At 44.6% G+C, this 110880-nt stretch overlaps 2 protein-coding genes across 6 annotated transcripts; one reads left to right on the top strand and one right to left on the bottom strand.

Moving 5' to 3' along the window:
* The first annotated feature begins 18586 nt into the window (after positions 1-18586).
* CAPN6 (calpain 6) lies at positions 18587-73213 on the top strand. Of its 5 annotated transcripts, XM_083876569.1 has the most exons (15): positions 18587-18673; positions 19997-20243; positions 26391-26477; positions 27333-27501; positions 47483-47614; positions 48168-48376; positions 49259-49451; positions 53909-54102; positions 56739-56816; positions 57954-58149; positions 61321-61443; positions 64109-64311; positions 65600-65721; positions 69081-69217; positions 71277-73213. In XM_083876569.1, exons 4-15 carry the CDS (start codon positions 27337-27339, stop codon positions 71457-71459), a joined length of 1935 nt encoding a protein of 644 aa, XP_083732695.1. In that variant the 5' UTR covers positions 18587-18673; positions 19997-20243; positions 26391-26477; positions 27333-27336; the 3' UTR covers positions 71460-73213. The 5 variants fall into 5 exon arrangements, with proteins under 5 accessions (XP_083732695.1, XP_083732696.1, XP_083732697.1 ...); XM_083876570.1 differs by lacking the exon at positions 18587-18673 and having other exon boundaries at positions 19905-20243; XM_083876571.1 differs by lacking the exons at positions 18587-18673; positions 19997-20243 and adding an exon at positions 24461-24503.
* Positions 73214-75114: 1901 nt separating this feature from the next.
* Positions 75115-84319, bottom strand: LOC310917707 (serine/threonine-protein kinase PAK 3-like; the record flags this gene model as incomplete). Its single annotated transcript, XM_083876201.1, has 12 exons — positions 75115-75243; positions 76017-76154; positions 76566-76762; positions 76880-76979; positions 77635-77752; positions 78600-78712; positions 79569-79617; positions 80413-80476; positions 81711-81861; positions 82290-82403; positions 83283-83332; positions 84217-84319. 12 exons carry the CDS (start codon positions 84317-84319, stop codon positions 75115-75117), a joined length of 1326 nt encoding a protein of 441 aa, XP_083732327.1.
* Positions 84320-110880: the final 26561 nt, after the last annotated feature.

Raw genomic sequence — 110880 nt, 5'->3', positions numbered from 1 at the left:
GTTAGGACAATAATGCAAATTATTCAAATATTGTTTGGGAATTTTTTTTAAAATAATTAAGCAAAAAAACTCATAAATCAGCTGAGTTATGTGGAGCAGAACACCTTCCACATGCAATCCAAGGGTGCTGCCAGCTGATAACAAATATTTATCCCTCCCCCATGGTATCTCTCTATCTCTGTTTGGAACAGCAATGCCTTGTGAACAGCCAACACTGAAAACACTGTGAGAATTTGTTTTCAGGTTTGACACCCTCTAGGTCACTTTTTATAGCAAAAAAAAAAAAAATCAATACACTTTTTATAAAGGAAAATCTTGTATCTGTGTTTTGGGAGTAAGGATTCAAGCTCCTTCTTTTTTATAGACACTGGTAATTTTCTTTTGTTTAAAAAACACGTTCAGAAAAAAAAAAAGTACAAAAAAAAAAAAAACCAACCACAACTGCAGAACAATAATAACAGCAACTCAGTTTAGAAATCTTGTCATCACTGCCAATACAGACACGTGTAGGGGGGGAAAAATGGTCAATTCAAAATATTGAATGTTTTGATAGTTTTTGTAACGTTTAAACTGTGTATTTGGTTTTTTACACTTCAGTATTCCTAACTATGGCCAGATTCTCTACTTATGTAACAAATGAAGTGTTCTAAACCCCGTATTTTAAGAAACTCTTGTATCTGAGAAAAACAAGCTCGCTGTATTTAGAGAAAGCTTTTGCTTTTATTAATCAGTAATGCCTCCTCCAGAATGCAAAGCTCATCTCCTCGCGCAGGGCTGGCGGTTTTTACTGCTCTGAAGCTTCGTCCTAGGCCAGCTGCCATTGCCTCCCTCTCTCATGGAATAAGCTTTGATGAAACTGATTATTGCAGAACTTTACCTAAATGAAATCTGTGCAATCAAGTCTTTCTTTGTTGCTCTATTAGCCTTTTTTTTTTTTTTTTTTTTTTTTTTTCCCAAACATAGACACCTACTCCCTGTTGCCTTGCAACCCCTTGTGATGAGGATGGATTTTATCCTTGTGATGTTTGATGCTCCATGAACGCTGGGCTGTTCCCAAAGCCACTCCACGTTTTGTTTGCTTGCATTGCTGGGATGAATCAATCTGTGCAGGCTGCATCTCCCGAGGCTCGTGTGATCATACTCGTAATGCAACTTTTTAAAAGAGATTTATCAGAGAGAGGCCAGGATTGGGAATTGTCAAGGGGTCAGAGTTGTCATGCACCAAATTTGCACCCAGTAGTCCTAGTGCATGATCATTTACACCCAGAGTTTTGCACAAGAAACCATTTGTTCTCGCTGATAGCTTCGTTTGATGGAGAAACTCTCTGACTGCACAACTGCTAAATGGTCATTTTAAATACTGTAAATAGAATCCTGGGGTTAGTCCACAGGCTAAGGGCTCGTGTTGAGGGTTTGTGGGGGGAAGGATGGTGTGTGGACAAAGCTTGGGTGCAGCAGTCAGCACACCTCTCAGCCCTTGGCATTGCTGAATTTCGTGTCTGAATGGGAGCAGGTCTCTGAGTAACCCTGTGCCTCAATCTGTCTGTCTGTCCCTGCAGGGACAGCTCTGTTCTACCTCACTGGGGGTTGTGAGGCCAAATGTTGGTGAACATTTGTCAAGTGCTTTCAGATCCTCTAAGAGAAGGTGCTGAAATGTTCTGGGTGCAGATTTGGTTATGGGTGCTAATTTTTGGCTGTTTAATCCTGTGAGTGCTACTGCAGACACTGGTCATGAACAAAAAGGACTTTTTTTAAGCATAAGGATGTCAAAGGCCTTGGTTATGCTAATAACAATATTACTCATCAGAGCTTTTGTCTTAGGGAAAGCTTTAGTGGGACAGATAATTTGACATGCTGTTACTCTCTCCCCTGTTCTGCTGGTGGAAATCTCAGAGTCCCTCCCTGAGTCTCTCTGCCTTTCCAGGGACCCTGAGCAGCAGCCATGGATGGCCTGGAGCTGCACTCCAGGGTGTCACACAGTGACAGAGGCCATTCCTGTCACAGCCAGGCTGAGCCTGTCCTGCCACCTTTCCTCAGACAAGCCAGGAGACCAGCCCTGCAGTCCCATCCAGGTTCTCCTGCTGCTCAGTGCGGGACACTCACCACACACCCACCAGGAACCCCAAACCCTTGCTGACCTGGGTTGCTGCTGGGAGGAAAAGGATCTGGGAGATGTTTTCACTCAGTGTCTGTGGGTTCAGTTTGTGTAAGAGAGCAGGATCCCAAGGGAGGAATGATCCTTTGTTTGGATGGCTGTTGAGAAGGGGCTCCTTTCCTTCCCTGCCAAAAGCTCTGTTTGGTTATTTGGAGATGCTTTTCCTGGTGGAGAGTCCCTGAGCTCTTCCTCCTGAGCTGCACCTGGTGACACATCTAAAACCTGATCCTGCCAGCTCTCCCTTGGGAGTGCAGCTTTGTTTGCATGAGGATCATCCTGTGGTGGGGCTGAGCCCAGCAATTCCTTCAGGGAATTGGGGGGACCTTGAAAAGGCCTAAAAGAATTAAAATAATAATATAATAATAATTGTTCAGTGGGAAAAATAGCCATTCAAACCAGCAGAAGCCACAAAGAAAACAGGGTAAGAGGTCAAACTCCCAAATTTTAAGAAGCAATTTTCTAGGTAGAAATGCCTGGGCAGTAGAAGTCAGTGAGCATTTCAGCTGTAGCATAGAGTGAAGTCTGTATTAATGCCAATATTGCATGAGTTCTTGTACAGAAATGCATGTGGAATGTTACATACATTCAGAACTAGGTATCTTTGGCTTTGTAGGATCCCTCGTCTAGATTTGAGTACAAAGAGAAACAGTGCACAGGCATCAGACCTTAGTTATGGGAACAGAAGGACAGCCCTGATTCAGGAAAGAACTTTAAAACCTTAAATTTTAGCACGTGCTTTACTCCTGTTGACTTTTCACGAGAATAAGCTTGGGTTTGGTCAGAAAGCTCTCCTGAACTGCTGTGAATTAGTAATTATTTCCAATACACCAGAAGCAATTCCAGACCCTGTGAGATCCTGGAGCAGAGGATAGTAATTCCACTGTATACTCCAGAGTTCACCTTTCATTTTAATTTTTTTTTTAATATTTACAAGCACATAAAGCTCCACATGATATGAGGATTTGCCATATTAATTCTGCTATAAAAACCCTGTCTAATTTGCCTCATGAGGCTGCCTTTAGTGCTTTCAGAGACTAATTGAATCACTGAGACTATATTGTTTTAAAACAATAAAGTATTTAAAAACAAATCGGAGGAACACTTAAAGTAGCAGGGTTTTGTTTCTTTGAAAGCAGCCTTTATTCAGTATAATTTAGCAAATCTGCATATAAAGATCCCTGTCTCAGACACAGTGATTAGGAAGGAATAGCACAGACTGAGGGGTTTAACATTTTTACACTCAGGTGATGGTCTTGACTGTAGAAAATGAGAGCAATGCAGCAAAACCTTCTGCCTTGGGATTTTTGTCACTTGTAAAGCATTTATAATCCTGAAGTTTCTGGTTTAAAGCCTCATCTGGTATAAGATTTGGAGCTAGTTCAGTTCCACCTGCTAAATATCTTGAAGTGATTTGGAAAGAGTTCGATAATGGGATTTTACTTTTTGGTGGGAGCTGGAAGCAGCTTTTTCCCTACCACTGCCTGTGTTTCCTATATCTACACATTATTTATGGTCGTCTCAGGAGCTACAAACACTAACTGTGTTATTTCCATAGATAACAGAAGAATCCTGCTTGGAAAACGACTTCCACATCTCTGTCATTCTCAGCTAACACACGTGTAGGCACACGAAAAACCACACAACACTTGGGTCGAGCTGCTATTTCTCTCTCATTTGCTTGTTCAGTACTTTTGAAGGGGGAAAAAAAGGAGGTAGAACCAAAAATTGTGGCAAACAGCAAAGCAGTGTTACACCCAGGCATTTCCAATGGGAAACAGGGGCATTAAAATGTTAATTTCCCCTGATCCATATGGAAAACATTTTCTAGGATGCCTTGTCTTTGCTTTTCCACACCTTTGAGGTCAGTGCTGCTCTTCCTGCTGCTTCCCAGCACCCTGTGGGAATGCTCTGGGATTCCAGGCTGAGTCCCTACCCAGACACTGTTCCAGGGACAACCATCCCTGGAGGTGGCATCTTCTCTGCAGGGGCCCAGCGTGGATTTTCTAGTCTGAGCCTTCCCCAGAGTGCTGAGAGCACCGGGGTGATTTTGTCACTGACCTCAGTGCTGCCCCACAGCCAAGCAAAGCAACCCAGAGTTCTCTTCCACTGAAGTAGAGGCAGAACCATTTTTAGAGAAAGGGATAAAAAAATAGCCAAGTGAAGTAGATATAAAACTAGTGTAGAAAGTGTCTCCTCAAGCTAAGACAATCCATAGCCAGAGAAAAGCTCTGTAGGGGTGTGTTTGCCACACGCCAGGTGCTGATCACAACCACCATGGAATAAAACAGCTGTTTTTTCCTTGTGGTGACTTAGGCTCCAGGTTATTTCTCTGGTTGCTGATGGAAGCAGGCTGGGACAGTGTTTGGGACTGGTGAGGTTCTTTGTAGAAGCAAATGGATGGCATGAGATGAGGATCTTTTTTCTGTGTATCTAAAGAGTCAGGCCCGTCCATGAGACAGGACGAGTGCTTTCCACAAGAAAAGAAGAGACCCAGCTGAAACCCCACCTTGGTGTGATGAGAGCAGGAAGGTGAAGACTTTAAGTGCCTTCTAACATCCCTTGGGCTTCAGAAGCAGGACTGTGCATGTGCCCAGCAAGGCCTAGGCTTCAATGGCCTTGAGGAGACAGGGCACACTTTAAGTCTTGAGGTATTTAGCCCATCTCTTGAAAATTGCTGTCTCCAGAACCACAGGTTCCTTCTGGCTGATGCCTCTGTCCCATCTGCACGAATCTGAGCCTCTCCACAGTATCTCAGGAAATGTTGAAGCTGAGTCTTGTGTCTCACAGCTGCTCCTCACTGTGGAGTGAACAAGGCTGGGTTCTGCTGCAGTGGTTGTTGATTCTGCTGGTCAGATGTTCTTCATCCTCCTCCTCCTCTGCTCCTGGCTCAAGAGCTGCTTTCTCCTGCTGCCTGCAGGAGCAGCAATGTACAGACCTCTCTTTGTTTTGTTTTGTTCCCTCTGGAACAGTTCTAGTCCAAGCCGACAAACCCACATTTTAATAGGGAGAGGGGAGATTTCCAGGGAATGTAAGCAGGTGGATGGAAAGGCTTTTTCCAGCAATGCCATTGCACAGCTGCTCTGAAGGATCCCAGCTGCAGGGTGTGGTATGAGCACTACACCTGTGGGTGGAAATGTGGAGGTTTGGGGTCACAGACCTCTGTCCATCCCTTGGGACGCTGCTTAGAGAAGGTTAAACACATCAACACCTAATTTTGGCCAATAGATGAGCTTCTGAGCAAATGAGAATCAAACCTACTGGATTTACACTTTTTTCCTGTATAGTCTTGAATTTTATTTTTTTTTTTTTTTTTTTTTTTTTTTTTTTTTTTTTTTTTTGGGTTGCATAAAGATTGCATCTCTTTTTATTTCTATAAATTCTCAAACACTCAATATAAATCAAATGAAACCTGAAACCCAGTACACTTAATTTTCTGCTGCTTTAACCAGGCAGAAGCTCCTCCGTAATTAATTTATGAATCTATTTGGTCCAAGGTTGGTCTCCTATTTCAAAGATTGATTACTGTTGATAATTCTTGTGTGGTTGATTACTTGAGTGCAGATTCAGTTTCCTGGGTGACAGCTGCAGCCTTGGCAGAGAAAACCTCACTGACCCCAGTTACAAAGTGATCTCTTGTATGGACCTCGAATAGCAAGTTACAGATGGGAGATATTTTGTATAGTTTAATTATAGCTAATGATAAAGCTGAAATAGTTTGTTGAAATACCTTAAAAGTTTTAGAATTGAAAATTAAAGCTCAGCAAATCAGGGCCTCCTGCATATTTTTTGCTTCTGAAGAGTGTTGGCTTTATCTCACTTTACTCTCACTCAGTCTTACTAATAGACATGCCCTGAGCCCAGCAGGTTTATGGAACTAGAAGTAGTATTTCTATTTTTACCAGGGTTTTTTCTACTCTAGTACCAGGCAGAACAGAGATTTATGGTTGGCTCGGTTTTTAGAGAAAAGCGTTGCCAAATGTCTCTGAAATAAAAAGGAAGGTTCGGTTCATTTTAGGTGACTCATCCAAACTCAAGGCTGCTTTTGAATTTTATCCAAGCTGGTTCTTTCATCTCTCTTTGCAAGAGTTATATATAGGGAATGGAGCTGAATTGGAGTCCCATTTGCACAGTGGGGCTGTGCAGAGCCCTGGGACTCGCCTGGCCCGTGCAGCGAGGATGGAACACGGTGGTGGCACCTGGTCAGGGAGAGCCAGAGCCAAAACCTGGAATCCCTGAGTTCTGGGAAACCACACACAGGGTCAGACTTGGGAAATATCTGTCAGGGACCAAATGCATCCCAACCTTGGGTCCAGGCCCAGTTCTCAACATGACAAATTTCATTTTCAGAGAATCCCTGAGAAACATTTTGCGGGATTTATTTTTGTTGTTGTTTGGGTTTTGGGGTTATGTTGGAGGAATATTTTGCTATTTTTTTAAATTACAGAATGGCTGCTTTTCTCCATCTGCTTCCAAATATGGCAGAGCAGGTATGGATGGACTTGTAATTCACTTTCCTTAGCAGGTGGCAGGTGAAATCCTGTGATATTCTGTTTCCCTCTCATGCTGTCCATACAGCCACAGGTGGGTTGCAGAACACACAGCTTTTATTTTTCCTTTCTCTCCCTCTCTTTAAGACAGAGGACCTTTTTCCAGATTTAGTGTGATGTCTAATGATGCATCTGCCTAAAAAGAAGAATGTCTAGGGAATTAATTGCACTGCTAATTGGTGTTTTTAGCTATGGTGAAGCAGGAGTGTTGAATGTAAGAACAAGGAAGGCTGTGAGTTATAATTACATGCTGAATTCTGACACGTGAAATTGTTGTTAGTTTGCTTTTTATTTCAATGATGGGTGATCCAAGCAGCTTTAGCACCGTGGCAGTCCTAGCGCAGCTGTGATTAGCCATTAGAAGACACCCAGGGTCTTTTGGAAAGAGGAAACCTGTCTAGCCAAATCTCTTCTATTCTCTGAAATGACACGTTCCCCTCCATAATTCTCTGGATTTGGTGACACTGTCTAGTCTGGGAGCACAGGGAAGGAGGATCAGCCTGCTGGCTTTGCTGTCACCAGCCTTTGTCTGCTTTCTCAGTTACAAATCCTGTCCCAAGCCGAGGTGAGCAGCTCCCATCCCCTCAGCCTGAGCTCCCCACGCTGCTCTTTGTGTGGAGAGCAGGAGCTGCCTTTGCTCAGGACCCTGCAGCTCCCAGCGGTGCTGAGGGAGGGAGATGTGCAGCTCAACTGGAACCTGATCATGGATTGCTGTCTTTAGGTCATTCATCGAGTCGGTATGATTTCCTCATCAACGACAAAGCTGCAATATAATATAATATAACTGAGAGGCCACAATGTATTTTCTCTTGTCGTTCACAGGGTGGGGGTTGGAGGGGCAGCTGGGTTTAAAGTTTAGCTGGTATACTTTAAACTCTGTGTACATAACCTTGGAGGACACGGGGGCGGGAAGGGGTCCGTGCTTATTTTGGTGGGATTGGTAAACTTCAGGATGTTTTTGTTTAAAGAATAAGGTATTTAATTAATGACACTGTACAAAGAGCTGTTAATTTAAATGGTGCTTTCATTTTCCTACCCCAGACCTGTCTAACCTTTCTTTTTTGGCAAGCCTGCAGCAATGCTGATCATGTTGACTTTTGTACCTTGGGGGAGTGTGTGGAAGGGGAGGGGAAATGCTTTTCTCTTCAGACAAATAACGTTGCCCAGAGTTAACTTCCTGCTTGGATACATACCTTGAATTCCCTTTATGCCGAATTTTTATGTGAAGGTCTCTTCGAAGGGACAGAACAAGCAGAGGTTATTCCAAAAGATCTCAACTGTATCATCTTGTAATATATTGCAGCTTTATGCCAATGATTCCTTGCTTACCTGTACACAGTCCATGCATGTTTTGAACTAATTTTGCATTCTCCACTTGTGGTGAGTTATTTAGCATTTTAACCACCTTTTGTGCCATTCAACTTGTACAGAAAACATTTTTATTGACGTTTTAAAGGGAGGGGGAAGAAAATAAAAAGACCCCTTCTGCTCTCTAGTTGTAGGTAGAACTCAGTTACTTAGCAAACAGATGTAGATGAGTGGTTTGTAGTGTTAGAAATGTTGGCTTGCTCGTGAACAAGCTCTTGAGAGTAAATGCATGGTCCTGTACCTCTCTTTTCTTAATTAGCTCTTCCTTTCCTCCTGGAAAGATTCTCTCTCTCTCCCTTCTCTCTTACTCTGTCTTTGTCTCTCTCTCTCTCTCTCTCTGGTGGTTGTAAAGTACAGATTTGGGCATAAACAAAACGACGAACGACCAGGTTTGAAAAGCAGTTCTCAACAGGTTCTCTCGGGGAACGCATTTCTCGCAGTGCCTTGCCCTTGGCACGTTGAGCAGACCCAACCTCCAGGATCCAGCAGGTGGAGATCAGAGCCCCTCTGCCTCTGCTGGAGCTGGGGAGCAAACCCAGCCTTTGGAAGGTTGGCTCTGGTGGAGGGTGAGGTGCTGCTGGGCCACTGCAGCCTCCACTCCTGGCCGTGCTGGTTGTCCCTGGGACTCGTCCTCCCACGGCCCCTGACTTGCGGAGTTTGCACACACTTTTGGTTTTCCATGCAGCGAGGGGGTGGGCATGGGATATTATGGCAATTATGTTGTTGGGGGGAGGTCTGTGGGCAGCTCTTTCTCCACACTCCCGAGCTCTGAGTTGAGCACAAGGGGCTTCTTGTTTATTAGCTGTGGTTCTGTTGGCAGCAGAGGATGGAAAAAGTCCTGGAAAAGATGGGGTCACTCACAAAGATGCATTTTGTAAGAAATGGACTTAAAGAAACCCCAAAAAGCCATGCCACAAAATCACAAAGTGTACCTAGATCCACACCTCTATTCCCTATGGCTCTTCTCCCTTAACAGAATTTCCTTTTGTCAGAAGATTTGACTAGGAAAAGAATTTCCATTTTTGTGAGGTGTTGTGAACTGTTTTTACTACTTGTAATAACCATCCCGGGTCTGAGTATTCTTGTAATGCAATGCCATGCAGCAGAGAACCTGTCCACTTTATAGCTTTGCTCTCAATATTTGTTACTCATTGTTTTCTCATCTAAATGTACATTTGCAAGATGTGTGTAATGTCATTTTCAAAAAATAAAATTTGGTTTCAATATTTAGGCCGATAAAAACCTTTCTGCGGCTTTTATTTGTCGGGTGTGTGTTGACTGTGACATGTGAATTACAGAATAGTTGTTCATTTTGATATCTCAGCTTTCCAAAATTTGCCCCACTTGTATAAATGCAGAAAAAAAAGAGGCTGGGGAGGGAATTTGATGCCCCTGAATTAATTAAGATACAAATCTACCTGACTGAAGCAGCCCAACCTGTGCAGGACTCATCCTTTTGCCTAGAGGGATGAGCTCTATGTGGGTCCCACTCTGGGAGAAAAGGGGAAAATAAGGGCAGCTCTTTCCCTGAGTGAGCACTGCAGATCAAACTGTGGATTCAAAGCAGCAAATGTGGCCCCCATCTGAACTCTGTCCTGGCATCCAGGGCTGGGCAAGGCCTCCTGGGCAGTCCCACATGAGTTTGGGGAAGTTTGGTGAGATGTGAGAGCTGCACTGTGTTTGTCCTGCCTTCCCACACAGGCCTGAAAAAGCTCCAAGTTGTCCTTTCCCAGCCTGTCAGAACCACAGTGAGGACAAAAGCTCTCTTCCCCTCAGCCCTGAGAAATGACAATAAGGCTGAGGCTACCAGCCTAAGTGCTGGCACCCACTTGTGCCTGGACAGGCCAGAGCAGCACAGACAGTGCAGTTCTGTTTGCAGGGAAAGGCCACATGGAAAAAAGTGCAGTTCCCATCATGAACCCAGGAGAAAACCACTCTCAGGGCAGCCTTTATGTGAATGTGCACGGGCTGAAACTGAAGGAAATGTTATCAGAAAAGCAGAACGAGGGCTTTAGAAAACTCTCTGCTTGTGTCCTTGTGCACTCGAGGAGCCAACAAAGCACCCTGCTGTCTCTCCCAGGGGCTGAGTGTTGGATCAGGCCAGTAAAATCCTGGAGAAAGAGCTCCTGCCCATGAAAAAATGTTCTGAAAATGACAGATTTAAAACCTGCTGTGTGCATCTATCACAGCTATTCCAGGGACTCCAGAGAGAGGTAAAAAGAAATCTAAATGCTGGTAGTGCAGCACCCCCAACCAGCACTGCACGCCTTTGGAAATGATGCTGCTGCCTTAGCAGGAATTCCTCTGGCACATATGGAATCACTCCAGATTTACTGTTGTGTCAGTGAGAGTAAAACTGAGCTTCCACAGCCCAGCCTTCCTGCTGCAGCAGCCTGGATCTAGATAGAAATAGACATCAGGTATCCTGGAATATGTTGGTACATCAGAGCAGTAAAAATGGTTGCTCCTGAAAAGTCTCAGTCCAAGTGTGTCAGCCTTATGTGGTATCAGTTGCTTGGACTGAAGTAACTTCTGGCCTGGTTCAAAAGCCCTTGGCTGCTGTCTTCTGCTTTTCCTGGTTTGTGAAGACAACGCAAAAGAGGATTTTAGATCATTGGAAAGGATGCTCAGCATCTGTGTTCAGACTTTGGGGTTCTTGAGCCTGGGGTATCAAATCCAGAGTTTAACCCCACTCTCTGCTGCTCCCTTTCACCATCTGCCATCAAACCTTGTGATTTACAAAAGGTTTTTTCAGGTTGTCACCCCAGGCTGGCTCTGTGCTGTGCTCTGGAAAACACACCAGGAATGCTGGTCCATCTTCCAAAGCAGAGGTGTCCCAAAGGATGGGAGTGACCATAACCACAGGGAGATTCTCCAGGGAGCTGTGAAAACCTGAGTGGGATACACACCCCAGTGACACTGCTTTAATTGTATCAATGCTTTGTCAGCTTCATCAGGCTGATCTGCATCTTTAGCTGCCTTAAAAGCTTACTTGTAACTTTTCAATATTCATATATTCTGAACAAAAGAGACCTAAGTGTTCCCTGCCCTGGTTTTGGCTGGGAGAGAGTTAATTTTCTTCCCAGTAGCATCAGCTCCAGGTGTTGTGGTTTGGAGTCAGTGTGAGGATAATGTTGATAACACTCTGTTGTTTTCAATCATGGCTAAGCAGTGTCTGTGCTCAGATTTTACAGCTTCTCATGCCCTGCCAGTGAGGAGATTCGGGGGCACAAGGAGCTGGGAGGGGTCACAGTCAGGACAGCTGACCCCAACTGACCCAAGGATATTCCAGACCATCTGGAGTCATGATTATCAAATAAACTGAGGGGAAAGCCATCCATGGGCTGGACAACTGTGTTGTGCATCACTTGCTGTGTACTTTGTAATGCTCTTTTATTATTATCATCATCATGATTAGTTTCTTCCTTTCTGACTTAATCTCAACCCACGGTTCTCTCACTTTCACCCTTCTGACTCTCTCCCCATCCCCTGGGAAGGCAGTAGGGAGGGCTGTGTGGGGTTGGGGTTAAAGCAGCTCCCCTGAGATCATCCCCCAGTGTGACAGGGCAGGGGCTGAGCTGGGCAGCACTGGTGGGGTCCTGGGGGCAGCACAGCTCCCTCACTCCCTGATGTGGCCTCGGTGCCTTTGGGGACAAGGCGGGGTCCCTGTGAGTGCCACAGCCCATGGAAGAGAGCACCAGAGGAAGCACAAAGACTTTCCAGAGTGTCGCTCTGATTTTTTAGCCTTCTGATTGTTTCTCATTCTACTGGAGCTTTCTCACACATTGTAAAATAAACAAAGACTGATGTTTGGTAAATAATGCATTCTTTTCTAGGAGGAAGAACAAATTGATAGACTTTTGACTTGACCACTGGGGTCAGAAGGGTGTTCCTCTTGTCCCCAATCCTTGACCAAGTCCTAAAAACTATATAAATTGAGATCTCCAAATAAATTTCCCTTTTTTTTTTTTCATCTCACATCCTGGCGGGTGAGTGTGCTTCTTTTTGTGTCCTCTTACAACACCAGAGGCACTGGGGTCTGCTCAGGTCTTCAGGGTCAGTGGAACAGGAGAACTCAGTTGCTCCTCTTGGGAACAGGAGGGGGACAAAGATGCCACTCTGACATGGCCTCAGTTTTGCTGAAAAATAAGGCACCAATGCCAACATGAACTCGAATTAGCACAGGACAGAAGCCTGGCTGGAATAACCCACAGCCCAATCTGTCATCAGCCTGTAAATGGTGCTTCTTGCAGTGCTGCCTAGAAAGGTGAGCAGCACCTAGAGCAGGGTGCAGCAATAAAACCTTCATTTTAAATTAACACAAGACCAGCCTGGCCTCTGCAGAGCGATGCATTTGTGCAACCAGGGAAAAAAATCTCTGGGAAATGTCATTCTGTCACAAATTGTCCATGCTTTAATTAAGAAGTCCTCATCAGGGGAGGAAGATAACTGTGAGATACATGAGGGGAGGAACACAGTTGATCTATAATGAGATCTGCTCTCAAATGAGGTCGCCCACCCATGCACTGCTTGTGCACACGCAGCAGGAGCCAAGTGCAGGGAGATGAGGCCAAGCTTTTGTAGCTCTGCAAATGAATGGGTGGGGAGGGGACACGAGGGGGGGTAATGCAGTTATGTGCTGGAGAACTTGAGGACAAGGGCAAATGTGTCCTCCCGTGCTCTCCTCTTAAAGGACAATTCCCTAATTCCTGTGTCTCGTGACAAAGTGCCCTGGAAGAGGCTCCAGGCACACAGGGGCCAGTGCAGCATCCCCCCATGGCTTACCCCATTAAAATAGAAACTAAAAACCACCCTTCTGTCCCCTTGACATGGATTTGGGTACATAAAACCAAGCCTGTCCTTAATATCCTTAAATCTTTAAATGACCCAGGATACTTTGCTTTTCTGGTCAGAAAAGTGGATCAGCTGCAACTTTAAACCAGGCACCAGCACTAGGAAAAGAATATTTAGAGCAGTAGGCTACAGCTCAGGAGACTTTCAGCCACAGGTTTCTGTGTCACCTGGGACCAAAAACAAAACACAGCAAGTGCCCAAAGTGGCCTTAGAGTTTCTTTGGTCTCCAGGTGCCAGCAGGATGGGGATAATCACGACTTCACACTCCATGGGAGTTTCACCAGGGAAACTACAACAGCTGCTAAGAGTTGCCAGTACCAGAAATCACCAGCACTGTGTGAGCAGAGCTGGCATCTGAAACTGTAAGATGCATCTTCACTAAATTAAAAAATGTCATTGCACAATCAAGTATCCAAGGTGAAATGTCCCAGGTTCCAAAGCAGATGTGGACTGCAGTGAGCACGGCCTGGGCACTGCTAAAAAACCTGAAGCTTGGTGCAGTGGGTTCTGTCTGGGAGTGCAAAGCTGTTCCTATGCTGGGGGAGGCTTGGACAATGTTCCTGCAGCAGCAGAATCTCCCACAGGGCAAACTGAGCCAAACCCTGTCCAACTCCTGCCAACATTAAACAAGGCTCTGATTTCAGGCTGTGTGAGAGGAGCAGCACTCCTGGAGGCCTCAGCACCTCTGATGGAGAAGGGGAAAACTCTAAGCCTGAGCACATTTCTCATGACCCTGAGACAGGAATGGCTTTATCCAAATCCCACCGAGGAACAAGAGTGCTACAGGCAATGTTTTAAATATTTAATGTTTACACAACACTCGGAATACAAATGGCAATTCAAAGAGAAAGGAACTCCTGTCTCTGTGAGCTCCTCAGGGAGTTTTCACTTCATGTGTGTTTTTCAGCTTGATTGATGCCTGCCCACACAGACGATGAATGGCAGCAGGGGATGTGCCCCAAAAACACCCGTCCTGCTCCACTACACAGGGCCCTCACACCCAGAAAAGTGGGAAAGAACCAGTTATTTCAGCTCCTTTAGTCCCCCATCCCAGCCCCACAAACTTTATTTCACAGCCAGCTCTGCCGATTCAGCTCGTTCCACGTCTTCCCGCTGCCAGCAGGTGAAGCTGCTCCAGGCTGTCACAGCAGGATCTTTGCTGTAGCTCCAGCCCAGCCCCACAAGGAGCTCCACCACTACAGCTGCTCTCCCATCCCAACCCCACAGTGGTTTCAGCTCCAGCCCCACAAGAGATTTATTTCACTGCCAGCTCAGTTTCCACCCCAGCTCTGTATCTCCCCACTGCTGACAGGTGAAGCTGCTCCAGGTTCTCAGCAGGATGTTAATTTTATCTCCAACCCCCCAGTCCTTACCCTGCCCCACATGGGTTTCACCCCCAGCCCTACCATGTTTATGTCTTGCCAGCTGTGCTGCCTCAGCTCCAGCTCCTCAGCTTCCCTCTGCCTCCAGCTAAAAGCTGCTCCTGGTTCTCACTGCAGCCTGGGGCTGTTGACAAGGACACAAATCAGCCACTGCCATCAGTCCAGTATCTCCATGAGCTGTCACACCAATCCCAATGGGGGCTAATGAGCCCTGACCCCCAACACTCACCTTTCCATAATCGCACCCCAAGTGGCTCTAGGGGCAAGGAACAGCCACTGAACCCCAAGTTCCCCATCCCAAAATGTGCCCTTGGGCTGGTTCTGAGCCCCAGGAACCCCCTGAGGTTCCACCATGGGCTGGACTGGAAGTCCCCGGGGAGCTCCTGCAGCTCCATCCCCTTCCCTGTGGGATTTATTTCAGCTCCACGCAGGTCTGGGTCCGGCTCCAGAGCTTTATGTCCTACATAAAGGTGGTCCTACAACCTTTATTTAATAAACACTATTTATCTACAACTTCCTGAAGGGTGGTTGCAGACAGCCGGGGGTTGGTCTCTTTCTCCAGGCAGCACTGACAGAACGAGAGGACACAGCCTTGAGCTGCGTCAAGGGAAATACAGGTTGGATATTAGGAAGAAGTTTTTCCACAGAAAGAGTGATTAAATACTGGAATAGTCTGCCCAGGGAGGTGGTGGAGTCACCATCCCTGGATGTGTTTAAAAGGAAACTGGATGTGGCACTTGATACCATGGCCTAGTGAGGTGTCAGGGCTGGGTTGGACTCGATCTTGAAGGTCTCTTCCAACCTACACATTCTGTGACTCTGTAACAAGAGAATTAAAAAATACTCTAAGGCAATATATTAGTAGAACATAAAAGCAACATAAGAGTGGAATAAAACAATTTTATTGCCTGTATTTTCAGTATTACTTCAAGCTCCACGGGGCCGCATTTCGCCCACAACTTTCCCCCCACAGGCTCCGCACCAGCCGCCGGTGGCGGCTCCGCCCGGCCCTCACGGGCCTTAGCGGGCACTGACGGGGCCGGGCCGAGCACCGACACCGTCCCGGGACTCCGCAGGGGTGGGGTGGGGTCGGGTCGGGTCCTGGCTCACCGGCGATCCTCGGCCAGGGCAGCTGAGGGCCCACAGCCGCCTCCCCTACTCGCACCGTCCGCCCTCACTGCCATCCGCACCCTCAGCTCACGGTATTTATACCCCCGGTCCGGCCAGCCCAGCCAATCCCAGCCCGCCGTCAGCCCGCCCGTTCCCGCCTCGCTCGTCCCCCGATGGATCCCCGCCGTCCCCTCAGGCCGCGCTCCCGTCGCCGCCGCCGCCGCTCCGGGGCACGGTCCTGCCCGCTCCCCGCTGTCCCACCGGCAAAGTGCCTGCCGGAACGGGACCGGAGAGACCCCAGCAGCCCTTCCGGGGCCCAAACAGCACCTGCCGGGGCTGCGGTAGCGCGGCTCCTCCGGGTCCCGAAGCGGCGGCCGTGTGAATGGCAGTTCGGGACAGCCGCGCTGAGGGGCCGGGCCGTGACTGCCCGGGCAGAGCTCGGCGGGACCGGGGGAGTATTGAAAGGGTGGCCGGGATTGGAGGGGCTTGGAGTCCCTGTGGCATCCCGACATTCTCCATCGCATCCCAACAGTCTCTATCTCATCCCGACAGTCCCCATTGCATCTCTACAGTCCCCGTTGCATCCCAACAGTCCTTATGGCATCCCAACAGTCCCTATCCTCATCCCAACGGTCCCTATCACATCCTGACAGTCCCCATCTTACACATACAGTCCATATTGTATCCCTACAGTCTCTATCCCATCCCAACAATCCCTGTAGCATCCCGACAGTCTCTATTACATCCCGACATCCCTATGGCACCTGACAGTCCCTATGGCATCCCAACAAGCCCTATCGCATCCCGACAGTCACTACCCCATCCCAAATGTCTCCATCACGTCCCAACAGTCTCTCTGCCACCCCGACAGTGATTTCAGCTCCAGCCCCACAAGCGTTATTTCACTGCCAGCTCTGTTGTTTCAGCTCCAACTCCACGTCTCCACTTCCACCACTGCCGGGTGAAATTGCTCCTGGTTCTCACGGCGGGATCTTTCTGGTTGCAGCTCTCTGAGGTTTCATCTAGAACACACATTCCAACCCCAGCCTTACAATTTTACCCCAGTTCCAGCCATTCTCTCTCCTGGCCCTACAATGATTTCAGCTCCAGTCCTAGAGCTGCTGTCCCAGCCCTGCAGTGATTTCATCTCCATCCCTAGAGCCTCTGTCCCAGCCCTGCAGTGATTTCAGCTCCATCCCTAGAGCCTCTGTCCCAGCCCTGCAGTGATTTCATCTCCATCCCTAGCACTGCAGTGATTCCACTCACTCCTCGCCACCCCTTCCCTCACTCAGGAACCCCCAGTGACCCCTCCCAGGCCCCAAGGCCCCTCAGGGAGCTCCCACGGGCACACAGGGCATGGGAGGGCCAGGCAATGCAGGCAGAACAGGGGCAAGGCAAGGCAATGAAGGGCTAGAAAAGGCAAGGGAGAGGGAGCCAAGGGAAGGGAAGGGCAAGGCAAGGCAGGGCGTGGCAAAGAAAGGCAAGAGGGGCAGGGCAGGCAAGGCAAGGCAAGGCAAGGCAAGGCAAGGCAAGAGTAGGCAGGGCAAGGCAAGGAAACACAAAGCAAGGGAGGAAGATGCAGGGCAAGGCAAGGGAGCTATCACACCTTAGCTATGCTTCCCTTTCCAGCCCTTCCCTAGTCTTGCCTTGCCAAACCTCCCTTGCCTTGCCTTATCTTTTCTCCCCATCGTTGCCCTTCCCACCCCTGTCCTTGCCTTTCCTACCCCTGTCCTTGCCTTTCCTACCTCTCCCTTGCCTTTCCCACCCAATCCCTTGCCTTTCCCACCCCTGTTCTTGCCCTTTCCACCCCTGTCCTTGCCTATCCCATTTCTGTCCTTGCCTATCCCACCCATCCTTGCCTTTCCCACCTCTCCCTTGCCTTTCCCACCCCTGTCCTTGCCTTTCCCACCCATCCTTGCCTTTCCCACCCCATCCTTGCCTTTCCCACCCATCCTTGCCTTTCCCACCCCATCCTTGCCTTTCCCACCCCATCCTTGCCTTTCCCACCCATCCTTGCCTTTCCCACCCCATCCTTGCCTTTCCCACCCCATCCCTGCCTTTCCCACCTCTCATCCCTGGGCGATGTCGCCACCTCGCGGCCTCCGGGCCCGTTCCCCCTCCCCGGGCTCACAGGAGGGAGGGAGGATGGATTTCGTGTGTGTCCTGCAGGGAAATAAATCCTGGGGCCGTCCCCTCGCAGGGGTGTTCCCCTGCTCCTTCTTCCACCCAGAACTAGCCTGCCTGAAAAATGACTCCAAACTGCCGCTTCAAACTTTGCTGCTCCAGGGAACTCGAGTGATGGTAGTGCTGCATTGTCTGCTTAGAAATTTTTCTTCTCTTTGTGGTTAGGGGATAAATCCTGCTCTGTGCACTTCAGCTGCTGTGACAGCTGTAGACAGGGGCAAAGCACAGCCCCTTCTGTGCCTTCTGTTTCAGGGGTTGTCTTCCTTTAACTCAGTGCTGTGCAGAAGGTTCAGTGCTAGCAAACCATCAGTCTGGGACTGATCCTTTACTCCAACCCCTCCTGGCATTTATGGTTCAGGAGAAAGTAGGAAGGAACCTGTTATTAAAATTCCACAAAGCAAAGGATGAGTGATCCAGGTTCAAAATGCTGTTGTTGAGCAAAATCAGACAACTAAATACACAACTCTGAAAGTTTTCAGTGAATCTTCCTTAGTTTTCAGATTCTGCCTCTTGGGCTCTTCTTTGTTCAAACTGCTGAAATTAGAAAGAGTAGAGTAAACATGTAGGATTTAAGTCGAATCTCTGCTGGAAACCGCTTCGTGTTTTATTAATGAATTGCCCCATGAAATTAAGTGAATTATAGATGAACATATCTCTGGTGGGACACAAGAACCTGGCAGTGGAGTGTGTGTGCGAGGTGATGGGCAGGAATTTCTGAATGTAGGGGTGGGCTCTGAGCTCAAGGTGCTGAACATACAGAGGTGGGTAAGGAAGACCTTGTGAATGAGCAAATTCTGGTGGTGACTTGCGCTGTGGTGTCTCTTTACAAAACAGGCTGGCTCTGGGCTCTGGTTTGCTGCTGAGGGTGCAGGAGGAGTCAGGTTGGGAAAGCAGCAAGTCTGGAGAGTGTGGTGGGGCACTGCTCAGGGGGTGCTTGGAGGCTGTGCAGGAGAGCAGTGAGGAAATTGGGGACACCAGGAGAAGCAGCACAGTCATGGATGGAAACCAGCCCAGAGGAGGGGACACATCCAGCAGGGAAGATAAAGGCTGCAGGGTTCATTCAAGGATTCCAGGTACGATGTTGTGAGGTTAAATGGCTCACAATAAGTGACACCTCTTTTCCAGGTTTGGGGTTTTTTTCCATTAGTTGGCATCCCTCTGGCTCATCTTGCTGCCTGTCCAAAGGAATTTCTCTTTCTGACAAGACTTCCAGCACGAGCTCCTCCTCAGCCCAGACAAATCCCATCCAATTCTTGGATTACGCTGCTCACATCAAAAAGTTCTCATGGTTTTGTTCTGCACTGGATCAAAGCAAAGGCAGCTACTGCTGAAGAGAACACATCTTATAAGCTGTGAATATTTATTATCAGCTCACAGGGTGGAATTTTGTCGTGCTCTTGTGGGGGTTTTCGTGTCCTTCCCTCAGCTGTGCAAATGAATCACAGTGTGCGTGTAATGTACAGGCATCAGCTTTTTATTAGGATTTAATCTCTGGGCTACTTACTCAATCAGGAATTGGAAACACATGGCTTTAGTATGTAAGGCTTTTTTACTCATGAAATAGTAAAGCTGTGGTGGCAGCTTCCAGGGACTTCCAGTCCAAATTTCAGCGTGCCTTCGAAAGGAATTGGGGTAAGAGAGCAAATAGTCCTGCGGTGAACCTTGCAGAACAGGAATTTGTGATGCTTCTTAATCAACTTCAGAGTATTTTGTGGATGTAACTCATCCCCTGAGATCCAATCTCCTCTAGGAAATTTCTCAGTAATAATGTTGAGGAGAAGGAATGAACCTATTTGTAAACTTGTTAAACTATGCTAAAATGAAGATTAAATAGAGGAAGAAAACTGGGGAGGATATATAGAACTATGGTACAGATGAAATTTTGTAGTGCATTTTGAAATGCTGTTTGTTCAAAAATGGGACTGCATTTACTAAAATAGAAGTAAAAGCCACATAATGGCAAAATAAGGGTGTTGTTGTCCTCAAATCAGAAAAAATTCAAGTCAAATTAACCCAGATGTTTAGGATTTACCCAAAAGGAAATTAAGGCTGAGCAAAGTATGGAGAGAAGGTTGTTTCCCCAAATCCATTTCTTGTCGAGAATTTCTTTGTGTCCTGCTTTTTATTTTGCCACAGCACAGAGAAATGTATTATTTTCTGGGTTCTAACCTTTGTTGCCCCCATAAAGTGTCACCAATCCCTTTACTAGGACAGAGAGAGAAGGAAGAGTGATGTGCAGCCTAATAAGGAATGTAACTTTTTTTTCTTTTTTCACGGTGCACGTTAATCTGTTGTTTTCCCTACCAAAAAAAAAAAGAGAAAAAAAATCCAAACAACCCCTGCAACTCTTGCCAAACAGCCTGGCCTTATCTCCTTCTTCAAGAGTTCATTCACAGTTCCAGGACAGGCACAGCTGAGAGTTTGTGTGTCAGGGGCGCACGAGGCTCTGCACTTTCGGTCAGCTCGGAGCTTTCCTGGACAGAGTCCCTGGGACATCCCTGGAGGAGTTATCCCAGCACACACCCCTCTGGAGATGTGACTGGTACAGCCCAGAGAATTCCAGGTTAAGAAGCTGAGGGATCAGCGTTTGCAGGAGCCACTCTGGAGTTTGATGTGCCCCGAGCAGCGTTTGACCCCAGCCAGGTGAGTGCCTGACTGGCATTTGCTGATTAACACCTTTGTCACCAGGAAGGAAAAACCTCTGTGTGAGCCATAATGAGCCAGCACAGTGAGAAAATGCTTTGACTTACTTGAGTTTGTTTGGTATATAGATCTCAGAAAGTCACAGCTCTGTGCTAACTCTGAGCCAAACTTTATTGCAGGATTTATTGCTGAAGCATGGGTGCTCTCCTTTCTTCTGGGATGGAGTTCCACTCTTCTCTCCTCTCTACAGGCATCCTTTACAGTTAGTCCAAAGAAAGGGGTCAGTCTGATAGAGTGTGATTTGATCTCTGCTCATTTAATTCCATTTTCCATCCTGTCTCTGATCTTCCAAAATATAGTCAGGTCTCATTGTGGATTCTTTCACTGTGAAATTCAGGTCTGGTTTGTTTGGTTTTTTTTGTTGTGTTTTGTTTTTTTGTTTTTTTTTTTACTTTTTTTCATTGTGCTTGTGAAGGAGAAATTTTTGTACTGTATCTAAAATAATTGATAAGCAGATGTGTAAAATAATGGAGTGGCCTGATGAGGAGTTACTGATTAATTTGCTATTCCTTTTTTTGTAACTAACTTTTATGAAAAGGCATGATGGAGAACCACTGGAATTCTAAAGGAAATGTTCCCTGTGGTTTCAGCACAAAACCTTGGCTTGAATGAATCAAGTGACAATGCTGTTTGCATTTTCTTCAGAGCTTTTTATAGATCACTTGACTGGGTTAATATTAATTGTAACAATTGGCATCTGCTGGACTAAATTACATTTTAAAAAAATCTAACTGGAATTGTACCTCTCTGATGTTAACTGAAAATGTGTCTGGTTTTGAGGCTATGCTGGAAACCACTGAAGGACAAAGTTTATTGAAACATGAAGACACCTGTGCACTTTGGAAAATCCTGAAAGGAGCCACGAGTTTTGTCTCTGCTTGCAATGATCTTTAAGAATTTCATGATTTTGTTGAAGGTTTTGCCTGGAAATCAGGTGGAGGCAAAAGTCTGCTCTGCTGTTAATCCCATTGCTTTTTAAATCTTTGCCCTTGCCTGAGGGGAGAGAGAGAACAGTTTAAAGTGTTTCACAGGCAGCAACTCGGGGATAAAGTCTCGTGGGAAAAGCGAGGAGGGGAGAGAGTCCAGCCAGAGTTTATCCTCTCTGAGTGTGTTCTGGCTGGACTTTAACTATGAAATCAGCACTGTACTGCTGAACAATCACAGGTGTATATTGATTTCACTCAGCTCTCAGGCTGAAAAGATCCCACACACCCCTGACCATCAGCCAGCCCTACAAATCTGGGGTATTGCTGCTTATTCCAGATGCAGTTGATCCCCCTTAGGCACAGTCACCTGCAAGGGCAGTTTTCTCAGCAGCTGTTTGCTTCTGTACCACCATCCTGAAGGGTCAGAATGAGTTTGCAATTTATCTCACCAGGAACTGGTAAGATTGAGCACTGGAGAGAGAACAAGCTGTGAAAATCAGTGGCAGGGTCTTGGCAGAGCTCCTGCTCCACTCCTGGGCTTAGGCAGTGTCAGGCTTGGTCCTGACCCAGCTCCCACCCTCTGAATCTGAATTCTGACTCCCAGCTGAAGTGCCACAGAGCCTCTCCTATCTCAGGAAGCCTTAAAGAAAAGCCTGGTAAACACTCTGATGGTGCAGCACAAGTGTTGTAATTAATTTTATGTTAGAAAAGCTTTGGTTTGTAGCGTGATGACTCTGCCAGGCTGTGCCGCTGTCTGTGAAAGCAAACAGGCTGTGGGCTCCTGATGTCCAGTTACTCTCCCCCACATTCCTGCTCAGAAGTGATGGGATATGGGCAGATACTCCCAGATGGAAATATGTGGTTTCCTCTCTCGATTTGAAGTGTGGCCAAACTGCAGAGCAGAACAAGGCTGGTACCATCCTGCTCCTGCAGGAAAGCAAATGCTTGTGTCTCCTTCCACTTCAGCTAATTCTTGAACAGAAACCTTTATATGCCTATAAAAGTCCTGAGTTACAGAGGCCATAAAATAGTCATACTAACCTTATTTTGTTGGAAAATCCAAATACTGGATGAAAGAAGGGTTAATGCTGCACAATCCTGGTATCCCCAGAGCCACAATAAACTTGGTGTTTCGCTCAGTCAGGGAGAGCCCTGCCACCCAAAACAAGTGAGAAGCCTGGATCACAGTCATTAATACTGGACAGCGTGCTATTAAATTATCCTGTGCAGCAAATTTGATTAAAATTGAATATATGCTTACTAATGCAATTGCGTATCCACACAACATGGATTTAACACTGACTTTATACATTTTTTTATTGGCTTATGCTGAGGAAGAGAAGAGATCCAGTCCAGCTAAAGCTTCCCCGTTAATGTCTTGAGCTGTTCAAAGAATCCAAATGAGTAAATTTCTCCAGAAGAGATGCTTCTGCTGCAGCAGTAGCACTGGAACAGCCAAGATCATGAAACCACAGTGTTTATGAAGTGGAAGTTTTTCAACTGCTTTAAGTTTCCTCTGCACTCTTAACACGGATTTGCAGCCATTGAGTTGTAAGGACCTGTGACCACTCTGCACAGCAAGAAAGAGCAATAACCTTTTCCAGCTGGAGTTCTGCAAGTCCCTTTAATTAGTTTTACAGAAAAGCAGTTCAGAGTAATTTAAAGCTTTTGGCTGCAGGGCTGCTCTTTTGGAGGCACTCACTGGTTTGATTGTTCTGGAGCAAACTATGGAGACAGAGATGTTTGGGGAAATAGGAAACTATGTTTGCAAACAGTGAAATACTTGAGTCCCTGTTTTGCTCTCGTAGTCCAAACAGTGGCTTTGAGGTTTGGTGAGGAGTCAGTGTTGAAGGAGCAGAGTTTGGAGCTGGGAGGTTTTTGCGTGTTTCAAGACAGGCACACAGCTGCAGGTAGAAAAGAGAAACCTGAGAACCAGCTGTGGGTGGCTGTTACTCCTGCTAAGGTGACAACTTGGTACCTGCAAATGGACAATAATCTTCAGACTGGGTTCATACAATAACAGAATGGTTTGGATTGGAAAGCCCATCTCTTTCCTCCACCCTGGGCAGGAATACCTTCCACTATTCTGGGCTGCTCAAAGTCCAAACCAACCTGGCCTTGAACACTTCCTGGGATGGTGAGCCCACAGCTTCTCTGGGCAACCTGTGCCAGTTCTCAGGAAAGAATTCCTTCCTTGTATCCTAATCTAAACCTCCCCTCTTTCAATTTAAAACCACTTCCCCTCTTCCTATCAGTCTGTCTGTGTAAAAAGTTGTTCTCTCTTTTTTATAAACTCCCTTTAAGAACTAAAAGACTGCTCTAAGTTTTCCCTTGGAGCCTTCTTTTCTCCAGGCTGAGGCACCCCAGCTCTGTCAGCCTGGGAGGTTCCCCCAGAGCATGGAATATGCTGTGTGCATCATTTCTGGCATCTCTCCATGGCCTTCCCATTCAGGGGCTCCTGAACCAGCAGGAATGTGGGCTGAGGCTGGGGTGTGCCTGAGCTCAGGATCCACTTCTGGAAGAAGCAGTTTTGTTTTCAAAGCTGTGCCCAACTGTAGCCTTAAATCCCACCTGGAAATGCACTTTGCCCTTTTAGTCTTGGTGCTGTGCATGGAAATTCCTCGGAATCCTGCAGCTGGAACAGCAAAGTAGGGTGTGTGATAGAATTTTTGTGTTACAACACATCAAGCCTCCTCCTTGCAGAGGAGTTTTGTCTGGCACCGAGGGGCCTCTGCAGCTGCTTGGCCTCTGGGGCTGAAAGTGCTGGGTTTGGTTAGGAAAAACCCAGCCCTGCTGTCCCTGCACCCCAGGATGGGAGTGGGAGGGATGGCTGGGCTTAACTGCTGCAATAACTCCTCTGCCTGAGTTTTTACCCTGCCTGTCACTTGGTTACACAGAGTAACAAAACGGGGATGAGAGCAGGTGAATTCTGTTCAGGTTTGTGTATTTATTGCATGAACTCAAGGACAAGGAGGGTGTAGTTATCCCTCACACCCCTGTCTGGACAGTCAGTGCTGTTTGTTGTGGATCTCCTGTGTAGCAGCTGGGGGAGAGAACAGTTAAGACAGGAAAATGTCAGTGTAAAGAAACACTGTGGGATAGTTTAACACTCAAGGCTTATCTCAATGCTCTGGTGAAGACCTGGATTTCAAGTGAATGTCCCTTTAATTTATGGCTGCTCCTAAGGCCAGGAGTTGGTATTTGCCCAGTGCTGAATGTGATTTAGCTGTGCTCTGGCTGGCTCCAGCAGAGGAATCATCTCTGAGGATAAACTGTGAGTAAAACTGAGATTGTTCCGTGGTTAGACTGAAGAGGGGACTCTGCACCAGCTCCACTTCACTCTTCTGCTGAAACCCTTTTACTAATCAGAATGGGAAACTCTCTGAAGAAACAGAGGGGCAGAGAAAGACTTACAAACTGAAAAGTTGAAAGCTCAGTGATGTGAAACCTCTTGTACTTCTGCTGATACCATGGAGGATTGGGTAGAGCTCTTTAGGGTTTTTTTCCCCCTTCTTTTCTCCTCTGTCTCTCCCCTGGAGTGGTCCATTCTCTCTGCAGAGTGACAGTCTCTGAGGTGAGGGTGCAGTATTTTTAGGACTGTGTTTCTCAGTCCACTGTGCTCATTCTGTATCACATGGCAGAGCAGGGGGCCCTGGCAGAGCAGCTGCCAAGCCCTGCAGTGTTTGCTCAGCACTGCAAGGTTGGAGTGCCAGGGGAGCCAGGGCAGAGCTGTGGGTGTGGAGCAGGGGATGCTCTGTGCTCCGACTGGAGGAAGGAGTGTGGTTCTTAGTTTGGGAGCTTCAATCAACAACTGGGGGTCAAAAACTGGGAGCTGCTTCAAAAATAGACCTTGGAATGGGGGCAGGTCTGCCTCAGGTAGGGAACACTCCAGGAGAGGCAGGCTCAGCTGTGCTCCCCCATCCTCAGTGCTCAAACCACCAGGCTGGTTGTTGTATGGAGGCCTTTCCAGCAACAAAGAGATATTTTTATTGAGTTTAAAATGGGTGGTTCTGGGTTCCTGTGGAAGTGGGTTCCTCCTGGTTCTCCAGGTGGTGATGAGATTTCAGTGCCTCCTGGGTGGAGGTGAAACATTGAGCAGCCAGGATGAGCCTGAGCCCCTAAAACACACTGCAGATGTCACAGGGAGAGGGGCAGGATGAGAGGCTGGCAGGAGAAGCCTCCTCCTTTGTTGGTGTTGCCCTTGTTGAGCACTGCTGTGCAGCCCAGGGCGAGGCAGGCAGTGTTTTATCTCCACTTTCTGTGCATTGCCACAGAACATTCCGGGCTGTGTGGAATGGAGTGTTAATCCTGGAAGGACTCACATTCCTGTCTGGCAGATAGGTGGGGAGAAAGGGCAGGGAATGAGGTCATGAAAGACCTGTCTCAATGAATTAGGCAGTGACAGAAACCTCATCACCCAGGGGCTGCTTTAAAAACAAATAGACTCGGTGTAGAATGGTAGATAGCTCATGGGGACTTTTTAATGATCAAGAATGCCAGTTATCATGAAATAGTCTATATCCCACCCAAATTAGTCAGATTATTTTGTTGTGGTCCCTGAGGTACCTCTGTAAAGTTGACAAGTTGTTCTACACTTGAATTCAAAGAACTGGTTTGTGGGGGGAAGCAAATCTATTTGCCCTGCCTTGGGAGGCACCTGCCAAGTGAGAGGCCTTGAGACTTTTTTTTTGAGGGAGATAAGTAACCAGAAAGTAATAGAATCACAAAATGGCTTTGGTAGGGAGGGATCTTAAAGCCCAGGCAGTCCCACCCCTGCCATGGGCAGGGACACCTTCCATCATCCCAGGTTGCTCCAATCTCCATCCAGCCTGGCTTTGGATGGGAAACTCTCCAGGGATGGGGCATCCACAAACAGCTTTCACTCACAAGAACAAAGACCACGATAAATTTGACATTTCCAAGTGTTCCTCATTGCTCTTCTGTGTTTCTCTGGCTGTGCTCACTTGCACACCTGCAAAAGCTTGGTTTAGTTTCCTGCAGGTCTGTGGAGTCTCACCCAATGTGGGCTGCAGGTGGCTCAAGGAGCACCAGCTGAGCTCCCTGCAGCTGGACACAGCAAGTGGCTGCCAGGACCATGTGGGGCCATTCTCCAGAGCAGGATGTTGGGTAATTCATCCTGAATTTGTCTTTATTGCTGTAGGCAAGGAAGGGGAGATACATCTCTAATTCCAGCCTGTGTCCAGAAGGAAGAGGAAAGGAACTGACACACAGGACATTTCCAAACAGGGTGAGTTCAGATGCTCCCACCACTCCCTGTCTTGAATCAAGACATCTCTCCTGTCCTCCAAATATCAAACTGTCCTGAGTGATTTCTATAATTGATTTCTCATTTGTAAAATGTTTTAAAGCAATTTATTTGAGCTCCATGGGTGCGACCATAAACTTGCCAAGTTTGATAGTCAGGATTCTGGGAATTAAGGTTTGAGAACAGATTGTCTGGGGTTTTTGTTGTTGTGCTTTTTAAAAATACTTTTAGTTCTCATCAATTATTAGCAAATATTTTCTCCTTCTGGGAATTCAGTTCCCTGAAATGTAACATAAAATTCAAAGACAATAGTGCAAGCCAAAGCATTGTCACTTAAATTAAGATGGAGAAATGTGGAAAATCTGCTTTTGGGTTTTTTTAGGCATAAAATTTGGAGTAGATAATTTGAGCTTTAGTGGCCAGAAGAAGAATGTGGGACAGAAAGATGGCCCAGCCCTTCACACATGGTGCAGACTGAGAGCCAAGCCTCACTCTGCTACCTTCCCAATCAATTAGACAAAGCAAAGTGTTGGGTTTGTGCCTGGTCTGGACTCTCCTGATAAGAATTCTGTTCAGACAAAAATATGATCCTTATTTTTTACTTTAAGATCCTAAAAGATCCTTTTAAGATCTTTTTGGGTTTATACTTTCCTAGTCTTTAACATAATCTAATTTATAATCTGGGGTGGGGTGTTTTTTTTGTTTTGTTTTGTTTTATTTTAAATAATCAGTCACCTGATTTAGAACAAGTTACCTGCTCTCTTGTTAAAGACCAGGGAGTGGTATGGACTTTTATAGAGCCTTCATAGCTTGTCCAATATTGATCTTATCCATCAGGAAAATGTCATCCTCAGTGAAACTCTTCCGGGATCAGAGTTACCAGGAGCTGAAGGAGCAGTGCCTGCAGCAGGGCCGGCTCTTTGAGGATCCAGAGTTCCCAGCCTCGGATGAATCCCTTTACTATGACTCAGCAGCCAAAGGGAAAGTGGAATGGAAGAGGCCAAAGGTAATGGATGGATGTGTTTTCTCTCCTGTCTCCTCCAGCAGAGACACTGACACCAGGAGGGTGTTTGTTCTGTGGGGAACTGCCACCCTCTCCCTCAGCTGTTTCAGTCTGGTTCTGGAGAGATTTCCTTTGTTGGTTGGTGCCAGCTCTGCTCTCTGCATGGCTGTGCTGAATTCACAGTGGGTTTTGCCTCTGACTTGTGTAAAACCTCAATTACCCACCAGTGATTTTCTGTGCCAAATGAGCCGCTATTATCTGTAAGCAACCAAGAATGCTTGTGTCTATTTGCCACTTTTACTGGCATCTTAACAGGGAAACAAAGATGTCATTTGCTTTGAATTGTAACTAATGTCGTAGGCATTTGAAATCATTAATACCACCTATACTTGGGGTCTGTTAGTTGGTTTGCTCTGAGGTTTTATGCTTCACATGTATTTTTAAATCAGTTCACAGCCACAAGCAAACAGTTCAGAAGAACACAAACCCACTCCCAGTCTGGCTTTCCATCAGTGTCATCTGTTCTCTTACAGTGACAAGTGTAATGGAGAGGACAGTGGAAGCCTCAAGCCAGATGCAGGCAGTATTTTTGCCCTTAAGCATGATGAATTTCTCCTTTATTTCACCCATATCCACTTCTGGCATTAGAGTTAATCTTCTGGAAGCACAAACTTGGGTGTCTTTCCTTAGAAAACACAATGCCAGTGTGATGTCCTTCATATGCAGCTGGTGCTGTTCTCTGTCCTCTGTGACAGGGGACAACAGATGAGGCTGACCAAGGCTGGACTCTATTTGCCAGGATGGCCTGAAGCTGCTTCTCTTTTTTTCTTCTTCTTCTTCTTTCCTGGTGGTGCTCATTCCCCACAGCAGCTTCTCTACTGGGATTTTAGTGAGCAGTCCAAAGGTTGCTTTCCTGCTTCTCATTTCAGTTTTCTAAGTAAGACATGAGACTGAAGAATAGGGAGAATGAATTTGGGAAAGAAAAAGAAGACATTCCGAAGTCTGTGGGTTTATTTTTATTTCTGAGCACTTTCCTGTTTATTGGAGTCTTTCATCCTCTCCTAGAAGAGGAAATACTGCAAAACCAGTCACAGTGAGGTCAGGAAAAGTGTTTGTTCTTTGTAAGAGAGGTGAAGTAAGAGCTCAGCACTAGCCAAGGATGCCATTTTGGGCCATTCTTGTGTGTATGAGTTTGTTCAAGGTGGTGGTCAGTAGTTTGAAGTCTAATTGTAGATCAGTGATTAGGTTTGCATTCAAATATTACCCATTAAACATGGAGGAAATGTAGGAAATAATGTAGGAAACCTCACATATTAATTAATGTTCATTTGCAAAAATTTAATTATCATTTACCATAAAACAGTGCACAGACTGACCTGACACTCCTGAGATGTTGAGCCATATCCCAGCAGTCCCTGGCCTCTGCCAAGCAGGAGCTCAGAGAGTGAATTCTGGTGCTGATGCCAACAACACAGAACCATAGAACCTTCTAGGCTGAAAAACACCTTTATGTTGAAAAAGACTTGTAAGATCATTGAGTCCAACACTTACCCTGACACTGCAGAGTCCACAACTAAGCCTTGTCCCTAGCACCACATCTACAGGTCTTTAAAAAACCACCTCCCATGGCAGCCAGTTCTAGTGCTTGACAACCCTTTTGGTAAAGAAATTTCTCCTTTTATCTAATCTAAACCTGTCCTGGTATGTGAATCCTTTGCTGAAACAGTTCTTTGTTCTGAAACACACTGGGCTCTGCTAATACCCCAGTTTCTCTGAGATAAACCTGTGAAATAACAACAGAGCTGAGCACGACCATTTCAAAGGTGCAGCATCTTCCAGAGCCCTTCAGCTCAAGCAGGAAGTCTCCTGGGTTTTCTGTGTGGAAAACCTGCTAGTTTGTTGGAAAGAGAGTAAAAAACATTCTTTATAGTTAGTGAACATCCTTTCTGCCCGCTGATATTGGCATCAGAGCCCACCCTGCTCTTTTCCTGTGATTTCCCTGGGGTTTGTCCCCTCTGCCAGCCTGAAGTGGGGCTGGGGACAGCTGTGTCCTGCCAAGAGGGGATGTCCTTGCCCACCTGTCCTGGTTAACTCTGCCTCTGTGTGGTGGTCCTGCTCAGCATGGGCTGAAAATCCCCAGGAATTGCTGTCCCTGCTGAATGGATACTTTGTCTGCCTTATTTTTAACTAAACCTCGGGTTTGTGTGAACTTTTTTACAGACCCTTCAGAAAAAAAAAAAAAGATGGAATCTCAAGGACATCTTTGTCAGTGTTAAACAAACAGTGAACCCCCAAGCAGGGCAGGAAGGCACGTGAAGAAAGAGTGGGTAGGCTTGCTCAGAGATAAGCAGTGTTCTTCATTAATTCACCAAGGAAAATAGTCTGATCCTACAGAATGAGACTCTTATCATGTGCTTTCCTGGTTTCCCCGCTTGACCCTGTGTTTTATAAGCCCTGATTCTGCTTTCATCTGCATCTCCTCCTCATGAGAGGGCTGTGGTTGCACCCTCATGCTCTGGGAAGACAGAGCTGGTCTGTGTCCAGGGAAACAGCACAGAAAGACACCGTGGGACAGGGCTGCTGAACTGCTTCCCAAGAAACCCCTCCTGTGTCCCAGCCCTGAGGGACACTGCTCTGTTTGATTAAACTCCCATTCACTCCAAAGGTCAGATACCTGGCTGAAGGGGGAGAATGACATCTGCACAGCCCAGTGCCCTTTTTCCTAGAAACACTGCATGCCACAGGCCCCATTCTCCACTCTTCTCACCAGTTTTCCAGCATTTTCAGGGGTGGTTATCACCATGCAACTGAAAAGTCCAGGAAATAAGGCAGTACTGTGTTCTGGAATGATCCAATGGTAAGAATAAATGGAACAAGTGTCTCCCCAGTTCCCAAATTGGGGTGTGTGGGATGAGCAGGTTGGTGAGTTACCCAGAGCCAGAGAATTCAGGAGCTCTGACTTCTGCACCTTCACATGTTTACTGCAGGCAGCACCAGCTTTTGTTTGCTTCTAACTGGTGGAAAATGATCCATTGCCTCAGGAGCTGAAACATTTTCCTATTTACAAATGCTGATTTAAATTCTAAACCATCCTCTGTTAGCTGTTTATGATTTTGCTTTTATTTGGAAGGCAGGGGAAGCTTGGGGCAAATCCCTGTGTGGGCACTTCAGTCTGGGTGAGCTTTACAGATTTTGCATTGATGTTCTTTATTCCACAGCAACAGGATTTGTGGAGTCAGTCTCCTCCAGAAGATTCAACAGTAACCCAGTTGTCATAAATTTCATGGAATGGGGGTCAGGAAAAACTTGATTGTTAGGTGTAAGCACACCTGGGTTAAATGTCCCTCAGATGTAATTCATCACTGAATTCCTCAGTCTGCTCTGTAGCTGTGTCACTGCAGTCTGACCCTGTTTTCCAGTTTGAACAAGACCAGAGACATCTGCTTGTGTTTGGGCCTGGTGTGGAGCGCAGTGGTGCCTGCAGCAGAGGGAGGTGTCCTGGCACTGTGTCAGGCTTTGAGCAGTTCCATGACCACTGCAAAGAAGTTTTCAGGGCATGGAGTGGAGTGACAGCACATCACACCCTGGGATATCTGCCAGGATGGGGCCTGGGGAGAATCCAGAGCTGGAGGAGAGTGGATATTAAAGGGCAATACCATCAGCTGGTGTGGCAGTGATGTGCACTCCTCTCACAGCAGCTGCAGTGCTGATTTTCTGTGACAAAGTGATGGGATTGTAACAGCCCCCATGAACAGTGACACACACCTGGTTTGCCAGATCTCCTCTCCAGGTCCCAACACCCTTCTGGAGTGTGGCTCATGGTCTGATGATCACTTTTTCACATCTGAATGTGCCTTTTGAATTCCTTCAGCCACGTTTTTTTCCAGTTAAAAATATAGAGAAACAGCAATCCTCTTGCTTAATCAGAATAGGGCTCCCTCCCCATCTCTTCTCTTCACCCCTAAAGCTTTGCATGATATAATTATTTTTTTTCCTGAAAAAATGACATGTACTACATGTACTGAAACAGCTGAAGTTTAGGCTTCTGTTTCTCTGCCTATCCCAGAACTGTCCACATTTCTCTACTGTTGGTGGTTATTGGCTCTTGTTGAAGTGTAAACACAAGTTTCCAAGCTCTGTGTGCTGTGACATTCGTGTTTGCACAGGAAATAATGGCACATGTGGCATCTGGAAGGGGAGGAAATGTGTTTCAAAGAGGTGCTGAGCTTCTGCTGAGCTTTGAGGGAGCTCACAAATCCTTCCATGTGCCTCAAGCACAGCTGGGGACACAGAAGTGGTTTCAGGTTGGAGGCTGAGTGAGCCAGTGCCTTGTGCTTTGCCTGTTTGCTGTGCTGCTCTGGCAGCTGTTTGTAGCAGCAAAGGGCTGTGAAAGACTCAGCTCTGCAGGAAGATGAAATCAGTGCTGAACTGGCCTCTTTCCCTTGTGTGTCTGTCACATCCTGGATCTCAGCACCATGGGTGTTGTCCTCCACAGACAGTGCAGCATCCTTCAGTGGGTGGCTCTCAGACATTCACTCCATGAGTGCAGCTGGGCTGGAGGATTTTAGGGCTTCCTAGAAGACACTGGTGACCATTTCAACAGGCACTTTTGTGTGCTGTAATTAGTTGTGAGTGCACTCACAGGGAGGCTGTTTGCTGTTGGTGCAAATAGTTTTCCTTGCCATTAAAAAGCAGATTTAGCTTGTGATCTTCACCTACAGCTCATTCATTATCTGTGGAAGAGTTTGAAGTCAGATATTTCTTTGTTAACTGCACTTTTGTGTGTATAAAGAGAATGATTGCAGTGCACCTTAATTTTCATAGAAGGGCTTTAAGCCTTGCAGGCTCAAAAGTGATATAAAAGGTCATAGGCAAAGTAGGCTCTGACCTAAGTTTAAACCCTTCATCTTAAAGAAACAGGAAAGCTATTAAGAGCTAAACTCTGGGAAGCAGTCTGCCCTGGGAGATAATCACAGATTGATGGAGAGGTCTCTGTACACATTAATCATGGTTTTTAGGTTAAAATTGTGGAGGCAGGGCCCGTGTAGTGCCCCAGACATGGTGCAGCCTTCTGTTAGTGCAGAGGGGACAACAACAGGCAGATGGGAAACCACCAGAGGAAAAGAATTCCTAAATGGTGGTGAAGGATCTTTTCTCATTAAGGATGAACCTCCTGCAAATGGATCTGGCAGTGCTGCATGTTTGAGGGGAGCTGTCCCAGCACCCTGAGCTGCAGCCATCTGTCCCCGAGTGCAGCTGTGGATCTGGGCTTGGGAGGGAGGACAGGCGGCTCCGGGGAGGAAGGTGTTAAAGCCACCCCAGCTGCGGGAGCCCCGAGCCTGGCACGGCTCCCGGGGATGCACAGGAGCATCCTCCTCATCCTCCTCGCTCCCGTTGCCCTGGCAACTGCACATCCAAACGGCGGCACTGGCAGCGGGGTCCTGCAGGAGACGGTGCAGTCGCAATTAAGTCGAATTGTCTTCACGTTGGTAGAATTAATTCTGAGCTGGGAGGGAAGGGGAGGGTGGTGGGTGTGGGGTAGGGGTAGAGCAGGGAGCTGCCACCCCTCTGAGATCCCGGGCTGGGCACAGCTTCATCCTGCTCTGTGCTTCTTTAGGGGTGAAATCACTGCTGGCACTTGGCTGCTGAACCCTGGGGCTCTTTGGAGTGACTAAAAATCTGCCTGGGGAAGCTTTATTTGTTTAATGAGGGTAGATTTGGTGGAGTGAGTGATCTCCTGTGCACCCTGGTGATCCACAGACTGGAAATGCAGGTTTTATGCAGGGGAAAATGGACAACTGAGTAACAGAATCAATATGATTCCAACAGAAACCGATTTATTGTTTATTTTAAACCCCAGTTATAGATTCTAGCACTACTGTCCATGTGTACAGGTATGTCTCAATTGGTAAAACCACTTGTTCATGAGGCAGGCACATCCTCCAGGACACCTAACTGGTCAAGCATCCATCACCACCTTGTGTGTCCTCTATCTAAGTTTTGCATTTTTTTGTAGACAGTTTCTCAGGCTCTTGGTCCTTATTTTTAGTCCTGTTGTTGTCTCAGTAGCCTTGATGAATTCCTGAGAGCTCTGAAAACAAGACTGCAGGTGGCTTGTTATCTACAAGCAGTTTGGCTGGTACAGGGAATGGCCCGAGTTATTCAGATACATCACTACAGGTTTACAGAGATCCCAGGGAACTGGGCTCCGAGGAGGAGGTGTCCAAAAGTGGAGGGCAAGGTCTTTCAAATCCACATCAAAACAAGCCTTACCCTTCCTGTATGGCTGCAGTTCTGGATCAGCTGGGTTCAGAATCTGCTTTCTTCTTTTATTTGGTGAAATCAGTTGATTTGGATCATTTTCAGCAGCAGCTGGAAATGTCATTTCATTTTCAGGAGAAGTGTGGCCACCTGGTTGTGCTCTGGAGTGATGAGATAAAGGAGATCAGTCAGTTCTGATTTGGTGCATGAGATACACAGGAATTCACTGAAATTCAAAACTTTCTAAAGCACTTAGCAGCCAGGATTTTGGAGGAGATGTTGAAATCTAAATGTAATCTAAATAAGAGTTCTAATAACTCAAATACATGTAGAATTGACTGATCTTCCATAACTGGAACCCCTTGGAACTGAAATTCTCATTTTACCAACCAAGAATGGAAGTTCCCATAGAGCACATCATGATAGAATAACATTATTTGTCATTATTTCTGTTACCCTAATACAATCCTGTAATAATTTTGAAGTTAATAATAGTCCCAGTTGTCCCCAGTAATTGATCTTTTTGAGGAACACACACATTTTGTAAAAATGGAGAGGAGAAATAGTGGCTTTTTTTGTGGAGTGGAAAATACTGGGTTAAAATACTTTTTGGTTTTAATTTTAATGTTGTAAATTTCCCCTAAATATGCTAATAAAGTGAAATATTTCTTGGAATTTTTTTCTCAGAGGCAAGGAAACATTTTTCAGCTCTAAAGGGCTTTCCCTTGTTGGTCTTTTAAGGTGCTCAGAACAGCATGTTCTGATGGTGTCCAGCCAAACAATTCACTGAAAACATCGTGGGCTTTGTTTTGTTTTTTTCCCTTCTCCCATTATTATTTTCTCCTAAGGTTTTGAGGTTGGGTCGGGTTTTTTGGTTTTTTTTTCACTGAACGTCTTCTGAAAAGACAATGTGACACCTTCCAGCACCCTGGCAGGTGAAGGCAGGGAGCTCCAGGCAGCTGTTTCCTACAGTCCATTGCTCTTTCTTGGCTGAGAAATAGCAAAGGTGGGGTTTTTTGGGAGTGTGTTTGTGTGTTTCACAACTGGGAGGTTTTGGGATTTTTTTTTCCGTAGCTGGATGGAAAAGGATGAACCAAAGAGGAGGATTTTTGTTACATCAGGCATGAAAAATGTGCTTGACATCTCAGAACATCTGAGAGCAGCCTTCTGAGGAACCAGGGAGATTCCAAAGGAGTCTCCTGTGTTCCAGGCTGATATTTTAATTTATGTGTTTGTTAGCTAATCTTTTATGGAGCCAACCTGTAGAGCAAAGGGAAGGGCCTTTATTGCCACAACAGGAGAGACAGCTGCCACAAGATATACCTTGCTGAAAATAGTAAAAATACACAATAATCCATTGAGGAAATGTTATGTTGATCCCAGGAAAAGGGGATGGGAGGGTTGAAATGCCCAGGCTGTGTTCACTGTGCTAATTCTGTTCAACATGACACTGATCTTTTCTCAGTGGCTGTGACATCCCTGCTGCAAGCCCTGCCCCAGCTCCTGCAGGTGTTCTGCTATCACCAGGCAAACTGAAAAATGTGTGTTGACTTTGTCTGCAGGTTTGGCCTATTATTATTCTAAAGTAACCTTTGTCACCAAAGCCTCAAAGTAATAATTAAGAGGCTCGTCGCTGGAGATCTAATGGGCATTGGACCCTGAGAGAATCCTGTTAACAGCAGATATTTCATGTTGGATTGCACTTTGCTAAAGAGAATTTTAAATTAAACAATATAAACCTCACACACAATTATCAATTTCACCAGTGTAACCCCCCAGGAGGCTGAAATCTCACTTCATTTGCAACAGCATTTCTCAGGTTGGGCTTCTTGACTGAGATTCAGATTGTTAAAAGTCCTTGGCCCTCTAAAAGCCCCAAGTCGCGTCACAAGAAAAAAGTGGAGTGTTCAAGGCCTTGTTTTCAGGTTTCTTGTGTTGTTTATTATTTGATATCTCAGAATTTTCTCTGCTCCCAGCTGAGGTCTGGACAGTGGCTGAGACATGAGGTGACTGACTGCCCATGGCATGTCACCTTACATTTATACATATATCTGTGTGTCAATTATTTACATTTTTATACCAATGCCCAGTGCTCACACTAAAAGGGTCATTTCTACTTTGACCCAATCCTCTGTCACTACCTTGTGTATTCACCACCTCAGAAGATGGAGGATGAAGAAGGAGAGGAACATGAGGTACCACCCTAATTCTTCCACTTTGTCCCCCACTTACCTCCATTCTAAGAACCCTAAAACTACTGAATTTTTCATCTTGTGCTGTGCTAAACTACTGTTTTCACACCTTGGTGGTTTGTAATTCCTCTCCCATGGACTAAAATCAAACCCAGTGTCTTCCTGGGCTCTGTGCCAAGGTCTCCAAACCCCCTGGACCAGCTCCACACCCCCTGTCCAGGGCTCAAACTCTCTTCCTCGAGTCCCAGCTCATCCAAGTGGATGCCCTGGACTCCAACAAGCATTTCTGTCTGTGATGAGACCAACCCAATCTCTGACACAAAAATAAAGCCTGGATGGTGGGGCTGTGAGGGCATGAACCCCAATGGATGTGTGTACATGGCACAGGACAGGGGCTGGGGAAGCAGCTGCTGGAGAGTGAATCAGTGCTTTGGACTTGCTTTGTCACCCCAGGGCCAATCTGGGCCATTTAGAAGGCAGGCAGAGCCCCAGGATCTGTAGAATTTGAATGGTGGTAGCTTGGTGAGGGAAATAGAAATTATTTTTTTTTTTTTGTCCTAAGAGCAGTGATGGGAAAGAGGATGGGTCCAAGGAGAAGTAACTGGAGTGAGCAGTCACCAGACACAAAGGGTTGTTGCAGATGTGTTGTTAAGCACTTTCTGTCCCAGCTCTTTGCTTCCTGGAGCCAGGAAGCGGAGCAGAGCTGTGTGTGGAGCCCTCAGGACTCCTCTCACACAGCCAAACAAACAGGAATGGATCTCTTCATCCCCTGAACCCCTCCCAGCAGTTATTGCTGGGATTCCACTCTCGGGGGCCATGTCCAGCTGTGTCAGCCTTGTCCAGGTCCCATTTCCCCAGGCCACAGCCAGGCTGAGGTGCTGTGGCTCTAAACAAGAAACCCTGAGAACCTGATAAAATCTCATCCAGATGGGCTCCATTTCTGTGTCTGTGAAGGTCCACCAGAAACAGGACCAGGAATTCTGCATTGTTCCAGGATTTTGTGTCTGTCCTCAGCTTTCTGCAGCAGGCTGGTGATGCCCAGGTCTGGCACAGTGCTTCACCCTCAAGAGATCCTGTTATTTTGAAAAATGAAAATATGGGAGCACACAGTGCTCCAGAACTTGGGAGGGCCTCGCTATTTTTGAGCTGAGTGTTTAATTTAAGAAGCTCTATTGAGACTGAAGCAGAACAAAACTGTGTTTCATTCTCTTGGGGATGTTATTTTATGAAAATGTCCTTTTCTAAACAATAGAAACATATAAATATAGTTTAATTCACTTTTATTCCCACCAGTGATGTATACTGGTACACCTCAATATTAATATCAGGGTTTTTGGTCCCTGGCTCCTTTCAAATTCCTTTCAATTCCTTTGGGAATCTCACTGTGCTCTGTTTGTCACCTTGTCTGTCCCAACAGGCTGAGCATGGGAGGCATCATGAAAACATTGTTTGGCAAATTTCCATCTTGGTTTCTGACTGGATGAAACATTCCTCCCATAATATTTTGTCCTTAATGTTCTCAGCTGGGTGAGTTGTGACACGTTTCTTCTCGGAATTGCCGAATCGTTCCCAGAATTGAGCTGTTGCTCACCCTCATTCTATGAAATCCATCATTTTATTTTTATTTTGCCTGGAAAATCTTATTAAGATGGGGCTTGCCCAGAAGAAGAGATGAGCTATAAGGAACCATAAAGCCTGCAGGTCTGACCTCTCTGGTACAGGCTGGTGACTGAGTGGAATCCAAATGACATCAATTCAATGGCTCAATCCCATTTCTGGTGTCACATTAGAAAATTCTTTGTAGAAATTTTAGTTGTGCCTTTCATTGCTGGCTGTGTCATGACAGGAAGCAAAAAAAAAAAAAAAAAAAAAAAAAAAAAAAAAAAAAAAAAAAAAAAATCAAAAACCCACAGTGGCCACCCTTTATTTCCACAGGGTGAAGTGGCAGCCTTTGGGAAGTGGCAACTTGCTCAGGGGTATTATTCACCCAAGTCTTCCAGGAATGTAATTAGAGGCAAACATTTGTAAATGACATGAGTGCTCGCCAAGCAGACAGCTCTCCAGATGCCAGCATTTTGCTATCTTCTCTCTTGGCACTTTTTCCAGTTTGTATTTCCCTCCCTCACACTGGATGAAGGCTTTCTTATGTTGTCGTGGTTATTTCCTCTAAAGGCAAAAAAAAAATTAAATAACCTCAATGTCGTGTCTAGAACACAAACAGCACAACTCCAAGGCTCTGAATGTTTCTTTAAAGTTTAAAATGTCAGGTTTTATTTAGTTCTGTTGTCATTAGATGAAAATTGGTTTCTCAAACAATCTCTGTTTGCCCTGAGGCAATGTGGTGATGGTAAGAATGACATGGTAAAATTCATTTTGAGACTGTAAAACAAAAAGCCTGAGGATCATATCCCCGGCCAGCATAAGTCTTCTTACAGTAATTGTTAGTTCATTGATTTAGTCTTCCAAAAGAATTAAATATCTGACTTCTCTGAAGGAAAAATTACAGCCTAAAGATGCCAGTTGCAAAGGAAATTGAGGTATTGTTCTGTCAACACTCTTCAGCAGGAGTGGAAAGCATCCACATCCAAAAAAAAAAATGCTTTCTGTGTGAAGAGCTTCATTCTTTTGTCATATTATTTCCATATTTAAAAGAGTATTTGGGATGAGCTGGAATTTGAGGCTCAGAAAGCCATTCTGCCTTCGATTTGCAGAGTAATTTGTTTGAATTTCATGCTGTGCTCCTGTGATCCAAATGCATGTTTCCTTCAAGATTAATTCTATTTAAAGATTAAATTAAAATGTATGTTTTCTTGGCTGAAAAGAAGCTTTTAAAAATCCTTCACAGCTGAAAGAACCTTTTAGAACTGCTGTCTTGCCTGTATGTGGCATTGTTTCTAACTTAATCACAAAGGCTAAAACATTTTGAATTTCCATTTTTTTCCAGCTTTTAGGAAATAAAATGTTCCTAGGGAAAAATACACTTTTTATTGAGACCTTACAATTTTCATGCACTGAATTTTGGCCAGTTTTGGGGGTGGCAGAGACCACCTTGACCTCCTGACGTGCATCAGGAGATGGAATCTGTGTCTGGAGCTGTCCAGGAGCCACCTGGGCACTGCCTGCTCCTGGTGATCCTTCTTGAGCAGCACTTTCTAGTCTGACACACTGAATAATGATCAAAATAGGGTCGGTTTTCTTCCTAAGACTGTATTAAATCTTCAGATGGTGAGTAAAAAAAATTAAATCTCATTTAGCAGTGATCCACATGTGGGCTGAGCTTTGGTCTGCACCTTTAGGGATTTATTGCTGCTGCAAGTTTACCACAGGAGCTTAAAGGAAGCACTTGTGGGACTGATAAAAGGTGGAAATTCAGGAATTTTCTCTCCCTGGGTCAGTAGAATAAGCCTATAGATAATCCATTTTTGTGTAGTGCTGCATTTGCTGTCCATGATCACTGCTGCCTGTTTCCTCCTCCCTGCAGATAAAGGCATTTAAGCCTTGGAGATCTGATTTTCCTCCCTAAATGGAGATGTGAATGCAGCACCTCGTCCTCTGGCCTCTCCTCCCTCCTCCTTCACTCACTGACTCTGCCCTCCACAAATAAAACTCCCCAGAAGTGACAGTTGCCTAAAAGCTGCTTTTCACATTTGGGCACTTGATCCAACTGGTCAGACAGCTGGAGTCTGCACTGAGAGGAATAATTCAAATTAATCCAAATATTTCAGATGTAACCCCACCACGGCATTTTTCTCCTTCCTGGTCTTAATGAGCACATTTATTTCCCTAAAATGATGAATGTCTCATGAACCAAACCAGAGCTGCATCAGCCTGTGGACAGGGTTGGATTTAGGGGATTTGCACCTATAAAGCAACACCAGCCCTTGGTTTAGCTAAAGTGATGATGATTTTAGTTTGGAAAGACAGGTGTGTGCCAGGGAAAAGCCAGAGCTTCCCTTGGAATGGAGAATGAAAACCCCCTCCCTGTGAATTATTATAATTTTGAAATTAAGGGGCTTTCAGGCAAAGATATGGGAATAGGAATAACAGTTCTTTACTAGAAATATTAAAAATAAAAAATGTAGTAGTACAAAAAAACCAAATGAACAAAAAAAGAGAAAATACTGACAGTCAGAACACAACTTGACACTCTGTTGGTTCAGGGTGTTGGTGTCAGCCCAGCCCAGCCCTCCTGCAGTGCCAGATGTGGTTCTGGTGGAGCAGAGATGATCCTGTAGAAGGTCCAGTGGTGCTGAGCTGGGTCTGGTCTCCCTCTGGGAATCCAAACAGGCTGTGCTGGGGTTCCCAATGCCAGGTTTGATCCAGGTGGGAATGCTGGGCTCCTCCCCCTGGGTGGAGCATCTCCCCATGGGCTGATGGAATTGTCTCAGCCCTGCAGTGAGCCTGGATGGGCCATGGACAGCAGAGATCCCCTGGGGGGAGGATGGGATGAAAGAGGTAAAGAACTCTGCCCCAGCTGGTTTAACAGCTGCCCATTGACAGAACACACCTACCCCACTCTTTCCCTGAGTTATGAGATAAATAAAAAAAACCACCACCTCTTCAACCAGTTTCAGCAGATGGGAATAGAATACATCTTGTATTGCAACCCAAGACAACAGCTGAGAATCTGCTCTGCATTTGGGTGGAGTGAAAACTGCCCACCCTGAGGGGGAGGGTGTGCTTGGAAGACACAGGGACACCAGGTTGAGCTACTTGTGCAGACATTCCAAAATCTGCAAAAAATTAAAAAACCAACATCATCCCCCATGAACATAATGGCTGAACTGTAAATACTTATGTTGTAAGACAAGGGAAGAGCAACACTGGCAAACATCAACATTATTAGAAACAGGCCCTTCTCCTGTCTTTTGAGAGTTAAGAAATGTTTCCTTAGTGTTTTTGCTGACTTTACTTTTGCTATTAGTCCCTGATTAAATAAAGATGATGAAGTTCTCACAGCAGATGTTCGTAGAGAATATTCATAGAGAATAACTCATAAATAAATATTCCAAATATTCACAGAGAATCTTCATCTTTAGAGGAAATTCTGTGTTGCTTTGAACACACAAGAGGAACTGGAGGTCTGGATCCCTTTTGTTTTACCCAGAATGTAGCTTCAAATCCATCATTCCATATCAAACCCTTTGTGTTATCTAGGAAGTGCTGTGAGGTTGGGCACTGTGAATATTCCTCTGGCTGCCAGCAGTCATTGCAAAAGATAGGAAGGAGATTATTGAGATTCCAGAGATTCCTAAGCTGGTAAACCAGGAGGGTAATTTCTCAGTGATGGTGCTGATGTTTGTGTTTGACAGAGAAATTTGTCTGAAATGAAGTAGAGAATTCAACTCAGTGTATTTAAATCACATTGGGAAAATCAGGAATTAGCTCAAGCAGTGAAAGAGCAATGGAAAGAAGCAGCATGATATAAATAAGGAAAAGAGTTTCTCACCCTGTCTTTGCAAGCAAAAAGTCCCTTAAATGTCTGAACAATTTAATCACAGAGATGAAACTCACTGTGCTTCAGCTGGGATAAAATCATGACCAAGTAAATATTCTGACTGCACCCTGAGGGGCTGAGTCCTCCCAGGCAGCCAAAGGCTCTTGTCCATGGATGTGACTGAATCTGCTCCAGTGTTTGTTTTGGGTTGAAGCAGAAGAGAATCCAAAAGTAATTATCATTAATGGTGCTAGGAAACTTATTGGCTATTCAGTGATAGAGCTCCACGTTTTCACAAGTCCTTGAGTGATTAAAGCATCCAACTTCCTCTGGCTTTTCAATGGTTTGGACATTTAAGCTGCACAATAAGAATATCCAAAGTGACATGCAGAGTTTGTAAAAACATTAAAGCATATTCAGACTGGTTTACCCTGGAAATTCTCTTGAGGCTGGAAAGAAGAAATCCTCAAGATCACTTTGTGTAACAGCGTGTTATCCAAACATATTTTATTCATTTTAGGACTCTAATGGCCATGTGTGCAAGACAAAATTATCCACATAGAGAGAAAAGGATGGGTTTGATTGCCTGGCAGATACAGAAACTGTGATTTTGCTCAATAATTTTTCTTTGGAAGTCACTGATGTGGGTTTTTCAGTGTCATCACTCGAAACTGAAGACACTTATCTCACATGCTGATAACTTTATTGGTAAATGAAAATCTTTCCAAGACAAAGTTTAAAAAGATGTAGAGATAGAAGCTGCTGTTTGTTTTCAAGATGTGTAAATAAAATCCTTCCTGGTAGTTACTGTAAATTTATGATTCTGATTGGGCTGAGTCATAAAAGTACACTCAGTATTCAGGAGTAAAATGAACTGCTGTGTCACTTTTGAGACAATATTTGTATAGCTTAGGATTTGAACTCTGTCTTCCTAAAAGAAAAATACTCTGGTTTATATGTTCCAAGGCTGATCTTTGCCAGAAAGGATGTCCTGACTGGAATTTTAAGTCTGATATGTGTCATGTTGGGACAGAGACCCTCCATAGACTCTGACCTTCACGGGCTCAGCAAAGTTATGTTGTGCTGGCCAGAACAAAACTTCTATTAAAAACAATTTCAAAATCCAAAATTTGATACAGCTCAACTCATCTCCTAGTCTGAGAAGCTTGTGTCTTGTGCTCGGGGCTTTATGTCATTTTACAGTTCCTCTTTTTATGTTATGGAGCAAACATCTAGTCCAGAATGGTGTGGGGTGGATCCCAGTTCCAGAGGTTTCTGTGGAAGGCACTGGATATCCCTTCAATGTTAGTTATCCCAGGCATTCACATATTTTTGCTTGAAGCAAATAAGTGGCAGAACACCTTGAGGCGTTGTCTGAAAAAGGTGAGGATCTTTATCCTTATATCCTTTTATAAAGGATTTTTATCCTTAGGAAAGTGTCTGAGATAAATGCCATGATTGGTACATAGAGGAATCTGGGCTGAAAGCAAACTCTGCTGGAAAAGGGATGTGGAAAGGAGGAACTTGTTGCTGTTAAAGGGGTTTATGCTCTTTAAGGTGGTGTTTGGACTTATGCTTTTTAATCTCTGACATCACAGGGCCAGGGAGAAATATCTCCTTTCAGGAAAAACAAATCATCTCCCAGATTAATCTGAATTCTCACTCCAGACAATGTTTAGATGACTTGACTTTAGTTCTGCCACAAAATACTCAATGTAATAAAAAAACCACAAATGTGACTTTGCTGAAATCTGCCTGATACTCTTTTGTAAACAGCAAATTCCCTTCCTTATAAAAGGAGAATTCCATTTGCATCTTGCCAGCCCCCTGAGACACAGCAGAAGGTCAGACTGGACAAGATTGTGGCCCCTGAGCCAAAATGATGCTCATTATCAGGCAAACAAATATTTCCCTCCCCAGCCAGAGCTGGACACTCAGGACTACTGACCTGGGAGTAGTTTATTCCACACTGGTCCAGTGCTGAATATTTCATTGCTGCGACAAAAATATGTGTGTGTGGCTTTCTCCAACCTCCTTTTCTTATTGTTTTTATCCCCCATCTGAGGAAGCTCGTCCAAGAATTTGATAGACAAACATGTTTTGAGGAAGGAGTAAAAAGATGGAGCTGGACAGTGGGTGGCCTTTGAGGAGTGGCCTCACAGCCCATGTCTGACCTCGGCCACCTGAGGGTGTTTCTGGAAATGTCAGGGACTTGCTCTAAGGCCTGCCTTTGTCCCTGGCCATCCTCTTTTATTGCATTTAAGGCAAAAATATTTCCCCTGCTTTGCTGCGTGGCAACATTCAGATTTTCTTTAAAATGTTGTTACTACATCGACCTGTTTTTCACAGAGCATCACCACCTCAAAGTCAGAGTAAATCCTTGTAAAAGCGTTTTGCAAGAAAACTTCAGATTAGTGACCACAAAATGATCTCTAGGATGGAAAACTATCACTTTTTCCAGAGAAGTGTTACTCTCATCCCCCAATCCCTGATCAAATTCCAAACCCTATTTAAACCCCAAACCAAAATAAACTTTCTCTTTCTTTCTCATCTCACAACCTGATGGGTGAGTGTGGTTCTTTCGTGTCCTCTAGCAACAAATAAACAATTAAATTAGGGCTTTAATTCATTTTTTTCCCCCTTCACATTGTGGCATAGTTGTTATAGCTTTGGAACAGCTGAAAATCAAATTTCATAGGGGTTGGAATTGTGCTGAATTATTGATTTATGTGACCAGTAGAGACACAGCACCATGACAGTGTAATATCTGTGCTCTGCCCTTTCAAAGGACAAGAGCTCTGCTTCCTGGGGAGTTTGGACATCTGGCTGAGAGAATTTGATGTTACCTGAGGTGAATCCTGTCCTAAGAATGTCTCTGATGGCTGCTGGTGAGGAAAAGCCACACAAATTGTGGTGCCAAGTTTGGAGAAGGGAATGGGTACAAGGGGAAGAAGGCAGGAGGCAAAGGCTGAGATAAATGAGAGATAAGTGCTGGTAAATTCAGTGAGAAACAAAGTGTTATTCTCAAACCAGGCAGCTTTTCTCTAGAGGTGTTATGGATGTGCTGCAGTTCTGGAGCATCACAAACTCAGTGCAGCAAGAGGTGATTTGGGGAGGTTTGTTCTTGTCTGAGGGTTCTGGGAGAACAGCAAATCCTTCATTGTAGTCTGGAGTGATTTCTGGGCTGCAGTGGCCGAGGACTGGCAGGGCTTCAGCAAACACTTTGTTGGGAGGGTCAGGAAAGGGTCAGCCCCAGGGCCCATCATTGAGCCCTTCCCAGCCCTGTCAGAGTTCTGCAGAGAGCAGCTGTGGTGCTCCAGGGGTCAGGTGAAGCCTACAGGCAGCCAAGATCCACACCACGTTGCCCAATTCCAATTTTTTTAATTTTTTTTTTTTTTTTCCAAAACATTGATTCAGATCCTCCCCAAACACACGTGTCCCATCGGCTGAAACCCACGGGCTGAGTATTAGTCAGCACTAGCCCCAAGCTGAAAATGGAAAAAAAAGAACACTATAAAAATGTCTGTGATGCATTTGGTTTTGTAACAGGATTTAGTGGAGAGGGAGGAGGGGGAAGAAACATTTCTCAATGCCCAAATGGGTGAGTTTTGTTTGACACCAGGCTGGAGCTCTGGCACACTCTCTCCCTGGCTCATGGGCTGCTGTTTCTGGGCATGATCTCACTCTCAGGAGCTGGTGCTGCTGGACGGTGGGCACAGTTTCCTGGGGAATTGCACATCCTGAGCTCAGGGTGTACAGACAGAAACCCGGGGCTGAAGCTGCCTTTTGTGGATTTCCATGGTGTAACAGCGCTGCCAAAATCCCCTCCTGATCTCCGCAAGGGCTGTTTTAGTCAGGTCACATCTGACCCCAGGTTTTTTAGGATGGAGATTTCTCAGAGAACTGTCCCCTGAGGGGTGACTTCTCTTTTTTCACTCCACAGACAGACTTTTTTTCAGCCACAACAAGGTTGTGAAAGTCTTTTTGCACGCTCTGGAGTATCCAGTGCAGTTGGGCTTGGTCGTTTTGCTTCTTGGGACTAAACTGCAAATGCCGTGGCCCACAGCCTGCCCTGGGGAGGGTTCTGTGGCCATGCCAGCACAGCTGGGCTTGATTACAGCATGGACAATCCCATCCACCTCTCCAGCTCCACAGCTGTAGGAACATCCTTGGACAGCAGGGAGAAGGAACTCTGCAGACCTGAGATATTCTAGAAACACGGGGGTTTATTGCAAGGGTCGTGGGGAAAAAGGGCTTTGCCTTCAGCCACCAACCTGGGCTGGAGGGAACCCCAAAGAGAGAGGGAGGGAGAGCAAGAGGGTATGAGGTTAGGGGGATGTCAGGGGTAAGGGAGGTAAGAGAGGTAGGAAATTGTATATATTCTTTTTAATTTCTATTTTTTTACATGCTTGCAAACAAAAATGCTTAAAGATCCTCACAAGGCCTGCAGTAAAAGATATTGAAATAGCACAATTCTAACTTGTGTTGGGGGAATTGTGGCTTAGATAGATAAAAGTATTCCTAAGAATTTACTATATGGCATAAGTGGTGAAAATCACAAAGCCCAGAGGAGAGCAAAGAGCTGAAATGAGCTCTAGGTTGTGCCTCAGTGTTACTGTGTCTCATCTGAGCAGTGACAGTCACCAGAGATCTGTTATCATGACAAGAGAATTAATGACAAAAGAAACAACAACAAAAAAAAGCTGTTCTTTAGCCCCAGAACCCCAGGGCTCTTGGGTGGTTTAGAAGAGATTTATCAAGCAGGATCCTGGAGAATTTGGTGACTCTGGTGGAAGGAGGGAGGTGCTGTTTCTGAGCTCTGCTGTTCCATGTTTGTTTTGGACCCCAGCACTCAGCAAATGCTGATCTCATCCACAAATTTTGGCAGTTGGCACAAGCTGCTCTGTTTTTCCTCTGAGGACTTTGTGAGATGCGAGACACACACTTCAATTTAAAAAATGGCAGTTTAATGTGGTTATTTTTATCAAAACAAACCAAATAAAATCTTTGTAAGACACAACAGTGCTTCATTTCTTTCTAAAACTAATTAAAGTTTTGGCTTCCACTAGTGACGGAAAAGTTTGGACAGTTTTAACCCCAGTGGCTCCATTTATCCCTCATTTATTATTCTAACAAAATAACATTTTGAAAGGAAAAACAAACTAGAAGTTATTGATGCCGGAGATGCCAGGAAATGGGATATAAAATTGAAATCTAGGCCACGTGGATGTGGGATGTGTGCTACCACCACGAGAGCCAAGTGGCCAACGTGGTCCAGCCGCGCTCTGGTGGGAATCTCCATGTGGATAGAGATGGAGCCAGGAAAGGAGGGACAAAAAGTTCTAACAGGAGCTGGATCTATGAGAATTATGAAGCCCAGAGAGTGCAAAGGTGTGTTCACAAAGAGCTCTTCTCTCCCTGCTGTGGGGCTGAGGGGTCACTGCAGTGACAGGCTGCTGCTGGAGGAGGGTTTGCAGTGAGTCAGCCAAAGGAGTGGCAGTGAAAATGATGCCTTGGAGTGGCTCCCTAGAAAATGATGCTTGAGTGGCTCCCTAGAACAGAGGCTGGACAAAGTGAAGAGAATAAAGTGTGTGTTTATTAAAGGCCTTTAACAGGTTCACTTTGGGGAGTCAAAAGCCTGGCAGAGGCTGCACCCAGGATGGATGATGGTCATGATCTTTCAGACAATTATAAGTTTGGTCTATTTGCATATCAGAGGTTAATTGTCCAATTACAGCTACAGGTAATGAGGTCACATTTGTTTGCTCCCCCCACAATTCACTTTTGTTTATACTTTTTGGGGCCTCAGGCTGTTGGGTGCCCATGGATTCCAGGCCCAGAGGAACAATTTCTGACCAAACTGAAGATAGTAGTTAACACTTTATATGAAGTGTAGAGTTATGCAATATTGCAGCACAGGATTTGAAAACGATAAGGCTGAAATCTTAAGGCATCATTTCCCCTCTTTAGAGGCTTGACAGAGCTCAGAGCTCTGGTGTCAGCAGCATCAATTCCTGCTGCTTTTCTTGACTGAAAGGATGCTGTGATCATTTTTGGAGTGGAGTCTCCAGCAATCTCTGGTTTTCTTTGCCAGGACCTCTGTGAAGATCCCCACCTGCTTGTGGATGGAATAAGCTCCCACGACTTCCACCAGGGCAAGCTGGGGAACTGCTGGTTTGTGGCTGCGTGCTCCTGCCTGGCTCTGAGGAAAAGCCTCTGGCAGCAGGTGGGTGATTTTTTTGTGTGTGGTGTTAAAGGAAATAAAGGAAAATAAAAGAAATAAAGCTAATAAACCAAGCTAACCTTGGTTGTTCCCCTGCCTATCAGCCAGAGGTTTTCTCCCTAGGACTAACAAGGGGTGAATTTTGGTGGATTCAAATGGTGGGCTTGATATTTTCTGAGCCTGAAAATTGCTGAGCTCTTCCCAAGGGAAACTTTTCAATAGTTTTCTTTTTCCCAAAAAAAACCTTGTGTAAACAATATTCCTTTCCCATAACAACAGGTGTTGTTTGCTATTTCTGTTACTGAGCCAATGGAGAGGTGTCAGCCCTATGGACCAATAATGTGCCTTTTAGTGCAGCATTTTATAAAAGGGCTGAATGAATTGTAAATAAACCTTCTGATTTCTACTGCCCCCTGATTGGAGTCAGGCACCTTTATTTTGTGTCCTATTTTGTGTCCTACAAATTTTCTCTTTAATGTTTCAGGGCTGTCTGGCCTAGGAATAAACCTCAGCACGGTGCACTCACTGAGCTTCTTTCCCTTCCGTGGTTTCTCAGGTGATTCCAGACTCTAAGGAGCAGGAGTGGGACCCCAAAAACCCCAAGAAATACGCTGGGATTTTCCGTTTCCGTTTCTGGCACTTTGGGGCGTGGACAGAGGTGGTGGTTGATGATCTGCTGCCAACAGAGGACGGGGAGTTGATCTACTGCCGTTCCAACGTCAGAAATGAATTCTGGAGTGCCCTGCTGGAGAAAGCTTATGCTAAGTATGAGCTGGTTCCTTGTCCTTGCACCTCTCAGTGTTGTCCCTTTGTCTGTTTTGTCTTTTAGTTCTGTCAGACTTTCCATAGGGTTTAGTTTTGCTGCTGGTAGAGTGATACAAGTCAACATAAATTATTATGTTTGTTGATCTTATGTAAGATTAATCAATCTCTGAGAGTCCAGCCCTTGCAGATCAGCTTAAAATAATTTCAGCCAGACTGCTCTTCAGAGATATTTTATAAAGTAAAAGGTTTAATAAGGAAAAATAACAAAATAACGAACGTTACAGAAAACAAAAGCAAAGCTGAGAGAAAACCTCTGACACCCTGCTAAAAACACTCCAAAAAGCCTTTTACTTCTTTTTTGCTCCTTCCTAAATACTGAATGTTTTAGGAGGGACAGTCTGGCCTGCTGCCAATAAGGAGAGATACAGGATTTGAAGAACAGTGAAAAGGTTCAATAGATGCTTCTCTCTTGGCCCTGAGCCAATCACTGTCAGAAAAACACAGAACTTTTTGGTTAAACGTCCTAAAATGTGTAAAGGTAAACCGAAATTCTTTCCCTATTTTGAAGCACCTGCTGGGGGTGTGGGGTTCATTACCACAGTAGAGAACCTAATAAAGACTGAAAACTCCTTCTTTAACCTCTTTAATCTTCTTTAAAGTTAAGGGTGTAAATAATAAAGGAGTGCAATGCACTCTACTTCGGCAGCCCAAATCCTTAAGGACCCTTAGAAACCAGGGAAGATTTCTCTGCAGTGTGCTCAGTTTTTTTTTTTTGCTCTGTTTTTTTCTTGGTGAGACACAAACATGTTCCCTACCTTCAAGCCAAATCAGAGCACTTGTTCCATCCCCCTGTAAATTAAGGATGTTCTGTGTTGCCCCCAGGCTGGCTGGATCCTACCAAGCCCTGGATGGAGGCAGTGCTGCAGAAGCCCTGGTGGATTTCACTGGAGCAGTGGCAGAATCCATTAGTTTGGCAGAGGGCAAATACGGTGAGGTTATTTCTGAGCAGATGAAGCTGTTTGAAGACTTGATGAAAGTGCATAAAAGAGGAGGGTTCATCAGCTGCTTCGTTTCGGTGAGTACAGAGAGCTGCATTTTCAGGGTTTATTTCAATGAGAATATTCTGGAAGAAATACCATCATTAGGATATTGAGTGTGTCCCTCCTTTTCATATTTGGAAAAGCTTTGTATGGAGAAATCCAGCAAGAGCTTCCAGCTGCAGGAGCCCTTAAACACAATCACAACTGCTTGTGCTGCCACGTCTCTGTGTGTCTGAAATCCTTTTTTCTGAATGGCCAAGGCTGTGAATTGACCTGAGGTAAATCCACCCTCATTCACAGAGCAGATGGCAGCATTCAAATGCTTTATTTCTTAGAGAAATCTCTTTAGAGAAAACAGTTCTGGCACGGAGCTGCTGAGACTTCTTGATTTTGGTTGTGCCAGTTCAGCCAGGGTAACAGTGGAGCTGAGCTGAAAGGCTGAGCTCACCTGGTTATTCAGGTAAGACTGTTTTATATTTAATAGATCGAATATATTGAATATATCAAATATATGGATATATATTCAGGTAAGGCTATTTCATATTCAATATATTGAATACATTGTATATATTGAATACATTGTATATATTGAATATATTGAATATATTCAAGGATTGAATATATTGAATATTGATATATTGAATATATTGAATATATTCAATATATCGAATGTATTGAATATATCGAATATATCGAATAGACTATATATATTCAGGTATATACACTAAATATATTAAGGTAAGGCTATTTCATATTGAATATATTGAACATATTGAATGTATCGAATACATTGAATATATTGAATATATCGAATATATTGAATATACTAAATACATTCAAGTATATACACTATATATATTCAGGTAAGGCTATTTCATATTGATTATATTGAATATATTGAATGTATTCAATATATTGAATAATCTCCCCACTGGAATTGAGGTGCAGAACTTGCCTGTGCTGGCTCATGTGAGGTTCAGGTAATTCAGTGCCCACATTTAGGAGACCATAGCCCTGAAGTTCCCATAGTCAGTAGAGGGGGGATGGTTTCTGAGGAAGGTTTATCTCTCTCCAGTCCTGTGCTAGAAGATGGATGAATAACAGCTCCCAAAGGAGTCTTTGTGCTTCACATACCACCTGTGGCCCAGTCCCTGGCCATAGGAGACAAACCATTGACAGCAGGGCTGAACTCCCCTTCTGACACTGTTTTACACCACAACAACACAGACTCTGAACTTCAGAAGGCTGAAAATGACTCCTTTATTTCTGGGATGTGTCTCCCTTTTATACTATTTCACACAGACCAATTGGATTGGTGACACAAAGACAAACCTCTTCACTCCCATTGGTCAGAGCAGAGGGACAGCAAGGAGAAGTCCCTCCTGGGGAAAGGAATGAATAATAAAGTTACAGTTACAAAAACATTTTTCCTGTTTACAGAAAATTCTCTGGGAAAAGAATTTCAGAAAACAAAAACACCTCAGGCACAGAATCAGGGCTACACCCTTCTAACCAAGTCTGCAGTGCCAGGCCCTGACTGGGCACTGCTGAAATCCTCCCCTTGCCCAAAGCTGTTATCACACATGAAGGGCCAACAAACTGCAATGGCACCTGAATATTTCCTAAAAGATTGCTTTTAAATGATGTTTTAAATCATTTATCATCAGCCATTAATCCAGCAGCCCACAGAAAAGGGATGATTTTCTAGGAGCTACAGGGTTGGCACTTCAGCATCTTCCTCCCACAGCCCCTGTTCATTTTAAGACCTTGGCTAAGGCTGATCTCAGTTAAATCATTTAAACATTTTGCTTTAATTTCCCAATCTGTCAATGAAGATGATTCATTCAGAAATTCTTGTGAGTGTGAGGAGGGCTGTGGAACTGTCAAGAACAACAGAAAACCAGCTGGTTTTGGAGACTCCTGAGAATGTCACCTTTGGGTTTTGTTTTACCTTCCTTTTTTTTATCAAGGCCTGAATTTTTTATTTGAAAGAATTCCACCTAATTTGCTCAGACCAGGCTGGCAGAGCAGAGTGCCTGGTGTGAATTGTTAATGCAAACATTGTTTCTGCCATGACAGGTTGTTCCCAAATGCCAGAGCAGTTCTGTTCCTTGACAAGAATTTGGTGAGGTGATTGACTCGGTACAGAGAGCTGTGTTTTTAAAAGCAATTAATTAGGCAGTTGTAATGCTTTCACTGACTCCTGGTATTATATTTCTGCCTTCCAAATTAAACACAAATGCTTCTAAATGTTTATTACAGAGAGGCCATTCCCAACTTTGCCTGCATTTGTCACTTTTTGATGTGTTATACACACAGTGGAGCTCACTAGGTGTGGAATATTTAATACTCAAGTGGCTTCATTGCTGCCTTGCAAACATATCATCATTTTCCTTGGATTACAAAATGGCCCTGAGCATCACCACTTGGAAATCTGAACAGACAGGAGATGTTTAAATACCTCATTTGAATAAAGAAATAAATAAGCATCTCCAGAAGGAGGTGGGGAAAGGCAGCAGTGAGAGAAGCCTGGGGGGTATTGCAGGCAGCAGCAGAAGTTACAGACTCCCTGGTGTCAAAGGGCTCCTTGTTTGCTTTTAGTTGTGAAAAACACGAGTGGAAGTGTCACAATGAGCCAGGGGAAGGCCAGCCAGGCTGGGGGAACTCTTGAGCTGATTCTTTGGGAGCTCTTGTCAGCGAGAGGCACAGGGGGCTTGGTGAGACTCTCACAGTTGCCAGACCATCTGTCAGTTCCAATTTGACAGGAATTTCTCCTTCCTCCTCCTTTTTTTTTTTTTTTTTTTTTTTTTTTTTTTTTTTTTCTTTTAGTGTAATTTCTTACCTTTGGGGACTGAGCACTGTTATATCAGTGCAACATTTGCCTTAGGACAAGGACCTTGTCTGCTTAGACCAGTCACATTCTGAAATGGGTAAAAATATCTGAGGAAGCACTATGTGCATTTCATAACTCTAATAAGTCCTTGTTTATATTTAAATATTCATATACTTATGCTAATATATTAATGTGTAACAATAAATAATATATTTATATTTAAATATTTGCATTAGTAACACCAAGAGGCCCTACCTCTTGTTCTCTCCTCCACAGCCAAGGCTTGATTGAGCATTAATTAGGTAATTACAAGTTGACACACAAGGATATGCACTGAGTCAAGTCTTCCTTCCTTGATGTCCAAGGGGATGATGTTTCCAGGCCCTGTGAGTGATGGATGAGAGAGACTCAGTGAGGGTGTGGAGAATCTGGACCCAGGACCATCAAAACAACTCCAACATCTTTGTAGGGTGCTGCTTTTTTGGGTTTAGATCAGGAGATTTGGATGCATTAAATGAAATTGTGCTCTTTTTTAGAGCTTGACTGCTTTTATGTGTTCTTAGGTCAGCATCTGATCAGGCCTAGGTCATCAAACAGGACAGTTTAGGGACAGTTTAGGGACAGTTTAAGGACAGCCTGAGCACTGCTGGAAACTGGGATTCTTATGTGGAGTTCATGATGAGCAAACCCAGCTCCTAAATCACCCTACACATCTTCCCTTTGCCAGGAGAGAGCCCTGCCAGGGGTGAGTGAGGTGCAGGACAGGCTTCACAAATGGCTTCGAAGTTTTTTTCACTTGTGCCTGTGCTCTCCCATTTTTACCCACTGCCAGTGGTTCTCTCCTGGGTATCAAATTTATTCCAACACAAGAACAACCATTGGACTCGCCAGCTAAACTCATGAGTGTCCAGGTGAGGACACCCCCAGACAGTCTGGGCACAGTGTCCAGAAGAGCCATTTGGTAGAGATGACAAGATTTTGGCAGGGCTGATAAAGATTTTCCATCAGCCCTGCCAGAGTCTCTAACTCTGGGGCCAGGAGGAGACAGGCAGGATTCCCCTGTGCTCTGGGATTGTCTGCTGTGGACTCCAGATTTTTTGAGCCTGAGAATTGCTGAACTCTTCTTAAGGGAAACTTTTCAACAGTTTTCTTTTTCCCAAAACAACCTTGTGTAAACAATATTCCTTTCTCATCACAACAGGTGTTGTTTGCTATTTCTCTTACTGAGCCAATGGGAGAGTTGTCAGCCCTATGGACCAATAATGTGTCTTTTTAGTGCAGCACTTTATAAAAAAGCTGGATAAATTGTAAATAAACCTTCTAATTTCTACTGCCTCCTGACTGGAATCAAGCATCTTTATTTCATGTCCTACTGCAACAGCCTGGCACTGGAATTGTCTGGCACTAACAACACCAGACTAGTGAACCCCTGGTTCTGAGTCTGAGATTAATGAGTTCCTATTTCTGAGTCCTGGATTAGTGAGCCCCTAGTTCTGAGTCCTAGGTTCTGATTCAGTGCTGTTATTTCCCTGCATAGTGAAATCACTCAGGAAAAAAACGAAAACCAAATTTTCCTCGTCCTTCCCCTTGAATTTGGAGCCATCAGGTTCCTCAGAGATGTGAGTTCTTTTGGTTTAATTGTCATTTTTGGTGCCCCAGGAGTCCGCAGGGCGCCCCAACGAAGCAGAGACAGAGATGGGGCTCATTGTGGGCCATGCCTACTCCGTGACTGCCATCACCAAGCTGCGCCTCGGGGAGAGGCTCCTCTTCTCCTTCAAGGCTGAAAAGCTCTTCATGATCAGGCTGAGGAATCCCTGGGGGAAGAAAGAGTGGCACGGTGCTTGGAGTGACAGGTGAGAGCTGCAAACCTGCACTGGAGGTTTGTGCACAAACGGGATGGAGCCACTGGGAGATGCTCCTCAAACTTTTATTATTGCAGCATCAGCCTCATGACAGGGTTTGAGACAATTGGAAGATGGCAACAGCTCACCCCTGCCAGCAGCAGCTGAAGATTTCTTTGCTACAGGGCATTTTAAAGGTTTTCCAGCCAGTAGCACATTGCTAAAGCTCACAGACAATTGTTCTACCTAAAAGCACAGGTACAACTGCTTCAAACAGTGCTTGCTTGTGTTGCCCTAAGTTTGCCTTTTCAGTGCTTCTATTTTGCTTTTTGCTTTTCAGTGTTTGTATTTTATTCTCATGCAGCTTCATGTAAACTATGTATATATTTAAAACTTACCTATTTTGTTTACGTATTTCTTCTCTGGGAGGAGAAATGTGATTGATGATAATGTTCACCAACGAGGTCAAAGAGGTGGCAACCTGTGTAGCCAATTTTTGCCTTCTGATCAAAGTGTATATAAGATGGAGCCAGAAAATTAAAATAGAGCTTTTCCTGCCTGACTTTCTGCTTTGTGTGTCCAAAATAGCGACACTTTTGTGCTTTCTATTAACAACATACAATATTCCATTATTAAGCTTAAAACCTTCTACTGTCTTGCTAAGCAGATTTTTCTGCAGTCTTAATTTAAGGTAATTTAAGGTCTATCCCAGCCAAAACCAAAACTCAAACTATTGTTTCATGCCCTTGCTTGCTGTACTATTGTAACTCCTGCTACTTTCAAGCTTTGCAGTTGCAGCTAATTCTAAATTATTCTACTTTTTCTGTACTGGGCCCTGATTTCACAGCTTGCTGAAAGCCTCCTCACCTTTAATATTTCCCACAACAAACCCAATGTCAAAGGGGTGAAACTCTGCAGGGGCCAGTGGGATTTGTGGTTAAACTCTGCTGAGACACACCCATACCCAGAGATGGCTGAACCTCTGTGCCATCTCTGCCCATTTTCCTCTGAGAAAATGAATGTGTCCTGGAGGAGTTTATGGCTCCCTGGACCTGATTTACTTCAATAAATTAGAAAATTTTACTTCAGTAAATTAGAAAATTTACTTCATTCTCTTAGAATAATTTATATGTTTAATAAAAAAATAAAAATAGATAATTTAGGAGTCGGAAAAGCACACCTTCACCCTTTCAGATTTCTATTTTTAAGGATTGCTGTGTTATGTTACATGTTCAATAGACCCTAATGCATGATTCAAACATTCTCCTGAGTCCAGATGTCCTTTTGGGTTTTGGCCCCCTTTCCTTGCCTCATTTTGCTAAATTAGCATTTTATTAGATAAAAAGTCCTAGTTGGCACCTGGTAGCTTTTCTGGTACCAGAAGGTCAATGAACTCTCTCTTGCAGCCTTTGTTTCACTACTGTGTCGATTTTATCAATTTCAGGAATGTGGAAGGATCTTCTCTCTCTGTGCTCTTCTGGTTTGGTCAGTTTAGATATTACAAAAAAAAAAAAAATAGTCCTTTTACTCTGTTACAATTGGAAAATACATTCACCACCTTTCTAAACTCTATTAATAAAACATAATATAGCACAATTATATCTCCCATCATGGGTGATTTATACACGAAAAATATGTGACGGTTCAGCTCACCAGTAGCATTTAGAATTTAACACTGCAGTGTTCTTAACAGCAGCACATTAATTTCTCATCATCCATGCTTTAGGTAGCAAAAACCTGCTGCTTTCAGAGAGATTGGTCTGGGTGAAATGTAAAGAATACACAAAAGAGCTGCTGTGTCTTGTTTGACTGAAGGCCTTGGGGTTCTCCCCTGGCCTCTCATGCCAGCACTGAGGACTCTGATGGTGCTCCATGGCTTTTGGTCCAACAGAATTAAATTGACAATTTCCAACTAGGTTAAGAAAATGTCTGTTAGGGTGGGCAGCCTCTCTTCCCTCCTTCCAGCCACCTCCAGCTTTAGCCTCCAAGAGCTTTTGGAGGGGCAAGGAGGAGTTGTGGCTCTGTTTGTCTGGTTTGGGTTTCAGCTGCTGGAATTTAGGGTCTGTGCTCCCCTGGAGGGTCTGGGCACTGTAATAATGCTCCTCTGCAAACTGGACACTGTGCCCAGGCTCCAGCAGCTTCTTCTCAAAGCCCCCCCCCCGGGGAAATCTCAGACCTGTTTTATTAAGGTGATTAAAAGACAAAGAGATTACTCTGGTCTAACTGAAGTGTTCAATAATCTCCCGAGGAGGAAAAGCAGGTTTCATTGGAGGGGCCTTCAGGGAATGAAGTCAATCTCCTGTGACCTTGGAAAGCAGCTGTTTAAGTGTTTAGGAGTCCTAATGGAGGGTGTGACAAAGGAAATCAATAAAGTTCTGCTCTACTTGAGCCTCTTTCCAATTTATCTCTTTCTTTTTTAGTGGCTTTCAAATCAATTAATGTTTTAAAACTTCCCCTGAAAGCCTCACACTTTCATCAATATCATCTGTCCTTTAGGTACTCTGATACTCCTTTTAAAAAACATGGACCAGGAGAGCTTTTACTTCAATTTTTTTAGGTGTTTTTATTTTTAACTTATTAATAATCTTAATTGTTTTGGGGTTTTTATTTTTTTTATTATTATTATTATTATTATTATTTCCTTTTAGTTCTGAAGAGTGGAAGAAAGTCAGCGATTCTGAGCGCAAGAACTTGGGGCTCACTGTTGAGAACGATGGAGAGTTCTGGTGAGTGGGAGTGACGTGATGGATTTGATGACTTTGGCTACACTGAGTAGCTGTCATTAATCTGCCATTTAACAGCTTCAAAACCAGATGGATAAAGTTATCCCGAGGTCTGTTCCTTTCAAGCTCCCAAAGGATGACAGGGAAGGATAATAAAAATGGGTTTAAAACTGGTAAAACAAAATTAGTGGCTCTCAGAATCTCTTGTCTGTGTTTAGGATAATCTCTCAGAAACCAGGAGAACACAATGCCCAATATTGAACACTGTTTAGACCAGTTACATTTTGAAATGGGTAAAAATATCTGAGGCAGCACCATGTGCATTTCACACCCTGTTTGCTGACTGCTGTGCCTGCCTGTAGGTCAGCCAACTCTAAAAATAGAGCTACATCCAGTGAATTTTGATATTTGTTGGTGTTTTCCAGCAAGGGAAAGGGAAGTGCTCATTCTCTATACAATGTCTAGAGCTCTATTAATTCTGACCTTGCTTAAAGCTTGGATCCTCAGCCCAGCAGGTCCTTCAGGAGATGATCAGTGTTGGCTCAGAGTGAAAGGAATTCTCTTGGCTTTGTCAGGGCTGGCAGCTGCAAGGTTTGGCTCTGGGCCATGAATAAGGCAGGCCATGATGGTAATTCAAAGAGCCAGGCTGGTTTTCAGTTGCTCTGCAGTTTCTTTAGCAGGCACAGGTGAGATGGGGTTAAATAAAAGCTCTGTCCAGAATGCAGAAGGTTGCAGAGTGCTCAGGGACAGAAGTGACAATAAGGACTGTAATAATGAGGAGGGGATCCTGCTTTAATTGCAGGTGATCTCTTTGGCCTTTGTAAAATATCTTATCAAATCCAGCCTGGGAGGTCCCACCAGTCCTTTGGGCTTAGGAGATGCAGCAGAACAGATTCTGATGTGACCAAACACACTGAGTGATGCTGCTCTGAGTTAAGCTCTAACTTAGCTCTGTGATTGTGGCTTCACCAGTATTTCCACATGGAAAGCTTTCCAGTGAATCAGTTTGTCCCCTGGACAGCTGAGCAATGCCTCCTCTTCAAATTACTGGAAGATTTTGTATTTTGTTTTGGCTCTTTGCATGAATATCACTGTTTATTTTTAAACAATCCATTACTTCCCTGGTGTTCCATGGGGCAGGATGACGTTTGAGGACTGGTGTAAGAATTTCACTGACGTGGACATCTGCAGGACTGTGAACACCTCCTACTTCAGCCTCCACAAGACCTGGGAGAAGGAAATGATGTTTGGGGCTTGGGAAAAGCATCCAGAGCCCCTGCTGAACCGAGCTGGGGGCTGCTTTGATAACAGAGACACCTTCCTGCAGAACCCCCAGGTGGGAAGTTTTGTGAGGTACTGTGTATTTGTGAGGTATTTGATAACAGAGAGACCTTCCTGCAGAACCCCCAGGTAGAAATCTCTGTATATTTGTGATGTATTTGATACCAGAGACCTTCCTGCAGAACCCCCAGGTGGGAAGTTTTGTGAGGTATTGAAGTGTATCCACTTTAGCTGGGGCTCCTGAAATATCCAGCCCGTTTAGGAGCTGGCAGTGACCACTGGACAAAAAAATCTCCTTGCCCTGGGGGTGTGCTGTGTACTGCATGTTTCAGTGATTCTGGTGCAATTTCTCAGAAGGGTTTAAATATTTATTTAGGGCTGATCATGCTTGGGGCTGGTGAGTCACACACACAGCAGAATTACTGATGTCCTGCCTGGACTTCTTTCATTTTCCCAGTCATAGAAAGGCAACAAGTCTGATTTTCTAATGACAGAACTCAACCCCTTAAACAGCTTGGGGATTTGATCCACTGTATTAAGTCAATATCCCTTGGAAGATTCAAGTACCTGGTCTCTTCCCGAAGCTCACCCTCTCATCAGCATTCCAGAATTTTCCTTGTCTCATCCTACCAAGTCATTTCAAGCTATTCAGTTTGTCTCTTCATCCATTCCTATTCCCTTTCCCACCTCTCTCCCAGCACATACAAATTCAGACATTTAACCCCTGTTACTGTCCCTGGGGTCTGGGCACTTACTCTGTTTAGTTACTACTTTGAAAATGGATCTTTCTGTCCAGGTTAATTAAAGATGGAAATGGATCTTTCTGTCCAGGTTAATTAAAGATAATTTTGGATCTGCCTCTCTGCAGTTGCCAGGGAGGTTTCTGCCTGCAGCCTGTTTGCAGAGCAGGATGCTGGAGCAGTGCAGCCTCTGCTGCTCAGATCAGATCTCAGATTTCCCAGCTCATCCTGCAGCTCTTCACTGCTCTGCCTTCTGTCAGTGCCTCCTTTCCAGGGGGTGATTTAATTCAGGTATTGCCCTGTAAGATTCTGGGTGTGTTCCAGGTGCTTGTCTGGTCTCATTTGTAAGCGTTGAGCTGTCTCAGAGAACAAAACACACACTGTTCCAGCTGAGTGCAGTGCCTGGTGCAGTGGAGGGCCTCTGGATTCCAGTGTTCTCCCTGGGCCAGGTGATTAAAAGGCTCTTTGCAGCAGTGCTGGAACACACTGATGTTATTTTAGGGCCATTACAGGTTACTGTGGCTCACCCCACCATAATCTAGAGATAATCTCTGTCTGTTCTCCTGGCACTGAAACCTCCTGTGAGGTTTATCTGCGCAGGGAGGGATTGTCACACTTCCAGTCCTTTTGATAAGGCAATTTCAGGCGAGTATTTGTGTGTTCTACAGTCACCTGCTGACTTGTAGATCATTTCCCATTGAGACAGTGAAGTGCCATCAGAGGAAGGGTCACAGCTGCAGAGCTTCACCAGACCAGGAGAATTTTCCTGGTCCCTCTTGTTCCCCTCCCACCCCTCCATGGCCTTGGAACCCTCTGGGCTGCCCGAAGGGATAACCCTGTGTATGGTTCAAGAATTACAGTGTGCCTTACTGGGTGTTGTTGCATGTTTATATCTCATTTTTTAGGTTCTCTTACAACCCCTGGGACTCCTCCAGGGCCCCTGTGCTTTCTCTGCTGCCAGAGGTGACATAAAACACAAATCAGAGCTTGGATGGGGCCTTGTTCAGCACAGGGATGTGGATGGTTCTGTGACCAAGGCAATCTCAATATCTACCTCAGAGCAAAGCTCAATAATTTGCTTTTCAGCAACAGGAGAAGGAGAAGGGAGGTGGGAACTGAACCAATGATGATATTCCTCTAAATGCTGCCAGGGAATTTCTGCTTAAATGAGAACATGTGGTGCACATGGTACCCAGCTGTGTGCTGCTGCAGGGTTATGTTTTTATTTATTTTCTTCACATTGAGGATGGGAGAGTGCAGCATCTGTCCAAACTTGGGGTAAATAATGTCCCTCCACTGGTCCTGACAACTCAGGTTTGCCCTCTGCATGCACAAAGCAAAACTTAAAGGAGTCTCTAATAAAGAACAAATTAATTAAATCTGTTTTAATATAAAGAAACACCTGGCTGACCTTCTTTTGCTCATACTTACTCATGAACTGGTCTGGTAGTGATTTCTACTAATGTAACTGTTCAAGTTGGATTTAGTAAGATGGGAATTGCTGCTTAAACTTGAGATAAATTCCTTTGATTTGTCTTAAACCTGAGTTGACTCAAGTTTACTGTAAACAGATTGGATAAAATATTTGGATATTAAAGATGCAGGACTCTTTCTTAGCTGTTTTTTACAGGGTATTCAGGAAAACTGAGAAGACCAAAAGTAGCATTCCTGTCGTTCTCACATTAAATAGGAACTGTAGGTGCAGAATAAGGTGTGTTTTAAATAAGATTTAAAAGATTCCTTCATTTGCAGGCCCTATATAAAGATGTTTGAAATTTACATGCACTGATTAATTAAAAGGAGAATCAAAAATTATCTAAGACCCCATGTGGAGTCTGTTGGTTTATTTTTTTTAATCTCAGTCCTGATTTACAGCTAAATAAAAACTTCATCTTTTGTATTTTGCTTTCAAATGAGGTGTCCTCCTGCTGACTCCAGTGATTTTGTAGCTTTGTCCCAGGCTGTCTTTTATGTGAGTTTATAGAGAATCACGGAATGGTTTGGGTTGGGAGGGACCTTAAAGCTCATCCCAATCCACCCCCTGCCATGGGTGGGACACCTTCCACTATCCCAGGGTGCTTCAATCCCATCCAACCTGCCCTTGGACTCTTCCAGGGATCCAGGGGCACCCACAGCTTCTCTGGTCACCTGTGCCAGGGCCTGCCCACCCTCACAGGGAAGGATTTTTTTCTGACATCCAGTCTAAACCCACCTTGCTTCACCTTGAGGTCATTCCCCATGTCCTGTCCCTAAGATTCCATCAATACCTTTTATTTACCTGACGCTTTTGATTTTAAGATCCTTATTATGAGCATTGATTTTCCAGCTGTGAATTGCTGGGAATGTCTGTTATGAACAACTCTCCTTCCTCCCCCAAATGTATTTCCATTTCCCTCCTTTTTGTGCACATATTTCCTTGGTGATGGCTTTTCCCTCAGCCTCCTGAGGCCATTCCAACAGCTCTTCTCTCTCCTCTCTCCTCCCAGTACCTCTTTGATGTCAAGAAGGCCGAGGACAAAGTCTTGGTGTCCTTAGAGCAGGAGGATCGGCGCAAGTACAAGAAGGAAGGGAAGGGAGACAACATCACAATTGGCTTTGAAATACTCAAGGTAGGCAGCTCTGCACTCCTCCTGCAGAGTTTGTTCACTTTGTTTGCCTGTGGGCCTGGTATTTCTGGGTCTCAGAGGTTTTAACCTGCTGGCAGCTGCTGACTTTTTCCCAAGGAAAAATTTCTCAAGGAAGTTTCTTCTCAAAACAGTCTCAGCAAACAACTCTCCTTTCTCAGAACAATCTTTCTCCAGGTGTTTCTCTGGTTTAACCAATGAGATCAGAGAGGTGTCGTTCCTATTCACCAACCATGTTCAGTCTGTATGGGAACACCTTATAAAAGGCAGTAAGAATTAGACAATAAAAGCCTTTTTTCTGTGCTCTTTGCCTTCTGAAATATTTAGAATCTCTCATCTTTCTTTTGTGTCCTACAATGACATTTGCCCAGTCCTGCTTCACCCTGACACTGAGATTTTTGGCAGATAAAGCCAGGATTATCCCAGGGTCTGGCTCTGTGTTCAGACTTTGTGTGGGCACTCCACTCAGGCCATGGGAACTCAATTGAATTTGGTTCAGCTCAAACTCTATTTGAATACATTTCATTTATTTGAAATAAATTATTTTTGCCCCCTCGCAAAAGAATTTTAAATGCTTTTCTTACCCCCAAAGTTTCTAGAGAAAGGCAAAATTATGTTAATGCTTAAAACATGGAGGGTTTTTTCTCCTTCTTCTGCCTCCATTTCATCAGCAAATACAGCCAGGTGACTGAAGTTGAAAAGTCTGTGGTTTTTCTGTTGCCACTTAGAAAAAAAAAGTGTTTTCAAAAGCTGGACTAGAGAGCAGGAAATGAATACATGGGAAAAGGAACCACAGGGATCCCAAAAGGTAATTTAATTGCACTCTGAAGGCAAATTGAGTAAAATGGAAACACTCAAACTCAGAGAAGGAGGGAAACAAAGAAACAGCAATTTTTCTGCTCTTCCACTGAGGACTGGGATAATCCTGTCATCGGTTGCTACAGCACCTGGGATTACATTAAATCTATGGCCCTGCCCTAAAAAAATTCCATTTTTAGCAGCTGGTTAGATCTGCTGACATCTGCATCACACCTACTCATCTGCCAATCACCCGTTAACCACGTAGATTGAAAAGTGTCATTGCAGGAAGCAGAATAATTTCCCTTGTTCACACCTGTAATTTGGAAAGGCTTGAAAAAGAAAATCACACACAGTTTCAGTGCTCTATTTTTATTTCTGATCAATAATTTTTCTATTTTAGACATATTCTAACACACTGAGCTCATTAGCATGACTAAAGGCCTTGGGAAGAGAGTTGCCAGAAGAGAATGAAGGGCTCCCTTTGCCCCAAGAGCTGCCTCAGAGTTTAGTTTAGATTTAAACTGTGCTCTGGCAAATACCAGTCCCCTGGAGAGGATGTTGAGTTAAGCACATCTTTGAGGTTTAGAATGAAACAGGAATGGTTATTCTGTGGCTTTTGTATTCAGGAAAGGGCAAGGAAAATCCAGCTGTGTGCGTCTGGATTGGGAGCCTGCTGTGCAAGGGAAAGGAGGCAGAGGGATGGATCTCAGCCTTGGCTGTGTGTCCATCTGTCCTTGGGTTGTGTGTCCATCTCTGGAAGAGTTCCAAGCTCTGCAGTAGCATCACACCATCCCTTTCAATGGGTTTCTGTCTTTGCCAGCCCCAAAATTTCACCTGCCACAGCTTAACTGGGTGAGAAAACACTTGCCAGTTGTGAAAAATGGAGTTCACTTTCCTGGTAAATTTTAGGAAATAGGTTTAATAATTTAAAAAAAAAAAAAAAAAAAAAAAAAAAAGAGACAATTAGGAAACAGTAAGAAAAAAGGAAGTATGGCTGGCCAGGTGACTTGCCGTTCAGCCAAGTGCACAACCTGCTATTTCAGAGGCTTTCTTTAAATACCCTTTTTATTGCATCAGTGTGTTGAATATTCAAACTTTTCCACAAACTAGTTTCCATATTCCAGGAACTGTTTTGCATGGTCCTTCCTTGGGTCTGCCTTTTTAGAGCCTGTGTGTTTCTGGGCTGTGTCTTCATTATCACCTCCAGCTCGGGCCTTGGTCTGTGCTTTCTTCAGATGGGAGATGCTGATAGTTGGTGTATCAATAGCAGGGTCTTCTTTACATGTTCACTGGGTGTTATCCTGGCTAAACAGACAGTTTAAGCACACATTATATTAATACAATATAACTTTCTAACATAACACATACAGTATTCGTTTCAATCTTTGTGAGAAGCCAATAATATAACATCATATATCATATATCATATAATTTATAACACAAATGATTTGAGTTTATTGCACATGTGGTTTTACAGCCATGAAAAGCTGTGTGGTGCTCAGGCAGAGCCCTGCCCCTCAGCCCTGCTGGCATTAACCCCTGTTGCTGTTCACGATATGAAAGAACCACACTCACGTCAGGTTGAGAGGTGAGCAGAAAAAGAGGAAGTTTATTATGATTTGGGGTTTAAATAGGATTTGGAATCTGATCAAGGATTGGGGGATGAAAGGACGACCTCTCTGATTCCAGTGGTCAACTCAGAAGTCCAGAAGAACTTTGTTCTTCTCCTTAGAAAGAATGTCGTTTACAAAAACATCAGTATTAGTTTAAATCATGAGAAAGCTCCAGTAGAATGAAAAACAAGCTGAGAAGGCTGAAATCAAAGCCACAAACCCCTCTCCTGCTGCAGGTGGAGGACAACAGGAGGTACAGGCTGCACAAGCTGACGGTGCAGGAGAGAGTGGCCACGTCTCCCTACTCCAACACCCGCAGCGTGTTCCTGAAGAGAGCCCTGCAGCGCGGCCGCTACATCCTCATCCCCACCACCTTCATCCCGGGGGTGCCCACGGCTTTCATCCTCAGGCTCTACACAGACGTGCCCTCAAAGCTCAGGTGGGTGGCCTGTGGGAGCTGACAGTGGTCAGGACATGGATTCTCAGGCAGTGCCTTGAAGCCTGTGGGAAAGCCAAGGACAAACTCTCTCAGTCTGGCCTGGGAAATCATAAGGAGGAACTCAAAACAATCCTTGTAGATCTTCTCCTCCTGACACCTGGTGTTTTTCACAGAATCACAGAATGTGTAGGTTGGAAGAGACCTTCAGGATCAGTGAGTCCAACCCAGCCCTGACTCCTCAACTAAACCCTGGCACTGAGTGCCACATCCAGTCTTTGTTTAAACACATCCAGGGATGGTGACTCCATCACCTCCCCAGGCAGACCATTCCAGTATTTAATCACTCTTTCTGTGAAAAACTTCTTCCTGATATCCAACCTATATTTCCCTTGGTGCAGCCTGAGACTGTGTCCTCTCATTCTGTCAGTTCTGCCTGGAGAACTTGTTTCCAACTTGTTTACTGGCAGAGATGTTTACAAAAAGATGGTGCCCTAAAGGACCAATCCTATTCATTGTGCCCAAACACTGTTTAGAAAGAATCTGTCTTTCAATAAACTTTGCTATGAGCTCTCTGAAGAAATCGGAGTTCTGTGTGTCACTACATGAGCTGTGCTGAATTGTAACAACAGTGGCACTCCCAGCTGCAGGAGATCCTCTTTGGCCCCCAGGCTGCAGCTCTATGGAAGGAGTCGCCAGGTCCAACACCCCTCAATCACTCATGTGGCTCCAGACCTGGGCCCTGAAGACATCAGGGTCACCTCTGAGAATCTCCAGGTTTTTGCATGGTCAGTTTATGGTTCATTAACTAAATACGGTCAATGTTTAGTTAGGGACCTCTTGGAGGATTCATTTTGAGTCTTTTGGCTTTTTCAGTTCAGTTCTTGTAGTGACCTCCAGTTCTAGGTCAGGACACGGAGCACTGGTGCTTGTGGTTACAGCTGATATTTGTTCCTGTGTCCATCTCCTCTGAAAGCAGCGCTTGCTGCAAGAGTGGAACCAGTGCTTCATGAATCAGGCCCACTGCATTTATTTCTTGATTTTGATAATATTTTCCACTATTTAAAATTGGGATTTTTTTTACCACTTTTGCTTCCATTTAAAAGATAACACAAATTAGTTTTGCTTTGCTTTGCTCTATTTTTGTTTCTCACATCTGTCATTTCTGCACCACGGAATTCAAAAACAGCAGATGAAGAAAAAGTACAAATCTCGTGTTCTAAAAATGCCAGATTTCCACAACCATTGATTGTTTGCTTGACATTCTTTGCTTTTTCCATGATTTTTTCAGGGAGCTGAAGGCAGACAGGCCTGAACTGACGTGTTGGAGTCTCCTTTGTGGTTACCCACGCAGAGTCACCCAAATCAAAGTCCACTCTGCAGAGGGTTTGCAGAAACAGGACGGATCAGAAGGTGAGTGGAAAGAGAGTCTGGAGGGGTGGAACTGGCTTTTCAGTCCTCTAAAGATGATTTTGGATTGGTATGTAAGCAATCAGGAATTATCCAAACAGAGGATTTATGGGGTTTGTTTTTCCACCATGTTGTAAAACCTGCTCCAGTGGGGAGACCGGATGAATATGGGGATGCACACACCAGTTATGGGCAGGATAACTGAGGAGGATGGGCAGGAGTAGCCAGACCCTCCTGAGGAGCTAATTGTGGGGATTAGTAATGTTCTTCTGTCAGGGTTGTGGATTTTCTAAATGGAAAATATCCAGGAGGCAGCTGAATGGCACACACTCGTGTAGTGTGTTACATTTACCTCATTAGAACACTTCAGGGAGGACTTCATGGTTTTCAAACAACCATTTTCAGCTGGATAAAGTAGATTGTGTGTCAGAGGAAGTGTCTTGGAGGACACCAAAATATATATATAGCACCTGATGTTGAGTTAATTAGGAAACTTGCCCAATTGTCATTTGCTTTTTCATTTTCTACCCCTGCTCTCTGATAAGTCTTCACTTTTCACAGCTCAGTGCTGGTTGTTATCAGAGCCCTGTTCCTGGCCAGAGAAAATTTCTTTAATCTTTATTTTAAATGTTTATTGGAAAGCTCCTCCTTGGTGCTGTCTTTGATCCACTGCTCTGTCTGGACAAGATAAAGGATGGTTTGCTGTGGTCAGGAGTAGTGGATGAATGGAACAGCCCAGACAGTCCTGGATGTTCCTGGTGGAAGTTCCTCTCTCCAAGTCAGTGTGTTCTGAAGTGGATCCAGCTGTCTGTGAGCCAAGCACAGTGGCAGGTCTGCAGGATGATGAGGAAGCTCTTTGTGCTGGAGGATTTTCTGTCTCTCGTTCCCAAGCCTGTTTTTATAAATTGCTCTCACTACTGTCTGTCAGGCCTTTTCCCTGAGTTTTTCATTGAGGACAAATCACCTTTTGCACCTTGAAGTCTTCCTGCTGACGTTCCATGTTGGATTTGCACACTGAGTTGTTTTTCACCATTTATATTCTAAGCAGAGAGTTGAGATCCGTGGTGTGTGACAGCCCTGGGAGCTGAGAATCTTTAGTGGGAGCTGCCTTGGGAGCAGCCTGAGGAGCAGAAGGAAGGAAAGATTCACCTGCAAGAGGCAAAACCAACCTGCTGTGATTGCCAGGGCAGTGCTTGTGTCTCAGCACTGGATGTCTGTTTGTCCCATGCCCTTTTCCAGTGGCTGAGGGGTCAGAGCCCCCCAGGTCATGGTAAGAGCAGTAGAGAGGAGTGGGAATGCAGCTGGGACGGTCCCTCAGGAATGTTTTCCAGAAAGCCTTTTGCCTTGGTGCACTGCTGCAGGATGTGGGTGTTAGATCCTTGGTGCAGTTGTCAAAAACCCAAAAATTAAGCCTTAGGCTACTGAGCACAGATTTCTTTAAGCCTTAGAAATGCCATTACTGTTCAGGTGTTTCTGACTTTTACAGATTCCAACTTTTCCCTTTGCACTGTCCTTTTGTACAGCTTCCCAAAGCAATGGCATGGCCAGGGCTGAGGTGAGAGAGCTGTTCTGGGGCTCAGGGCAGAGCTGGAGCCATTTGTGTGCCCCAGAGCTGACCCCAGCCCTCCTCCCACTGCCAGAACCCTTTCCTGAGCAGCAGCTCCAGTTTCATTCCCAGCTCAAGGCCAACACCAGGATATTGCTTTTCCACTCTAGCAGAGCTTTGTGTTTTTGCTTTGTCCTGTAAATAAACCAGGCAGGGAACTGGGCCATCCACAGCTGAGAACATCTGATCCCCCGTGTGCTCTCCCACTGCTTCCTTTGGTTGTGGAACTGGAGCCAGTTTTCCTAAGACAACTGACCCATCCAGCAGTGCCCATCGTGGGCTCAGAACATTCTGGAACATCCTGGCTGCAGGAACATTCTGTGTCCCTCTTCTACCTCCCTCTGTTTCTCGAGGTCTTGCTGAGAATTTGAATGTTTCCTTCAAATATTCTCTTTCCTTTTCCTTTTCCTTAGCCAGTCCCTTCATTAGCTGCTCCCTCATCCATCCAGCAGATGTGCCTGTCACCTCTTTAGCTCTGTGCCCTTTCCTCACCCCTCCTTATGCTCTTTATCTCTTAATTACTGTTAATGATCGTGTGTTGCTCTGCTCTTTGCCCTCAGATAAAGTTGTTAACACCATTGGGGTGACAGGAGAGACCCTATTTTATGCAGATTAATTTTCCAAATTGCTCTTCAAAGAGGGCAGCTTTTCCACCCTGGTGTGGTGCCACCCCATGCCCCAGAGCTGAATTCACCCTTCAGTGACACAGAAAGCAATTTCCCATCAGAAAAGCCAATAATATCCTCTATCTGCCATGGAACTGTCAGGGGTTGTCAGGGAAACAGGCCCCTGGCAGCTCTGGCCAGGTGTAAGCACAGAGCAACATATGGAAAAACCTGTGTGTGCCTTGTATGTGAAGTGGCTGCCTCTGGTTTGTTCCTGTGAGATGTTTGTACCTGGTCTTGTAAATGAGGGATGTGTTTGAGGGAAAGCATCTGGGTATGGTTCGTTAAAAAGCTAAAATTGCCTAAAGTTTAGTGTGCTGCCTTCTGGCTGTGCTGGTATTTACAAGTAGATGGCAAAAAAAATGTGTGTTAGAAACTCTCACGGGCCTGATTTACAGATAAGCTGGGTTTATTTCAATTCTGTATCCAAGAAATTGCAAGGTGTGGAAAAAAACAGATAACCTGTCATCAACAACAGAAATGGATACAGTTGTGTTGAAATACAAAATGTGGAATTGCCTTTGTTTAATTAAAAGTTAATTAGAAAGTAGAATGGCCCATTCTATTTGAATGTGTTTGATGTTTATAAAATGGTTTTTGCTCCTTATTGTAAAGGAAAGAGAATATCAACTTTAATAAGAAATAAAAATGCTCGGTGTAAAAACAAAACATTTCTAGAATGTTGAACAATTTCAAGGGGTCACATATGAGGCTTAGATTGGATATTAGGGAGAAATTGTTCCCTGTGAGGGTGGGGAGGCCCTGGCACAGGGTGCCCAGAGCAGCTGTGGCTGCCCCTGGATCCCTGGCAGTGCCCAAGGCCAGGCTGGGCAGGGCTTGGAGCAGCCTGGACAGTGGGAGGTGTCCCTGCCACGGCAGGGGTGGAGTGGTTGGGCTTTAATGTCCCTCCCACCCCAAACCATTCCATGATTGTGTGTTTTCACCTGGACAGGGAGCCGTGGCTGTGACGTGCTCTGTGCCCTGTCCTGTGGTGCTGCCAGGCACAGGAGGGGATTGTCCCTGCTGGGTTTCTGGGCAGCTCTCAGCTGCCACGCTGTGTGCCCAGAGCTGTGCTGCTCCTTGTGTTCCAGGAGCAGATCCCTACGTGCTCATCAAATGCGAGAACCAAAGCCGGCGCTCCGCGGTGCAGCGCGGCACCACCAGCCCCGTCTTCAACACCCAGGTCATCTTCTACAGGAAGGATATCGACAGTCCTGTCACCATCCAGGTGAGACAGACACAGGGCAGGGAGGGCAGCACAGAGCATCTCTGGGCTTCACTGGGCCAGCCTTTCCTTCATGTGGCTGACACCCAGGAGAGGAGTGAGAGCCTCTGTTCCCTTTGCTGGGCTCTGCCTGGAGCTCTGCTGCTGCTTCTCCTGCACAAACAGCAGCTGATGTGTGAAAAATGACTTCTACTCTCTTAGAGAAGTTTATAAGTTTAATTAAAAAATAAAAATAGACGATTGGGAGACAGAAAGGCAAAAGTTCCAGTTGAGGTGCCTCACCAGAAAGCACACACTCCTCTTTCAAATATTGTGTTTTAAGGATTGCTGTGTTACATAGTCAACAGATTTTAATGCATGATTCAAAACATTCGTTTTGAGGTTTTATCTGTTTCAAGTATCCCAAATCATCTTACTTGATAGATTTATTTGTGGGTGTCTCCACTCTGTCTGGTAACATGGGTCTCATAAACCTTTCTCTTGAGGTTTTTGGTTATTTTCATTTTGATAAAAAACCCAGAAAGTCAGCAGTCTTTATGCAGGGTTACAAGGTGACGACCCTCCTTCCCCACACCTTCTGGCTTGGTCAGTTTAGATGTTACAAAGAAGAAAAAACCCCAGTCCTTTTACTGTTAACTCTCTGGTACAATCAAAAAAAAAAATATATATATATACATTAATTACCTTTCTAAACTCTATTAAGAAAACAGAATTCTGTACAATTGTACATATAGTATTCATGTTAATATTTGCAAAAAGCCAACTTTATAATATGCATTTATAACATGATGGCACTTAGGGAGCAGAAGGCATGTTTCATTCCAAGGCATGTCTCATTCCAAGGCATGTTTCATTTCAAGGCACATTCTCATTCCAAGGCTTTGAAAGAATTTACAAAATTCCTTTTGCCCCATGTGGTACCTGATGAAACAGAGACAAAGAAAAGCCAAGTGTTGTCCAGAGTCAGTGTTTGAAGCAAAACCAAAGCTAAGGCTGTTATTAAGAAGTTATTTTACCCTGAATTCTAGTCCTGTGAGAACTAGACCTCACTGTTTGCCTCAGCACTAGCTGGGGAAATGGAGATGATGTGTTGTGATGTGTTGAGATGATGCAGTCCAGGAAAACTTTGTCTTCAGCCTAATCTGTGGGCCAGACTCTGAACCTCCAGCCCTGAGGAGGTGCAGAGGTGAGCAGAGGCAGGCAGGGCAGCACAGACAAGCTGTTGTAAGTAGGTTTTACTGCTGCTGAGCTAAAAAAGATAATTTTTATTCCTCTCCTAGGCCGACTGTGACCTAGAAAACAAAAAACTGCATTTCGCTCCTTATTTACATAGTCTATGCAAATGAGCATGCAAATCCTGACTCCCCCCTCACACTCTCTAGACAATCAGCTAAATTTAGACCCACACCCCTCCTCGCTGCTTTTCCAAGGGGTTAACGGGGCAGGGGGTAACCCTTCCTGGCAGAGTTTGACAGCAGAGCTGCCTCACAGCCACCTTTATTCCCATCTCCTTGTTAGCAGAGGAAAGAACACACAGTCACAAAATTGTGTGCGGTGCTTTATTTCAGAGCTCTGGAAGCCGAGGGGTCCAGACAACCCAAATCTCAGCTTCGTCAAATGTGCTAAATGGATACAATTTTATACCTTTCTTGTTACATAAGGATTCGTGTTAATCATTAAACCCCATTGTTCCATTGATTCTACCCTGGGTAACAATGGTCTGCGTGATTCTTGCTCAAGATTCTGGTTGGAGAAAACAATCATATTTAGTTACCAAACTAATATCACAATCGACAATTCTAGCATGCATCATATTAATGATTATATTGGTACAGATCCTCCTGACCTAACTTTATTCTTAAGGCCTATGTGTTCTACCAGTGTTCCCCCCTTTCTCCCCACCACCACCTGAGCAAAGTTATACTTGATTTGGTTAAAACAATAGATGTTATGGAATAACATCCTGGTTACAGTGGAGCCCATCCCTTGTTCTTCAGAAGAACAGAAGGCTTTTGCTACTTCAGAAATCAGTTTAACCCTATGTTATCATCCTCCCGGGCAGGTCTGGAGCAGCAACCTCCTCCGTGACGTGTTCCTGGGGCAGGCGGTGCTGGCGGCATCCCCCGGCGAGCCCTGGCAGCAGCGGCGGCTCCGGCTGCGGGGCAGGGGCGGCGGGGAGGCGGCCGAGCTGCCGGGTCACATCAGCGTCACCGCGCTGAGCAGCGACGACCTCGCCGAGCTCTGAGCGCTGTCACCTCGCGGGGTGACACATCAGCATAATCGCTTTAAAAAGGGGAGGGAGGGAAAAAATCTCTTCATGTTATGATGGGTGGAGAGGCGCTGGGAGAGGGGGAAATGTATATTTATATGTGTCTGTGCTGGTGATGCAGCTCCTGCAGTAAGAGAGGGGTCGGATGGGATTGCTGGCAGATGAGTTAGTTGAGGGTATGAGCATCTTTGCCTGCAGCTCCATCGAGCACACACCAGCAGCTTGGGGATTGGCAAGTACAAAGGGGATCTATGGGGATTTTTTTTCCTCACCATATATATTTCTTCATAAATTTCACTACAGATTAGGTGTTTCTGTTCCTTGGTGAAAGTGTCACTTCTTGAAGAGCTCAGTTGTAGCTCGTGACCTTCAGACCAGTCTTGCCAGGACACATTAAAATAGAGGGGCAGATCTTACAGTGCCTGTTTGAACACCACAGCAAAGTAAGAGCTTTTTCCACCCAAAAGGCTCTGAGATTGACTTTCTGGTTCTTCTCTTCTCCACCTCGAGCTGGTGACTCACAGTTTGGTGTCTCTGTCCAAGGGCACCTCACAGTTCAGCTGTGGCTTTGCTCAGAGCACAGATTCAGTTATGGGAGCTTCCTTGCTTTGTTGAAGCCAAATAATGCAAAAAAATGGAATAACATCCCTTTGTTTTGGTAGACGTAGCACCAGCCTGAAGGAGGAAAAAATGAGCTCAGGAGCAGGGTGGGTTTGTAAAAGCAGGGTGCTGTTCCCTGGCAGGTGTCAGGTCTCCCTCTCCAAATTTTGCAGTCATTTATTGCTGGCACGGCTGACGTTTGATGGAGTTTCGCTGGGATACCACGGGGGATGGGTGTTATTTCACATTTTCCTGGCAGCAGGGGCCTGGTGCCAGCTCCTCCCTTCCCCTGCAGCCCATGGCAGGGTTCCCTCAGCAGCTGTCTGGGGTGGGCACTGACCCTGGCACTGCACGGGGATCTCTGTGCCAGACATTCACAAATGGATTTTACACAGCTGCACATTCTGGGTGCTAAAGTGAAGCTGAAAAACTGTTCTGCCTCTTTTTTACAGCCAGGAAATTGGGATTTCTATGTGCCTTGTAGCCACTCCAGCCACACTGTGGGATTTTTACAATTTATTAAATGGCCCTTGACGGAGTTAATGTTTTCACAAAGGGTTTGAAGTCTCCTCAGGGCTCCAAAAGGATCATTGCTGTGGTAGGAAAATGCTTTCTCTGACATGATGGACCGTGGGGCTGTGGATGATGCTGCAGTGCCAGCTTAGCTCCATGTACCAAGCACCTAAACCCAGCTCTTTTCAGACACTTTGGGCTCAGGCTTTTGGCACAGCAGAGATCTTGTCAGAGGTGTGAGCTACATGCCCCACAGGCAAGTGACATTCTCTGCAAGCCCCTGGCTTCAGGGCTGCTTACTCTCCCAAATGTTTGTAAACTGAGAACTATCTCTTTAAAGCATAAACTGTCTCATGCAAAACAGAGCTTGGACAGGGGGAACTGCAAATGTCAGGGCTGCCCAGGTCTCTGTTTGCTTTGCCTTTCCTCACACGCTGCTCCAGGCTGTGGGATTCCTGCACTGTTCCCTGTGGGATGGGGCCATTCCCAGGGCTTGGCTTGCCCAAAGGTCAGTGTTTAGCCTGAAAAAAGCTCCACTCCGAGGTGGCACCAGAGGTTTGTGCCTCCCTGCCCCACGATTTGGCTGAGAAAGCTCCTGAGGGCACAAAGGCACCTCAGCTCCAAGCTGGAGGGGTCTCTTGGCTCTTTCTTTGGAGCCCCTCAGCCCTGGCTCCTATTCCAGCACCACCACCCTGTCCCAGCCTCTGTAAAGGGCTGTCCCCAGCATCAGTGGGACAGAGAGCAGTTCCTGAGCATGTACAGCCTGGCAAAGAGGGAAGTCAGGGTGGGTGGGAAGCATAGACAGGGTGATTTTAGGCTTTGATCATCCCCCAGTTTCTCCCTGTGGCATGGGGGCACTGCTGGCAGTGCTGCCCTGAGGGACTGGCAGTGCTGGGAGCTGCAGGAGGCTCAGCAGGATGCCTGGACCTCTGCAGGGATTATTTTGGGGAACTCTTTGGTTTTCCCATCAGGAGGAGCTGATCCAGCCTGGGCACACAGCTGGCTCTGCTGGCTCACAGGTGCTTCTGCCTTCCCAGGTGAAGCAAGGCAAGGGCAGGCTCACAGCGGCTTGTGCCGCTGCCTGCTCCTAACATCGGTCCTTAAAATTGTTAATTTTTTAACAATTAATATCACCACATGGGAAAACATGTTTGGGGTTGGGTTTTTTTGGGGAGGGGGGGAAGGGCTGTGTGTATGCACACACTCGAGCCACCTCAGAAATGCCAACAGGCGGAAATGGGTGTAAAATGTTTCACTGCAACCTTTTGTAACTTTTGTAACAGTACGATAAATTTTGTAACTATACCCAAATAAAATTTTACAAAACAATTTACAATTTTAGCCATTTCTGCGGCGGCCGCGAGAGGGCGCTCGGTGTCCGCCCACAGAGGTGGGAGCTCGGCCAGGTACCGACACCTGCCCGCGGCCGGGGGCAGCACACCTGGATAAAAACGGGTTTGGTTTGTAGAGGATGGTACACAATATCCTATAGACGCTATTAGAGCTCTCTGTACACCGGAAAACAGTTATAGAAGTGCCTCTGACTGTATACAAAAAAAATTTTATATATATATATATATATATATATGTGCACATTATGTATACATACACTATATATGCACACACCATATATATATATTTATATATTTCTATTTATAAAATATATATATATTATATTTCTATTTATATAAATATATATTTTTATATTTCTATTTATATAAATATATCTATTTACATTTATATAAAAATACATATTTATATGTTTATATATATATAATAAATATACTTTTTTATATAAGGAGCATTATATATAGAGAGCAGGAGAGTTATGGGGGGGTGTGTGTATAGGGGACAATATGAGCTACAAAGTAAATGTATGCCCATAGCTCTGTAACACACTATACATATAAATACATCAAACACATATAGAGTTCTATAATAATAATAATAGTAATAATAATATATTCTATAAATATTTATACATATAATAATTATACATATATGTACATACATAGTTATGTATACATATATACATACATAGTTATTGTGTGTCTAGGTACATTTGCATACCCCCCATTTAGTAATCTACATTATATACATATCTTTCTCTGTAATCTCTAGATATTATATATTATATATTTATAATTATATATATTTTATATTGTATATTTTATATTATATTTTTTTTGCCAACATGTTCTGCCAGGTGAAGGGAGGACAGGGAATTCTCTGAACACTCCACAGTCCCAGCTGACTGTGTGTATCCAGCAGGATGTTCTGGCTGCCCCATTCTTTATTTGCTTTTGGCTGGAAATGCAATTGCACTTTCTTCCTCATCCTGAAATGCCATGACTGGGCAGAACCCAGCCCATGGGCATTCCAGAGGCAGCTGATGAAAGGAGGATTCCCCATTTCCAAACCACACCAAAACCCCCATAACTGGGACTTTCCACCTTTAAGAGACAACCAACAATTCAGAAGTGAATGTAACCATTGATGTTGCAGAGGAGTGAGAGTTTTATTCCTGGTTTTGGTCTGTGCTGGTGGTGTTGGTGTGAAGGGCTTCCATGGCCTGGCAGATTCTCCTGGCAATGTGGATCATTTCAGGCAGGACCGAGAGACTCGCAGCTGTTTTTAAAAACGGATGCTGCCCAAAGGGGAAAACAAAGAAAGAAAGGAATTGTTAATTTCCAAACCCAGTTTCTCACAAGAGGAAGCAGGATTCCTCTGCTTACCAGAAATACACATAAATAGGGCTAAGGAGACTATCTCCACCTCAGTCTCAATATTCAGGACCTTGCTGTCGAACACAACCCAGTAATCCCATTAATCAATTTATCAAGGTGTCTTCACCTTGCTGGGATTTTGTCCCTGCCAGCACTCTGGGAGTGCCACTTGCTGCCTCAGGGCTTTTTTCATTTCAGGAAACTCAAAGGAGACTCACTTAGGTGTCTTTTTTCTAAAGGTGGGGCTACTTTAGTTGTCAGAAAAGATGAGTGCAAGGTGTTCCACAGGGAACTCCAGCACCTCCAAGGGATGTTGATCCCATCAGGATTTAGGCCTGTGCTGTTCTGAGGAACACTGAGGCGCAGGTTTTCAGCACCAAGACAAGAACAGCCAAATCTCTGATGACTGCTGGGCTGGGACTGGGTTCCTTGGGCCTCTGTACCTGGCCCCATCCTACTGCAGGTCTCTGCCATCAGCTAAAACTGAATGCACCCCCAAAATACAGCACAGAGATGATCAGAGGGTGGATGGAACACCTTTCCTCTGAGGAAAAGAGGAAAGAGGATCCTGGACTCTGACACGTTCCAAGCCAAATTCTTGTATGATTCTACACTGCAAAGCACCCAGCCTGGGGATTAACAGGAGAGGAGGGCACCTGGTGAGGAGCATGCCCCTGCAGCCACCACCCTTTACCTGCAGGAGCTCCCTGGCTGTCCAGCGGATGCTGGGGTTGATGTCCAGGCAGGAGTGCAGGAAGGCGTGGAACAGGACTGACATCCTGCTGGGCATCCTCAGAGGGGGGTACCTGTTCCTGGCGATCAGGCGCTGAGCCTGGGGACAGAGAAAGCAAAGGACAGCCATTGATCATCCCTGGGCTGAGCCTGGGGACAGAGAAAGCAGAGGACAGCCACTGATCATCCCTGGGCTCAACCTGGGGACAGAGAAAGCAAAGGACAGCCACTGATCATCCCTGGGCAGAGCCTGGGGACAGAGAAAGCAAAGGACAGCCACTGACCATCCCTGGGCTGAGCCTGGGGACAGAGTGAGCACAGGACAGCCACTGATCATCCCTGGGCAGAGCCTGGGGACAGAGTGAGCACAGGACAGCCACTGATCATCCCTGGGCTGAGCCTGGGGACAGAGGGGAGCACAGGACAGCACTGACCATCCCTGGGGTGGCAGCTCCACTGCAGGCTGTGGACTCCATATTTTCAGTGGTGGCTGGCAGTGTTTGCACCTTACCTTGACAGGGCTTTCCTTAAAGTATGGAGGTTCTCCCTCCAGCATTTCAATGGCCACGATCCCAAGGGCCCAGATATCCACTTGAGTGTTATATTCCTTTTTTCTCAGGACCTCTGGTGCTACCCAGTAAGGAGAGCCGAGCACTGTGCACCGTGTGCTCCGCTCTGGGGTGAGCTGAGCACACAGGCCAAAATCAGCTGAGGGGGAAAACAAAAATACGGTCAAAACCACCCTGAACCATGAAACCAAGCACAAGAATTCTCCACTCTACGTCTGAGAACACAGGGATGCTGTGCCTGACCAAGGATACCTACTCAGTTTCACAGATCCATCCATCCCGAGAAGAATATTGTCGCTTTTAACATCTCTATGGATGACATTCCTTGAATGAAGGAAATCCAGGGCTTTGAGGCACTGAAACAAAAATCCCATGAGGGTAAAAATTAATTAACCTCATTTCATCACACAAGAAAAGGAAATGGCTCTAAAAGATTGAATTTCTAGGTGGAACACCAATTGTTGATACAGACTGTCCATTCCAAACCCAGCCAGAATGGCTGCAGTGGCTGTGCTCTCTCCATCCAGGTGACAGAGGAGGGTTTGTCAAAAAGGAAAACATCTCTTCCACCATTATGAAGTGGATTAATTTTGTGTGGAAGGCTGCACAACAAAGGATTTATATTGGCCTTAGCAGCCAGTAGCACATTAGTCACTTCTCAGAAGCAAACACCATTTGGGGTGCACTGCTCTCCTTTTAAGCTGAGGCCTGTGAGAAGTGAGGCTCTATTTTAATTTGCTGTTAGTTTAAAATTCTCCCAGCAGCATGTTTGCTTTTACAGGCCAAGAATGCAGTGCAAAGCTTAGAATGTGAAATAAATTGAAAAAGAGAGTACGACTCTCTTTTTGCTATTACAAAAGCAGGTAATAACAGAGTATAAGAAATGCAGTTGCACTGACAGGAGGCTCACTTAGAAGCCCTTTTATTTTACATTTCATAACAGCAGCACTGAAACAAAGCTCTGAACACAAAGTCACTCCTGTCCCAGCCTGCCCAAGCAGGGTCCCTCACCTCCTTGGTGATGGCAGCTATCATTCTCTCCTCTATAAACACACGGATGAGAACACTGGTTAACGTTCCTCCATCCACATATTCCATCACGAGCCACAGGTCTTCGTCCACCAGGTAACTGAGAGAGCAAAGCAAAGGCATGGAGATGAATGTGCACAGCTAAATTACCTGGTGGGAAAGGCTGCAGGGGAGTTTTGTTTTCAGGTCATTTGTGAATGGAGGTAGAATGAAATGGAGAGACATTCCTTGTAGGCTACAGAGTATTTGGGATCTGTGCAGGCAAATCCATGGAAAAGGAGATGCCTTAGATGGCAAATGAGAAAACTGCAGTTTAGTAACAGCAGAGATCAATCTGGAATCAGGACACTTGCCATCAACTGAGTCATTATCTTATCAATTCCACCATTCACTCCGGGATCAAGGCAACCCAACTCCAGAGTTATCCATGGGATAACTCTGCACCACTGAGGACAGATGTTGGCTAACCATTTGGAAAACACTGCATAAAATACAGTCAGGAACAGGAAAAACTATTCAAAAACTGGAAAATTATTAGTGGTTCTGCAAATGAGAATTTAGTCTTCCTGGCCTCCACAGCAGTGGAAAATGGTGGGAACAGCCCAAGGGAGGTCATTTCTGTGATGGTTTATCAGTACTTATCATTAAGGCATAGAAAATAGGATCAACTCTAAAAAACCAACCCCCAAAACCACACAGAGGTAATGAACTGACAAGCTGTTGTTGTTTTAGTAAGACATGGCATATCCAGGTTTTTGAAAAGGGGTTTCCAGCTACATACACCAGAAGAGATTAATGGACACCCAAGGACATCTGCTCCCATCCACTGGAGATGAATAGAGAAATAAGGAAGAGCTCCATGTTCTACCAGTGCCCAAAGGGGGTTTTTAACCTTTGGCTTGCAGTGTGTGAATGAACATTCCCATGATAACACCAGAACCACCCACCTGTCTATATAATTGACAATATTGGGATGCTTGTTTTCCTTCATGATCCGGATCTCGTTGACAACCAGCTCCTTCCTGCTCCGTTTGCGGAGAGGCATCTTCTTCAGGGCCACCTGAAAGGGAATTGGAGACCACGGGCTGGGGAAATTCTGCAGGAGAGCACAATGACCACGGGGAGAGTGCTTTTGGAATGATGGGGCTGGGCTGTGCCAACTGCCCTGTGACCTTGTGCTCAGACACCAGAGCTCAGGAAGCAACAGGACAACTGATTTCTCCACTTGCTTGGATGCCACTTGCCAGAGACATTTTGCCTTCTAAACCCTGGAATAATTTCCCTAAACTATCACCCACAGATCTCTGACAACATCCTGCACCCACATTCTTCCCCAATGGCCTCAGTTTATCACCTCTGTTATCATTCACACAAGTTTTGCAAGCAGGATTTTGTGACTGTGAAAATAAATCAAAACAGATGGGAATCCTTCAGCAATTCCATGGGGTTTGGCCATTTTTTCATTATTTGCATAACAAAGCAAACACATGCACACATGATGGATAAAATCCCACCCTAAAAGATCATGGCAATTACACACACACAAAAAAATCACAATCCCACAATGTTACTCAGTTGTTGAACTTCGATTTTGCTACTTCAATGAGCATTCTTTACCACAGTTCAGATTCGCAATTATTTTCTGGGTTTCTAAAGAAATAACCCATTCTCTGACATTTTAATTCTTAATTATATCCTTTCTGAAGGACACCACTGCCCCTCTTGCATTCTTTCTGGTACTGAGTAGGAACAAAGTCTGTCCAAAATGTGTTTTGCAGATTTCCACTGCTCTGTGCTGGAGGAACAAACAGCCTGTGCAGGAAAGCTCAGCCGGGCACCCAAAGCTCCAGCAGAGCTCAGGGCACAGGGGAAAGCCCTGGGGAGCTGCACAAGGTGCTGGGGGTGCTGGCACTCACCACATCTCCCGTGGCTGAGTCGATGGCCTTGTAAACAGTCCCGAAGCCCCTGGAAACAAAAGAGCAGTGAAGGAAGGAGAAGCAGTTTAGGTGCTGGGATGAAAGCCCAGACAGGAGATCTCTGCTGCATGAAGTGTTTTGAAACACTTTGGTTCATCTCTTTTTCAAAGAGCAGCACAGCAGCTCTCTGTCAGGCAGGGTATCCAAGATAAAACTAAAAGCCCAACTTGAAGAAAAAGAGCTGGAGCACAGATCTTCAAAACCTAAGAATAGGGGGAGGGTTTGCCTACAAAAACTGGAAAATATTTGATTTTTTTTCTATTTTGCCTTGTTTGCTGGGGTTTTTTTTCCCTTCTTTTTGTGTCCGTGTGTGGGGGGTTTTTTTCCAGGGAATGCACATGCTGCAGACTACACAGGGTGGGGTTTTGTGTGACACTGTGAGAGCTTATTATTTCACCTCTGGTTTCAGTTGCTAAAAACCAAACCCCAGGCTTGGTTTTTATAACCAGGTTATAATCTGGATTACCAAGTATTTTTTGAGCAAAATATTTGAAATAAATGTTATTGAGAACTTTTATCTAACAGCTGTGGGGTGACAAGCTCTCTTTTAGGCAATAAGGTTTGAGGGATGGGAGATCTTTCCTGCTCCTTGTTACAGGTGAGGCACTGCCAGCACTGAGTTCTCTTGGACAACTTCTGACCACAATTATTAATTCTGATCTGTACTGAGATGGGATAATCTAAACTCCAATCATGTTTGGAGCTTGCCTGGTTTCACACTTGATATTACAGCAGCAAAATGCCCGGCCTGTGGCTTTGCAGGAGTAACTGGGACTGGACTTACCCTTGGCCAACTTGAACCAGGTCAGTGTATTTTGTCTCAGGGTCTGCCTCGTTCACAATGCCCCCTGAAAGAAACCAAGTGCAGGATGGTGACTGCAAACAGCAGATGGGAAATGCAGCCCCACCGTCTGGCCATGAGCCCTTTGTGGGCAGCAACAGGCAGCTCCAAAGCACAGATGGCTCCACAGATTTTCTGATTTTCTACAGGGCTTTGAAGAGTTACCTTGACAGGAAACAAAGCACCTGGAGAAATACCCACAGGAGACAGAAATCTGAAAAGACCAGGTACCAAAGCAAGAGTTGGTCTTCTACAAACATTTAGGAGAGCTGGAACACACAGCCTTTATTTTACTGTGAATAAACACTTAGTGTGATTCAACAGAAGGTTTAATATTTCTGAAGATTAAATGCACCTTGGGTTCTGGGATTAATTTTTAAGAAATGGTGCAAAGTGTTTCCAGGAGAGGAGGGGAACTTCCCAACATTCAGCAGTTTGCCAAAAGGTTGTCTTTATGATTTTAAGGAACAGCATCTCATGTTATAATCAATAATGATGGAGCTTTAGGATCCAGGACCCTCATCATAGATTATCAGGCTAAATTCTGATTATAACCTTGCCTGTGGCATTTGAAGGACCACACTGTTTCTCTTCACTCTAACAGATTGCTGTGGAGTGTTTTTGCTCTGATGACTTGTCAGGGAACTGAAGAGAATTTAGGAACACAAATATTCTGCTTGATTTGGCCATCAGCACTCAGGAGTTCAGTATTGTTACAATTCATGTAACAACACAGAACTCTGATTTCTTCAGAGGGCTTAGAGCAAAGTTTATTGAAAGGCAGATTCTTTTTATACAGTGTTTGGGTACAGTGAATAGGATTAGTCCTTTAGGGCACCACCTTTTTGTAAACAAGTTAGAAAAACACCAGGTATCAGGAGGACGGGATCTACAGGGATTGCTTTGGAACGGTTCCTCCTTATGATTTCCCAGGCTAGACAGAAGAGTTCTGTGCTTGGCTTTCCCCCAGGCTTCAAGGCACTGCCTGGAGCCTGAGAATCCATGTCCTGACCACTGTCAGTCCCACAAGTTCAGCAGTTCATCCACTAAGTCAAAGCACCTTCTGCTGCATCACAAACCATCTCTGCTTTTGCCTTCAGTGCAGATGGCAGAGCAGAGAACCTGAACCCACAGTCTGAGCTGCCCTCGGGAATGCCCAGAGAGAATTCCTGCAGCTCCTTTGGTGCAGCTGAGGCTGGGTCACAGAGCCCACACACCAGACAAGAGGACAGCACACGTACTCAGCTGCTCCCGCACTTCCTGCATCAGCTGCAGTTTCTGTGGCTGCACCCTGGGCCCATCCAGGTCGCTCCCACTCCCGCTCAGGATCTCAGACAGGAGAAACGTGTCGTCGTCTGCACTCTCAGCTCCCAGCAGAGAGCTCGTGTGGATCTGTGAAGAGAAATTAGTTTATGTTCAGGAAGGGAGTTTGCAGGGATGCCCTGAGCTCGTATTCCAAATGCAAACTCTCAGGAAGATGCTGCTGGCCACATGCAAAGCTCTCAAACTCTTTTTGGTGTCCCCATCACAAACTGAGTGAATGAAAACACAAGTTCATGTCCAGTTTAATATTCAGTTTTCATGGATTTTCTCCAATAATCTGTACAGGTACATCCAAGAGACAGTTTCTCCTGTATGCTGCAAGGGAACCTGATGACTAAAAGGGAAGTTCAAAACCAATTTCCCAGGTGCCAGAGGCTGGGGTGAAGCAGTGCCATGGCAAGATTCTAGTCCTCAGCACCTCCAGTGGCAGCTGCTGTCTGACCAGAAACTTGCTGCTCTGAATGATTACACCAATGGGAACCAATTCTGGCACTTACTGGTCCTGATGAGGCAGAAGCTGAATATTCCTCCTCCACCTCCTCCTCGTTATCCCTCAGTCCAGGAAGGGAATGAGTCAGCCAACGGTCTGGTGGCAGAGCTGGGGTGGTGGCCTGGGGACAGTCAGTAACATGAGTGAGTCTCCATTCTGCCCCTTGGGAGGTTTGATGGTTACACACAAATTTCATCTGCATCAACATCAGAAACTGATGTCTTACAGCCTCAGTTTTCTGTTACATGTATCACACTACAATTTAAATATCTATAAATTATTATAGATAATAATAATTATTATTACAATATATATTATAATAATATAATGTAAGCCCCAGCTGCTGCTCTGGGCCAATTACACCAAATTGGCCCAAATTTGCTGTTTCCCAACTGCTTTAAAGCTGACACAAAGGCCACTTAGAGAACTGAAGCAAATCAAAGGCACCATTCTACACCTTCACAGCTCACTGGTGCTCTATTTAAAATGTTTAATATGAACCCTAATAAATTTGGCCAATATTAATGTGGATGTCATTCCTCTCTCTAGGACTGTTATTGCAACCCAATATTTATTAGGGTGGATTGTTATTTAAAACTTCCTTTCAGTGGTTCCAGTGAGTTACATTATTAGTTATAACCTTATTTATGTTCAGCTATATATCCAGCTGTACTAAAGATAAATCATGAAACTTGATAGAAAGGGCATTCTAAGCTGTTTAAATTAAAATGGGGCAATTAGACAGTATTGAAAGTTGCTGTGAATTAGATATTCCACCATGGCTAAACCCACAGTCTTCTCCCTGCAAAACCAGACTTTCATCTGTTTAAAAGGTTTGAGCAGAAATTGAGGGAACAGCCAGAGATCCCTTTGCTGCTGCTGAAAAACCAGACATGGAGATTTTTTTCAGGCTGGCACACTTGGAGCAGGCAGAGCTCACTCACAGCTTGCTCCACAGTTCTCAAACTCTAGGAATGCCCGAGGTTCCTTTGCCACTCACCAAAGGATGGGTTGCCCTGTGTCCACCTCTGAATGACCAGGCGATCTGATCTGCAGTGGGCAAGAGAAGATGAGCCAGATGCTGTTAGAAAACTGCCTCTTGTGGGGAATCCCCCATGGAACAGTCAGCCCAAATAAGAGAGCATTTCATCCCTCCAGGAAGAACAGTTCTTTTCCACAGTAAGCAACAGAACAGGACAAAATACCAGATTAATTTTTTTCTACATTTTTCTATTTTTTTGTGCTGTTTCATCAGTAAATAAATAGAAATTCGGCCAAGAAAATGTAAATTGTTCTTTAATAGTCAATGATTCTGTTCTGCCCAAGAGCCAAAGCAGTTTTCATCGTTTTTTTTTTCTTTTCCTGTTAATAAATTGCCTATGTTGGTTCTCTAGCTTGCTGAAAATGTTTCCCTAGAAAAGTTTTCCCCAAATCCCCCTTAGCCATGTGAATTCTATTCTGACACTGCACAGGAACAGCTTTTGGGTTCAGGAGCACACACTGTTGGGAAGTTACATTTCCTCATGAAGGTCATCACTGTTTCAGCACACATTGTTAGCCAAATCCTCTTAATTATGGGGAAAAATGATGTTTTCCCTCAGTTCTGAAGATAACTGCACGCTTTTTAGAAGGATTTCTGAAAAGCTCTTCCAGTCTGCATTTTGGAAGTTGTCTGAAGCAGCAAAGTGAGGGAATTACAGACTCCTCAGACTGTCCTGTGTAGGGAATGGAACCCCCACAGAGTTCCGCATTCCAAATGCTACCCACATGGAGACACCCCTTTTAGCAGAACCTGTTGACAGCAGCTCTACCAAACCAATGGCATCTTACTGGCATTTTTGTTCCAAAATCAGCTCAGTTCCTAAGGAAGAGCATGAAGAACACAAGTGACCCCAAAGCCAGGCATGCTGTACCAAGGGAAAAGCACAACTTACTCCTCAATTGAGCTGTCACCAGCCAGGGTTTATCTGGATAAAAGTACATTGCAGCTGTGGCAGACAGAAGGTGATAGGCTGCAGCACGGATTTCCCGGATCATCTTGGCAGAGCTGTGCTAGAGCTGTGTGTGGTAGAACTTGCAGACCAGCGTAAGCCAGAAGTCAGATGAAACCTTTGCTGGTCTGCAGGCAGCCCTGAGCACTCCTGCAATGCCAGCAGGAGGGGGGCATGGAGCAGCTCTGGACTGCAGGAAGGGCAGTCTTGTTGGCACTGCAGGGACTTGCCAACCTTGCCCTGATACCCCAACGGGCCCCTGACATCACAGTGGCAGCAGATTCACACTCTGGAATGGTTCCAGGCTGGATGTTCCATTGTGCTCATTCTGGAGCCTGACATCCCGTCAGGGCAGTGAGATATCAACCTTCCTCCTGTTTGTGTATATAACTCATCTGGAAATCAACTCTGTGCTCCCATGCAGAAATGATTTAAGGCTTGACTCGTTTTCCTGGTGATTCTTTGATTCCATAACAAAACTCTTCTCTGGTGGTAGATGTTGCTAGAGACGAAAGAACTACACTTGCTTGTCAGGTTGTGAGATGAGAAAGAGAGGGAAAGTTTATTTTGGTTTGGGATTTAAATAGGGTTTGGAATTTGATTAGGGATTGGGGGAGGAGAGTAACACTTCTCTGACTTCAGTGGTTAACTTAGAAGTCTATTATTTTGTTCTTTCCCCTGGAAAGGAATGTGGTGGAGTTACCATCCCTGGATGTGTTTAAAAGGAAACTGGATGTGGCACTTGATACCATGACCTAGTGAGGTGTTAGGGCTGGGTTGGACTTGATGATCTTGAAGGTCTCTTCCAACCTACACATTCTGTGATTCTGTGTGATTCTGTATTGTTTATTAAACATCACTCTTTTTCTTACAATTCGTGAGAAAGCTTCAGTCTAAGAATGAAAACACTAGAAGATTAAAAAATCAACAGGTAGACAAAACAGTGCCCTCAGGAGCCTTGCACTGGACTTTTGACGCTCAGTAACAAAAATATCTTGCTGAAATGATCTCTGCTGTCTGATTAGAGGGTAAACCCCACCCTGACATAATTAATTTTCAGCACACCAGGGAACACTGTGGGGGAAAGACTTTGCCTCTAACCATCCTAATATTGAGGTGCTGAGGATTCTCCTGGTGGAGCTCCTGTAGCTCTGCTGTTAAATATAACACGGAAACAGAGCTTGGAAAACTCCTGATGCCCCTGCAAAAACCTGTTTGTTCCCTCGGATGTGAGAGAACCCTGCAGGATCTGCTCCCTCAGGGTCGTACAGCTCTTCAATCCTTCTCCTCTCCAATTTCTGTGTGCACAGAAGATGTGCTCGGGCTCTGAATAGCTTTTCTCTCTGCAACAATGGAATATCAGGCCCCTTTCAGAGCATAATTTCACCCATTTCTCTCTCTTCCACCCTCCCATGAATTACTAATTTAAAGTGACTTAATATCTATTCTCTATTCCCCTTTGGCTTTGCATATTTTAATTATGCCTCTTCCTAATCCTCATTTTCCCAGAATAGCCTTAAATAACCCAAATTACCCCATCAGTAACTGTCTTTGATAGCTCAGTTATTGCAGCTAATTTGTCACTTTTGCCAAACATGGTATTTTTGAGGGTTTTTTTTTCTAACACGAAGTGATCACACACTCTGTTCCACCAGCTTTTACCTACAAACCAAAGTGATCTGCTGCATGAAAAGCCACCTCCATCAAAATTCACCTTTTTTCTTTTTTTTAATTGCTGCAAAATCACTTCCTGGAAAATTTTAGTGACATTTTGCAGCCTTAACTTGGACTGCCAGTGGTAGGTGAGTACAGTGGGGTTTGTTGGGAGAAATCCTGATTGTCTCTGCTCAGCCTGAGGAATGCTCCACTTCAAAACAGAATGATAAATGTTTTTATAATTAATATGTTTTTTTTCTTAGAAAAGTGATTTTTTCTGTAAAATACAGAGGCTTTTGTCAAAATATAATGTTTGCCAATAGAGGAACACTCACACAGCTATTTCTGCAGGGAGAGGGCATCTTTAGCCAAGACAATAAATAACTCCTGGTCCTAGAGAGCTGTGCTTGTGCAGCACAAGAAAAAGAGCCCCAGGTAAATTAGAAGACCTCTAAAAAGGAAACAAGCTCACACTCGTAGTTAATAATGCAGATATTGGATCTGTCATATTATTTTAGGAAGCAAGGAAAATGTGACTTTAGTGTTTTTATTTAGCTTTTCCGCTGTCACTTCGAAGCAAACTTTTAAAGGGTGAAACTGTTTCTTTTTAGGAAATAGAGATCCCAGGGGCAGGGGAGAGGCAGAGAGTGGCTGCAGGAGCAGACTGTGCCCCTGGGGCTGTGACAAAGGCACTGGGCACAGCCTCTGCCTGCTCCATCAGGGTCCTGGTGTTTTCCCAGTTTGAAAGGAAGCTCCTTGCAATCCCAATCCTTCTCTGCTCCAAGCAGGGCCCAGCCCCAACCCACAGGGTGTCCTCAGCAAGGGCAGGAGGAAGGAATGGTATTTGAACACAAAGCATCAAGTAAAACTAAACTGTCCAGATGAGAAATGCCAGCAATGAAGGTGGAGCAGGGTTCTGAGCTGCCCCAGGGCTCTCAGACCACACTTCAGTGTCAAATGTGGTGCTGAGATCACCAAAACAAGCAGAGCAAAGCTCAGCAGTGCCATGAGTCTCTGAGGAGTGGGGAGCACCACCTGGGGATTAACCACAGAAACCACTAGAGCTGCTCCAGGCTGGGTTTCCCTTTCCACCTGCTGAGACAGGGACATTTATCCAGCTTCCAGCATCAAAGAGCACTTCATGTTTGCAGTGTGCCCTGCTTCCACGGTGATCTTCTCATCCCTGGCAGCTTCCCTTCTCCACGAGCATCCATCTGTTGGGAAATATATTTTGAAAAAAAAAAAAAAATTACTTAAATAATTAGCACTCAGGAACAATTCGCTTGCCAGACTTTCATTTGGCATAACATCAAGAGCTCTTTCCATGCGTATTATAAAGAAATTTGGGCTTTCCCACTAGCAGAGCAATCTGTATGGGGTGACTTTACTTTGCTCTGCTCGTGCAGCTGTCCAAGGTTTATTTTTACCAACTCACGCTCACACATCCCTCACATCCACACCTGGGTGCAGAGAAGGACAGACCGGGCTAAGCCAGCCTCACTGCAAGGGGTCCCACACCCTCAAAGTCCAACCCCACCTCAGCTTCGACCAACTTCTAGTCCCCATCCTTAAAAAAGGGAGCGGGGGAGCCCCCAGACCCTCCAGAGCCCCCGAACGCGGAGCTGCCCGCTCTCCACACTGTCCTCACACAGCGGGGCTGCTCCAGGTGTGTCACCCCCGCGGCCCTGCCCTGGATCCCCTCACGGCCCCGCACCGCCCGCCCACAGCCGGGCCCGCAGCGCCCCTCAGAGCCCTCACCTGCGGCCAAAGGGGGGCTGCTGGGGTCGCCGCGCAGCCGCATCCCGGTGAGGCGGAGGAGGGTGCCGGAGTTGCCCGTCTCCTCCATGGATGAAAAGGAGAGGGTGAGGTGCGCGGGGACGCCCAGCCCCGCCGCTCCGGTCCCGGTGCTGGCCCCGGTCCTTGGCCCTGTCCCCTCTCCCCGCCCAGCCGCCATCTTGGCACGACCACCCCACCAGCCCCTCAAAAACGAGGGGGCGTGGCCTATGCCCGCCCCTCGGCCGCACCCACCAATCGGCGGCGGAGGAGGAGTCTGGGGGCGGGGCTCGCCTGGGAGAGGGGCGGGGCTGTGATCCCCAGGCCGCCAGGGGGCGCTGCCGGGCCGGGACTGAGGGTCCTGAGGCGGGAGAGCCCCGGAGCGGGAAAGTGGGATTGAGGGGAAGCGGGGACTGGGAAAACTGGGACTGGGGAAAATGGGACTGGGGAAACTGGGACTGGGGAAACGAGGACTGAGGGGAAACTGGGGCTGGGACTGGGAAGAGACTGGGACTGAAATTGGGGAAATTTGGACTAGTATTGGGGAAATGGGATCGGATTGAGGAAACTAAGACTGGGGGGAAGCTGGGACTGAGGAGACTAGGATAGGAGAGACTGGGAGTGGGGAGAATGGAATAGGGGGAAGACTGGGATTGGGGGGACACTGGGATTGGGAGACTGGGATTGTGGGGAGACTGGGATGGGGAAGAGACTGGGACTGGGGGAGATTTGGATAGTGGGGACACATGGGTCACTCCTGGGGCCCAAAAGTCAGCTGCATCAGGCGCTCCAGATCACCTCTTGTCTGGAATACAGGAATAAAAAACAATCAAAGAATTTCATGGCAGAAGAAAGGGAAGAGTTCTGTTCTCTTCTGTTTCCTCAAGAACACAATTTTCGAGTGACACCATGCTGTTAATCATCTGTATTCACATTTAACAATAAATCATAAGTTCTTAGTGGTGGAGTACCACAAACGAGCTGTGCTGCTCCCAGTGAGGAGCTGGGAATGCTCCTGTGGTTTCCTTTATCAATCAAAGGCACAAACATCCTCCTTGTGTGCAAAACCATGAAAATCATGGGAGTTTTGGCATTTGAGCAATTCTGGTGTGGGGTGGAGATCCTCCCTGCCCTCTGATGCAAACTGTGCATGCAGATGTTAAATATTTTCTGGCAGGTATTCCCACAGCTACCTTGGCTTGGTCCTCAAGAAAAAAAAAAAAGCATTTACTTGCAGTTGAATCATGTAGTTTTGTGTCCATTCCACTGAACGTGAACAGTCACATATATTTTGTAATTAAAAACTGTGATACAAAGTTATTTATTTTTGCTATTATTTAAAACAAAACGGAAAGTACCGAGGAAAATAGAATTATAGAGTCATTAAGGCTGGAAAAGACCTTAAGGGTTGAGGGTCACCAAGCATCAGCACTGTCACCATGCTCACCACTAAACCATGTCCTCTGTTTCCATATCCACATGTTTTTTGAGCTCTTCCAGGGATGGAGCCTTCATCACCTTCCTGAAAGCCAGTTCCAGGGTTTGACAACCCTTTCCATGGAGAAATGTGTGAGAGAATCCTGCTAAGTTTAAAGACAGAAAAAGGAAATAGTTCCAAAATTATTATTTTTATTATCGAAAACTCTTTTTTTTTTTTTTAAAAGGAACATTAGGTTGCATAAACGTTTCTTATGAATGCACCTTTCCCATCCCAGCGGTTGCAGTTTGATTTTTCCCCTCTCTGCAATTGTGAGAGTACAAGGCACTTAATGCAATCCTAACTTGCCACCTCGTGGCATTTCTGTGAATCACCACAGCTCTGTTTCTTTAAATCAGTTTGGGATTGTGTTCCTTTCCTTAGGAGAGTGTTCCTGTCTGTCCATCCACCCAGGGAAAACCAGCTGGGGGCTGTTCTGGAGTCAACAGAGAGGTCACAGCTGGTTGAACCAGGTGCTGTGTGCCTGCTGAAATTGTGGTGGACCAGAGGAAATAGGACACATGCCAGTGGACAAAACAGACATACCAGACACAACAGCATCTATTAATTTTGAATTAATTATTTGCACTTAGCAGTTGTAAAGAATATTCCTTTCCTTTTAGGGTGATTCCTTTTATGTTGGGAAATGTTGAGTTGCTTTATCTTTTACAGGGAGCAGGAACATGAAATTGCAGGGAAGAAAAACCCCATATATCACCTACAGTTCTTGTTTCTGCTTAGCATAAAAGTTCAAACTTAAATCTTCTTAGCGAATGCATGTATCTCAACAGAATTTTGCTTTCTCTGTGATATTCCAGTCGCTGTTATTGAGATGGAGGGTCTTCTGCTCTGTTTATATTTTTTAGTAATTAGGTATTATTACTAAATAATTTAGTAATTATTTTAGTAAATAGAACTATGCTGCTTTCTTTCAGCTGTTTATTAACCTGTTTGGGTTTGGTTTTCTTTGGGAGAAAGCAGACAATATGCCAGAGTGAGCTTCTAAACAATTTTTTTTTTCACTTGAATATAGAGATGGAATTTTTATCAGATAATCTTTCACTAGCACAGAAAATTAAGAGCTTGTAGAGTTTCCAGAGGGAATGATTACTTAGAAGAGCTGCTTCCTTGTGGAGGGGCTTAAAAAATGTATTTGTTGTGTAGTGTTGGGAAAACCCAGCTCTACAGTGACAGGGCAACTGAGAGGTGTTTTAAAGATTTTATTCCATTATCAATCTCGTGGAAGGGTGAGACACAGGAGATGCAAAACTCAACACCATTCTATCAGAAGCCAAGTTATTTCTTTGTTTACAACACTTTATAAATGTTTTTAAACCTATTAGCTTTTGCCACACAATGCTGCTAATACTTCTAACACCAGTGCGAGTCCTTTTTTTTTTAGTATTGAATGAGTTTAAACGCAATTGTTAAGAATTTGGATTTATATTCCAGTCTTATGCTGCAGAAATAATATTGGGTTTGTTCTTTTTAAGGTTAAAGGGAGAATTACAGGGATTTCCTGGCTATCAGAGAATTCCAGAATCATAGACTATCCTGAGTTGGGAGGGACCCACAGGGAGCATCAATGTCCAGCTCCTGCCTGGCTTTAGAGTTTTCCTGTAACCACAGAACGGGACCACAAGAGGTCAACAGTGACCTGTAATGACTAATACCCCTTCCTTCTATGTATGAAATACATTAAAATAAAAACACCTAATCAGATTAAATTTTCTAGTTATTATAGAAATAATGATAAGATTTTTTATCTCTTTTTCTAAAGACATTTGTAGGGTGATCTAGCACTCTTCAGAATTCATGATCTAGCACTCATTAATTAATCTGTATGTCTTTAGAATAAAGGAAGTTATCAAAAACGAAGTAAATTGTCTAGAAATTTATGTTTTCCAGAGATCATTATTGGTTTTGTTCATGTAATAATAAAATAGGCTTGCATCCACTGTGTGAAATTTGTCACCATGGCCATTGATGTGCCATTTCTATATCTGCATATAGATAATTTATTATAACACAATAATACAATAATATATTTATAACATATAAATAATTTATTTCTATATCTTTATATATATAAAAAATATTTCACCAAGATGTTAAAGTGGCACATTGATTTCCTTCTTAAAACTTGTATTTGCTGTGTGATGTTGGAAAAACTCATCTCTACAGTGACAGGGCAACTGAGAGGGGTTTTAAAGATTTTATTCCATTATCAGTCTCGTGGAAGGGTGAGACACAGGCGATGCAAAACTCAACACCATTCTATCAGAAGCCAAGTTATTTCTTTGTTTACAACACCTTATAAATGTTTTTCAGCCTATTATCTTTTGCCACACAATGCTGCTGCTACTTCTAACACCAATCACTCATTATTTTACCCCACCTGGTCTTGCTGCAATGGATCTTTCCCAGTTCTAAATCTCCAAAATGTCTGGTCTGTTTGCAAGGCCATAGTTTGAAACTTGTTTCCAGTTCAATTTCTCTCTCAATGATGTTTTCTCTATTCCATGGCCTTTCTAGGTCAGCTCACCTTGTCCCAGAGTTTGCACACAGATGGACAAGACTCTGTGAGTTTTTAGTGAGGCTTTAAGAATCCCCTACAAATCCATATCTCACAGGGTAGGGCTAAGACTTACCAGCTGATCACCCTCTGACAGCTTTAATTTTAACTGTTTGTGTTGATAGACAGGAGGCATTTACACATCCCCAAATTTTACTTTATTGGAACCTAAACTTCGGTCTGTGCAGCTGGAAACTGCATTTTTTTTCCTCACAACCCCTTTTTTTACCATTCTATGTCTTATTATTGCTTCCTCTTTTAACAATTAGATGAAGACCTCAGAATTAGCTGCTCTCCAGGGTGAAAAGGCTGAATGAGGGTAACACCTCAAGCTGGATGGACACCAGCTGTGTTTTTTGCTCATTTATAACATCAGAGAAAGGTTTGGGAAGGGACATTAAAGCTCATCCAGTTCCACCTTCCACTATCCCAAGTTGCTCCAAGCCCCATCCAACCCAATCTTGGATAATTACAGGGATGGGGCAGCCACAACTTCTCTGGAAAAGATTATAATAGCAAATACAAAATAAAAAAGATGTCTTGCAATTCTTTCCACCTGAATGACACGAGTATGATATAATAATAATAATAATAATAATAATAATAACTGATGTAACAAGGAATTGCTGTTGCACATTTGCTCCTTTTGCATCCACAGCAAGTTCCCCTTAAGTTTTGAAAAGGAAAAAAATTTCATGTAGATGCTTTCAGAAGCTTTAAAAACAGGGGATGCCTTGAATAGAGAGAGTTCAATTAAAGGAAGTAATTTCACAATATAATTGATAATTTTTAAGTAAATGTGGCCTTGTAACAGAATGCAGATGGCAAACCCACTCTGCAGCCAACCCCGGGCAGTGATGGAGAAACAAGCAGGAGGTGCAATACATTCTATTAATTATTTTCACTGCTACAGTTGTTTGCTATATAATACAGGTCAACAGGGGTTAGCCTGAAGCTTCTCCTAATATATTAGTAAATAAATTTGAACAGATTTTAATTTGCTAATGGAAAGGTCTGAGCCAGTTGCAAATAAGAGTGGAGCTACTTTGTCTTGCTCATTGCTATGCAACATGGCTGCTGCCAGCCATTCATACAAAATGTTACATTTCCATAAAGCACAATGTAATTTGTCACAGAGAAAAAGGGGGGGGGGGAACCCACAAAAATAATAACAACAACAAAACCCCCAACTCTGTAAACTATATTAAAGATAAACGTGTATCATGGAGCAATCATCCTTATGGAGCCTGTAGAGTGTTGAACACCTGCCCCTGCAGGATCTTTGTAAAACTTACATGTTTAAAAGAGAAATAAAAATAAGAGATGCTACTTCCAAGGGGTATAAACAAGAGTGAGCCAAGAGTGAGCCTTTTCCCATGTCTCCTAACGATTTCTCACCCCTGTTCCAACTCACACAGCTTCCAGTGCTGCACATCCACACAAATGTAACCCAGCATGAGATGTGTTATCTCCTTGTTTCTCACTCTCTTTCTGCTCGTGATAACAATCCCTATGGTGGGGTTTTTTCCTTTGTAAATATTTATAAACATTCTCGTTTTACAGATACAGGAACAGAGGTGTCCAGGTCTGTGTCTTGCCCGGATCTAGACTAGAACTGGGGGGAGAGGCTGTTCCCAAGCCTTGTAGCACTGCTTGGTTTTCCTGCCTCCTTTTTCACGCTGCTTAGCGCAGGAGTGCTGCAAGCAGAGATGGTGAGCACCTTGAGGCGATGGCAGCTGATCCCCGGGGACAGCCAGTGCACAGCTGGCAGCTGTTTTAGCCCACCCCATCCCATCCCACCCAATCCCATCCCATCCCATCCCATCCCACCCCACCCCATCCCACCCCACCCCACCCCATCCCATCCCATCCCATCCCATCCCATCCCATCCCACCCCATCCCATCCCATCCCATCCCATCCCATCCCATCCCATCCCATCCCATCCCCATCCCACCCCATCCCATCCCATCCCATCCCCTCCTCCTGCTGACTGTGCCCCGCCTTCAGCCTCAACATTCCTTAGATTAGACCATTTCCTCATGTGCATCAAGAATTTAATTTACTTCAACACCTCCCTCTCTGCTGAATTTTCAAACTTAGGTTGCCCAATTCACGCTTTCCATGATAAACAATAAATATAAATTAGAAGAACTGCTGTCACTGATGTATTCTTCAAACAGGGGAGGATTGATGCAAACAAGAATTTTTCATGCAAAGAGAGTTCACAAGATGAAATATCTACTCTTAAACTGTATCTGCCTTATCTGAACACAAAATGTTTCTCACCATCAACACATCTCCAGGTTTAAAATCTCTCTCAGTTTTCAGTCGTGCTTTTTTATGTGGGGTTGGGGTTCTGTGCTCAGGTTTGGTTTTAATGACCTCCTGGTTTTAAATATTCTACCTGTTTGTGTCACCCAGATGCAGGAGGTGACAGGAAAGGCTGTTAATGTTTAAACCTTTGTCATTTTCACCTCTTCTTCTCTCTTTTGTGATGAAAGAAGTGCACTCGATTTTAAAACGGACACAAATTAAGAAGCATCTAAGGATTAGTCCCTTAATTACAATAATCCTTAAAGGATTATTCAGAGATTGGCCCTTACCAAAGTTTTAAACTTCGCCATGCATTTTCAATCAGGAGCAGACTGATCTGTGGCCCGGCAACAAAAGAGAAGGTTCAGCCTTGAGCACGTTTGCATAAATATATTTAGGCTGAGAAAATTGTCTACAATACAACTACTGATGCAGGTCCTGTTTGTTACTGCCCAGTGAATCTCACGGTATTTTACAATTTCTCAGTAATTCAGTGTCCTGTTCCTGCAAAGAAACAACCAGAAAGGGGAGCTCCCTGACTGGTGTGAGCTTTCAGGTAAATTCCTGTAAATTCCTGTAAATTCCTGATCCTTCAGTGAGAGCAGTGGGTAAAATTCTCAGGTTATGTGGATTCCTATAAGACCAAAACTCAAAATATCTCCAAAACCTTCTGAGTGGCAGCGATAATTTCGCTGGCTGTCCCTGCAAGAAGCTTTATAGAACTCTCATAAACAACAAGCTTGATTAATTAAGATTCCAGAAGCTCGACTTGCTATGAATATTTTCATATTTTGGCCTGATATTGTAAACAACTCTAATTTAGCTGTTTCAGGGAGAGAGAGAGAGAGAGAGGAAGGGCAGAAGGTAAATTATCTTCTGCATTTTTTCCTAAAAAAATTCCTAAATTCCTAAATTATCTTCTGCTTTTTGTCCTAAATCGTTGTGTAAGCCTCAAGCCTTACCTTGGCTCCTTATAGAATCAGCCAGAATTACTGCTGAAGTGGCTGAGAGGATAAGTCAAATGAAGAATGTTTATGCATAATTCCACCCATTTTTTGGCCCAAGGGACGAATAGTAAAATAATTAATAGCAGAGAATTTTCCTGCGCTCGCTTCCACCCAGGAATGTCTTTGCCTCCAAAAGAAATTATGCTGTGCCTTTGTAGCTGCTGAATACAGCTCCTGTTCTTATAGAGCAGCTTAACCTGAGGGCTGTGGATCTACAATTTTAATAACTTCATTGTACAGCAGCAGTTTGTATTTTAAAGGACTTCCCATTTCCATTTCTCTGCAGCATTTGTGGGCAAACCAGCGCAGGGAAAAACACCTTAAAGTTCCTAAAGTGTCACAGTCGTGGCTCAGCTCTGTAAAACAGTCCTGTGAAAATTAAACACCAACAGGTATCAAGGGGGGGATAATTAATCTCAAAATGATGTGAAGTGTTATAAATTGTGGTGTTAAAAAAATGATCCTGAGAGTTGTATCTGCCGTGGAAAGAAATTATTGTGTGATCAGAAATTTTTGATCACTGGACTTGTTAAATTCTAAACGCTGTGGCCTTGCTCTCGTTCTGCTCCAATCTTGATTTGTTCCTGTCTGTTTTGATTTTCTCCTTTGAAAGCTCTCATGAAGCCAAAGATAGCTTCATAATAATTTAATTTAATACAATTTAATACAAATTAAAACACAAAATCTACGCAGCCAAAACTCAAGAATTTAGGTTTTTAGCTGTTTTGATATTTTGTTGCATCATTAGACAGTAGCTGAATATTTTGAGAACAGAAACTGTCCATTTAAAGATATCTAATGACAAATGTGACACAATGAAAACTTTTTCCTGTGTTATTCCACAATAAATACTGACCAGAAATAAAGTGATAAAACAGTGAAGTAATTTTTGTGAATATATCAGAATTTACTCATTTTTTTGGCTAGTACACAGCGTAATAAAGGATTTTATGCAGGGTGATAAACCTTTACTTATATTGCCCGAATCTTAAGAAGGAAAGCAGTTGCTTTGGTAATAAGCTTAAAGAAAGTTCTTTTGAAAATTAGTTACACATGTCAGCTCCTTATTTAGGATAAGATCCCAGTCATTGATACTCGGGATTAAGGAAAAATTACCCACACATCCAGCAGGAAATCTGAATTCTGGGGAGCATTTCCCCTACATGCTGCAGGAATTTGGGGGAAGTCTGTGGGAAAGACAAAAAGCTCTTGAAAGCAAAACTAATTTTAAATGTCTTTGAAAGCAAAATAATTCCTATGGCTTTTAATGCATTTTTGTATGCATGTAAAAAATTAGTTGCATTTGTCTTTTTCTTCTATAATTGAAGGAAAAATACAATTTTAAGGCAACCTCTCATTGTTTGCAAAATCAGATCGTGATAATGTCTCCTAGTGTGGAAATGCTCTGCTTTCTAAAGCCAACGCACAGGTATTCAAATCAAGTTAAAATATATTTACTACGATTATTTTTGGAAAAAAAATTAGTTGAAATACATTTTTTGTCTTTTTTTTTTTACATGTTTATTTATGAGCTGTAAATCAGCTCTTTCTGTGCACATGTTGGAATAATTATTAGGAGCAAGGAGTTCCCATAGAGGTGGAAAGTCTGGTGACATTTCCAGCGTGAGAGGTGGGAAATTCTGGATGTCTGGAAAGGATGGAAGTGATGGTGGGAGATGGAAATGATGACTGGGCTCTGGGAGAGGAAGAAGGTGTGGGTTGTCCTCACCAATGAAAACCTGAAAATGTGGAACATCTGAGAATTCTGCCACTGTGTGAGACCTGTCTGAGCTTCGGGAGCAGGGAGTGACCTGAGTGCTTTTCCCTGGCCCTCCCCACCTCCCCAGGCAGCACAGAACCCCAGAACATTCCTGGGGTGGGGATGAACCCCTGGGGATGGTGCAGATTGAGCCCCCCAGCAGGGCAGGGTCACCCAGAGCAGGGACACAGGGACACACCCAGGTGGAGTTTGGATAAACCCAGAGATGCCATAACTCCCTGGGCAGCTGTTCCAGCTCTTCCTGTGCTCATCCTCATGCTGAGGTGGAACTTCTTGTGTTTTATTTATAACCTTACACCTCAGTCTGGTGCTGGGCACCACTGAGAAGAGTCTGGCACCATCCCCTGACACTCCTCAGAGAGATTTATGTGTATTAATGAGATCCTTTCTCAATCTTCTCTTCTCTAGACTAAACAGCTCCACTTTAGATTTATTTCTTGAGGGATGCAAGCTAAACCCAAGACAGCAGGAAGTGGATAAAAACATGAACTACTAATTTCCAAACTACTGAAGAAATGTCTGTTACCAGACAACCATTTTGACACATCAAGGGAGCAACAATTAGTGTGATATTGAGAGTAATATTGTAAATAGTGTAAATATTTAGAGTAATATTTAGGCACTGTGTCTTTCCTGGGTATGGAAGTGCTTTGGGAAAAGGAGAAAAGCTTTATTTCCTGTTTTGCCACACAGCTCAAACCACATCCCCTCCTCCTGCCAGCGCTCCTACTTTTTGTTTGTGTCCCACAACAGAAACTTTCTCCTCCTGCTTGGTTGTGCAGCATTCATCACCACAGGATTTGGATTTGGGCAGGAAAATCTTTTTAAAAATATAATGTAGTGCCGGTAATAAAAAGAAATAATATGGAATACATCACTCCCCAGGACTAGAATAAGAGGTTACTACAAATTCACTGCATTCAGTTATGCATGTCCTTTGCAAATTGACAGAATACAAATAACGTTTTCCCTGCACTCCCTGACCTATTTTCTAATCTGCTCCTGCTTTCAGAAAAGACATAATAACTGTCTTATTTTTACTCACCTTTCTGACCTTGATTCATCTGTGCTATTCCTTTTGTCCTCATCAAATCAGCTTTAGCATTGAGAGTGACTCTTAAAAGAGAGGACACATCCTGTATGTGTTGCTTTTTCATTCCAGGCTCTGCCTGTGTGTGTCTTCATCACCTTTATTTACTACAACAATTAATTACTTTGTTTTTGTCAGCTGACAGCAGAAATATCCATGTCAGTGTTCACAGGATTGATATCCTTTAATGCCTCTCTTAATTTCCACTATGGCTCTTAATTGTCAGCAGGCAGCTCAGCTCTTTGTTGGAAGATCATTTACTCTGATGAGCACTTCATTATTTCCCAGCATCATCCTAAAAAAATTCCTTGTCAGTTTATTCTAAAATGTAACCCATGATCCAGGAATGTCCATAAAATGCCTGGGACATTAGAGGGGGAAATGCCAGGAGATGATTCCTAGGATGAGCACCGATGATAAGAGTTGGACTGGTTTCGTGCAATGGGAAGATGAATATTTTTATTTCAGTATTCAGATCCTGTGTTTTAAGTTCTGAAAAATATTGACGTGTTCTTGGCTTTCTGTCCCACCATTTTTTTATTTTATTATTTTTTTTTTAATATTTTAAAATTTGCTCAATGAAAAGAAACAAAAAACCCAGAATGATGCCCTCAATTCAAAACATTGAAAAGAAACTAGAGTTAATACTTATTCTTGTGGCATTCTGAGCAGGCTGGGCATATTTTAAAGCAATTTTTTTTGTGGCAGTCACAGTCTTAAAGGGATTCCAAACTCACACCCATCTTTTGAAACCTCAGCTAAGAGAGCAAGTGGACCTGGTGCAGGATTTTTCACTATTTGAATATTTAGGTACAGGAGTTGTTGGAGATTAAAAACACTGGGGAATAACTGAGTTTTAAAAGGGGAGTTGAGACAAATTGAAGAAATATTCCCAATATCAGATATCAGATGCCATATATCACACTTGGGTGAGGCACTTTAATGCAGGGGACACTTAAAATTATTTCTGTGAGCAAAAATTTCAGGGGTTTGGTGCTGGCTCGTCTCTCTCAGCTCAGTCTTTATCAGACCTGCTGCTGCCCGTGTTCTCCTCGAGTGGAAAGTTAAATGGGACTAATGCACAATCCATGAAACCCCTGCACAACCATTTCAGAAGGTGGGGCCATCAAAAAGTTCATGCTCAGTAGACTGCTCCATTCAGCAAGCAAGTGACATAAAGCACCCACCATTCATTCAATAGAGCACTCAAGACAGGGGGCAAAAGTGCTCCAGAAAAGCAGCTTTTGCTGCTAGCAGCTATAGACACATTTTTCATTTCATCTTTCACCCAAACCTTTATCACCAGGGCGAGGACTATTCAACTGGTGCAGGAGATTGGCTCTCTCCTGATAATGTTTTTTTCAGCCTGTTTGCTGATGTCAAGAACACTGAGCTGCTGTGTCTCTATTGCACCTTTGCAGAGGTGAAAAGGAATAAAGGCTTGGAGTCAGCCCTTTCTGATTAAAGGAAAAAAAAACACAACCCCAAACATACACATTTAGAGAATCTTTTATTTCAGAGTGAGCTGTGCTGTATTAGTCAGTGTGGATTCATCAATTCGGCTCCTCACTTATTTAAAGGGGGATTTTTATTTGATTTGCCTCTGCTAAATCAAGTAAAGGCAAGAATTTACAAAAGGCTCAGGGTTTCAGGGAATTTTTGCTGCTGTGGTTATCATTGTCAGGGAATAGAAAAAGTAGAATTTAAAAAAAAATATCTGACATGTCATTGTGTGCATCCAATAATCCAAAAACTTGAGTGCTGTGAGTGGTTCTGGCAAAAGCAGAAGCTCTGTCCTCAAACAACAAGCAGAAGCCAGTTTTGGAGTGTTTTATTGGACAGCAGACCCTTCCCACTGCTCAAATGGACACGGATACCCTTTACTCTGTGGCAGAGGGACGTGGGGACTGTCCCAACACTCTTGTTCTCCAGGTTTATATCAGCCTCAGACAGCACAAGGTGCTTTGCTGGAATAGTTATTGCCTTTCTCTGGTTTTGCCCCTGGGCTTTCTGTGTTCTCTTGAAAGAATTCCCATTCCAAAAGCAGAAATCAAGAAGCAGAGATCTGAAAAAGCATAGATCTGGAAAACCAGAAATCTGGAGAAGCAGAAATCTGGAAAATCAGAAATCTGGAAGAGCAGAGATCTGGAAAACCAGAAATCTGGAGAAGCAGAGATCTGGAGAAGCAGAATTTTGGAAAAGCAGAGTCATGGAAAAGCAGAGTTTTGGAAGAGCAGAGTTCTGGAGAAGCAGAGTTCTGGAGAATCAGTCATCAAGGCAGCTGGATGGACATTATACTTTATAAATATATTTTTTCCCATTTATTCCCTTTAAAAAAAATAAAAGTTGGGGTGACACCCAGCGCAATCCTGGAGCTGCCTCTCCTGCCCTTATCCCCCATCCCTGGAGCATCCCCCCTTCCCCTCGTTAGGAGCAAAGCCGGTTCTCCCCGTTCTGTCCCTAATGGACAGGTGTTGGGGCACAAAACCCCCTGACAACCGGCCCTAATTAGCACCTCCAGCAGCTGATGAGGAGCAGAGAGAGGGGCCGGAGCGGGCCCGGCTCATGGCTGGGGTGAGCCCCAGGGTCAAGGTTGAGGAGCAGCTTCAGGAAAGCCTCCCCCGCTCTCCCTGAATAGAAACGACTCCAGTCCCCGCCATTGTCAATCTGGCACCTTTCAAAAGCGCTAAATTCGCTTAATTAACAGGCAAGGGGAGAGAAAAAAAAATAATATAATAAATAGCCCTTCCCTAGCAACTCTTGCATCAAATGGCACTTGTGGTACCTTACATTGTGAGCACCTAACCCTGTTAGCGGGCATTGTGTGCTCCCCTTGGGGGCCTTTGTGGGCACAGCGAGCTCACCGTGTGCTCTAATGTGACACGGGAGCTTTAGCGGCCTTTGCAATTAAATTGACATTACCAAGTAGAATGTATGTTTTTTTTGTTTTTTTTTTTGTTTTTGTTTTTTTAAATCTGTTATACACTCTTAATTTCACAGAAGAGCATTCCCCTCCGTATCAATATTCCTTTTTTATTTAATCTGTAATACACCCTTAATTTCACAGAAGAGCGTTTTTATTCCCTCTGTATTAATATTCCTTTTTTTCTTTTTTTTTTTTTTGTTTTGTTTTGTTTTGTGCAATTAAATCACTTTCTCCATTGAATTTCTTGCTTTCTCCGGTCATTTTTGGGTTTTTTTTCCTTCTTCTTTTTTTTTTTTTTTTTTTTTAATTATTTTTCTTCCTGGTTTCTTTTTCTTTTTCCTTTTTCTTTTTTTTTTAATCTGTTATACACCCTTAATTTCACAGAATTTCCCCCCATATTAATACTCTTTTTTTTTCTTTTTTTTTCTTTTTTTTTTTTTTTTTTTTTCTCTGTGCAATTAAATCACTTTCTCCATTGAATTTCATGCTTTCTCCGGTCATTTTTGTGGTTTTTTCCTTCTTCTTTTTTTAAATTTTTTAAAAACTGTTATACACCCTTAATTTCACAGAAGAGCGTTTTTTTTTCCTTCTCTGTATTAATATTCCTTTTTTCTTTTTTTTTCTTTTTTTTTTTTTCCGTGCAATTAAATCACTTTCTCCATTGAATTTCATGCTTTCTCCAGTCATTTTTGTTCTTTTTCCTTTTTTGGTTTTTTTTTTCCCTAGTTTCTTTTCCTTTTCTTTCTTTTCTTTTTTTTCTTTCTTTTTTTTTTTTTTTAATCTGTTATACACCCTGAATTTCACAGAAGAGCAGTTGTTTTTTTTTTTCCCCGCATTAATATTCCTTTTTTTTTTTTTTTTTTTTTTTTTTTTTTTTTTTTTTTTTTCCCTGTGCAATTAAATCACTTTCTCCATTGAATTTCATGCTTTCTCCGGTCATTTTTGGGTTTTTTCCTTTTTTTTTTTTTTTTTTTTTTTTTTTCTTCCTGGCATTTTTTTTAATCTATTATACACCCTTAATTTCACAGAAGAGCATTTTTTCCCCCTTGTATTTTTTTTTTTTCCCTGTGCAATTAAATCACTTTCTCCATTGAATTTCATGCTTTCTCCGGTCATTTTTCCTTCTTTTTTTTTTTTTTTTCTTCCTGGTTTCTTTTTTTTTTTTTTTTTCCTGCTGGCACGAGGCAACACTCTGCATTGCTGTGTCCTCACGAGGGATCAGTTTATTGCCTGCTGGGTCTACAACACAGCACAAACCCATATGCTCCATTTTCCTCCCAAAGAGGTGCACGACACACTAATTTGTACAGTGACACAGCGTGCAATAATTACCCATTTTTGCCCCAGTTCTGAGTGTGATTATTCACAGTTGTGTGTGACTCTTAGGGCTACAGGCATGAAGGAGTCTGCACTTTAAAATTTGTTTTAACAGTAGATAAGTGGAGTTTTCTTGGTATAAAACTCAGATTTCTCAGAAATCTCTTAATGCTGTTATAAATATCTGTATTTATTCCAGTTCTCCAGTGCTAATGTGTTTATTACCCTTCAGGCTGGAGTAGATGATTATGCTCTAAAGTAACTGTCAGTGAATAACCAAGTCATACCTGACAACTTTGATTTTTTTTTTTTTGGTCTAAAACATCTTTTTGCTTCTCCATTTTTCTTCTCCTTTCTAGAGCTCTCTCTGTTCTATGTATCTTCCTGTGGATGAAATTATGGAAAGGATATTCTCAGCTCTAGAAGTTTTAGGTGAAAAGTATCCTGAATATAAAAACTCTTATCAGACGGTGCTTTCTGAGCAATGGCAGCTGTTGGAGGTTTTCCCTCAAGAAAACAAGGTTCTCTTCCAGGTATCTGATGAATTATCTTAAAATGACCTTTTCTTGGTGGAACTGCTTGTTTTTTGTGGCCAAAAAAGCAACTTCTTTTTTGCATTTCCCTTATTAATAAAGCTTTAAGGTAATAAGGTGTTGATCAGAGTGGGCACTACCTCACAGGAATTAACACACATCAGATAAAATCCCAATAAATATAAAATACAATTATTTTACTATATAATATGTATCATAAACCTAAGTATGGCAGCACTGACCCTCAGTGAGTCAATTTAGGGACTGACTGGACCTAATTAGCTCCTGATCTTTTTCTCTTTTATTAACTTTCTTTTTATTTCCCCCCCTCACAGAAAATCTGTTTTATGTCAATTAATCTGGTACAACATTTCAGGTAATTTTTAAACCATGAAGAATGCCATCAAACCATAGGCACGTACTGATTTTAACACCAGAGGGACAACAATACAAAGTACATAATTCTGTTGTAAATTATGTTTTGAAATATATTCTAAGTGAATTTTAATTAGTGAATCATTCCTGGCCCAGGATTAGAAGGCTGGTTTTAGCTGGTATTTTGTCATTCTTGTTCAATAAGTGGCCATCAAGAGTTGTTTCTGAAATTTGCCTTGGCTGCCCACTTTTGTAGCAATATATTGGCAATATATCTTTAGCCACAAGGAAGGTGGAAGAGGGAGTTTCCTGAAATCCTTTATGTTTGATAATCCATTTTCCTTGTGCCTGAGTCCCAGTGAAACCTCCTTTCCTGGGGGTTCACTCTTCAGGTTGGAGTAGATGTTAATTTTCTAAATTAACTATTAGTGAATAACCAAGTTATACTTGGCAACTTTTTTTTTTTTTAGGTTTTTTTGTTTGTTTGTTTGTTTTTGTTTTTGGTTTTTGTTTTTGTTTTTGTTTTTGTTTTTTGTCCTAAACATCCTTTTGCATCTCCATTTTTCCTCTCCTTCCTAGAGCTCTCTCTGTGTTCTGTGCCCCTTCCTGTAGATGAAAATCTGGAAAGGACATTCTCAGCTCTGCAAATTTTAGGTGAAAAATATTTGATAACATAAAAAGTTATCAGATGGTGCAGGAGTGACCCGCTCAGGGTCACACCCAGGTCCCCAGCGCTGTGTTATCAGTTTTGTGGGGTCTGTTATCCTCCATCAGGACATTTCCATTAGTGAGGGGCTGGGCAGTGAGCCCTGGGCAGTGAGCTCCGGGCAGTGAGCTCCGGGCAGTGAGCTCTGGGCAGTGAGGGGCTGGGCAGTGAGCCCTGGGCAGTGAGCTCTGGGCAGTGAGATCCGGGCAGTGAGCCCTGGGCAGTGAGGGGCTGGGCAGTGAGCTCTGGGCAGTGAGCCCTGGGCAGTGAGCCCTGGGCAATGAGCTCTGGGCAGTGAGCTCTGGGCAGTGAGCCCTGGGCAGTGAGGGGCTGGGCAGTGAGCTCTGGGCAGTGAGATCCGGGCAGTGAGCCCTGGGCAGTGAGCTCTGGGCAGTGAGATCCGGGCAGTGAGCCCTGGGCAGTGAGCTCTGGGCAGTGAGATCCGGGCAGTGAGCCCTGGGCAGTGAGCTCTGGGCAGTGAGATCCGGGCAGTGAGCTCTGGGCAGTGAGCCCTGGGCAGTGAGGGGCTGGGCAGTGAGCTCTGGGCAGTGAGATCCGGGCAGTGAGCCCTGGGCAGTGAGATCCGGGCAGTGAGCCCTGGGCAGTGAGCCCTGGGCAGTGAGCTCTGGGCAGTGAGTCCTGGGCAGTGAGCTCTGGGCAGTGAGGGGCTGGGCAGTGAGGGGCTGGGCAGTGAGATCCGGGCAGTGAGCCCTGGGCAGTGAGCCCTGGGCAGTGAGCTCTGGGCAGTGAGCCCTGGGCAGTGAGCCCTGGGCTGTGAGCTCTGGGCAGTGAGCCCTGGGCAGTGAGCTCTGGGCAGTGAGCCCTGGGCAGTGAGCCCTGGGCAGTGAGGGGCTGGGCAGTGAGCTCTGGGCAATGAGCTCTGGGCAGTGAGGGGCTGGGCAGTGAGATCCGGGCAGTGAGCTCTGGGCAGTGAGCCCTGGGCAGTGAGGGGCTGGGCAGTGAGCTCTGGGCAGTGAGCCCTGGGCAGTGAGCCCTGGGCAATGAGCTCTGGGCAGTGAGCTCTGGGCAGTGAGATCCGGGCAGTGAGCTCTGGGCAGTGAGCCCTGGGCAGTGAGGGGCTGGGCAGTGAGCTCTGGGCAGTGAGATCCGGGCAGTGAGCCCTGGGCAGTGAGCCCTGGGCAGTGAGATCCGGGCAGTGAGCTCTGGGCAGTGAGCCCTGGGCAGTGAGGGGCTGGGCAGTGAGCTCTGGGCAGTGAGATCCGGGCAGTGAGCCCTGGGCAGTGAGCTCTGGGCAGTGAGATCCGGGCAGTGAGCTCTGGGCAGTGAGCCCTGGGCAGTGAGGGGCTGGGCAGTGAGCTCTGGGCAGTGAGCCCTGGGCAGTGAGCTCTGGGCAGTGAGCTCTGGGCAGTGAGCCCTGGGCAGTGAGCCCTGGGCAGTGAGGGGCTGGGCAGTGAGCTCTGGGCAGTGAGTCCTGGGCAGTGAGCTCTGGGCAGTGAGATCCGGGCAGTGAGTCCTGGGCAGTGAGGGGCTGGGCAGTGAGGGGCTGGGCAGTGAGGGGCTGGGCAGTGAGATCCGGGCAGTGAGCCCTGGGCAGTGAGCCCTGGGCAGTGAGCTCTGGGCAGTGAGCCCTGGGCAGTGAGCTCTGGGCAGTGAGGGGCTGGGCAGTGAGCCCTGGGCAGTGAGCTCTGGGCAGTGAGCCCTGGGCAGTGAGGGGCTGGGCAGTGAGCCCTGGGCAGTGAGCCCTGGGCTGTGAGCTCTGGGCAGTGAGCCCTGGGCAGTGAGCCCTGGGCAGTGAGCCCTGGGCTGTGAGCTCTGGGCAGTGAGCCCTGGGCTGTGAGCTCTGGGCAGTGAGCCCTGGGCAGTGAGCTCTGGGCAGTGAGCTCTGGGCAGTGAGCTCTGGGCAGTGAGGGGCTGGGCAGTGAGTCCTGGGCAGTGAGGGGCTGGGCAGTGAGCCCTGGGCAGTGAGCTCTGGGCAGTGAGGGGCTGGGCAGTGAGCCCTGGGCAGTGAGCTCTGGGCAGTGAGCCCTGGGCAGTGAGGGGCTGGGCAGTGAGCCCTGGGCAGTGAGCTCTGGGCAGTGAGCCCTGGGCAGTGAGCCCTGGGCAGTGAGGGGCTGGGCAGTGAGCTCTGGGCAGTGAGCCCTGGGCAGTGAGCCCTGGGCAGTGAGGGGCTGGGCAGTGAGCCCTGGGCAGTGAGCTCTGGGCAGTGAGCTCTGGGCAGTGAGCCCTGGGCAGTGAGGGGCTGGGCAGTGAGCTCTGGGCAGTGAGCTCTGGGCAGGTCTCCAGGGTTCCCTGGGATCAGGGGGCATTTCCAGGGGTCCTGCCCAGCACAGGGAGGAATGCATGGCCTGGGGCAGGGACACATTTCCTGCCCACACCCTCCCAGGCACAGCAGGCTCGGAAAGTAAACCTTTCTCTTCTCAGATGGGTCTCTTTTTCGCCTTATCTTCAGTTTCCCCGAGACTTTTCCTCTCAATCCTCCTGGGTTCTGTTATTCATTGTCCCTATGTTATATTCAAAGCTGACCTGGTCCAAACCTCCACTCACTTCCAGTTTGGCATCTCTGCTTTCTTCCCTCTTCAGTTCATCCTGCTGGATAAAAGCACCGTGATTTAAAGAAATAAAATAGAGTGTTCAGTAAAAAATGTCACTATGGTACCCTAAAGAATACAGGGATTTTAAACCAGAGCAAAATTCACTGAGAATCTGGTGGAATGTCACCAAAAGTCTCAAAATATGGGAAGGGAAGGGAAGGGAAGGGAAGGGAAGGGAAGGGAAGGGAAGGGAAGGGAAGGGAAGGGAAGGGAAGGGAAGGGAAGGGAAGGGAAGGGAAGGGAAGGGAAGGGAAGGGAAGGGAAGGGAAGGGAAGGGAAGGGAAGGAAAGGAAAGGAAAGGAAAGGAAAGGAAAGGAAAGGAAAGGAAAGGAAAGGAAAGGAAAGGAAAGGAAAGGAAAGGAAAGGAAAGGAAAGGAAAGGAAAGGAAAGGAAAGGAAAGGAAAGGAAAGGAAAGGAAAGGAAAGGAAAGGAAAGGAAAGGAAAGGAAAGGAAAGGGAAAAAAGCACTTTGATGAGATGTATGGTGGAAAATTAAGTAATAAAACCAAGCAAAGTGAGTAGTGATGAAATTTCATGTCCAAAAGTTGAACCAAAATTGTGTTGGTAGAAAAACTGAGGGTTTTCAGGTAGATATTTCAAAACCCATCACCTACTGCTTCAGCAGTTGTGAAAAACCAAGACACGAGGTGCAACTCATGAGCGATACCTCAGAGATATTCTCTTGTTTTAGGCTTTTTTCTAAATTGTGTTTCTATGAGACTGAGAGCAATCTGCACTCAATACCATCAATTATTTTAAGCCTTTTAATTTTGGTTAATATTTTCCTTCATTAATTTTGAACTTAATTTGTGCTCACTACAATCCTAGAGCTCCAAAAAGTAAATAATGCTACAATTAAACAACGATGCACAGATAATTAATAAAACCACTTTTCTTGGTTTTATTCATTAATTCTTTTATCCCTACATATGAAACTCCCGTGACTGACGTGATTTTAGGAGATTGAGCTCTTGGATAAAACTGGATATTGTGAGAAAACTCTCCTAGGGAGCAACATTTCAGACCTGTTTTATCTTCCCTTACTGCCAAACAGGCTCCCCCATTTCTCTCTGTTGGTCCATTCATTCCACCATTGCAACTTTGAGTAAATCAAAATAAAATTGAGTATGTGCATGTTAAATCACATCTGTGCACTGCAAGAATGGAAAAGGGGGTCCTGATTTGTCTCCAGGATTAGCAGAACTTGACTTGTGCTTTCAAATGTGATTTTCTTTAGGCAGAGAACTAAGTGAACACAGTTATTTTACAATTCTGGAAATTATTAGAACTTTTCTTTAAAGCAGAAAAGTCTAAGAGCAGCCAATAAGAGATTTTGGGAAGGGTCTGATCACCTGAAATTGCAAAAAACGTTGGTACTGTCGATTCCCAAGAAATGAGATTTTTATTCCTGCTGTGGGTTTCTCCTGGGCTGAAATTGGATTCATTCTTTGATAAATGGGCCCACAAAGAAGGAACACGTACACAGTTGTGATAAACCTGCTTATTTCTAAGTCAGATTTATGAATCTGAATCCACAACTGAAAACAAGGCCAAGCCATGGGAGTGAAGACGAATATTCAGCACAAAATCAGAAATGGGTTTCTGAAAATAAGAGATTGGTAAAGTTGTGGTGAACATGGACAAAATTGCAAAATATCAGCAAGTCTTCTCTGCTGCAAACTGATCTAAAGCAGCTTTCCTGTTTCCCCAGCAACCTTGAGCAATGCTGGCTTGTTTCTTTGGAAGTAAATTAAATGTGACTTTCAAGTAGTTCATTATTTCAGTGGCCACAATGCCTTTTGCAAGCAAGGACTTTCGATAAATCATATTAGGATTTGCTGCACTTCTGAAGGGAGGCAGATAAAGGACTTCTGCAGAAATAGTTTTCAAATCTAGTACGATTTTTTTTTTTAGAAATAACAAAAAATATGTTTCTATTGATACAGAAAAAAAATAATAAAAAGTATTTGTGTAAAGGAAGGTTAAATATTATTTGGTGCTGCAGGTAGATGTGCACAGCCCTCAGACACAGCTCCACCTCAGCTGTGGGGCTGAAAACCTCTGGAAATGCTGTCACAGGGTGTCCACACTCAGCCCAGCCCCTCCAGTGCTCAGGACTTGACACCATGAAAAATCTCCCTGCCTTTTCCATGAGCCAACCTGTTGGAGCCCTGGGCACTGAGAATTTCACAGACTTTCTGTGCTGACAGGCTCTGACCCCCAAGAAAATACTTAATCTGAGGTGGGATTAAATGCTCGAGAGACACAGTTTGTGTTTGGACTCAGATATTTATTAATTCTTATCTAAAGTACAGTCTCATGAGTTGTGAGTTCTGGCTACCAAAGTGAAAAATGGCTGTGTGTCTCTCTCTATGAGGCCTTTTAAGCACTAACTGTCCAATTATGAAATGACACCTAAATTATTTTTACTTTTAACCCAATAACAACCACCTATTGCAGACTTTTCTACCCAATTACAAAATCCCACCCGGACCCATGAAGAAGGTGAAGAAGAAGGTGAAAAAGGACTCAGCCTCTGCCCTAAATTCTCCATCTTGCTTTATATATATTAATATATTGTAAAACCTTAAACTCTTAAGTTTTGCACCCTGTGATATCACACACTTCTATCCAAACTCCATACCCACAATCTCAGTGCTGTCACTCAATTTTGGGAGACTTTTCCACAGCCTCAGGTCCAATGCAGTGTTTGCTTGGGGGTCAGAGCCTGTCAACACAAAAAGTCCAAAATTCTCAGTGACCAGGGTTCCAACACCCAAATTATCATGGAACCATGGCATGGTTTGGGTTGGAGGTGATCCCAAAGATCCCCCAGTCCTGCCTGGTGCACAGGACCATCTCCCAGCAGGAGAATGTGGTGCCAAACCCTCTGCACTGGTCCCACCCATCCCTGGGCTCAGTCCCTGTCCCCAGGTCACAGCCATGGCTCTGTCCCCTGTCAGCCTCACCCAGAACCCCCAAGGCTGGCTCAGTGCCCCCCAGAGCGAATATTTCTCTCCTGGTGCTCTCATAAGTGATTGCTTGTGGCATCTTCTGTCCTTATCTCGGCTGGTGCAGCCCCCTCATGAATATTCTGCCCGTATGGAGGACTTTTCTCTGTCATTGCCCATTAACCAGGGGGATAATCACTCATTCAGTTATCGGGAAGTCAGGGAAGGGCTTTCCTTGAGCCCTCAGTGCTGAGAATCCTGGGACACCAAGGGAGGTTCAATGTGGCCGACATTATCACCATTACTTTTTTTTTTGTTCCCCCCTGTGTAATTACTGTTATAATAAAATTGATCTGAGATAAAGAAATGGGGTATTGAAGTCTATTGGGGCTACAGGACCATATAAATGACTTTTTAACCCTTTTTTTTTTTTGAGTTGTGGGGCAAAATGCATCTTTTTGAGCTGATCAGAGATGAGCATTGTGTCACCAAACCCCCAGGAGGTCACCACTGCACACAGAAATGATGTTTTATTACATCATTAATGTTGCTCTGAGAAGTTTCCCCAGTGTAGATGCAAAAGGGGAGGGGAAGGTTGTAGTGGTGCATTATTCCTAACAGCAGCAACACTGAGTTTCAGGTTCAGGCTGAAAAGTGTTTACCTCCAGAGAATTTAAACTATTTAATAAGATTAATGGGCTTTACCTGCCTTTTCTCAGCTGCTGCATCACAATTTAGGCAAGTTTTGAACAGCCAAGGCACTAAATGCATTCCTGTACATTAAGAGAACTCAGTGTTTTTGCAGAAGTGACTCACCCTGTGCAATTGGTATAAAAGTAACTCAAAACTGGCTCAGTTACTCCTCTCCTGGCTCTTCTGGATCCTGCCAACACTGCAGCAGAGCCAGTGAATCCAGCTGACTGCTCCCACTTGGAGTTTTAATGCAAAATCAAGGGGTTTTTTAAATTCCATTGTTATCTCAAAAAAACCTCCAAAACCCCAAAATCCAACCAAAAACTCAAAACCCTCAGCAACAGCAACAACTCCCAAACAAACAAACAAACCAAAAAACCCACAAAGCAAACCAAAAAAACAACCCAAAAAATTCCCCCAATAAAATCCCCCACAAACATCATTATTGCTGCAGCTTTTCCTGCTGGAAATTTGGGAAAGGACCATCCAGAAAATGAGAAACAAACTGTTTTGGACACAAGGCAGCTAAAATGGGCAATATCTCTTGCTCTGGAACCTGCAGTTTTGAGTTGTTCACTCTGGGACCTTTCCAAGTTATCATGTTTTGTATCTCCATGAAAAGTTGCAGTCTTGTGCCGGCATTTCAACTTTATTTTCTTGCAAGTGACCATTTGGGCAGAAATTCATGGTTTGAAATCCAAAGTTTGATCTCACTGTGCAATATTTCCCCATTTCTCAAGTTTTAAGAAACTGCCACAGGATTTTATTTCTTATTTGTCCATTACAATTGACATTTTTCAGTTCATTTCGGGAAATAATAAAGCTGCTGATTTCTTGAGTCATCTGATGCAGCTGCCCAGTGTTGCTGTTTTTAAGAGCATT

This window comes from Zosterops lateralis (assembly GCF_965231275.1).
Source record: "Zosterops lateralis genome assembly, chromosome: 21".
Lineage (NCBI taxonomy): Eukaryota > Metazoa > Chordata > Aves > Passeriformes > Zosteropidae > Zosterops > Zosterops lateralis.
Note: the sequence above shows the minus strand (reverse complement) of the source record. Positions and strands in the feature narration are given on the sequence as shown.

What these genes read in the sequence shown, in the direction of transcription:
- CAPN6 (XM_083876568.1), top strand. Translation starts at nt 27,280, where the DNA reads ATGGACTTTTATAGAGCCTTCATAGCTTGTCCAATATTGATCTTATCC. An exon ending in CTGGAGAAAGCTTATGCTAA is followed by an intron (nt 48,377 to 49,258) that starts GTATGAGCTGGT and finishes TGTTGCCCCCAG; the next exon opens with GCTGGCTGGATCCTACCAAG. An exon ending in GAAACAGGACGGATCAGAAG is followed by an intron (nt 65,722 to 69,080) that starts GTGAGTGGAAAG and finishes CTTGTGTTCCAG; the next exon opens with GAGCAGATCCCTACGTGCTC.